The following is a 122557-nucleotide window of genomic DNA, read 5'->3' on the forward strand; positions in this document are numbered from 1 at the left end:
ATAAATGATATCACTGTACTCTAAATTCTGAGTGAAATCATTATTTATTTTTAATTATCATGATAAATTAAGGGGATTTTGGCCCCCCCCTGAAATCTAAGAGGAGGGGCCTGTGCCCCTCATGCCCCTGCGGCAATCAGGTTCTGCATTAGTGGCCGCCCTGTGCCTTGAGTGCTCCTTTTAGAAAGCACCCTTTCATGCTTCAGGAGGGGGCCATTTCCCTCATCTCCCCTCCCCTGTATCCATGCCATATTACCGGTTCTGTCACAAATTTTGCAACCAAATGAAGCAATGTGTGTAAAGAGTAGATATTAATGGACAATGAACCAACACAATGTTCCCTAACAATCTATTTTTCTTAAAGTATGCTATGCTGTCGGGAAATCGGCACTTACTTTGATAATTGAACATTTAAAATTCAGCATATTTATTTCTTATTATAAGTTATCTTGTGAGAAATTCATGAGGAATTTTGCTTCATTAAAAGAACTATACGGTGCGGCCTGCGGCCGCCCCTTGCTTTGGCCGCCCTTGTGCGGTGCACACTCTGCACACCTGCTAGGATCGGCCCTGTCTGCTCGTATCTATATACATCTTCCCACTTTTCTTTTTAGGATTACACTAGTAATGTAGAATGTTCTTGTTATTAAGCCAGGCGCACTCCTCTAACCACCATGAAGTCCCCCCCTCAAAAAAAAAAAGTAAAAAATGCCTCACAAAACACCCCTCCCCTAAAAATTTCAATGATGCAGTCTGCGCTATGATCCCCCTTCGTGGGCAACCCTGATTAAGCTACATATCAGTTTTAATTCGGTTTGGCTAGGATAGAGTTTAGAATTGAACAGTCTGCACGAATTGTTACAAGGCAGAAGTTTTTCAATGTATTTCACAACACCAAGCACAGTCACGTTGTTGTGGAAGACAATGTATGCGATAGATGAATATTGTAATGTTAACAAAACTCGATAGATTCTAAAACGGCACTTTTCGTCCCACCTTGGTGGAATACAATACAGTAAAACCTGTGAAGTTGACCACCTTGTAAGTTGACTACCTGTCTAAGTTGACCGCTTTTTTCAGGCACAGAATTAGTCATTATCATATAATGCAACCTTTGTAAGTTGACCACCTGTTTAAGTTGACCACTAAAGTAGTGCACCGCAAGTGGTTTCACTTACTTACCGCACTTACACAGGTTTCACTGTACAGTAAAACCTGTAAAGTTGATCACCCTTTTAAGTTGATCACCTAAGTCGACCGCTATTTTCAGGCATAGAACTAGATCCATATCATATAATTCAACCTATATAAGTTGACCACCTGTTTAAGTTGACTACTAAAGTAGTGCACCGCAAGTGGTCAACTTACACAGGTTTCACTGTACTTTAATTTGAGAGTAAGTTTTTATTTTTTATTTTTTATTTTTTACGAGGATCAATAAACTTAACATTACGTGTCTGACAACTTTCAATGTTAAAGTATTGAAAAGGTATTTCAATCCAATATTCTATACAATCAAATCCCAAACTATACAAATCGTTTTCAAAAAAAAAAAAAAAAAAAGCGGTGTGACATGTAATTACTATTATGTCTCATGAATACAACTGTCCTCACTAGCTGACGATTCAAGACTGATTCTCAAATATGAGTAAATAAGTATTGCATTAAGGAAGAAAATCTCTTGAGCCACTTTCTGTAAGAAACAGCAATAGTATTTCTTGATGGCCAGAAAGAAGAGCGTTTAATTATTTTTTATTATTTTTTTAAATCAAAAACTTGACAAAATAGGAATTTTCAGAAAATGTATGCCAAATTCAATGCAGCTCTTCCTTATCGAATAAATTTAGAAGTAATTAAAAGAAATATTATGAAACATTAGGGACATTTAAAATGAACATTTGCATCGAGATTTAAGACTTTGACTTTATTTCAAATACTCACACATTTTAGCTATTCTAAAGCCTGTGTCAAAATGAAGCAATTGTTCATGAAGAACTAAACGTATACCATACTCTGTGAAAATAACTGCCTTCTGTATAACTGTATAGTAATGTGATTACAATATTTGTATGGTAATAATTTTAAGTATTGGAGATCAGAGGATAATGCAAAGACTTTAAAACATACCATTTCGGAACAAATTTAAAAAATAATAAGAGAATAATATTACTCTCTCTGTCCTGAATTAGTTGCCATGTTTGAATCCTTTTGTATTGGTTACAGAGACACTGATGATTTTATGATTTTGTTTGACCATTTTTTTAGAGATTTCAAGGCGCTATGCTATGAACTAACAACATTCACATTTTCCTTATATATATATATATATATATATATATATATATATATATATACCAGGCATTCTTTCCTTAAAATCTAGCACCAAATGTAGTTTCAAAAATCTAGATTTCGTACACTCTTAAGCCACGCCCCATTCTGAAAGGATAATAGAAAGTTGTTTATTTTCAAATGAATTGAGGATTCATTAGCTAAACGACAGATTCCCAATCTGTAGTCCTTGAGCAATTTTTAAGTAGTCTGCGAACAGCCAGTGAAAATTAATCTATATCGTTTTTAATAGTCGTAGTTAAATTTGTTAGAGAAAACTTTTGGATTTATCTTATTTCACCTAATAATTGTTGCGAAAATATTATTTCTATTGTATGTGGACAGCTTAGAATTCGGAAAGAGGGGGAGGGGGGGGGGGGAGAGGCAAGTTGCCTTAAGTAATGAAAAAGTTGAGAACTTCTGAGCTAGGTAATAGTTTTATTGTGTGTGTGTGGTGAAAATTCGCACAAAATAGGGTGTGGTTTAAAAGTGCGCCAGCTCAGGATTTTGGAAACTAATTTAGTACCGATTTAACGAGGGTAAGCAGGTATGCTTGATATTTAAATGCTGTTGGTTGATAGTGTATAGCACCCTGAAATCTTTGAAAAAAGTTTAAATAAAATCATAAAGAATCTGTTTGAATGTTCAGTATCAAAGTGTAGCAACTAATTTGGGAAAATTTTTTTGACGTTTTTGTAAATTAATTTAGAATGGATATTACATTTGCATAGTAATTTCCTTTGATTTTCTCTCCAATCGCTCCTAAAAATGAAAAAAAAATCAAACGCTATTTTTTTTTTTTACAATGTCTAATTGGCAAATATGAATCCCGAAAGAGCCTTTTACCAAAGATCACTTAATAAGAAAGTGCATTTTATAAAAACGATAAATGCACATAAAAGCAGCGTAAAGATTTTTTTTTTTCCTGAATGAACTTTTTGCAACAGATTATATAAGATAACTTTTATTTATAGCTTACTTAAATTTTTACTCTTATATTTCGATTTTTTTTTCTCTTAGGAAGAAAGTGTAACTATTACACTTCATATATCAGTACTAGTAGTAGAACTACTATTGTTTAGAAACGCACAAGGAATTCGTTTTTTCTTCTGTGATTGAACTATTTTTTATGAAATATATCACCAAATAACTACAACTTTCTGAAATGTTAGTCAAGTTTTTGCAATATCTTTAACCTCCATGTAGATATTTGTCAAGTACATCTCTTGGCTAGTGATTTATTTCTCCCACTACTGTTATTTGCATTAAATGTATGGATGTATAAGATGTTATCTGTGGTACATATACTCTAGCATACTTCATGTAAATGAAGAGCATTTTTCTCACAAAGCGTGCTTTCAGTAGTTAAGGTGTTGAAATGTATGAAACGCGAGTATGATGGGCTTTTAGGAACTTCTAGTAGTAACTTTGAAAAAATATGATTATGTTAATGAAAACATAGAAGCATAATTACCTTTTCAAAACAGCTTTTTTGCCTCATTTACATCTATATGTAGAGTAGATATAATTAAAATTCATATAAATACAACCTCTGACAATAAAGCTCAGCAAGCAAAACAAAATGCTGCACTTTCATAGTGGTAGATGTTGGACATCCGCCTCTAGTGCTGTTTAGTTGAGTGTTTGTGTTTGGTGTAAGATTTGTTTGTTTCAAATTATGTGTTTAGTGCATTGGTTCTTAACTGAAAACAGGAAAATGAATGAACAAAAGATCGATTTAAAGTTTTGTTTCAAGCTTGGCAAGACACAAAAAGAAACACACACACACACACTCATCCATCGTACTCACCAAATTTCAATCTTCCAGACTTCTTCCTATTTCCACGACTCAAACTTGCTTTGAAAGGAAAAAGATTTGATGATATTCTTGACATTCAAGGAAACAAAAAAGACCAGGTTTTTAAACTCCATCTCAAAAGAAGACTTATTGTAAAGCTTCCAACACGTGTATAACAGATTTCAACAGTGCATAGTTATGGGAGGTGACTATATAAAGTAAAATAACTTTCATTAATATTTCACCTGCATTAAAGTTACAGAACTATTCACCAAACTTTATTGTCAGGAGTTGTATATAGTTTTCCTACAAATTGAACCATTCTTATAATTGTCTTTTTTGACAGTTAATTCATATTCTTGGTAAGAAAAAATAATTATATTATGAGTAAATACTCCTGAATGCTTTCTATTAATTTAGTCAAATTTCATTACAAAAAGGGCCATAAATCTAGAATAAATAGTTGCAGTACACGTTTTGTTAAATTTTGCAGTAGATGTTACTTTTTCATGAGCTTCATCACATTTAAATGAATAATTTTTATGTGAATACTACAGCAATAAGTTGTATTAGTTAGTAAAAAACTAATTGAAGATATTAAATGAAAGGAATTCAAAACTCTGTATTGATCATATGGTTGCCTTCAGTACAGTTCTGACCAAATTATTAGACTAAGACTGTTTTAAAAGCAAATTCTTTATTGATAACATAACTATAGACACATTAACGAACAGCGAAATAATTATCTAATATTTAGTATGCATTCATTTGTTCTTAATGAGCATTTTAAGTCTTTTTGGCATACTTTTCACAAAGATTACATCATTTTTTAAATTTAAAAAAAAGGAGGTAAATTGCTTATACTCACTTTATGTATACTCACATACACATACTCACTAATTACCTAAAACTAACTTTAAATATATATTAGAACAAAAAAGAACTAGTGAACTGTTTAAGCTGATTGAGGTTATGTTTCTGGTAGGTAGACAAAGAACATGAACAAAGCAGACAGTGTTGCCACCTGTAAACATAAAATTATGCTAAAATAATGTAATAATCAGTGTACAGTATGTACTGTACTTTAACAGTAAAATAAATAGTATTTTAGAACAAATAGTGTACAAAAAAAAAACTCTTTAGTCTAATAATTTGGCCAGCACTGTAATATGCTAAACATTCTATTAACTTTCATATTTCTTCTAGTATTTTAATTTGATAAATGCAATTTAAACCAGCATATGAGAATATTATGTGCATATATAAAAAAATTTAAAGGGAAATATAATTTTATATTCAATGCAGAATATTATCATATTTTAGTGTGCAAAACTTCTTTTGATAAAATACTAGAAATAGTATTTGTACATTTATCATGAATTATGCCTTTTAAAGTTATGCCATAGGAAATTCTAGTGAATTAAACACAGTTTGGAATTTCAGAAAAAGTCTTCCAACTAAAAAAATAAATCAGTCTTCCAATTTCTGATAAATAGGATATTTTACTATAATTATGATATATTGCTAAATTTGAAAGATTCAGAGTGACAAGCTTTCAAATAGTAAGTTCCAGATAAATAACTTTGTATAGTAATGTTTGGAGCTTCCTATGTGATGCTAGCCAAAGATGAAAATTTAAGAACTTTGGTTATCGTAGAAACGTCAATTAACATATTTTCAGACCAGTGCTGTTACAACTAATTAAAGGAAGTGGAACAATTTTGAGAAAGTGTACTTGATATTATAAATCCAAGTCTTCCATTAATGTATGTGAAATGAGATTGTAAACCCTTTTTTAAAATATAAAATGTTATGTAAATGTATCCTTTTATTCATACATTTAAAAGGACAGCGGTTTTTAATAATGAATAGAAAATTTTTGTAGTTTGTTTTATTTCATTTTGAGTCCTTTTTCATATTTAACTGAAACAAGAAGTTTGACCAGAGCCTTATTGCATGTCAACAATGATTAACCAAAAGTTATCACCGGGGGTCAAATTATTTCAAACACTTCTTTCAAACTTAAAAGTTTCTTTACAACACACATCTTGCTCAGAAAGAGAGTGGTGTAAGTCATCCTTAACATTGTTTCAAGTGCAGAAGGTTTTGCAAAAACATCAGCAAAGAAATTAGAACTGTGTGAATTTCAATAGAAAAGGATTTGCATTTAAAGATTTAAACATTGGTACTTACTTTTTTTTATTATGCATCAACTTTTAAGAGTTAATTGTAACTTGCTCTGAAGCAGCAGTCCCCAACCTTTTCCCCCTTGCCAACCCCTTCCAAACTCCGAAAGAAGTTGGCGAACCCTAGGTAATAAATAACAAGCAAAAAAAAAAAAAAAAAAAAACGTGCACGCACACAACTACAAATAGACAATAAAATTTGTCAGTTTTTTTTTTAGTTTGATGCTGCTGCTTAGTTTGTAACAATCTTTTCTCTTCGCCTTTTACTTTTTTGGAATTTAAAAGAGGACTAAATTGCATGTCAAGAGGAAAAAGTGCTGGTCCTGATGGCATCCTCCCTGAATTTGTCTTGGAGCTTGGCCTTAAAGCTAAACAAACAGTTTTAAATTTTATAAATGAAACATGGGGCGGCACTTTCCCAAGCCTCTGGATAAAGGCTGATGTTATACCTATCTTAAAACCGAGAAAAGACCCGACTGACATACAGAATTTTAGGCCCATTTCCTTGACCTGCATCCTATCGTTGATCGACTTCAGTACTTTTTGAACCACAGTGGCCATATCTCTGAGAGACAGGCTGGTTTCAGACGAGGATATAATACGACTGAACAAATTGTTCAACTTACGCAACATATAAAGGATGGTTTTCAGAGGAAACAAAGTACTTTTGCCGTCTTCGTCGATTTTAAATCGGCGTTCGACCGTATTTGGAGGAAAGGGCTACTTAAGAAGCTGCTTCATATGAAAGTGCATGGAAATCTTTTTAAATGGATTAAGGACTTTCTTTCACAGAGACTCTTAAACGTGAAATACGGTAATTCTCATTCAGGTTTTGGTCAAACCAGGCAGGGCCTCCCTCAGGGCTCAGTTTTGAGTTCTGTCCTTTTTAATATCATGGTAAATGACCTTTTGAGTTTTGTTAAAAATAGTGTTCCAGAGACTGAGTCGCTGTTGTATGCTGATGATCTTGTTATCTGGTCCACTGGCTCTGACATCTCTATGTTGGAGAAAACACTAAATTTGGCTTTAGAGGCTCTGACAACCTGGACCCTGGACAATGAGTTCAAGGTAAACCCGGAAAAGACAAATTTCGAACTCTTTACACTTAGTACCAAAACGTTTACTGTTAACCTGGTGTACAAAAACAGTGCATTAACTCGGACTGATTCTGCTACCTACCTAGGCATAACTCTTGATACCAGACTAACTTGGAATAAGTACATTGAACAAGTGACTGACAGAGTGGTGGACCGCCTTTGCCTACTGAAACGTCTTGCTGGAATAAAGTGGGGTTCTTCTCAAAGTGTTCTTACATCCACCTTTACATCTTACATTAAGCCTGTATTGGATTATGGCTCAGAGGTCCTTATTACTGCCTCTGACAGCACACTTTCAAAACTCGACCTCGTTCAAAATAAAGCACTAAGACTCATCACTGGTGCTGCGGTGTCCACCCCTTTTCCTGCTATGCAGCTACAGACAAAAATTTTTAATTTAACTGACAGACAAATCAAGGCTTCCCTTTCTCTTGCTGAAAGATTATTTAGAAAAGAGCATTTCTGGCCTGATTACATTCTTCCGTATACTAGACTAAAATCTCAACATTCTTTTCTTTTTGAGTGCCAAAGACTTGCAGAGACCTTTGAGGTCTCCAACTCCAGACTTGGCATCTATAAACCATCTTCTTATACTGGCCTTCTGAGATATGCTGTAGCTAGGTTTGATCTGGTACAGCCTGTCAAGAAATCAGATTCTCATCAGACTGAGATGTACTCCATTGCTTTGGCCACAATACACGAGAGGTACCCTGATCAGGATTGGTTTAGGGTTTATACTGACGGATCGGCCACTCCTTCAGCTGGTAGAGCAGGTGCCTACTCCAAACATTTTAGTCTTCAGGAGCCTCTCGACACTTGGGCGGATAACTTCAATGGAGAAATGAATGCAATTTTTATGGCCATCAGATCTATTGGAGAACCAGCTGAACAAAATATTGTTCTTTTTATATTCAGTAAATTACTGCCCATTAGCCAGGGCTAAAGCAGAAATACATGAAATACACCGCCAGCTCAGTCATTTCTGACTGAGCTGGCGGTGTATTTCATGTATTGTTCTTTTTGTTGATTCTCAGGCTGCGATTCAGACCATTACTGATTACAATCTATATCCTTCAGAACTTGACCTTGAGTCTAAAAAATCCATTGATTCTCTTTTGCGTTCCGGAAGAGAGGTTGTCTTCCAGTGGATCCCAGGCCATTGTGGCATCTATGGAAATGGACGAGCGGACATCTTGGCTAAAGGGGCTGCGTCCCTGCATCCACTTTCTCGCCCGGTTCCACTTAGAAACGGTAAGCGACTTCTCACAAGCAAAATCCAACATGCTACAGTCTCTGCCCTGAGGAACAAAGCTGATGGAAAGCCCTGGGCTTGCCTTCTGGATGATGAACAGCATACGCGCCTTTCTCTCCTTCCCAGAGCCCTGGGAGTTGCCTCTTTCCGAACCATTACTGGACATGACTATCTACAGGCCCATTTATATAAAATCAACCTGGCAGATTCACCTCTGTGTGAGGGCAGTTCTCCAATGACAGCGGAACATCTTTATAGATGTTCCTCTCTTCATGATATTCATAATTGTGATGACTTCCAGGCCCTAACACCCTTTGAAGCCACTTCATTGTTATACTGGACAGCAAGACGCCTTATGTTTGAAAGAACGATGGTGGGCGTAGTTCAAAAAAAAAAAGTTTATAACAAGAATGAAAACATAATTGCAAAAATTTTAAATTACAAATATTGCTACGAACTAAAATGATCGCTAAAACATTAATGCAAAACAAATCCACCAAAAAATAAACACAGTGATTATTTCGTGTTGAGCTTCAATCAACTTTGATAAAATTATGAAAATGGGATTTTGTAGAACAAAGAGGCTCAAAGTTTGGCTCAAATTTTTTTTGACCCTAGGGTACATTTATCTCTATTATCACTAAATCACAAGTCAATTAAAGAATGATCTTTAAAATACCTTTCAGGGAACTCTCAGATTAACTAAATGAACTCTTTTTCTTATAGGAAAATGAAATAGATCTAGGTTTAAGTCTTCTTGAAAAAGACTAGGAGCCTAGCTGTTTGATAAAAATTTACGGCTTACATCAATCGTTTGACTGCTGAAGAATTTTCCTGTAATTATGATATAAGTGCAGAGTAAACTGTGTATATTGATAAGTAATAGAAGCGTCTATTTGCAATCCACGCATTTGCTCTAATTTTTACACAAAAGGTTATTTTTAACAAAAAAAAAAAAAGCTCATCACTACAAGAGAAATTTTTCTACAAATTTCATAAATTCTTTATTTACCATATAGCGCAAATTAAGTTTCATGGTTAAATTCCGTTGATTTTTTTTTTTACTGTGTAAACCTCACACTGCCAAACTTTTACCCATGAAAATGTTCTATAGTAATTAATTTTTCATACTTCCTGTGTTATTTTTGAGTTGCTAGCCATTCTTTCTCTTTTTCGACAATAAAGCTCAAAGTAAATTGTAGTCTATATAGTGTGAAAATTATAGCAGCAAACAACAGCGTGATCACACTTCTAAGCATTTTTGACTCAACACAAGACAAGAGCGATAGCTCTTCGTCAGACTCAAATGGTAATAAAAACTAAACATAAAAACATTTTAGAACCTTGAACATGCTCCATGCAATGTTTTAATCAATCTTTCCGATCAAAAGTTTCTGAGGAAACAAATGCTTTCAAATTCTTTCATCTGAGGACATTGTATGCATAAGTAGAGCTTTTTCAGCATGGCTTCAGAGCTATCACCTATCATTATCACCGGAAGCGCTAAAACTGGCACTTTGCAGTGACAAACTAAATTATTGAAATGTAAAATATGTCAGGAAGTATGCAAATATTTTCAAGCTAAGAGTATCGAATGTGCAAGAGACAAATGAATAAACAAGGAGCAAAATTTGCTTGAAACCGCTTGAGCATGAAACTTAATCAGAAACAGGCATGTTAAAATTTCGCCATAACAATATTTTTTTAGCAAACCTCCTGAAAACTTCTTGCGAACCTCCAGGGGTTCGTGAACCACCGGTTGGGAACCACTGCTCTAAAGTAATGTAAATGACATACACGTCTGTCATTCTAAAATTTAGGATGGCTTTACTGAAAGAAAGTCAAACATATGTAAAGGACAGAAATGAGCGAGCAATACTTCTAGCAAAAATTTCCGGCTGCTTGTCCAATCAGCTTCATATGAACCGACTTATGCCACTACCAATACTTGAATAGTAGTTTTGGTAATTGGAAAGTTTTCATGCGCTACTAGTGAGTGCAGTAGTTGTAAAAAATATTTGGGGGCTAAAAGTACCGTACAATTCTCACCTGAACAGTAGACTTGGTTAAAGGAAAGTTTTCACATACCCCTAGTGACAATGCTGTAGTTTAAAAAAAAAAAAGTTTGGGAGAACTGACCAATAGAAAAGGTGGTTTGAAACCAATTTACATTACATTTGCATTAGTTTTGCAATAAAAAACCAAATGTTTCAAGAGAACTACAGCACTGTATAGTGAGCAATATTTTAATATTTTTTTTGCTTAGTTTGTACACTTAAATTGTGTCCCTGAAACTAAAGCACTCCTAGTGAGCAATATATTTCAATATTTCTTTTGCATAGTTTATATACTTAAATTGTGTCCCAATTGTGTACAAGTATGTCCCTGCAACTACAACACTGCCTAGTGAGCGACATAATTTAATATTTTTTTGCATAGTTTGTACACTTAAAAGAAAAAATAAAGAAGAACCCAAATCCATTCATAACTGAATTCATAAACATTTTGACTTATGCCACTATCATTCTAACCTGTTTATATGGGGCAAATTGAAAACTACATTGTTACGTGATACATTATGGAAATAAAGTGCTAAAGTTCAGTTTTGTGAAGTAACTACAACAAGTTTGGATTATTAAGCAACAAAACTAACAAGGCAAAACATTTCAATATTTATTATATAAGATTACAAAAAAATCATCAACACACTGTATCATAATGACTATCTTGCAAGATATCATTAGAAAATTTTGAAATTATTATTGCTGAGGTAACATCAGATATGTAAATATACAATTATTCAAAAGTTATAAATGAAATTTACATATTTTCAAAACTTTTTTTACAAACAAGGCAACAAGAAATAAACTTTTGTCAAAAAGAATAGCATTTCAATTAAACTGTAATTAAGATTATCAAGATCTAATAAAATAGCAATAAAAGAAAGAATGTATTGAAAATAAAAAAAATAGTGCAAGGAGAAGAGCGTAATTCATGTATGATTTTGGAAAATGAAATTCCAATGTCCTATTAAAATTTCTACTACGTCTTGTAAATAATTTTAACTCAGGTAGATAATTCGAAGAAAAAGATTGAGGAAAGTAATATACACACTTTAAAAACTATTAGTCAAAGCTTTGTACATGAAGGAAAGAAACTTTAACAAGAGTTATAAGTTAAAATTACATGAAATATACCGACAGCCTAGTTATCCCAACCAGAGACTGCAGTTTCGTCCTGAGCTCATTAGTGTGGAATAGGGAATAGAGCGAGCTAGAGGCAGATGTAACTTACTGCTTAATAAGTTAAAATTGCCTTGAAAATATTCCAATTAAAAAAAACAAAAGTTAAAATAAGAGGGGGTTGAAACTTGAAAACAATATGTACAAAAGCATATTTCAAGTTTAATATGATCAACTAATATAACACTTGAATTGAATTTTAATAAATAAATTCACAGTGCACAAAAAAGCAGTTTCAAAATTTCAAATGGAATGTATGAGGAGAAGAAATGGAATGGTAATAGAGTGAAAACTCTAAGCAGCAGAATAATTCAAAATCAAAGTGGAAGAAAAAAAAAAAAAAAAAAACTGAAAGTAAAGTATTAAAAATGAATTAAATCATACTCATAGATTTTCAAAAGAAAGATAGAATAATATATTACATAATAAATTCAAAATAAAAATGCAAAGAAAAGAATGTGATGTAAACAGTAGCAATACCTTTATGAAAAAATTCTGAATGTATATTTGATTTTTTTAATCAACCAATAAAATAAAAAATACAGACAAAAAGGTACATAAATGCAAAGCTATTATACCTGTGAAACAAAAGTCATTTTGGTTCAGTTTAAATTTTAAATATTTGGATACATTGCCGAATTTCATTTAGGTAGTAATGGGGGTTTCAGGCTATATAATTAGTTTACAAGTGATAAACTTATAGTTTCAAAAGTTAAGACATTAAAAAAAAAAAAAAAAAAAGCTTAATGCTTTAGTCATTAAAAGATTAAATATTTAACAACTTTCTCCACATGCAATTCTTCAAGAATAAAAACCTTGAGTTTTAACACTTAACTTGCAACACATTATTTTACATTTCACTCCTACGCAAAATATTTAAAAAAAATCGAAAATATACATGAAATAGAGATAATTAGAATTTTGTTTACTTATTGTGGAAATTTGCAACATCACAAGCAATATAACATGCGGAAAAAGTTGTGAAACATAAAAGTAAAAAATAATTTAAAATATGCATAACCAGCTATGCAAGGTTTTATGTATTTTTAATGAAATTCATAATTTATTTTCATAGTTATGACTTTTCCGTGACATTAATAAAAGAAAATCATTCTTATGCTCAAAAAATTAGTTTAGTAATAATTCTATTAAACATGAAAATGTAGAACAACTGTTCCTATAAGTATGTAGTGTGTTGTGCAGGGGAAATAAGGAATATAGTACAAAATCAAGTAGTAGGGGTATTTAGATAGAAATTATTTTATTAAAGTCTTATTAACAATATAAAAAGACACTTTCCCTCAAGAACAATCAAAATTTTCTAACTTTATTTTTAATCTCTTTTCAGATAGATTAAATAATGCGTAGAATGTATGGGAACTGTGATTTGTGGATTCTTGTTGAATCTATTTGATTGAAAAGAAAATGCAACAGGGAAAGATTTTTCAATATGCGTGATAACGACAAAAAGTTCGAGAACATTTAAGGTATACAATATTATAAAGGCAGCCAAATAATTTTCAAAAGCAGGGTGCAGAGGTTACCACATAAAACCTTACAGGTTTTAATGTCTATTGCTATTAAGCTAATTAAAGAAAAAAAAGTTGCAAGCATTGTATTAAGTTTCTAATGTACATCATTAAAAAATGCTGCTTGTTTAATCAAATATTTACAAAAATAAAACCTATTTACTTAATCTATACAAAAGAATAAGAGCAATAATATAGGATGAAAGTTTCACTATTTGGATGGATTAGTGTTGGATTACTACTTTGATTGTATTTGTACATGAGGTACTTCATGGTACATGAAGTACCCTATTTGCAATCTAAAAAGCACTTTCTCAAAAGAATAGTAAAAATTCTCAAACTTAAACACTCCATTACTACTTCAGGTTATTTATTGAATGTTTAGAATGTATGGGAAGTGATTTGCATGTCATTGTTCATTCTATCTGATTGAAAAGAAAATTTATCAAGAACAGTTTTGTTGGAATTGACAACAGAATACGTAAGATTGGTAATGTGGGAGGGGCAAGTGGTATTTATAGCACAAAACATAATACAGGATTGCAAAAGGAAAAACGTTTGGAAACTGCTGCTACAAAAAAAAAAAAAAAAAAAAAAAAAAAAAAAAAAAAAAAAAGAAAGCATTATTCAGTAGAGTTCCTAAAAGCAAGGAATAAAATATGTTACTCTATGAAGCTATATTCTTATTTAGCTGCTTTAAAAAATAGCTGCAAGTATTGCATCTCAGCTCCCAACAGAAGAGTTGATGTGTATATATATATTTTTTAAAAATGCTTTTGCTGCCACAAATTATTTACAAAAATAACAATATGGTTAATTCTATACAAGAAAGCAAGAATAAAAAATGCAGGACGGAATTTCCACGATTTGGATGGAATAATTTTCACATGAATGATTGATTACTATTCTGATTAGACTATATACAGTTTTTAAAAAATAAAATGTACAGTATATATGTTAACAACAATTTGTTTACTATTCAAAATCTCTTTTAAAACACATTTTGTAAGTTCTACCTTTGATATTATACTTTACAGTATTTTCATTTGAAGATTGCGTGCAATATAATGTGTAAGTTTGACAACAAAACAAAGATATGTGATGATAATATTTTTACAATGAAAAAAATATTGGTGTTAAATGATGATTTTGATTTAGCATCCATAACGCACATATATATTGAAAATAGAAAACTTGGTATGTGTTTAAAATAGCAAGCTAATTAAAACAAACTAATTATACATACACACATAAGGAATGTAATAAAATGCCACTCTTTGCACATGATTATGATTTTAAAAAAGTTAACAACAGATTTAACATCTTCAATCAGATCTCTTGAAGTGCAGATATAGTCCTATCATGACAACATTAATTATATGCTAACAAATCAACAAGCACTTAGTGTAGTTTTCTTGATAAACATCACAAAATATTTACAACAACATGGCACAAAAGGGCCATTACGCAGATTGCTTATAAAAATATATTTATCACTAAAAACTTGCATTAGCTTGCAATTCTAATTGCAAACTTTCATGAGGTCAAGCTACAAGATGTAAAATCAACAGCAAATATAAAAATGTATTGCCGTCTTTTTATATTAAAAACACAAAGCAGAAATAATTTTAACTGTTAGCATGGACTGTGCCGAAAGCTTCTCATCAATGGCACAAGGAGGCTAGGGGCACCGGCTTGCATCAAGAAAGGATGCTGCAGCAGCTCACAAGCAGTAGCTCTTTGAGAGGGATCGCGGACCAACATTTTTTCCAAAAATCCTTGCAAACGAGGAGAAACCTGTAAAAATGTAAAAAAAAAAATTAATTTGAATTTTTGGCATCTTGAATTTAAATTATGTTTTTTGCAATCACGAGTGTGTGTGTGTATGTAGGCGTGTGTGTTTATGCGTGTGTAAGGGGGTATGTATGTTTTGTGTGTAGGGGATATGTGTATGTGTGTAGGCATGTGTGTTTGTGTCTGTGTGCAGGCATGAGTGTGGGTAGTTGTGTGTAGAGGTGTCTGTATGTATGCGTGTATGTGTATCTGTTTGTGTGTGTAGGTGTATGTATGTAAGTGTGTGTATGTGTTTGTGTATGTATGTGTGTGTGTACGTGCGTGTATGTATGCGTGTAAGTGTAGGGTAATGGGGTAGCTAATAATGGGGTAGCTTATTTTCATATTATTCGTAGCCTATTTTCATATTTTTCATAGCCTATTTTCATATTTTTCATAGCCTATTTTCATATTATTCATATCATTATTAACACTATTCAAGCAATATTCTGTGGAGGAGGAGTAAAATTTGAGCAAAAAGTACTTTTTTGAATACAGTAACACCTCGTTATATCGCGCTTTTCAGGGGACAAAGAAAAAACGCGATATATCCGAAAGCGAGATGTAACTGAGGTTATTAAAAATAGTTACCCATCCAACACATACAAGTAAATTAGCATTCACTCTTTTTTACATGATTTTCAAATGGTTTCGATATAGTTCACGAATTTATTATCACACGTATTAAAACTTATAGATTTAAATTTAAGTAAATTTTCTGCCTCAATATGAAATGGTAAACAAAGATGATCTTCATTAACTACAGTGTGATAAGAGTGAGCATTCCACAGGGTTCATACTCTAATTGGATGAAAAAGTTCCATGACTTTTCCAAGACTTTTTCATGACTTCAATGAAAATTTTCATGACCTTGTTACACGAAGAGAATAGCACTATTTAATCTTAAACTTGCTAATTTTTGGAAATGAGCATTAGCAAAATGTCAACATGAAGGCCACGCCCTCATTGAAGTACTTACTCATAATGGAAAAAATATAAGTGTACACTTAAAAATCTAAACTATTCTTATTTGTCTTCTTCATATAAATTTAAGTAAAGTAAAAATGCAGTGAAAAGAATATGATGATGCTTAAATGTCTAACATTTTTTTTATAAACAGGCAGAATGATATTGAATGGGATAAAGGTTGAATGAGTCATCAATAAGTTTCAATAAATTTGCTTCAAAAGTTGCCTTTCAGTGTTAACAGAGCATTTAATCATCCACGTAACTTAACAGTATTTTGGTTCTTTAAAGTAAAGCCACATAGTTTAGTTCTTTATGTTTCTAAACCAGATCTTTCACCAGATCTTTTTTGAAAAAAAAAAAAAAAACAGTCAGTAATGAATCAATCTTCTGATTCAAAAGTATACTTGTTTTGCTTACTCATTTGCACATTTTCAAATCTATATAAATTAATAGGTTCAGAAATTCCAGAACATGTTTGAATCCTGACATTGAGTGTAGCAGTGGGTCGCATGGATTAGTTTTGCGGGCTGTATGTATATGTTGGGCACTACTGTTTTAGAGTATTAGAATTCCTCTTTTTCTGTATTCTATCGCCTAAGTGAAGATCTTTATTTTCTAAAACGATGAACAAATTAAGATAAACTCTAATAAATTTAATAATATAGTTATTACGAGTGATGAATCGAACTCGGATGTAATTGAAATGCTTTTTTTGAGTGGGCGTGGCAAAACCAACAACGTGCAAGTAGGCTACTACAGAATATGAAACATAAGAAGTGTTGAAAATAACAGTTAATTTAAAAAAAAATATATATATATATATATATATATATATATATATATATATATATATATATATATATATATATATATATATATATATATATATATATATAAGTGATGTCCAATCAGTAAAATCACATCGCAAAAAAAGGCAAGCGGCTGTGACAGAAGTGGATGCAATAGGATTTCAAAATTCAGATTTGATTTTGGGATCGTTCAATTTTCCACTTTTAATAGCTTTTACGTGCTGTACTGTTAAATCACTCAAGATTTCTAATGCTCTTTTAGTTACTGTTACTTTATCTTTGTCCAGGACATTTTTCCATGACTTGAAATAAGTTTCCATGACTTTCAATGAAAATTTCAATTTTCCATGACTTTTCCAGGTCTGAAATCCACTTATTTTTTTTCCATGACTTTCCAGGATTTCCATGACCCGTACGAACCCTGATTCCAATACGCTCTTATCCCCAGTAGACTTTCAAATCCCTTAGATTAGCAGTAGAAAGGATGTGAAGAGTAAAAGAAACCAGATTGTTTAGAGAAAACTTTTTCGTCCGTCCAGAGCATTCTTCCTTTCTTTGATGCAAATCCTGATTTGTGCAACCAAGCACAAATCTTTTCTGTGCTAACAGGTAGTCAGAGAGGGCATATGTTCTCTTTTACTTGGATTGGTATGACACCTGCCTGCTGTCTCTTACTCATTGTAAAGGTCTTAGTATCAATACAAAAGAAAACGTCAAGTAGTTTCCAAATTATATCTTAACTCAAATATACTGCATGTATGCACATATGGATGGCAGGAGTTGTCGCTGCTTTTCCAGTGAATTCAGAAGAATAAGAGCATCTTCTTTTAGTTCATTGACAAAATAAAGAAGATAAAGACCTTTCTGAGTAATACCATATGTTTTCATGAATGGTTTCAAGCTTAAAGCAAGGTTATTTATTATTTTTTTTTAAGGTTTTAATATTTTGGGAGACAGAAGTACCGTAAAGTGGGGCTACTTGGACCTGAAATTTCATACGTTTGCGAGTTTTACACTAAATGCTTTGATTAAACCCATAATGTGAACTGATAACCTTGTTTCTACCACTTTTCAGACGTTCTGCTACCACCTTAAGCCTTTCTTAAACAATAATTTTACCTCTTTATATTTTTTTCTATTTTTAAAAATTGAGTTAGAGTAGCCTCCCCTCCCCCCGCTGGGGCTACTTGGTCCCACTCAGCAAACCCATTAGAAAAAGCTGTAAAACAGGTGGTGGTATCAAGAAAGACCAATGATTTTGAAAAAAAACTCAAAACGTACATTCTAGTGAGCAAACTATTTATATAAATTGCAAATTATTTATATAAATTAATATAAAATCAATGTATGCATAAAAACATATTTTTAGGCAAATATAATTTCTCAAATAAAAACATGATCTAACTACAGCTAAAACCAATTGAAATGCTCATTATTTAAACATTAGAAAGAATGAAAACCCCTCAATTTAATGGCTTTGGTGGATTTTTTTTCTCTGACATTATTTAATACCTGGTCTTCCTAGCTACTAAATACTACAGGGCGCCCAAGTTTGTTTTGTAAACGATCTTTTAATTTCCTTTTTCGAGTTGATGCACTGAAGTCAAAATGGGCTGATGCCTCTTGCTAAGACATTTCTCCGGAATTAGTTGAATCTGGACACAATTGTAATTTTTCCTCTTAATAATCCATATTATTTCCTACTTCAAGAGGGTTCTCTTTTGCTTTCGGACCCTTTTTATCCCTAGATCTGCAAAAAACGGGTATAAATAGTAACTAACCTCTTTATTTTAAAAGATTACAAACCTTACTCAACATATTTTGTGTTAAATATGGTTTGGGGCTGTTTGAACGCTGGGTTCAAGTAGCCCCATTTTAAGGCAACTAGTGCACTTTTACTAACTTATATTAGTTACTGTGTTTATTAAAAAGCTATAATCTTAAAACACTGTTATCTTATTAAGAAATAGAATGCAAAAATAAAACTATCTTGACCTTGATGATATCAGATGTTTCCATGAACTTACATGTGAAAGTTTGCAGACACAAAAAACAACTGTTTAGACAACTTGCAATCATAACCTCAATCAGAAAAAGGTGGGAATAGCAGAAACTTTGTTTCATGCTCTAGCCTTTACCTGGTACTGTTACCTGTCATGGAGAAAGTTTTTTTCTCATGGGTTCAAGTAGCCCTTGAGGCTCATGTAGCCCCACTTTATGGTACTTTTAAAGACAATCAAGTGTACTTGTATTTTTGCTATCTTTTAATATTTTTATTTACGGAAAAAGATTGTTTATAGAATTATTACAGAAGAAGATTAACTCTCTGATGGTTATGAACGTCTTATCGCGCCCTACCGAGCAGGCTTCAAAAGCATTTTACACTTATTTTTCTGATGCTAAACGTGCGTTGTCAAACGATCCAAGGCACAGGACGATTGCTAGGCATTGATAGAAGGTAGGGCACTTGATTTCCATGGCAAGTTACTCTTAAAAAACACTTCATGGAGAAGAATTTCACGCATCTTACTCATGACCCAGGACCATCAGAGAGTTAAGACAATATTTTAATACAATATGGTACATTGTATTGAAATATTGTCAGAATCAGAAGCAGCTTAGGCTGTCTCACTGAATATCTCGAAATTAATGAAGAAAAAATTAAGAGGAAGACTTTGTGGTGATAGATAACAAAAATCAGCAATATGATGGACAAATTATGGCTGTTGACCAGGCATATTGTGCAAAAGCCTTGGAAAGATTTGGAAAATTTCGGAAGTGGCCACAAATTGATAATGGAACTGATGGTATCTGGAAGACTAAATACTACATAAAATCCAGCCACAACAAAATTAACCAATTTATTGTTCACTTAAGACAACAAACAAATGAGGCAGTGAGAAGCAAAGGGATGTAAGTGCCAAATTAAAAATTTGTAGACAACTAGTAAAAATGATAGAACTTCTCTATTTTGAGGCAAGAGATACAGTACCAGTAGCCCAGATAGGTGGTGCAAGATTTGCAAAAACTTCTCGATAAGAATATACCTAATGTCTGAACATATTTCACTGAAAACTTGGAAACAACCTCTTATATCCAATTGCTGACAGACATTATAAAACTTGGTCACAACAGGTGTGTTTATTGTTCAAATGCATTTACCTCTAAATTCTTCATTATTGAAAGAAAATGAATGCAGAGTGCAGTTTTACCTTATGTGTGTTCTTTAATTTTGGAGGGGGCATATCTCTTATCCTTCTCATAGCTTGAAGAGGTGGCTCATTGAAGAAAGGCGGCTCTCCATCAACCATTTCAATAACCATAATTCCCATGGACCAGATATCAACCTGAATAAGTGAAAACAAATATATAACAGACCATTTCCCGTTTTTGAATTTATCATCCTTTTCAAATTTAAGACTCAAATCGAGGTTATATAGGCAAGATAATTTCATAGCTAAAAATTTTTTTATATAAAGACATAAGCATACAACAAAAATATCTGACATCAAAAAAATATATAATACAGATGTATTTGGTAATAACTGAACGAAAGTAAATATGAGAACTCGTACAGGGTGGCGACAGGAACTGTGAAAAGAAGTTCCCTGACTTTTCCCTGATTAAGTTCACCAAATTTCCCTGATTTACCTTACCAATGATAATGGTTTCCTTGCTTTGGCCTACTTGAACACAATTGCATTTTAAATAAAATGCAGTGTTTAAAACGCTTTAAGCTGTTAATTAAAAACATGATCCCCCCCCCCTTTTTTAAGTAAAAATAGTGTATTAAATTGTCTACAGCAAAATATAATAGGGAATCTAAAACAAATACTTTACCTCCAGTAATCAATTAACATAAAAGTTCTAAGAAATTATTAACACCACTCTCAAAGACATATCTAATCATGATATAACTAAAAAAAATTTTTTGGAAATATTTTGAACTCAATTTTCAAGCAGTATAAGTGTTGCTGCAAGAATAACAAGTAATAGTGAAAGTATAGAAGTCATGTAGTTTTACTTACGTAAATAATAGACATATTTATGAAAAACAAATTGAAACCTTTTAACAACCAGTCAATGTATTGAACTATTCTCTAATCAAGAATTTAGGTTTTGATGAATGAATGAATACAGCATTTTAACTATTAAAAAAAAATAAAAAAATTTACTTTTGTACACAACTCAATTTCAAATGATTTCATTATTTGGCGAAAAGTAACAAACAACATTGATGTGCAAAAAACAATTATTAATTTCAAAATATATGTGTACATATAACTTGGTTTTAAAATAATTTTACAGTCTGAAAAAAAAAAAGACTTCGTATAATCTGAGACGACAGCAAATAATACGATGGCAAAAAACCAAGTAATAACTTCTAAGCTTTCATCAGCATTTAATTCAAAAAACAAAGATTTTCCTTGAAATCATGATTATGCTAGCTACGCTAATTACTTCAAGACAATGAGTAAAAGCAAGGGAGCTAAGTCATTAAGGACGGCTTCCTCTTTGTCTGTCGGGTTGCTTATTTTACGTAGCATGGAACACATGAAAAGATAATTCAAGCTACATAAAATAAACAACTTTACAGACTCAGAAGCAATAATCCTGTGACGTTCATCTTATGGTTCAGGACTAGAAAAATCTTAAAAACTTTACATGTCCTACCGGGCATGTTTGTCTAAAAGGTACATGCCCGAATAAACTTTTACATGCCCAGGCTTTTTTTAATTGTATAATAATAAAAATATTTGAGTTTGTTGTCTAGCATTAATCACACAAAAAATTAATTTCCCAGCTTTATATCTGAATCAAGAATTATTTCAATACACAACATAAAAAGAGTTTAAATAAATAGTATAATAAGTCATAAAAATTAAAAATACTTAATTTAAAATTTGTAATAATTACATGTCCAGCTGGGCGTGTAAGGGTAAAAGATTCATGCCCCGGGCATGTTGGGCAATATAATTTTCGAGCCCTGTTACGGTTAATAAGTTAAAATTCAATACTTTGACCTCGAGGGAAAAAAGTGCACAAATATGGGGCAGTGTATAATTGCACCTCATTAGTTTTACCTTTTTTTAAACAAATGATTGGAGGAAAACGTGTAGGAAATTAGTGTACTCAGTTTTGCAAAGCAAAGCAAAAAAAAAAATTGTTTTTCAATAAATCTATTTTCCCTGAATTTTTGTTATTTTTTCAAACTTCCCTGATGTTGCCCGGACTGATAAAGTTCCCTGACTTTTCAGTGATCTGTCCTACAGCCCTTGGTTTCTTTATCAGTCAGAAATTTCTGTTGCCTGACACAATATTTTTCAGAAAATTAGGAATTGTAATGGAAAAACGAACTATTTACTATTTAAAAAAAAAAAACAATTGTAAAAACAGATTATTTAAAAATACGAGTTGGTGCAAAAAAAAAAAAAAAGTCAGGAAGTATTGATTTTGTAACTTTAAATAAAAATGCTTGATCTAAAACGAACAATGAAAAAGGAAAAAAAAAAAAAAAAAAAGATTTCTTTGCCATCAGACATCGTCGCCACATTTGGCGACTGGCAAACCACTAATCTTGAGTTTTACAGTGTAGAAATGCTGTGATTAGGATCTGAGTGGCATTCGCAATGCTGCCAGGTTTACCCCAACTGTATTCCTATGCAATTTTAGTTTAAGATAAGAAAATATTCCTCTACATTCTCAAAATTAAAAATGTCAACATTTTTCCCATAGCTAGTCTTGCAATTACTATTGAAGGTTTCATTTAGATCTATTTTGATGTGCTGCATTTCATGCTTTGTGATAGCCTAGTCAGAAACTAAGGGCCCAGATTGGAATCAAGAGTATTCTAAAATTAACAACAAATTTTTGGGGGTGACTAAACTGACAAGGAGTTTGCCTCGGCTCTCAGCAGCGCTGATGGTCTGTCTGTCACTATTTTTGGGTGGTTTTTGAACTTTTTAGCTGGATATTTTTACATGCTCCTTTTTAGATCTACTTTTGATGTATTGTTTCGAAAAATGAATTTCGAGATAGCTATGGAAAATATGCAGTTTTTATTGAAAATGAAGGGGGACAATACTTTTCGAGATAAGGAGCTTTGAGATATTAAGGTTTGACTGTATATGAATTAGCACAAATGGTTTGTATATGCAGACGTATAGAGGTGTTTAAAATTCAAAAAAATATAGTTCGAGAAACACACATGTATGATGTCAAAGAACTAAACACTAAAAAAAACACCAATAATTCATTCGTACTTCAGGACCATAGGGAAGACGAGAAATAACTTCTGGAGCCATCCAATATGGGGTACCAACGAGAGACTTTCGATTAGGAAGTTCATTTGAAACTTGAGCACAAAATCCAAAATCAGACAACTTGACCTGAAAAAATAAAATTGAGAAAATTAATAATCAGCAATAAAAGATATAGCATATGCAATATTTAATGAACTTTGAAAATAAAATCAAGAATTAATACATTTTGTTTAAGATGAGCTGTGAAATTACACTCTATCCAACATATACAATGAGGGAAAAAATATTAGTGCGTAAAATCCTTCCATATTTAACATGCTGAAATTAAAAAGAACTCTTAAAACCAAAGTTTCTTGGGGGAGGGATTGTTAAATTCTGTTTTCATCACAACTCTTTAGAACTTAAGAATTGGATTGACTTGATCAATACCGTAAATGCGGGCTACTTTAGCCCACATTTTGGAACTTTTCTTATCTTGTGTGTTATCTAATAAAAGTGAATACAACAAAGATGTTTCTTTAGTAAAAAGAATTAATGCTAAATATCCAAATTGGGTTACTTTGACTATCAGTTCAATACATCAATCTATTCTTGTTATTTCAATACACTAATCTTGATTTATCATAGTGAAAAAGTTAAGAAATATATGCAAATCAATTCTGTTAAAAACTGGTGAACAGAGAAGAAAATTTACTCACCCTCCCATCATTGGCAAGCAAAATAGAATCACTTTTAATGTCTCTATGAATAACACCTTGAGAATGTAAAAACGCCAAAGCTTTAAGACACTGCTTGCAAACTGTTGCAATCTGCTCTTCATCCATTCTAGAATGAGTAACAATATCTGTTAAGGCACCACCTTCTAAGAATTCCATTACGACCCATAGTTCATCACCAACTAAGAAGCTGTCAAACATTTCCACAATGTTTGGATGATGATAATCTCGCATGATGACCACCTATAGGAATGAAGTTCACATGAAAAAACAGAGTGCACAAGGGTTTATGTACTAATAAAAACGAGAAGAAAATAAATACAAAAAGGTAAGATGTATGTGGTCATGTATATGAGTAAAATCAATGCCTAATTTGATTCAGTACTTAATTGCACTTTTTAAAGTAGTTAGCAGAAGGTACATATGAGGATAAACTTGGGATTCTAAATGAATCAAGTTTTTTGGTATCTCTATCAAAGTTGAGGCTAAATAAAAGATTTATTTATATACATTGTAGTCCAACACAGAGCAAATGATTCAAGTTTTTTGCACTGGGTCAGTTTAAAACTTTATTAACTTTGAATAATACAATATTTCAATCACATTGCCGTTATTTCAAGTCTTTTGATCTGTGTTGAAAATGTAATGCACCAAAAGTGTTTTAAATGCTTCATGTGTCTTATAAGCACGTAGAATGATATTTTGTTTTCCATTTTAGTGAGTTACCTATCAACTATGTCAGGGTTTTTCAACATGAGGGGTGAACCCCCAAGGGGAACACTAATTCTGAAAGATGGGCATGAGCAAAAAAAAAAAAAAAAAAAAAAACGAGCTGAAGTGTGCATCACATGACTTCCTTTTACTCCACTTTTATGATAAAAGTGCCTCGGAGTAAGCAAAGAAACATTTAAAGCATTTTCAACCCAAGTTTGTTGTGAATCGACACAAAAAATAAAATATTTCATGCAGAAATATTTTCTCAGAATTGGCAATTTTAATGTGATTCAATGGGTTTCTCTCTAAATATGGCCAAATTTAAACTAGATTAAAAAAAAAAACGCCACATTCGTCGCCAAGTTGGCAACAAAACTTGGCGACCAAAAGCTTTTCGATATATCGCCAAGTGTTTGCCAAATTATAACATCACTTAAGTTTGCATTGAAAATAACAATCATTTCCCCTCCTCCTAAAAGGCATAAAAGACCCCCTCAAGAACATACGAATGCAACCAAAAGGGAAGGTGCACAACTAGACCCCACTAAGAGTCTACGTACCAAATTTAAACTTTTTAGGACATACCATTTTTGAGTTATGCCAGATACATACGCACATACATAAGTACATACAGACGTCACAAGAAAACTTGTTGTAATAAACTCGGGAATCACCAATATGGATATTTCTGGTGTCTATATGTTCTTAGGCATATATCCACATGTGGTCGGGTTGAAAAAAAAACTCAATATTCATGCGGGGGCGAACAAAATGGAAATTAAGGCCGATTTTTGAGAGAATTTTTCCAAATACAATACTTTCTTTACTATGTAAAAGGAAGTAAAAAGGTGAAAAATGGAATAAATTTTTGAAAAGAATGCACAACAATGCATTTAATATTTACCTTACCAATACTAATTTAAAAACTTTAGTGACTTCCTCAGTCCATGTTTTATTCAAGTGCAATGCCGGATCTTTAATTTTTCTGAACTGGAAAAGAATTTGAAACTATCGGCCTTTCCTACCTTCCTTCAAGATTTTATTTCGATTTTCAATGGAAAAAATACGGAACTAGGGTTAATTTCCAGATTGGGGGAGAGGTCCGGTTTGATTCCCCTAGATGCGGCACTGCTCAAGTGCAGACCCAAAGGGTGCACTCAGGGCCTGACTATGATTTTTGAAGATACAGGGCACAAAATTCATCCCCCCGCGTATTCTATATAGTGATGCAATATAATATTTTGATACTTGCTTATTAACAGAGCCATGCTAAATTTGACAGTACCTTATATTACAAAATATATACATTATGAAAGGTAGAAGTGGTATAGTAGACAATAATTAAACATTATAACATAAGATGTCGTCAAACTTTGTCTGTTGCAGTAAACCGTAAATATCAACATCATCTATGATCTAACTTTTACCAGTGTTAATACAGGCTGAACTTGGTTTTAGGATTTGCAAAAGAGATTAAAAAAATTTCTCTAGACTTAATATTTTCATCTTTTGCAAAAGTGCAATTAAAACTTTAACTACAGATATGATGCTTCCCAAATGTTGATGTCCTGGGCCCGTGCCCCATGTGCACATGCCTTAATCTGTCTCCGGGTATGCTTAAGGAAGAGGTGCCAAGACCCCTTCCTTAGCCACCAAATATAGCCCAAAACTGCAGACTTATACTGTTTGTTTGGTACAAAAATCCGTTTAATGCGACAATTCATTTTTCTCATATATTAGTTAACTTTCATGCTCAGGTATTAGCTGAAATTTTAATTCATTAATTTATTATTCATTAATTTATTAATTCATAATTCATTAATTTATTATTTAATTCATAAAATCCAAGACACAAAAATCGTCAAATTTTGCAAATTTTTTTTTATCATGTGAAAAATTACTCCGTTTTTTTCTGCTTAAAAGGACGTTTGAATTTTGTTTCTATCTTAATTAGAACAAAAGATATAATTATTTTTGTTGCATGCACCTAACTAATATATACTTAACTTTAAAATTTTAAATGCGTTTTTCTCCATGATGCAATTTTTCCCGATTTCTTACATTTAAGTCAGGAACCGATAAAGATAAAGCAATGAAACTTGGAGCATATCTTTCTCAAACAGTTTACTTTAATTTTTATTCGGCAAATTTGAAAAAAAAAAAAAATGTTTACTGCAAAAATTATGATTTTTTTTAAAAAAGAATGTTTGAATTTTTTGAAATTTTTCTTCAAACATTTTTTATTTTTTATTGAATCAATATTTTTAAAAATCGCCGAATAAATATTAAATCTTAGATATTTGTGCATAATTTATTTGAAAAATAATTGAAAATTGATTAAGAATATTTTGTGTTTTAGCAGTTTAAAGCAACCCCATTTTTTTAAAACTAATTAAATTAAAAAAAAATTTTTTTTTTTCATATTTATGTTATGATTTTGCTTATTAGATAAATGGTGAATCAGTGCAAAAAATTTCAAAATGTGTCCCGAACCCCCTAAAAATAAGATCAATATTGTATATTTATTGTCTTCTTTCTGATTGCTGTATATATACTTTAAAGAACAATATTGTTAGGTTCATGAGTGAAAGTTAGAAAAATGCTTTCTTAATGGAATTTAAGTAATTACATACATGACAGTAGTAAAGTTGGGCAGAGATATTTTTTTCAATATTGCATATAGCCAGAAATAGACATTCTTTTTGTTTTATAAACATTTGCAATAAATAGGGCTTTATGAGTGTATGTCTAGCCATTCAGCTTTAAACAACAGAGAATGTCTAGTTTTAATTAAGGCCATAGTGTAGCTATGGTGTCAATGTAATGAATAAAAAAGCAGTCATTTGCGTTGTTATTTTATGAGATAATGGAATGCAATACAAATGATTAAAATGCAAACAGCGCACACGAAAAGGTACAGACACATGGAATTATACAATACTATTATTGCAGAAATTTTGAAAATATACAATACATAGTCAGGGCATTTTAAACAAAAGGGAAAAAAAATCAGGTAATTAAAATATCAAATCAAATGTCAAAAGACACTATAAACAAACCTCATTAAAAAGTAGTTCCCTTCTTTGTTGTTTATGCAAGTCCATTTTCTTCACTGCCACTTGTCTCCCTGTAGATTTTTCAGAGGCAATGCAAACGATACCAGTTGATCCTTCCCCAATTTTGATGAAATTTTCCAAGTTCTCTCGAGGGTCCCCAGCACTAACCACCATTTGTAAAGCGGCACGAAACTACAAATTAAGTTTCATAATTTTTTTTTAAATGTGCAACAAAAACAAAAGTTATGGAATTAAAACAATATTTTTCTAAAGGAAATTAAAAAACACAAATGGAGGTTGTTGCAACAAACTGAAAAACATTTAAGACTACATACTTGTTCATGAGACAACCTCTGCTGCTCTAAGTGATTCTGACCAGTTGTTGGTTTATTGGATGGTTGCACATCTGGTTTAGGAATATCCTAGGAAGAGAAGAAAGTTTTTTATCTATTATATATTATATGTATTTGATCTATTATATATAATATATATTATATGTATATTTCTTTATATTTTTTTCAAATTTGATAAAGTATAGCTTGAAAAGAATGATAGTACATTTACATAGTACAGTAAAAGTATGCATTGATATTAACCTGTTAAATTTAAAATATAGTAGACATTTTATTAGACATACTTTATTTTCTTTTGGCTCTGGAGGAACAACAGCAGGTTCTTTTGGTGGCTGATTTGGAGGAAACTGAGGACGAGGTGGTTTGTTAGATGATGAGTTTGTACGATCAAACTGATTGTTATTGTTCTGAGGATAAGGTTGTTGATTGACAGAATTATTGTCATTGTAATATTTTGGAGGCACAGGAAGATTGCCGTTTGAAACTGGCGGGCGATGATTGGAAGCATTTGTGTGCTGACCAGCATGACTTGGTTGATTATGGTGAGGAGGAGGGGCAGGAGGCACTTTTGAAGGGACCTATCAAAACAAAACTTTGTTATATACACACACATAAATACAAATGTTTTAATTTCAAGTTCCTCTGGCATGATAACAATATCAGACAAAAAGACACGTCAAATAATTTAATCATGATATGATTGCCAAGTCTTTCACTTGACACACATATGCATAGGCACACAAATATTGTTTAAAAAAAAGATATTCTGTATAAAACATTTCAGCTAAATTCTCCTACTGCATAAAATTATACAACATTGCTTTATCACAAAGATTTTCCAGTCACAATATCAGCTAACTCAGGCCCTAAATAAATTTTTCAGCAGAAAAGTAGGAGTAAAGAAGTTCAACAACCATAAAGTAGAGAAATTATGTACATAATAAAAGTAATCAAGTGCTAAATGGCACATAATATACCAACTGCCCAGTTATCACTGCCAGAAATGGCAGTTTCATCCTTGTTATGGATCCATCAATCTAGAATAACCGAACTGGAGGCAGATATCATCTCAATGAAGCTGAGAGTGCCAACAAACTGGTAACTTAAGTAAATGTAGCTCACCAATGAGGGTGCACATGCACAGCCATGGTGCGGTTCAACTTGTCAATTGAAGGCAAAGCTTGGGTATTAAGCAGAAAGTTATCAAACTTTATAAGGTCTTATCACTAAAATTGGTATTTGATACTTCTCTGATTCAGTATTTTTTGTTAACTACAATAGAGTCTCATTAACACGAACCAATATGCCAGGTCGTCTGAATTAATAAAAGTACGAACTAACATAACCTATAATTTGAGCCACGGTGCATAAACTACTGTACACAATAAAAATTGTACTTTGAATTCAAGAGAATGAAATGTAAAACTGCAAAAGAGAAAATGAAATATGGTATGTACATACATTATTTTACTTACAATAAAAATTAGATCAAAAACTACTTTGAACATGATGATGCGGGCTCAGCTTCGCTAACCGCACTTCGTTTTTTTGTTATCTTACTTTAGGGGTCATTTCTTCCACAATTAATTGACGGAAATTTCTCAAATGTTCGTAACTGCACTAACTCGCCTTTTATTTATACAGTACATGCATCTAAATGGCTGCCCGCATTTAGCGAAGTCTGATTTAATAAGGTCCGGATTAATGAACGTTTACTGTATAAATTTTTTTTTAATGTCTCACGTGCCAGTGTGTCTTATAGGCTAGGAAATGCAATACTTGTTCAAATTAAATACATATTTCAACTAATTTTACATCATATTACTAATGAAAACATTTATTCATTTAAACTCTGTAGCACTTGTTTTTCCTGCTAGAATTTGTTTCACAAACAGTAATTCAAAAAATTCAGAAAAACTTACTTCCATATGATAGTTTTGCTCATGGTCGAATTCACCATCCCTGACATGAGGCTGAGAATGATCGTTAATAGAGTCAAACGGGGGAGGTCCCCCACCTTTTGGCACTCTTTCTTGACCATACGGAGATGCATCCCTTCTTGCTTCATTCCTATAGCCCGGATGATGAACATGTCCCCTGCTTGGGGCATGTGGATGAGGCATGTGCTGGTGTCCGTGGTAAGGATAATGTCCTTGGTAAACTGGAGGGCCACCTGGTGGGGGATGAGGACCGTTGTGATGCACCTCATCTTCAGGGACAGGTGGTGGGAGTCGACTCAAATAGTCTCGTCTGATTTGCGGTGGGCTTTCTTTTCTTAAGGAATTAGACCGAGTCACAGATACAGGACCATTGCGATGCATTGTATTGCAACTACCGCCATAGCTACCCCGAACAATAGTCTGAAATAGAAAAAAAAAAACATAACCATATAATTTTTTGAACATACTTTAATATAATATAAAAATAGCGAAAAATATTTATCTTTGCTTTTCTGGAGTTTTAGTTAAATTGAAAATGCATGTTAGATCACATGAATTTCATTTGGTTCTTCTAAAATGCAATTTTTTTTTCTGTAAAATAATATTTATTATGACTTTTGAACTGTCAAGTGTTTTTAATGAAGAAAATTTTCACAGTATTTACATAAAAATAAAAAAAATCTATGCTTAAAAATATCTGGAATCCAATGTTTTTCTTCATAAGAGCAACACTAAATGTTATGTTATAAACTAAATCTAAATCCCTTTGCTTGATTGTTTCCCTAACACTTAAGTACCATATGTTTATACAGCTTACTTTGTTAAAGTAATATTAAACTGCTTTTTATAATAAAGAATAAATTCTAATAAATCATATTCATCCTACTTGTGAGACAATGAAAGATAAATGCCAATAAAAATCATAAATACAGATAAAATATCAACCTAATATGGTGCTAAGCATGCCAAAGCAATATAAAAACTAAATTAAGCATTTGGGGAAAAAGATAGCAAAGAGTCTGCTTTCTTAATTTTTTGTTAAAGGTTTGATTTTGCAGTCATATAACAATGTGTCTCATGCCGAGCTGTGGAGTCGGAGTCGGACTGATTTTGGAGTAAAGAAGTCGGAGTCATTCAAAAACATGCCGACTCCGGCCTCAATTTTTTTTTTCTATAATTTTCAGACTCTCCTTGCAATTTTTAAAAAACTGACTACCAATGAATTTTATTACATGTATAAAGGCCTACTTATAAGAAAATAACTGTCATTGTGGCAACCAGCACGCATGATTGTTTATCGAACTTTCTGTAACAGAGCTACCTATGCCGTAGTCTCCTAATTTGCTTCTTTATTTAACTGATAGCAACTGTCAGCAGAAGTTTTGTTGCCTAACATTTTCTAAATAATCACTTTCATATAAAAATTAAAAAATATTTTTTACCTCGATCCCAGTTATAAAATAATAAAAGGAGTGTATCGCTTGAGCAAGTCGGGAAACTTCTGATGGTGCTTGGTAAATTCAAAAAGACAGAGCAGACAATTTTTTTCTGGTTTGAATTGGTTTTTAAGAATTATGTTCACATGGCTCGATGCGGAATAGGCTTCTACATACAGTGTACTAATAAACAGAAAATCGAAACTTTTGGACTTACGCAGCGTTCTGAGGTACAGAAATTAGGATGCATAATATGGCTGGTTACTTATACTGAAATACATAGAAATTAAAGCTAATGTGCATAATTCTTAGATTTAAGAGCAAATAGGGTGAATGACTTGTTATGAGTGGCCAATCAGTAATGGGCACGTTTGTCTTGTATTGTAAACATCAAGTTTGCAATAGATATTTCAGGAACACCATCAGCGGGTTCTTTCAAGAACGTCCCCAGCACCACATTTTCTCTAAACATAAGTTTTTATCTCAGTGTGAGTCAGTGGCACACCCACGGGGGGGGGGGGGGGAGCTAAGGGGCTTAAGCCACTCCCAGAAGCATGAAGACGAACTCCCTTTACCAAAGAAAGCCTAAAATTGCAGGGGTTTTTTTGGCCTTGAGTTTTGGAAATTTACCAGAAGTGCGCTCTCAATCCCCAAACCCCATAAAAATTTCATCAAAGATAACTTTAACTCTTTTCAATTTATTTAAATTCGAAAAATTTCCGAAGGAGGGCCACTTACCCTCTCCTTCTTGGTTAACTCACGCAAAAGTTGCCTAAATTGAGTTTTGAGGACTTATTACAGGATAAGAAATGTCGAACCCCTAACGTAACGAAAAATAGTTGAAAATCGCGCGTTATTAAAGTCTTCGATTTTGAATATTTTTCAAAGGAAATCTCAACTCTTTCCCTTTATTACTAATACCACTAATGACAGCCTTCAATTGCATTTTTCCACAATCATTTCTAAAAACTTTCCGGAGAGGTTTCTGAACCTCTTCATTCACCTAGCATCTACCCCCCCCCCTCCTCATCTTCTATTAACATCACTAAAATTTCGCTTTCAAGGCTTAAGAATCATTTTCGGGACCGTTCTCCCGAAAGAAAATAAAGCTCAGCTCTGTTTATTCTATGACGTCAATAAGAACTCCTTAAAATTGCGCTTTTTGGGACTTGTAACTTTTTTTTCGGGGGAGGGCCGTTTGCCTTTCACTTCGCTTGTCTAAGTTTCTTGCGAAATTTCTAGCCCTTCCCAGGAAACAATCCTGAGTGCGCCCCTGGTGTGAGTTTTCCAAAAATGTTTCTCAGTCAACAATAGTAAATTTTTTTTGCAACTAAGTTTTTGACAAGTTTCTTTCTTAAGGTCCTGATGTTGCTGTTTACTTTCTATTTAATTATTTTTTTTTTAAAATCAGACCGCAGTTTTATTGGTACCTCAGCTTCTTTTCCCTATCATATAGTTTTCTTTGCCATTAAGATATTTAAGATACTTTCAAGCTAATATGCTAAGAAAAAATACCACATTTTCGGGAGTAAGCCCCGCGGCGCATACTAGAAGCCGGTGCAGCGGATACAGTCCTTTTTTTTCAATTAAAAAAATCTAAGTTTTTAAAAAACGTTTAAAATGCTGCCAATAGATGGCGCCACATCGTCCTGCTGCTGGCAGTTCGCACAACATAACGATTAACAAAGGAAAAGTACGAAAAAGTACGTCAGTCACGTTAAAAAACATCAGTGTTTCAGTATTTTTTTCTAACATAAAACAACGTTTTTAGATGTTTGCAATTTTCTATTTCGCTTCTGATTTCTATAAAAATCACAATGTTACCATATAAAAGCTTTTTATAATGATTAATTGATTTTAAACGTCAAAATAAGGAGTAAAAATTACTTTTTAAATCAAGTCGGCGAAAAGATATACTTCGACATAGTTCTATATGTTTCAAGAACCTTATCCGTTATTGTTCGATATTCGAACGTCGATCTACGTCGTTCTTACGTTGATCGATATTTTTGTGCTATTTGGGCCAGAGAATTTGACATTGGCGAGGCATTGAGAAGGGTCCGCGTCCCTCGCTCTGGATAACCAACGAATATCTCCTCCCAAGGTAAGAAAATTATATTTACAGTAAAGTATATATAATTTCGTTAATTAAATATATTTCTTTCATTTGCATTTCATTCCAGCTTTCTTTACTACTTATTGCGCTCTTAAGTTGTTTAATGTTGGGTTTGACGCATATGGCGGGTGCGGGGCTTATACCGGGTGTAGGGCATACATTAATTTTTTTTTCTTTGAGAATATATTTAGATGCGGCACTTACACCGGGTGCTTATTCCCGAAACTACTAGTCAATTAAAAGTAAGTATTTTAGTTATGGGCACATATGACAAGCTTTTGGCCATTCTTACTGAAAATTATTATTTAGAATTGATGATAAAACATAAGCTAAATTTGAAAAATGATAAATAAAAAAATGCAGCAGTAGACTATTATTATTATGTTTGTTTATGTAATTGTTCACATGAAACGTTTCAAAAGTGATTTGTCGATTATATATTTTAATTTTAATGTTGCTCAAATTGGTAAGTTAAGACACGTTAAAGTTGATTATAATGTACAAAAAGATAAGTGTTTTAATGTTGTTGACTGAAAATATTGAATTCGGCTAGCATGAGTATTACTATTAATGCCTACTTATATAAGCAGTTTTGAACTCCTCCTGTTGAGTACAAATACTTTGCACGAGTATTTTTCCCCTTTTGCTCTTCAATTTAAATCAATGGTACTTGCTCCTATTCAAATTTACTATATTTACCCAGTATTTTAACAAAAATTCCAGCATGTAAAAAAAAACATTTCCAGCAATTTATGTATTTCTAGCATTAGTAGATGACATGGATAGTACCGACAAGGATAATAATTTGACTTTGTACCGTACTGAATAAATAATTTTTGGAGATCTTACATGTGATTTGATGTCCATCATCTCTATGGGCGTGATCTGTGACGGATCAATAATAGGCTTTGGACGGTTTGATTGTGGTTGTATAAGGCTTGCCCACTGAGGAGGCAGACCAACAAACTTGCCTTCTTTCCTGTCATAACCAGTGTGTACACGATGCTCAAAATTTGTGGGTGCAGATATAATGGGCTTCTTTTTCTTTTTTGCAAACATTGTATGATATCTAAAAAAGAAAGAATGCATTCAGTTGAAATACATCAAACATAATTAAACAGAAAATAAAAACATTTTACTCTTGTAATGCTGGTGCTAATACATTAGCCATCAAATTAAACAGAGGCACTCCCAATGGCACTTCCCAAACAATTCTTATCAAATTCGGGAAAATTTCCAGACGATCATTCGGCAAATTTGGTACAGCACTATTTAATAGTCTTCATAAAAAAAAGGTAATAATTACCCTTTTTACTTTCTTCTATATCTAATATATAGAAGAAAGTATTGGATTCGTGCAAATTTTCGAATTTCGAATTTTGACGGATTCGAACGTTTTGAGGTGTGCTGAGTCCATTTCGACCATTTTTGGAAAATGTCTGTCTGTCTGTGTGTGTGTATGTATGTGTGTGTGTGTGTGTGTGTATGTATGTGTGTCACGTCTGTGTGTGACCAGTTTTTTGTGGCCGCTCTACATCAAAAACTACCGCATGAAATCGAACGAAATTTAGAACACATATGTGCCCCTATGTGAACTTGTGCCCATTAGTTTTTGGCGCGAATTCCTCCAAGGGGGGTGGAGCAATGGGACGTTTTTCGAGTTACGCGTGCTTGCTATTCCTCAGGAAGTTACTGGCGGAATCAAACAAAATTTGGTCCATATGTTGGTATTAACAGGAACAGGTGCTGATTCAATTTTGGTGTCAATAACTCAAACGGGGGTTGAGCTGTAGAACGTTTTTTGTCGTCAATTGTGACTGCTGTATCTCAAGAAATAATGAACGGAATGAAAGAAAAATTTATCGGCAAGTAGCCCTTAGTGGGTATAAGAACTGATTTTATTTTTGTGTCAACAGCTAAAAGGGGGGTAGCGCAATCACCCGTTCTTTTTTTCCATTTTGAGTGCCCTATCTCAAGAAGTAATGCTACGTTCTGGTTGAAATTTGGAATATATGTGAATCCATATGTAAACAGGCTTTGGTTCTATTTTGACGCCGATCGCTCCAAGAGGTGTTGATTTTTTTTTTTTTTTGCGAATAAAAATATTTTTATTAATGCAACAATAAGAAAGATAAATCGTAATAGATTGTCGTCTGCGTATTTCTCGTGATTTTAATTGTATGGAAATGATAGGAAATATTATCTCAATGATTTAAAATTTTTAACTGTTGCCATCTTATGTTTGTTAACAAATAAAATATTTGTAATTCATTGAAGCAAGGCTTTTAAAATAACTTTCAATTTTCGCTCTTTGCTTTGCTTTTGCAATAATTCAGACATTGGGATGGTCGTCAAGTTTTTGCAGGTGTAATTTTGTTTTTGTTGGGAATATTGCTTCCTCGTCAAGCATGGGGAGGGATCAGGAAAAAAAAAAAAAAAAAAGAAAAAAGAAAAATGTAGAAGAAAGTTTCGTGATGGCCACAACATACTAGTTTTAAAAATGACTTAATTCTCATTGGATTTAGTATCTGTGCATGCTTGTATTTTACCTGTGAGTAAAAATTAGGAATTTCACTTGGTATATTAAGAATTTACTTTCCTGCTCCCAAAAACTTTTGCTTAGTGCACCCCTCATCACAAAGATAAAAAATACAGACATATTTTATGACAACAAATAAAAATGCAGAGCTTGTTTGAAGTTTTGAAAATGAACAAAAAACATTTATAACCATGCAAAAGAATGATGACCATAAAAAAATAGTATATGTTGCACACAAATACATCATCTTATTATACAGAGAGATGCCAGTGTAATGTCCAGGAGAATTTGTTAAGAATACAGCGGTAATGAAATTTAGTAATCTGATAGTCTGAAAAATTGTTGCTGATTGAATTTCAAATCTTAAAATTGCACCAAATTTTTTTTCTTCACAGTCAAATACATATAAAATAAATAACACATCATAAAGACAGATAAATGTAGCGCTTTTCTAAATTTTAGCTTATAGCATAACATCTGATGACTGTACGACAGCACAATGAACAATCAAATTGCTCAAATACGACTAATAATTCATTTTGCTGCAAAAAGTTCTAAAAAATAATTCGTAATACGTATTTTTAGTAACAATTTTGGAGGAGGAGGTGAGGTAGGAGGGGAGGTTATAAGGTACAGGGATGGTCATTTTGACTGGACAGTGACAAAAACTGGAAAAAAGTGACAAAAAGTAGGAAATTTAGGTGGATTTCAAAAAAATACTATAAAACAGTTGAAAATTTTGTAAATGGTACAAGTGAGGTTTAAATCAGGTTATTAGTTTGAAATTTTATAAATGTCAATTGATAATGTGGAAAAACTAAAATAATTCCTGAACAAAAATTTGAAATATATTGCATAAATAATAAATAGATTGCAATATCATAACTTGCTTTTGATATGCAATTTGGAAAACAAATAAATAAATAAATAAAATAAATGCATTCTGGTGCAGAAAATTCAAATTCAAAAATTTCTTTTCAATGAAACTATTTTTAATTAGTAGGGATTCTTTTTTTCATGCAGTTTGCACAAATTTTGTTTGTTTGCATGCAAATATCTATTGTCCTGCTAGCATAGCAAATCTGGCATTTCTTCTCTCAAAAACTACCTGAAAAATAAGAATTCGTTCGTAGTTAACACAACTAGTGCAAGCAGAGTCCACCTTCTACAGGGGTGCCCAGCAAGGGGGGGGGGGGGTCATGGCGCAGGCTGCGGCATTGAAATTTTTAGGGGAAGGGGTTGTTTTCAGGGCCGCAACCAGGACTTTTGTTACGGAGGGGGTTTTATCAAACGCATTTTTTGAAACATTTATATGGTCCATCAAATATGGTTTCATGTGTATTGTATTGATTTTTGTTACAATAGATTATCTAAATGGAGGGAGGGAATGTTCTTACAAAATGCCATATTGTTGCATAATAAATGAATTTCTCAATAATTACCATAAACATGCAACGAGTTTGTACAATTTTTCAGTCATAATGATTTCATTTCACAAATAAAATTGAAATAATAATAATAACAACAATATTTCTTTTTGCCACCAAAACATAAATAAATAGGTAGAAAGCATTTCTTTGGATAAAAAATTTCAGAGGGGGTTTGAACCCTATAAACCACCCCCTTGCATATGGCCCTGGTTGTTTTGACGGGTATTTCCCCATTTTTGGGGGGTCTTTACGATATTTAGGGGGTATTGTACCTTTGCTCTAAGGTAGGGGGCACCCCTGCCTTCTATGTGTGGAGGGGGGCGATGTCATAACAGTCCTTTACATATATAAAATACTATATAACTAAAGGCAATGTGTCCAAATATAAAGGGTTCTGGGGGTGGGTGCCCTTTAATTCCCCTTTGCTACATCTCTGGTATTAAAGACCTTTAACAGTCAAAACCTTTGAACTAAGATCGTGAGCTATTTTAATGTTATTTACTTTCCCTTTTATTCAACATTCATAAAATTAATCAAAAAAAGTATTTGACAAAGAGAGTACTAACTTAACATTTAGATTTACATTTCAATAATTCATTGAATATTCTATGTTAAAACAAGACTTTAAATGAGTAAAAGTTAGCAAATACTCGCTGTACCGGCAAAAGCATTTAAAGTTAAATAATAAAATAACTTACAACTGTCCAATCCGACAGAAATTGCCAATGAAAATAAACAAAAAATGTTACAAAGATGAGACGTATCGTTATAGTGCCTAGTATCGTCTAAAAATATAAATACTATAGAAACCAAGACAAAAAAAAAAAAAAAAAAAAATCATTAAAACAAACACTATATTTATGCATCATGCAAAAAAAGCGGATAATATTTAATTCGAGTGAATAAATTTCATTGGTCACGCACTGAAGGATCGCGTGGTGCGCTATCTACCGATCTCAAACAGGTCAAACACCAAGATTTTGACAAACGTCAGGCATAGGCCAAAGTGATGACAATGACCAATCTTAATTGATCAATCAGAATCAAGTGAAAATCCTCCAACACAAAGAATAAAGGAATGGAACCCGTCCTTCCCCTGAAAAAAAAAAATCGTAGTACGTGTTATAGGGTGTTTTCCCATTTGGTTCAAAAATATCTCCATGGGGGGCTTCCGCCCAACTAACCGGAAACACGATTGACCAATCGGGTGTCTTCCAACCCTACGTAGGGTTTGAAGGGAGGGGCTTAGTTGCTCGGACATTCAAGGCTGTTTTCAAGAGTAAATTTCTAAGCTTAACAATCTGGCGCCTTAGCTTGGCGCAATTTTTAGCACCATTCGGGGTTCAGGGCGTGGGTTGCCATTGAAAAGTTCAACGTGGTATAGAAGAGAGCAGCTGGGATATCACCATTCGGGATTCGGGAGGGAGGGGGGTCCTTTTGAAAAGTTCCACGTGGTGAAACTGGTTGCACGTGCCTATGCAAGTTCATTGAGAGCAACCGTCAGGGTAGCAGACTAGAAATAACATTCGACTCAGGCATCCAGTTCCAGGGAAAACCGGCGTCTCCAATTAATTAAAAAATTACCCTAGTAATAAAATATTAATTAATTCTAAGGAAAATAATAAAAATTTATACTTTATTTTCAACTGAAAAATTAAGTATAATGACTTTATTAATTATTTGATCAAACTATAAAATCAAATGCTAATTTAAATAATAATCTACCTTACTAAAACCGATAAATACTAATTTATTTTTAAAAAAAGGCAAATAATCGCTTTTTTAAAATAGCTAATTTAAGCGTTCATTGAATGATTAATCAGGAACTTGGAAGCTATTTTATCTGAATTTTTCTGAATAACAGTTATTGATAATTAGTTTGTAATAATTGATAATTAGTATTATGCACATAATCAGTTGTGCATTTAAGCAAAATTCAGGGGGAGGGGGTCGTATTTGACGACTTTGCCAACTAACTTTAAAATATATTTTCATCTCGAAAACCGTATTTCTCATCTCATATGCTTCTAAGTTCCAAATAAGTTCAGTATTAGCAGATCGGATCAAAATATTCACTATTGAATGCAGCAGAGAATACTTGTGCGTTTAGAGATGGGCACCCCTGCAAAAGTCCCTCCTTTGCGTTTGACTTTTTTAAAAAATTCAGTAAAAAGAAAAAAATGATCTGATAAAAAATTGTATTGTACTTTTTGTAGAATGTGCAGACAGAAGTTTACAACTCGTATTAATTTATAAACACAAGCGTTTAGTAAGCCGCACTTATATTGTATGAAGCTCAATAATTTCATTTATATTTTAGCACATGGGCAAAAATTTGTGAAGTGAATGGGTTCAAATGCCTTTTTTTTCTCAAACATATAGTAACTTTTTTCAAATAAAACACACTCTCTCTCTCTCCCACACATCAAAGCAGCTCCGGCTTCCACTTAGCATATAATAAACAAAATAAAAATGAAATTATTAGCATATAATAGACAAAATAAAAATGAAAAAATCAGGAGAATTGCGTTACATTAAATGACGAGCTAATGGGCATGGTTTAGGTTTTTTTTTTTTTTTTTTTGACTTAGATTGTTTTTGAATTGTGATGTTACAGTTCTGGTTCTTGGTAAAAACTAATTCTCATGGTGTTAGAACTTGGCACTCTTATAGCTGGGTCATTCCATACGAAATGAGCAAAATTCGCAAAAAAGTGGTGGCCGCATGGTAACAGATTTTTATGAAATTTGGTATACAGGTTCCTTTTATGCCTATATAAAAATGTCTAAAATATTTTTGCTTAAAATTTTTTATTTGAATAGTTACATGCGATTGAAAATTGGTCGAATTGAACAGCATTCTCATAAATGCTAAATGTTGCATTTTTGAAGGCTTGTATCTTATTAACTATTTAATGAAAACATAAAAGTTATATGTTGTTGCAATCTATGGAGTAGGGTAATAATTCTGATGTCAGTAAAATTTAAAAGTCTCGGTTAAAAGTTTTTATTGTTAACTTTTAATCGAGTTTCAAAAACTGAAATTATTTCAATTTTCTCAAAATTAAGCATTTTATTTTTTAATCTCAATCTTTAAGGAATGCATTAGCTTTGATGAAATTAATACCCAATAATGTGCTAAATATCATAAAAGGAATACCTTACTTTTAAAGTTGTATTTTAACTCCTTTGTCTCCAAAATCAGTTTTAAACTTAGTGACATTTTGTAAAATGATGATTTTCCCCTTCACATAGACACAAAAATTCAAATGACGGAAAATTCAGACAACTTTAAAATTTTAAAAGAATATAGAACTGTGTTTCTACTATTTGCTTGAAGAAACTCGAAATTGGTTTTTAATTTCCAAACGTAAAATAAAATTCAGAAAAATAGCATTTTGTTTGTGTTTTATGGGTCAATCCATATAGGTTCGACGGATGGGTGCGCTCGACCATCTTTAATTTTTTTGAAATTCATATCCCTAAAAGCTGGATGTGAAAGATGTTTAAAACCACTTTTATTTTTTCTCTCACCTGGACCTTTGATTTTCATCAAAAGTGATTTTCGTAGTCAAAAATGGGACTTTTAGATCTTGGCATTTTGGCCAAAATCTATTTGAATTACATTTATGACAGTTAATTTAACTCTTTGATGTTAAAGTGCATAAATTGATATTCTTGCATGCTGAGTTACGCAGGTGTAAGTTAATAATTAAAATAACGGCAACAGGTTAAAGTTCAGGGTCAAATGTAAAAATTTTACTCATTTCAAAGGGAGATAACTCGCGTAGGGGAAGGAAACACAAAATGAAATACGGCAAAAACTAATCACTGGAACCATGCTAAAAAGAATATGTAACTGTTGCTGTGTGTTTCTGCACCCTTTATTGATTACAGCCCCTCAAAAATCGGAAAAATGACAAAAATAACATTTTTAGACCCCTGTAACCAAAAGGGGATGGAATTAAAAATAAAATTTCTTGGCCAATTGGATATTCCATTCAAGTACTATACATGGTATACACATTATACATATTGTTTTTTGTATTTGGTTTGTAAAAAAGATACAGGTCTCTGAAATTGAGCAATTTTGCTAGTCAATTCACACACTAAAACAGAAATAAAAAATGTGAAAAATTCATTGCACCTTCTTAAATTACGTATATTGTGCCCTATATAATACATTAATACTGAAAAAACATATTGTATTTTTCAAAATAATTATTTTAGTTTTATAACTTAGAAATATTTGAACATAATGAGTAGTTTATACTGTATGGAACCTGTATGGATTGACCCTTATGTGAAATTACGAGAATTCAAAAAACTAGATAAACGACTCAATAGTGCAAAAGCAAACATATCTAACATTTATTTCGATTTTTAAAAAATGTACATTTTAGCAAGTACTTCATAAACATGCTTTTGAGAAAATGAAACAAGAAAAAAATGGTCAGTTTTGCTAAACTTACAATAAAAAGAACTAATGAAATTTTGCCTTAGTTCAAGTTACTCTAGTAACAAAAATACGCTGATACCAATGATTAAAATTTAGTAGCATCTAAAAGACACTTCAATATGTTATGTAAAAAAACTTGAGTAAATTTAGAGCGTTCCCTCATTTTCAAAAGAACATCTGGAATAGAAGAAAAAATGAAACTTTCGGAAGTTTTCGAATTTTTAAAGTACGATTTCGTCACCAAGAAATTCATAAACAATTACTAAATTAGAGAAGATAGTTAGTTATAGATAGTTTTTCAATCTGAATCATTTTTACTGTTACTTTTTCATTAAAAGAGCTAGAAGAGTGATTTGAAATCTGAAGTAAATTGGCAAAACTTCAATATTTGTTAATATCTCAGATTCAAAAAAAGATCCGAACAAATTTTACTTTGCTCTTTCCCAATAGAGATTTGTTTATAGAATGCGGAAATATTTATTTTTTAAGCGTACGTTTATAACTTATGGAGTTATTGAGTCACAAACTGGCAGCAATGAACTCTGAAAATTTAGGCTTAGCCTAAGCATCAATTTCTAATTTCAATAACAAAGCAACAAACAGTTTTTAAACTTCCATACTTTGCATTTCCTCATAGATATGCATGGTTTACCTAAATAAAAATTTTCATTGAAATCTGTGACATGTCAGCCAGAGCTGATTTGCTCATTTCGCATGGAATGACCCAGCTGTGAAATTTTCATTAATTTTCAACAACGATTCATACATTTTTCTGACATAAATTGAAATGCACTGGTTTGACCAGTTATGGTCACTCTAGCTTAGTAATGGTTGAGGCATACACAGAAATTTTTGAGTCCGTCACACATGACTTTTACGGTCCCTCTTCCATATTGTTAACTTCTATGGTGATAAATATATTTCAATCACCCTTTTAAAAATCTCGAGCCCCCCCCCCCCGCCCTGTGCATGCCCCTGTGTTATGGGCCAGGGTCATACTAAAAACTAAAGCTGATCATGCTCGCTGAGTTCAATTATTTTCAGGAAATACACAAAAAAGTATGTTAAAACTTATTTTTTCAGCAACATCATGAAATTTCAAGTAACCAATTCCAGCGTATTTAAATTAAAAATTGGATAAATAACCCCCATTTTTATTAAGTACTTTTATTACTTGGCCTGGTTGTCACGGAAAAATCTGAGGCCTGCTTTCGCTTATATCTCAGCAACTAAACCACTTAGGGATTTCGGGATTTCACTTAATGATTTGCTTAATTTAAAGGTACAGCTTAACGCTGAAAAATTAAAATTCTAAAATAATTTTTTTTTTTTTTTTTTGGTTAGGGTGGAAAAACAGCAAATTTCATGCAATTTCCCCATTAAATGTTTGAATATAAAACCCATTCTTACAAATTTTGTTGCCTTGCAACAGTATTGTTAATAGTAATCATAATGACTATTTTGAATCAGAGCTTTACTGGAGCAAGATGTCGTTGCTTTTTTAGGGTTTTTATCCTCATCCATGCCAATAATCGATAACAGGGCTAAGTAAAGAGACATATTTGGTTCTTTATCACAGAACGTATGTTGTGAACCATTCTTTTGCTTATATCTCAGCAACTAGACTACTTCGAGACTTCGGAATTTCACTAAATGATTTGTTTAATCTTAAAGTACAACTTAACGCTTAATAAAAATTTTGTTTAAAAACGAAAATCTTCAAAATAACGGATTTTTTTAAAAAAATACTAAGCACTTCACATGATGCACTCAAAAGGACAAAAAAACTTTTTTGTTTCAGAAAGGCAATCATATAAGAAAGGACAAAGTATTCCTGTAGTTTTCATTTATTCCAAGAAAAAGACTTCACTAACGAAGAAAAGTGCGCTCAAGTCATTTCATATCAAACATTCCCATTAAGGAAAATATGCATGTTTCAACCCTCAAATTTATGATTGAAAGCTAGAAAATGATAAAACATTCTCTACATGGCTTGAGCCGTACTTTTCTTCGTTTGTGAAGCCTTTTTCTTAGAATAATGGAAAACTACACGGATACTTAAATTGTCTTTTCCGATCTTGATAAGTTATTTTGTCATTTTGAGTGCATTATGAAAAGTGCTTAGTATTTAAAAAAAATCTGTTATTAATTGCATTTTTCAAAAGTGATTTTTGACAGATCGCTTTCAAAAGGTTCGTTTGAACCAGGGCTGCGGAGTCGGAGGGAAAATGGATTACTCCAACTCCTAGATTTTTTTAAATCTATTTTTTTATTATTATTTTTTTTCAATCCACTCCTCCTAATGGGAAGGGGGAAAACCTCAAAACACAGATTGAAATACTAATTCCTTTTTCTGAAAATTTAGCGTTGTATTTCATTGCTAACCTAAGATGTACACAACGTTAGAAACTAAACTTGAATATCAAATTTTCCAATAGTTTGGATTTTATAAGTAAGAAGACTTTAAAATCCCATGCTTTAAAATAATTGAAAAGAATTAATTTGCTCTCCTTTAATGTATAACATACAGATGTTGATCAAATCGTTTGCTTTCAATTTTTGAAAGCTGTAACTTGAGAGAAAAAAAAAAGAAAAAAAAAAACCTTTTTGCTAAGTCAAAAAACCTTTCTTGAGAAGGGGTAGTCAGCCCCGGGTGACATCCATCTGGTGGGTGACTCCCTAAGTTAATTTCACAGTTTATAAAAACAATAAGTACTTTTTTCCTGAAAAATTTCCCCCATAAATCTTAAGTTATACTTCATCTATACAATTTCAACGAAAATAGGGCACTATAGTGTGGGGAGAGGCAGGGCACATGTACGTCTGGAGCAAGTCGTACACAAAATGTGAAGGAAACATATTGTGTCATAAAAAATCCTGCATTTATCTTACTCGCAAATGCAAACCCCAGTTGCTTAAAATATCATTACAAATTAGAATTTATTGAGGTGATTTGCTGCTACTCATCGGTACCTTATAAACAATTCTATCGATAAAATTGTGAAATGAAGTTCGAAACATTATCAGATGCTTTCATTTTTTGTTATCAAGTTCAAATTAAACTTTGATTACAAAGACTAATTCTTAATAAATTTTGTTTTTAATCAATATTTAATATTTCATAAGGTGTAAAAATTAGAAATTAAAATGCTGCAAAATTTAAAATGCAAGTGCTTTTCGTTAAAAAAAAAAATTTAGCTGGACATTTTACATTACATCCATGATTTATGTAAAAAAAGTAGCAGATAATGAAAACAAGCAATAAATTAATGTTTTACATTTATTACTAATTAACATTATGGATTTTTTCTATAGTGTCATATTTGCTTATAATAATAAAACTAATGTAATGTGTCAGAAGATTTAATAAACATTGAAAAGCAACAAGATTTAAATTTAAGGTCTAAGCATTTTTTTAAACATTTAAATTAATTTAAATGAGAAAAAAATAATAAGTAAGAATTTTAATTAATATTGTGACATGGTATACTGATTCTTTCATTCATTGCATAAAAAAATGTTTCGTTGGGAATTTTCGAAGTTTTAAATTTGTTCACTATGCAGTTGTCGAATGTCGAAGTAGGGGAATGTGGGACAAAGTGAATAAGCGGGGCAAAGTGAAATGGTGAAACATTTACTCTGCTGTTAGCGCCACCTATCTAATATTTTAACTATGTAGTAAAAAATGTAGCCTATTCTAGCTAAGAAAAAAATAACTCTGAAAATCATAGAATGTGATAACACAAGCAATTTTCGAAAAATGATTCTCATATTGTAATATTTTATTGTAAGTCCAAAATTATTCTAGGTATTATTAAATGATAAATTTCTTGTGATTAACATTTGAAATATTAATTCAGACCTAATATTCGATGCAATATTTATTTAGTTAATATTAAGCCTATTAATTTTTTAATTAACCGCTGAAAATGAAAAATACCATTTCAATGCACGTTTTATTATAAAATACAATGTTCTTTCATGTACTGTAATTTTCAAAACAAATTTCCAATATGTTTATTTTGAAAAAGCTCAGTCAGCTTAACCATTTCACTTTGCTCCACATTCCCCTACTCTGCCAAAACAAATAATCGGTTTGTCTGCCGATATACAGTATACCGAATACCAAGTATTCCGTGTATCTCTAAAAAAATAGTAATAATAATAAAGAAAGAAAGAATGAATCATCAAAATTCAAAGAACTGGGTGGATAGGTTTTCAAGACGCTGTTTAGAATTTTATGCTATTTAACATTTATTTACATGGATTGCTTTTTTAAAAACTAATCTAAAGTTTGTTAGTTTTATTTTATTTTTATCCTTATTCTGGTAACTTTATCAAAATAAGTTTTTCATTTATGTTTTTCCTTTATTTATCCTTGTTGATTTCTAGCTGCTTTTTTTTTTCATTGTGCTGTAATCTAATTTTATAGTCTGGACATAGATTGCAAAGTTTTGATAATTTCGATAATTGTGTAACCTTCTCTATGGGAAAATCATTGTGTTTTATTGAAAAAAAAAAGGTCAGTTGATCATTCATTTGTTACTAAAATAATTTTAATTCACTTAAGACATTAATTATGCAATTAGTTTATTATTTGAAAATTTAAAGCTTAAAATATAATTGTGTTGTGCATTATTTTTTTATTTCCTATGTAGGCAATAAATACTTTCATTGTCAATTTGAGCGAGAAAAGTAAAACACGCGAAAATTTCGTCATAGTAATACGAGTCTTTTCCCCCTTTCTCACCACCCAACATGACCTCCACTCACTCACAGTGTACTTCTAACTCGACAATAGGAGTAGATAACACGGCATGTTCCCCCCCCCCCCCCTGCATTCCTACCTCCATGGGAAGCAATCCTTCTACCATGTATTGGCATTTATCGATGTTTAAAGATCGCCAAAACAGTTTATTTTAGACAGTGGGCAAAGATGGCGATGGAGTGGCTCAGACTTTCAGATCTCTTTATTAGGAGGGAGGTGTCCTCCACGTGACAAGCTTATCTTGATGTGTTTGACAGTTTGGGCCAGTTGGAACCTCACCGTGTTATAGTTGCAACAAATGACCTCCCCCCCCCCCGCACCAGAAGAGAAAATACTCTTATTAAAATCATTAAAATGCACATCCCAGTTAAATATTAGAAGGCAATTTCACAAAAATGCCAACTTTTATGAAAAAATTTATTTTCTTCCCCCCTTTTTTTGGGTGCCATGTTTAAGCTACTTTATTACAATATCCAAAACTTAAGTGAACAAATCTTTCACATATATATTTCTTACTATGCGTCTATTCATTAATTCAAAATTTTCGGCAATGACCTTTTATTTTGTAGACACACAACACTGCCGTGCTAAACACAAAAGTCGTATGCACTTTTTATCAAAAATGAGTTAGCCACTAAGTGGTTTTTTGTCACATATTTCACCTAAATACAATGTTTTATGGTCATATGCCAATGGGAATTTTTTTTTTCTATCAATTCTAAAAAAATCCATCTGAATCAAATACATGGAGTCGCACAGCTTAAAACAGCTATACTCAGCGGCAGATTCGACTTTTGCGTTTCGCACGGCAGAACAGTATTGGACATCTTACGAACTGAGGAACTCTTGTATCGGTATCTTTTCACTGAAAAAAAAAAACTGATTCAGTCAGGGTCGTCCTAAAAGACAACGGCGGCAAGGGCGCCCGTGTGGGGGGGCAAGAGGGGGCTCAAGCCCCCTCCCCCTTAGAATCTGGAACTTCCTATTGCTTACAGTACTTTTTTCTTTGCAAAAATGAAAAAACATTTCTTTTTCAGTCATTAATGAATAATTTATTAAAAATGTCAAACTTTAATACCTCAAATCTACTGAAATCGGTTTCTATGGGGAAAATATCTGAGCCCCCCTTAAAATTTGCATATGGGCACCCTTGAACGGCGGTTGGTGCAAATATTTTCAGGCGCCCCGCCCCCTTCAGCTTACATACAGAAATAAAGCCGACTGTAAAATACTTCAGTACACAGTGAGATGAACTTTGGTCTTTTTTCAAAGTCGTCGAACTCAGGCCATCAATTATAGTGTACGTATAATGGACAGACATACTTTCACATCTAAATCATAATATCAGTAACAAATTAAAAATACTACATCATAGAACATGCTAACTTTATGTATCAAAAAATACAGGTGTTAAATCTGATGTGTTAGCATTTTAGAAACTATTTAAGAAAAATACATAATTAAAGTGAAAAGAAAAAAAAAACACTGATAGTAACACAACAGTTTTTTCAGTTTACGGCGCGGCGCCCGGGGCAATCGTAACGTTCGCCCCCTCTGCGGACAGCCCTGTTCACAGTAATTAGCGAGGGCTCCCATATGCAAAATTTTAAGGAGGGGGGGGGGCTCAGATATATTCTCCATGGTTTAGCAGGATATTTTCCCCATAGAAACCGATTTTAGTACAGATTAGAGTTAATAAAATTTGACATTTTTAATAACTAATTCATTAATGGCTGGAGAAGAAATGTTTTACATTTTTGAAAAGAAAAAAGTACTAAAAGCAAGGAAGTTCTAATTTCAAAGGGAGGAGGGGGCTCGACCCCTCACTTGCCCCCCCCCCCCATATGGGCGTCCTTGGTGATTAGGGCGATCCTAGTTCATTAGGGCCTGCGAAGTGAAAGTATAGAAAGTAATGCGCAGCAAAAAAACTTTTATTTTTCATTATAACTATACTTTTTTTTTTTGCTAAAGTCGATCATCAAAACGTTCGGACGTCCAAATTTGAGACTTGTGTGAGCCGGGCGCCGAAAGCGGCTAATCACACTAAAATTCAACCCCAGCCAAGCATCAGGCTGACTGAAACATGCTACGCAAATGCAGATCACCCAGCTCCGCAAATAAATTCACGTAGAAATTACGCAGCAGCACGAAAATGACTACGACCTTGACAAATACCAGACTACCTTTCTGCTTTCAATCACGCTTATTTCTTTCAAGTGTATGCAATATGCATATCTGGGGTTCTTATCATTTTAGTAGACCGTACGCAATGTAATTTAGATCAGTGGTACTTAATCTTTTTTTTTCGCTCGAGCTGCAACATAAAAATAATAATGAGTTGCCAATTGTCACCCCCCCCCCCCAGAAAAATTTGAAACGACGGCAATGTGCGTATTCTTAAAAAAATTATAATGCCAATGAAGTAACTAAATAAATTATTGTTACAGTTTTTTTTTTTGTGTACGGGGGGGGGGGGAGTCAAATGAAATTGCAGAAGTAGACGAAAACAAAAGAGTAGGAATTAAAAAAAACTCAAATTTTCCTACGAATTTGGCTTATTGTTTTCCACGCACGTATAACATTTCTGATTTAACATGAATAAAAAGTCCGATTTAACATATTCGACAGGAGTTTTCCGCTTGGGGGGGGGGGTCTTCGTGAGCATGGGGAGGGGTGCCCTCCCTCTCAGACACACACACGCACACCCCTGTTTTAGAAAATATGCATCTGCATATTCAAGATTACAGGGGGAAATTTGAAAGAGAGGATTCGAATTCCCCACAACGAATGTCAAAAACTTTTCTTGGGGTTGTCCACTAATGATGTTAGGCTTTGAAGGAGGGGGGGGGGATGAAATTGCGGCAAGGGGAGGGAGGAAGAGCAAGAAGTGAGATGTGTTTAAAAAAATGCTTAAGAAAAACAGCGTGATTTGTGACAAAGGGAGAAGAGGAGGTAAGGAGGAGTGTGAATCCACTTCGTTAAAACAGGAAGGGGAGGGGGGAGGCAAGTCAAATTTGCTGAAAAAAAGTGTAAAATATGAAAAAAAAAAGATATGTTTTGGAAAAAACAATTTTGAGTTCTCACCAAGTACACACAAACATAATTCCACATACTGAGGAGATTATCTTAGATGCTTCGATCGAATTTCCAAGGAACTTCTTTAAAACGAAGATAAAAGCATCTCAAGCAACTAACTCGAGTGCAATTGGTTTCAATCTAATCAAAGTGTCCCTCATCAATTGACGATCTGTGACTAAGTAGCTCCCCCCCCCCATCCAGCTTCGATCTTAGCATCAGATAGCTGTGACCCAGATTTAATCATACAATTTAAACATGAATTTCACATTATTAAATACATTTCAAGTAATCACTGATAATAACCATGTAATGTTTAAAGGAGCAAAAAACAGCAGGATAGCAGTAACTTAATTTGGATGCAATCAAGGGCAGGAGAGGCAACTACCCTTCTCTAAGGTTGAGCGCTTTCTATCATGATGTATATATTTTTTTCTAACTCTTTTCTGACTTTTCATAGGAAGTAACGTTTTTGTTCAATTATTTGGGCTTATTTTTTCAATCTTGTATTATTTCACCAAAGTTTACGAGTAAACTATATAATAGAGAAAATTGCAAAATTTTAGAAATCTTGATTGAATGCGAAATGCTCTTAACATTCATAAAATTGCTTTCAGGGTGAATTGAGTATGGGATGTTAGCTGCTGTTTTGAATTCTCATCAACTATGGTACATATTAATTCAACTAATATCAGTGCTTTTGGACGTGACAAATTATTATATCACCTTCAAATATGTAATCTTTTATATGTGCGCTTTTTTTAAATACTTTTTGTAGTAATTATGTCAACTTTCCGTTTCAGACCATCATCAAATTTTGGAAAAACAAATAGTTGCTATCATACTGCAGCGTTAAGTCGACGGAGCAATTTCTATTGCAGGAGAAATGCCTTAAGCGACAACTTAATCCTTCTCTCCTCCTGAAAAAAGTAACACATTTTTAATGCTTTTTTTCTACATGCTTTCAAAATGAAAAAAAAAAAAAAAAAATTCTACTCAAAAATTTCAAGTTTAAATAAAAGTAATAAAGTAAGAGTAGTTTTACTCTTACTTTATTTTTATGGTACAACAAATCAATTATGACGCGAAAATTTAAAATAAATTTTTATTTAGTCTGGGTTTTGTTCTCAACCCCCCCCCCCCTTCCCTAGTGGCCTGTTGTTGTATGTCTGCTTGTCCCTTCCTAATGTGAATATTGGCTACGCCCATAGATGCGATGGAGAAATTTGGAGTTCAAATCTGCAATTCACACACAGGTTAATCCATACAAGTCCGACGGATGGGTGCGCTAGACCATTTTTAATTTTTTTGAAACTCATATCCCTAAAAACTGCATATGAAAGGTGTTTAAAACCTCCTTTATTTTTCCTCTAAACTGGACATTTGATTTTTTTAGAAGTCATCAAAAGTGGTTTTCGTAGTCAAAAATGTGACTTTTAGACTTTGCATTTTGGCCAAAATCTATTTGAATTACATTTATGGCAGTTAATTTTACGCTTTGATGTTAAAGTGCATAAGATGATAGTCTTACATGCTGAGTTACGTGGCTGTAACTTAATAATTAAAAAAAAAAAAATAGTAACAGGTTAAAGTTCATATCAAATGAAAAATTTTTACTCATTTCAAAGGGGGATAACTCGCGTAGGGGACGGAAACATAAAATGAAATATGGTAAAAACTAATCACTGGAACCACGCGAATAGGAATATGTAACTGTTGCTGTGTGTTTGTTCAACGAAAATTTAACTTATCGAATTTAGTAGCTTGCAAAAAAATTATGCGAAAAAGACTTTAAATAGCATCATGAGAAAAGTGATATTATGGCAAGCGTGAATAAGGTTTAAGGTAGCCGCTCGCGCTCAAATTATACAGCACAGAATGATAAATAAATAAATAACATCCACACGGAGAAGATAGCAGCTCGGATAACAATATTTTGACAGCATCATAAGTTGACTCTCGGATTCTGGAGATTATTACGATAAAAATCATTGTTTAAAGTACGATAAGGAGGTAGGTATACGCCAGATTTTCAGTCAAAATTTCTTTTGGAACGGGAGGTGGGGGGATTCCAAAACGCCTTGTCTTGCTACAGCATGTTAAAAATTTTTAACTCTCAACTGGTAGGGTCATTTTTTTTATTTCCTTTTTATTTTCAACGTAAGTGACGTGGCAACAGCAGATCAAGCTTCTAGTTTTTAAGGAATCCATATCGAAAAGGAAGAGGGTCAAAGTGCAATTTTCGGGTACTAATAGGAGATCAGGGGCAAATTTTTGGAAAGTGGGTTATAGGCTAGATTTGGTCGTTTAAGAAGGGCTCCAGCGGCACCCTCTGATAGGTGGGGAGTAGTAACATCAACATTCTATTTCTTGTGCACTCCACAAAATTTAGCAAATTAAAGTAGGTAAACCAATGATTTTCGTACTATTCATTTATACAAATACAACTGGAATGGTACCACAGTAAGCGATCGCGGATCCAGAGAGAGGGGGGAGGGGGCACCTACAGAAGAACTGATCATACAAACTGCGTTTGAGCTTATATTCACCACTGACTCCCTTTTTGTACCCAAAATCCCCCTTCGTAAGTGAAACATTCATTTAAAGCATTACAACACGCTTGTGTCCAATTCTGGGGTGGAAGACACCTTATTTCACGAATTAAGGGTTGAAAAAAAGTTTTTTTAATAACAGACACACATAATAAAAAAAAAGAAAATTAATTTGAATTTTGAAATTTTGAATTCAAATTATGTTTTCGCAATCGCAAACTGAGACGGGATCCTACTCATTGGAGTTATTGTTTCTAGAAACAGCTCCTGCCCCCCCCCCCCCCCAAGCCTGTCTCCCCTCCTGGGCGGTTACGTGTGCATAGTTGTGTGTGTAAGTGTGTAGGTTTGCGTGTGTGAGTAGACCTGTGTGTATGCACATTGGCGTGTGTGTGTATGTGTGTGTGTGCGCGCGTGTGTGTGTAGGACATGGACGCCTCCGACCAGGAGAAGCGGATAGCTCAAGATCGGAGCAGCCGCGCCGCCTGCAGAGGACGGTGGGTGGTGGTGCTGCAGAGGCTTCTGGTTCAAGCTGAAAAAGGCACGGAACATCAAAAACGGTCAAATGAGAACAATAAGCAATCGTGATTGCTCAAAAAAAAGGGGAAGAAAAGAAAAAAAAAAGAAGTCTTAAAATACATCACTGCACACTTTTTAAATAAATGTAACACAGGAAGATCAAAATGTTAAACGTTTTCCAGAGATAAAGGCAGTTTTCACACACTAAATTTTAGCACCGGCCATTTTGAAATGAATGCATTACACGCTTGATAACACAGCGGAACGGCCCGCCATCACGACACTGTCATTTCACAGCGGCGCATCTTCTCATTTGGTTTGGCCGCATTAATCAATGATGAGGAAAGGACTGCATGAACTCTTTGTGCATGTTCGACCTTTGTAAACAATGCAGACATTGACTTTGCTCGCCTACTATGAGATAACGACGAGCCTTCGATTGCCCGCTTCGATTGAGGGGCAGACGTTAACCCGTGGTGATCCGATTTTATAACGGTCAATGGAGGTATGATAAAGATGGAGGCTGAGATGGAGCGCAAGATAATGAGCCCAGAATTTCCATTCATTCGCCGAGAAAATTTTTTGAGATTTTTTTAAAAGGACCTTGCTAAACATCTTCAATTGGGTTAGGATACTTTGCATCAAAGTTTAACGTACAGTCGCATCTTGATAACTTGAAGCTTATAACTCAAATATTCCTTTATCTCGAAGCTTTCATCGGGTCCCTAACTCTTGAGACTATTGTGGAAACTTCAAATAACCCAAACTACCTATAACTCGACCGTTTCAGCCGGTCCCTTGATACTTCGAGTTATCGAGAGTTAACTGTATTTTTTATTCCAAAAATAATTAAAACTTCAGAAAATTTTATGAAAAACTCGATCTATTAGCAGTTTTATAGCTTGAATACGCCATCTTGTGGTGATTTAAAAAATTAGCCAAGATGTAAAACATTTCAATTTGGCGCGAACAAGGCAAGTCTCTCATTGGACAGGTCACATAAGTGGTTCGATTTTGGATTTACCATTTTCAGCCGCCATTAGCCAGAGACTGCAGCGACTTCTATAGTTTATTTGATTTGCGAATCAATTTAAAGCTCAATTTATTTAGGTAGTCAACTTGAATAATCATTGATAAATGATGTTCGCATTTTGTGCATGATTGAAAAAAGGTTACCGCGCTACCATTTTACAGAGACATGTAACAAATACAGGAAAAAAAAAACATCGGTTGAATTTTAATGAGGTAAAAAATGTAGAAAGAAAATGCTTAACATATACTTAAAATACACCGCCAGCTCAGTTATTCCATCCGAGGACTGCAGTTTCGTGCTTTTTAGCACTCATCAGCCCGGAATAGGAATCACATGAGCTGGAGGTGAAAAACCTCTTAATGGAGCCAAGAGAGCCAAACAAACTGGTAGCTAATGCAGAATTAGCAAACCAGATGAGCGACCGTTTGTTTGGCTCTCTTGGCTCCATTAAGAGGTTCTTCACCTTCAGCTCATGTGATTCCTATTCCGGGCTGATGAGTGCTAAAAAGCACGAAACTGCAGTCCTCGGATGGAATAACTGAGCTGGCGGTGTATTTTAAGTATTTCTGCCTTAGCCTTGGCTTTAGGGCGGTAACTTACAACAAGATGCTTAACACATATTTAAATCGCGTAAATGAGGAAAGAGAAGGTCAAGTTTCAATTATGATTCTCATTCAGATAAAACAGCAACGACGGTCGATTTTGACCATTAAAGTCTTATCAATCAGGGATGAAAACAGCCCGAAGTCAAAAAAGAGAAAACATAGCGAGACTTAAAATTTGAATATGTATATATTTTTTACACTACGCGAAATTATATTGATACTATACTGTCTATTAAATATTAATAGATATTTTTTTACTAGTAGAAATGCTAACAAATGAATAAATCCCAACAAAACATAAATGTGAAAAAGAAGCCAAGTTCGGTTGAAATGAGGTGCGGGAAAGACGGTGTCACCGACAAAAAAAGTTCAGATCTAAACAGTTACCAAGTTTCATAGCAGTTCCTCATAGAAGTTGGATTTTCCCATGTTCTTCAATTCATTTAGAAAACAATTTTTTCCTTGCTTTGATAATGGATTTTAAACTTGCGGCAAGTTTTAGTCATCACTATTTTTTTTTTTTTTTTTTTTTTTTTCAAACTTGCCAAGTTTTAAATCCAATATCAAAGAAAGTAAAAAATTATTTTCTAAATGAATTGAAGAACATGGGAAAATCCAACTTCTATGAGGAACTGCTATGGAACTTGGTAACTGTTTAGATCTGAACTTTTTTTGTCGGTGACACCGTCTTTCCCGCACCTCATTTCAACCGAACTTGGCTTCTTTTTCACATTTATGTTTTGTTGGGATATCATTACTTTTTGAAAAGCTAAATCAAAGGTTATGTTCTAATTTAGACAGTTATAAATGCAAAAGCGTATATTACAAATATATGATTTCCATTTTTTTCCCTGCTGTTATGGTGCACTGGTTTGCGATTTCTTTTTATTAGAAGTTATGAAGATATTTTGATTACTGGGGACTTGGCGCGATCGCCAATTTTGGGCAATAATAATTTGTTTTTCCATTTATCAGCAAGGCCAACATACATTAGCTCTTGGTCTTTGGCTTCCTCAAATTTGTCGACAATTAGGAAAATTGCTAAGACTCATCTCAAAATCTGTCTGGAGTTTCTTTATTGTTCGGAGGGATTATCTTAACGTAGATCGTAAAATATGCAGAATTTGCGAAAATATTTCTCAATTGTTGAAGTTATTGCTGCCACTTTTGCTCCTCCTGTAAAATTTTGCATTTAATTGAGATCTAAAGTTTTTTAACCGACTTCAAAAAGGAGGCGGTTATCAATTCATACCGTATGTATATTTTTTTTTGTTTGTCCACTCATAGCGTCTCACCTAGTGAACCGATTTTGATGATTCTTTCTTTAATGGATAGGGGATGGCTCAACTTAGGTCCCATTACTTTGTTTGACCATATTTGTTCTTTAGAAAAAAAGTTATGGGCAAAAAACAGTAAATTTTATGCAATTTCCCTATTAAATGATTTTGTAGCGAAGTTCGCACTTTTCATCCGTGGATAACGGTGGCTCAGTGGTAGAATTCTCGCCTCCCACACGAGCGACCCGGGTTCAAATCCCGACTAGGACAAAGTGAATTTTACTAAAATTTCGTTTCTACTGTTTCCCGTATTTTCTCGAATCTTCTATTAATTTCTGTATCTTTCCAAGTCTAGAAAGTTCCAGCACTTTCTCAAGTTGTATATAAGGAGATGTAACGTTCATTCGTGGTTCTGAATAAAGATCTCGAGTTGAGACTAACGAGTATTCGCTTCATTTGGCTTTCACATTGTCTTCGCTGTCTTCATCTACGCGACAATAGGAAACTCATTGTTATAAAACTTTGGTGCCCTATAACAGTAACATTAATAGTAATTGTAATGATAATTTTGAATGAAGGCTTCTCTGAAGCATGCATCAAATTTCTTCAAGGGATATTTCAATAATGGGGAATCTGGCGCTGTGGTCTCATTTTTGGCGTAAATAATTTTATTTTAGTAACCCTGCTGATTTATAGTAACCCTATGTGAATTATCAAAATCTTCCTTTCTTCAGTGCTATTGCTCCATAGTAGGGGTAAACCTAACCTGGAAGCGAGGTGATGCAGTGATTAGGATCTGCTTAGCCTTCACAATGCTACCATTAGGTTTTACTCAACTACTCTGTAGTATTTTTATCGTTATCATCTATGCCGATAACAGATGATCGGGGCTAAGTAAGAAAATACAGGATTGCATCATGAGCAACTTAGATGCTGTGCAATGTAAATTAGTTAGGAAAAACGCAATACTTAAATGTTTACAATTAAATTAACTACATATGATTTCCAGAGAGGAGCAAAGATAAGTTTTTAGTGCCAATCGCTTAAAGTTTAACGCGTGTCAATAGTTTTTTTTTTTTTAGTATGGAGCATTTTTGAAAAAAAATGTGAAGTTTCGTGATGGTAACTTCTTATTATTTCTGAAATACGTACATTTCCACTAAAAAGAATGAAATAAAAACATTTTGAAAAAAAAAAAAATAGAACCGACTTCAAAATTGCTCTAAAAAGTGAAAAATAATTTTATTCTTTAAACACCATCGATAATGCTTTTAAACATAATTTTTGAAGTTGGCGCAAAAACGATAGATAAAATCATTCACAGTCATAACTCAAATACAACTATAAATTTAACCAGGACCAGTTTCTTCACTATCACATACATTATGCATTGATGACAGCATATTTGAATAGCGATATAAATGTTTCGTTCGTAACTTAGGATGCTTTTTCTGAAAAAAAATATGAACGAAGCATGGTTACACTGGATTTTACGTTTTGTTTTTGCGCCAACTTCAAAAATTATGTTTAAAAGCATTATCGATGGTGTTTAAAGAATAAAATTATTTTTAACTTTTTAGAGCAATTTTGAAGTCGGTTCTATTTTTTTTTCAAAATTTTTTTTATAAAATTTTAAAGCCGGTTATTTTTGATTTTAAAGGCTTAGCTCTAGATTTGGGATTTTAATTATTTGATGTATCATTTTTACTTTCTTCTATATCTAATATATAGAAGAAAGTATTGGATTCGTGCAAATTTTCGAATTTCGAATTTTGACGGATTCGAACGTTTTGGGGTGTGCTGAGTCCATTTCGACTATTTTTGGAAAATGTCTGTCTGTCTGTGTGTGTGTGTGTATGTATGTATGTGTGTGTGTGTGTGTGTATGTATGTATGTGTGTCACGTCTGTGTGTGACCAGTTTTTTGTGGCCGCTCTACAGCAAAAACTACCGCATGAAATCGAACGAAATTTGGTACACATATGTGCCCGTATGTGAACTTGTGCCCGTTGGTTTTTGGCGCGAATTCCTCCAAGGGGGGTGAAGCAGTGGGACGTTTTTTGAGTTACGCGTGCTTGCTATTCCTCAGGAAGTAACTGGCGGAATCAAACAAAATTTGGTCCATATGTTGCCATTAACAGGAGCAGGTGCTGATTCAATTTTGGTGTCAATAACTCAAAGGGGGGTTGAGCTATAGAACGTTTTTTGTCGTCAATTGTGACTGCTGTATCTCAAGAAATAACGAACGGAATCAAACAAAATTTTTTTGACAAGTAGCCCTTAGTGGGTATAAGAGCTGATTTTATTTTGGTGTCAACAGCTAAAAAGGGGGTAGCGCAATCGCCCGTTCTTTTTTTCCATTGTGAGTGCCCTATCTCAAGAAGTAATGCTACGTTCTGGTTGAAATTTGGAATATATGTGAATCCGTACGTAAACAGGCTTTGGTTCAATTTTGACTCCAATCGCTCCAAGAGGTGTTGATTTTTTTTTTTTTTTGCGAATAAAAATAGTTTTATTAATGCAACAATAAGAAAGATAAATCGTAATAGATTGTCGTCTGCGTATTTCTCGTGATTTTAATTGTATGGAAATGATCGGAAATATTATCTCAATGATTTAAAATTTTTAACTGTTGCCATCTTATGTTTGTTAATAAATAAAATATTTGTAATTAATTCAAGTAAGGCTTTTAAAGTAACTTTCAATTTTCGCTCTTTGCTTTGCTTTTACAATAATTCAGACATTGGGATGGTCGTCAAGTTTTTGCATGTGTAATTTTGTTTCTGTTAGGAATATTGCTTCCTCGTCAAGCATGGGGAGGGATCAGAAAAAGGAAAAATATAGAAGAAAGTTTCGTGATGGCCACAACATACTAGTTCATTTTAGCGGAACTTAAAGTATTGTTTCAAGCCCCATTTTGGTTAGAAATTAAATTGGTAATTTAAAACTTCAACAACCTTGTTTTTGGCAACGTTTGACGAGCCCATTTGTTTTTTATTTATTTGGCGAAATATTTTTCAAATCGCGCGGCGAAGTGATTACGCCGTGATGCTCATAAAAAATAGCACAGTTTTTTGCTATTTTAATGTAGTTTTTTGACTTTTTAGATTTTTCCCTTTACATATGCATGAAAATCTATCTTTATGCCAAATTTCAAGTGTGTGAGACTCTTGGAAGTTCGTAAACATTTTGTTGAGTGAGTGAGTCAGTGTAAAAAATGACACTTTTCAGATAGCAATAATTCCATAACTATAAGAGATACATACATGAAATTTAGGATTATAGGTCTGCTAGGCAGCTCTATTAGACATACAAAATTGCAAGCACGTAGATTTAATAGTTTTTGAGAAATGAGGGAATCAAAAGTTTCTTGAAATGGTTCGTGTAAGATACACACTGGCAGATGTGTCGCCTGCTTTCCGAACTTGGCTGACACACTGCCGTGTGTCTAAATAAAATAAGCTTGCATTTATTTAAGATTTTAACAGATCAATTCCATTTACCACTTTCAATTTCCCATAGCCCACAAATCAGGTGAAATTAAAACTTTGTAATGTGACCATATAATGCTATAAAACTCCCATATAATTAAACACTTAATACAACCTGAATCATTTGACACCATAATTACAAAATGACATCATCAGTGTGGCTAACCTTGGAGAAACAATTTGAGAAGCATTTTGAAATTTTGTGGAGCAGCTGGGTATACTCAATAAAAATCAGTAAAAAACTAAACCCAATCTAAAACTTTTTGAGCTTTGATGGTCATTTTAAGAACTAGCATAAAAAAGGATTATTTTTAAATTGATAAAAAAAGTTTTAAACACCATGTCATAATTTGAGAATATAGGCATCATTAATTTCCTATATTTACGTGTCTGTCATTATAAAATAGCACAGTATAATTAAAATAAAATTGAATTCATTAAGATCTTCAACAGCTATACCTTTAGTAAGCCTGATAAGCATTAAAACTAGATTTAAAGAATGATGTTGGATTAAATTAACTCGGATGGAATAGGATAAACATTTTTAAATGGGCGTGGCAGTCTTCATAACAAAAATAAATAAATAAAGTATAAGAATGGTTGAAAATATTAGTCTACAAACAGGTATTAATGTCTAAGCAGCAGAATGGCATAGCAGATAAAAATCAGAGAGTGTTACAGAAGCGGATGCAATCGGATTTCAAAAGCTACATCTAAGAATTGCACCCACCGTCACCCTCCAGCATTACCCCCTCCACTCCTATTTCACCCTCTTCACCAACAGCAAAAAGTTCCTTACTTCTTTCTACTAAAGAAAGAACGTGTGCCTCAGCAAGAATCCTGATGGGAAGGTCGAGGCAGAAGGGAGGTGAGGGGGTATTTGAGCGATCGCTAGAAAATGGTTGTGAAATGGGCGTGGCAAAACAATGAGCGTACAAGTCCTACGCAAAAAATAGAATACATACAAGAAGGGTTGAAAATATTAGTCTACAAAAAGTTATAAAGGCTTAAGTGATAGGATGGCATAGTAGACAAAAATGAGCGAGTGTTATGGAAGCGGATGCAATCGGATTTCAAAATGCATAAACGCTGACGCTTTCTACGTCATTCTCGAGCCTTTTCCCCTCACCACCCACGAAACGAAGTTCCTTTCTTCTTTCTACCTTGAGAAGAACGTGATCGCGATCGATAGCTTGAAAATGCTCAGCGGCCGGGAAATGAAAAAAAAAAAATGCAAAAAGCGGAACCGCGGAAGATTTTCATCCCTGAATTGCAAAAAGAACTCACTTCTGATATCAAGTAAAAACTATTTGTGTTTGACTCTGAGCTAAAATAAACTGCCAGTTACTAACCCATAAAATAAAATTTCAAGAAAATGCAAAACTTGCTTTTACCCGACGGTCGTACGTCATATCAAGATGGATTTCGAAGACTTGAACTGAACACAGATAAAATTTAAGTTTATTAGTTCTGGTCTCGTTAAAAATATATTTATTATTATTTTTTCGATACCTGGGAAAATACGAAAGAGGTAGGAATTTTTCAAGCCAAGAATTGTTGAAATTGTTACTGCAAACTTATTTTTTAAATACGATAATACGAAACTTGTTTTTTAGAAACAAATTACTGACAATATTTGCTTCAAATTCGCAACATTCCTAATAATATCGAGTTTAGATGATCAATCGTTTTGGAAGTTTCCAGAAAATAGTTCTCGATTCGTGACACTGAACATAACAACGAGCCACATGGATAAGCTCCCAGTTATTTCAAAGAATGTTAGAAATACATGATGGTCTAAGCCACTAACTCAATGTCATACGAGTCTTAATAACCAAAGAATTTACAATACGAATAATTCCAAGAAAACAATCAGTATCTTTCACAAAAACTGCAAATTTTTGTTTATTTCTCCATTTAAAATCCCCCAAAACGTTGAATTATTCTTCCCAGTGTGACACTAGTTAGCACATCCCTTTATGGTTCTATTTTTTGCCAAACTGCTTGAAATATTTCATTAACGGCGTTTTTGAAATCTTCCTGATCCACAACGTATTTTTTCATCAAGACTTTATTGCAACATATTTCGCTTCAAAGCTACTTTCATTCGCACATCCACAAACTGTCGAATATTTAAGTCTACAATCAAATCCCGAGAACTTCATCTTGGTCGCGTAAATAAAGGGAACCTTTTGCCACACCCAATATTGTTAAGGGTTTAATCACTGCTTCTGTTTTTGGATAATCATCTGAAAAATAAATATAATTTTTCCAACTTTTAAATAGTGAATGAAAACGCAGACGAACAGACTAGAAACAATAAGCAATCAGACTGCTTCATAAATTATTATAGCTTTATTCTTTAAATGCGAACCACAGCCTGAAACAAGTTAAAATCCTTATATCTTAGTAAAGATTCAATCGAAAGATATTTTAGTAAATAATAATAGTAAGCATCTTGCTCTAGACAAGAGATTCCTAAAAACCCAGGCCACAACGAACCCCCAATAGAAAACACACCAACTTTGCGGACCAAAACATTCAATATCACAAGATGAACACATCGATTATTTTCAACGCCTGAGAATTTTTTGGCCAAGCACATTTTGAAAGAATAAACATCATATTGCCATCCGTGCAATTTTTCTCATAAAACAGATTTGCAACGATTGGAGTTTGCAACACATGCTAAAGGAGATGGATGACGCTTTTATGCGACATCCAATCAGCAGTCTCCAAAAATTTATATGCTCTCTAGCAAAGTAAAGGTTGATCATATGCCTCCGGGATCAGAGCACAGCGCTGTTATGTCTGTTTTCGTTGCTGGCTTTGAGAAACGAGGCTGTTGTTGAAGCACGTTTTCAACACTCATCGAATTACCAGATAGTTTTGTCCTATGCAATATGTAAATGCAGGGACATCACTCTTAGAAGGCTTGCAGCTCTCCCTCAGGAGCTCTACAACGAAGTGAACTTCAACTGGGCTTTGAACCAAAAACTCAAACAATCATAAGAAGTTGATTGCAAAAATAAAAATATATTTTTTTTTTATAAATTATCTATCATTTTAAGGCTAGATTATTATAAACAACATTTCAGCCCTGGAGAAAACATTAAAGACCGAGCATCGAGAAAGTGATTGTGACAGAAGCCTCTCCACATTTCATTTTTTTTTGATGGGGGGGGGGGGGCATGCTCTTTTTTGTGCAAATTTTATAAATTTAATGCAACTGAATTTTACTCGTTTTGGACGAAAAAAAGTATTATATATGATTTAAGAGAATATTAGCTCAGAGTGGGATAAAACTGAAATTAAACTTATTTTATTTTTTGTTTAGGCATTATATTAGGCATTTTTATTAGCTTTGGAGAATTTTTTATTGGACATTGAAGGCGCTTTTGAAGGTCCGTTTTTGCCGTTCGCTTTTTTATTAAGTGTTTTGTGCGATCGAGATTTTTGTGAAAAATTTCATCAAAGGGATAAAAGTGATCCACAACAGTCCTCATGTATTACTTCTGTTAGCGGTCATGTCTTCCATTTCATAAAGCAGTAAAAATATTATTAATTTTTAATGGTGAAAAATAATTTTGTGGGAAAGAAAAAATATTAATCTAATTTCAAAGAAATTAATCATAAATTTTGCACAGATGTTTGTCTCCAGTAGCGTAACTACGGGTTGGCATGAGTGGCTCTCGCCAGGGGCGCAGCAGTCTGGGGGGCGGCATTTCGACTACTTAAGAAAAAAAAATTTAAGAGTTTTTTTTTATTATTACAGAGTTTGAAAAATGCTTTTAAAAAATTAAAAAAAAAAAAAAACCTCGCAAGAAAAAGAGCTAGAGGGGGTATATATATATAATCTACTGAGAAGGAACATTGGGCATCATTGAAAAGAATTCTAAAAAGAAAATAAGAAAAAAAATTACATTGCTGCCTCTATTTGTCGAATCAATTGATAAAAATGTTCCTAAAAATTTTTTTTTTGCAGGTCACAATGACCTCCGGTGACTTCCCACGTGGGCGACCCTAGGGGGGGGGGCGCAATTTCTTTAGTTCGCCAGGGGCGCTAGACCCCATAGTTACGCTACTGTTTGTCTCCCCTCAACGTATTTTTTCAAGCGGAAATTCTCTTCCCTAACAGAAAAATTGTTAAAAAATTTTACTTCCTCAAATCTTAAATTGTAAACAACAGCCGATTTTTTAATATTTTAAAAATATATTTTGGAAGTTTTAGCGTCTCACATCTGAGTCGCACACAATCGCACGCAAATGTTTAAGACCGGATGGAATTTCAAATGCCACAGAAATCAAGGATTAAGCAAGATATTTCAAAAAATTTCGTTCGATTTCATGCGGTAGTTTTTGTTGTAGAGCGGCCACAAAAAACTGGTCACACACAGACGTGACACACATACACACACACATACACACACACATACAGACAGACAGACATTTTCCAAAAATGATCGAAATGGACTCAGCACACCTCAAAACGTTCGAATCCGTCAAAATTCGAAATTCGAAAATTTGCACGAATCCAATACTTTCTTCTATATATTAGATATAGAAGAAAGTAAAAAGGAGTTCGTTAGAAGAAATAGCCTCCCCGTCCCCCGGGAACTGCAACAAGATCCACCAAGCACACATTCCACAATTTGACAAAAGAGCGAAACCGGGAAAGAAATTCCTTTTCAAAACAGCACACAAAAACACTTTTGTTTACACGCCCCCACCCCAGCCCCCACAAAGGAACTGCCACGTGCAGAAATTAATGAATGAAATACTCACGAAACGCAGACAGGCATTCCCCCATCGCTGAGCATCCTGAAAAGGTATATCCAAGAGGCTGACAGATTCCTGACTGCTGTGGCAACCGCAGCTGATTCTGAACTGAGCCACCAGCCAAGAATGCAATCGGGAAGAGAGAACTACACCACCGCGGGCAATCCAGCAGACGAGAAAAACTCGCAGACGAACCGAAGTGATGAAGCGATGGCAAACTTTTCGCCTGAACTGAACTCGTGCTGTTAGGTGTCGATCACCTGAAGAACATTTGCGTAAACATCTGGCTGTTTCTCTCAAATACAAACCCGCTTAATATCTAAGGCGCCCCGAACTCAAAATTTTCGGGACGACGAAAATTCTTAATCGCCGAATGATGACAATTTTGCCGAATGGAACTCCGAATTTCGCCGAATGATATTGCAGAATGGGTACTCCAAATTTTGTCGAATCGTCAAACAAAATTTGCCAAATTCGGAAATTTTTGGAAGGTCACAGTGACCTTCCATCGGGGCGCCCCAGTTTGAGATTTGGAAATACTGTGCATTCAGGCCTGTTAGTACTTGGAAAATTATTGCTAGTCTGTGAAACAAATTAGGTTCTGTACAAAGGAAATGATTAAGACAGAGACAACGAGTCAAATATTTTTTGCTAGGGAAAATTGTCCTGCTGTTACACAGCTCGTGCATTTGTTAATTTAGCCGTATTTTAAAATTAGCATAAAAATGCTGTCGTGTCCATAAATGAAGGCGCACTTTTTTCAATCAGTTTTTGACCTTTCTCTTCCCTTTGTTAGAGCATCACACTTTGCTTTCACCCCCCCCCCCCCCCCCCTCCATGTCACATGCATTTTCCGTGAACGTAGTGAAGCACCGTTTATACTGTTTTAAAGGGACAGCATGAAAAAAGCGCATAAAGGAAGAAACGTATGGTAGGCATCCGGAAAATATGTATTGGGTTCTGCAGGGACAAATTTAAAAAAACGTTTAAGTGATAAAAACGTATAAAAGGGTGCTTAACAAAAAATGCGTGACGTCACACTTTTTGTTACCCCCTCCCTCAGCGGCGTCCCGATGGTAGGTCACTGTGACTACCCAAAATATCATTAATCGACACATTTTGTCTGACGATTCTGGCAAATTGGAATGCCATGGGCCAAAATTTAGACCTGTTCTAATAAGCACGATTTCGGTACATTTGAATTGCAACTATCCATGCCTGATTGAAACATTTGAATTGCAACTATCCACGTCTGATACCATCTCAATGTATCTACTAAAATAAAGGTTCTGGTTTTACTTGGACGGTTGCAACTATTGTTAACATCGAATGATTTTACTGGGCTAAAACCGATTCGCAATTCGTAGAAACTACAGGGGGCGCTGTAATCTCTGGCTATTAGCAGCTGAAAAAGGTAAAACAGACAAAAGCCGTAACTTTTAACCTGCTTTTAAGCATAGTAAATGACAGTAATTTCTTCTCGTGTGAATGACGGTTTTTCTTTTCTATTCTTCTGAAATTACTGTATGAAGCCTGTGTTTTATCACAAAGGAAAAACGTGAACCGAATGTTTCACCTCTTTGGCTATTTTTTAAATCACCGCAAGGTATCGTATTCAAGCTCTAAAATTGCGAACATCAATTACACAAAAGATTATCGCCGCAAACGATATCAAAATACATATTTTTGAACATTAATAAACATCATACCTAGAACGAGTTGTGATACGAATGCTAATAACAAGAATTAGTAAATGTTCCAGTGAAAACCAGATGAAACTATTAATAAGTGGAAAAGAAGTTGAAAAGAAACCAGTCGCAGCAATTTACGCCCACGACGAGCGTACCAACGTAAGAATTCTAAACACCCACTTCCTTTTCGTCTTTTTTTTTTTTTTTTTTTTTGGAAAAACGATCAAGGAGAAAGGATGCAGAGGTAAACACGTTGGAACTGGGGGGGGGGGGGGAAGGATCCCCACTTTTCATAGTTCATTACCATTAAACTCATGGTGGAAGAAAAAGGCATTCTACAGGGAAAACAGCAGAACAATTTACATACATTAGTTTTCAACGTAAACAGCTGTACGTAATACAAATGAAGTAAAAAATTAAAAACTTTTATTTGGTGCAGTTACATTTTACATCCTTTTTCTCATCACAGTATGAAAAAAAAAAAATAAATAAATAAATAAAAAAATAAAATAAAACCGAGGTCACGTACGTTAGACCTAATTTACGTGTTTAAAGAAAGAAAAATACAAAATAGAATCTTATTTTTTTAATGTTTCTACATAAAACTCATATTTCCTACCATTATTACCAAGAAGGCTGCCACTGAATTTTAGTCCTAAAGTAGTCGTTTTAGTAGTCTCTTAAAAAGAAAAATAATCTGCAAAATAGTCGCCAAACAAGGAAAATAGCATCTGTAATAGTCTATCATTTTTTAAATAAAATTAATAAAACTAGTATGTTGTGGCCATCACGAAACTTTCTTCTATATTTTTCTTTTTCTTTTTTTTTTCTGATCCCTCCCCATGCTTGACGAGGAAGCAATATTCCCAACAAAAACAAAATTACACATGCAAAAACTTGACCCAATGTCTGAATTATTGCAAAAGCAAAGCAAAGAGCGAAAATTGAAAGTTATTTTAAAAGCCTTGCTTGATTGAATTACAAATATTTTATTTGTTAACAAACATAAGATGGCAACAGTTAAAAATTTTAAATCATTGAGATAATATTTCCTATCATTTCCATACAATTAAAATCACGAGAAATACGCAGACGACAATCTATTACGATTTATCTTTCTTATTGTTGCATTAATAAAAATATTTTTATTCGAAAAAAAAAAAAAAAAAAAAAAATCAACACCTCTTGGAGCGATCGGCGTCAAAATAGAACCAAAGCCTGTTTACATATGGATTCACATATATTCCAAATTTCAAGCAGAACGTAGCATTACTTCTTGAGATAGGGCACTCAAAATGGAAAAAAAGAACGGGTGATTGCGCTGCCCCCTTTTTAGCTGTTGACACAAAAATAAAATCAGTTCTTATACCCACTAAGGGCTACTTGCCGATAAATTTTTCTTTCATTCCGTTCATTATTTCTTGAGATACAGCAGTCACAATTGACGACAAAAAACGTTCTATAGCTCAACCCCCGTTTGAGTTATTGACACCAAAATTGAATCAGCACCTGTTCCTGTTAATACCAACATATGGACCAAATTTTGTTTGATTCCGCCAGTAACTTCCTGAGGAATAGCAAGCACGCGTAACTCGAAAAACGTCCCATTGCTCCACCTCCCTTGGAGGAATTCGCGCCAAAAACTAATGGGCACAAGTTCACATAGGGGCACATATGTGTACTAAATTTTGTTCGATTTCATGCGGTAGTTTTTGTTGTAGAGCGGCCACAAAAACTGGTCACACACAGACGTGACACACATACATACACACACACACACACATACATACACACACACACACAGACAGACAGACATTTTCCAAAAATGGTCGAAATGAACTTAGCACACCTCAAAACGTTCGAATCCGTCAAAATTCGAAATTCGAAAATTTGCACGAATCCAATACTTTCTTCTATATATTAGATATAGAAGAAAGTAAAAACATACTACATATATTTTGATAAATAGACATCTCAGCTGCATGGTTTCTGCGGGATCACCTGGACTAACAGAGCTCTCTTCAGTTGCACACAAATTGTTTCCCAACATGGTATCATGCCAATCTTATTTCAATGGTAAGAATGTGAAAGTTGCGCATTGTATTTTATTACAAAACAATAAAAACATTAAATATCTCAAAACATAAAAGTTAAAAATAAAAACTTTTTTTTATATACTTTCAATTCCTTTTCAGCCACTTTTAATTTGGAAAAAAAAAAAAAAAAACTTTCCGTTCTTCCTAACATTTTAAATTTCGCATCAAAATTTTGCTCCGACGCTTTTTGCAAGAAAACATTTTTTATTCCCAAGAATTTCTAATTTCAATTCAACTTCTAAAAATCGCAAATCTCTCTCTCTCTCTCTCTGATTTTGCTTGGGTTTTTCCTTTATGTACTGACAGTGAGATTGTTTTTCTCGTTGAGTGTAAGCAAGATACTAATTTAGAAGATTTGCTGTTAAAGGTGAAGTGACAATTGCTTATCTTCAACTTTAGAATTCGGGAAGGTACAGTGGAGTCATCTATGTTCAAGTTAGAAAATTATTGCTACAGTACTTCTTCGGGTGTAACCAAAATGCAACTTCATTTAAAATTAAAAATGCAGCAGATGTCTTTTTGAAACATGATTGCGTTACATAGATGCCATTTATTTGCCTACTTTTCACGATGTTTTAATTCTCAGATGGCTTGAGGTCGGTATTTATCTTTTTTCAGAGCCATTAGTTTCAGAAATGTACTGCAACAATTTCCAATCCACCATCCAGAGCATTACTAGAAGAAGAACACGAGCATATTGTGGAAAGTCAATAAATAAACGAAAACGAGAAGATATCACGAAATCATTTCAGAATTAGCATTTGTAGCGAAAAATTAAAAAAACACATTCTACTATGCATTCAGATTAAATTGCCTTTCTTTGCAAAACGACCTCGGAAATATTTAATTTGCTTCCTCCTCCAAGAACTCTCTCTTTCTTAAGCGATTTTCGGCATGCCAAAATTGCAATATAAATGACGCATTCTGATGTCGGCGGTCGTCACATAAATACATAAATGGCGGGGTAGGTTTGGAAGCACTCGACAACGTCACGGCCACCGCCACGCTTGGTTGAGGTTCCGCTATGCACCGGGTTACAATTATATTATAAAAACCGAATCGACGCAACCCATAAGAGGTTTTCTTGAAATGCGACCTCGAAGGCCGCCGAGGATCCGTTGTTTTCAGTTTCGTCATAAGAGAGTGCTAAGAGGGAAAAGAATTGTTTTCCCACTTTTTGTTTTTAAATTCTTTCCAGCGAAGAAAAAAGTAAAATGAAATAAGTGGAGTGTTCGGAACAGTAGCTTCAGTGCATAAAAGTTCTCGTTTGTTATATTCTAAAAAAATAAATAAATCATAAGTTAAATTACGAATGTTGAAGTTCAGAAAACAAGGTTGCATTATTTTTTGAACATTATGAGACTGATAATTGTTTCTAAAGTTTGTAATTTACGTCATCGGTGAGTACTTGTGCGCTGCAGTGGATTAAGCAGCAGTTCGATTCAACACGACAAAAATAGCTGAACAAGGATCAGGCAGTGCCGCTGCGACTCTGAAGATCAGAAAAAATGCTGCAAAACCCAAATTCTGAAAATTGGAGAGTTTTCCAGAAATGTTTCAAACAAAAACCGAAGGCATGTGTGATTAAAAAAGTGAAAAATCGTAATTTCTAAAAAAAACAAAACCCAGCGACTACATCCGCATTTGTGAAAATAGTCGCAAGTCTTGATTGACAGCTTGCAATTGACGACGAAGAAAGTACGTTTAACCATAATAATTTGACAAGACCTCAGTTTCCTCGTCATTTTTTTTTTTTGGGGGGGGGGGGATAGTAAATGCGTGGCAGTTCAACATAGAAGCGACAACTTTTTATGAGGTCACATTAACCAGATACAGATGTCGCACGTGTAACAAAAAAAAAAAAAAAAAAAAAAAGTTGAAACATATACAAAGAATATTGCTTCAGCTATTACTTATTTGGGTTGATATTATCCTTCACACAGCTCGTTATGGGCAACTTCAAAAATGTTATTAAAGGGGGAGGGAAAGGGTTTTGCAGTTATAAAACGTGATTTTTTCTTTTTTGCTTCGTCTTGTAGTTGAACATTTCAAAAATATATTCCCAAAATTTCAAGTCGTTTCGAGCAAAATTCTCAAAGTTATCAAGTATTCAGTCTCCGCTCCTTCGAACTGTAGTTCCGACAGCTGCCGAAAAATGCAGCAGTACAGCTGCAGACGCTCAGAATGTCAGTGCTGCTGGCTCGGGGTTAGTTAAATAATGCTAAAAAAAAAAAAAGAAAAAAAAATAATAATAATAATTTGAATTTTGACATCTTGAATTCAAATTATGTTTTTCGCAATCACGAGTGTGTGTATGTAGGCGTGTGTGTTTGTGTATGTGTGTGTTGGTCTATGTGTTTGTGTGGGTATGTGTGTGTTGGTCTATGTGTTTGTGTGGGTATGTGTGTGTGTAGTTTGTGTATGTATGCGCGTGTGTGTAGGACATGGATGGAGACGGCTTTCGCTATAGGAGCAGCATCGTGAGGAGCCCGCCTGTCCACGGTGATGGTGCAGAGGGTGGCGGTGGGAAAAATCAAAGGAACGTCAAAAACAGTCAAATGAAAGCAATAAGCAATCGTGATTGCTCAAAAAAAAAAAAAAAAAAAAAAAAAAAAAAAAAAAATGAATTTTGACATCTTGAATTCAAATTATGTTTTTTCGCAATCACGAGTGTGTGTATGTAGGCGTGTGTGTTTGTATGTAGGGGGTATGTGTATGTGTACAGGCATGAATGTGTGGGTAGTTGTGTGTATATGTGTAGGTGTCTATATGTATCCATGTGTGTGTAGGTGTATGTGTTTGTGTGTGTGTGAGTGTAGTTGTGTATGTAATTATGTATGCGCGTGTGTGTAGGACATGGATGCAACCTGGAGACGGCTTTCGCTATAGGAGCAGCATCGTGAGGAGCCGGTCGACGGTGATGGTGCGGAGGGTGGCGGTGGGAAAATGAAATGATAGGACGCCAAAAACAGTCAAGTGAAAGCAATAAGCAATCGTGATTGCTCAAAAAAAAAAAAAAAAGAAGAAGAGACTCAAGACATCGAAGCTGATACAGGGACCGCCTTTTATGGAGAGCTGGAGTTGATGCCTCTTAGCTTCTATAACCTTAAACGCGTTTTTCTCGAAACCACTTTGTCAAAGTCGGTGTTCACTCCCATTTTAAAACCAATTGACCGATCCATTACAAATTTAGTACACACATTCTGCATATAAAAAACCTCCCCCCTACGTTGAGTTTGAGTTTTTTTTTTTAATGCATTTTTTACCGACAAAACAGCGGAATTAGTTTACCAAAAATTTTAAAGCCGGACAAAAAAAGATCTGGGAACGTAGGGGGGGGGGGGGAGGATTAATTAATACTTTGATTAAATTCAAATAGAATTTGATTTCAGATAAACGTCAGCTGAGATACAGTGTACATCGCAAATCATCTTTCTCCAAAGGTGCTCTGGAAAAAGCTCTGTCACTGGTTTGTTCTGTGGATGTTTTTTGATCAAAAATTTATGGAATATTCTTTAAACCATACATAATAATCCACAAAAGGTTTTAATAAATTTAATCAAACCATTTTCAAAAAAAAAAAAAAGTAAAAAAGTTAATTTTTTGACGTTTAAGTTACTAAATTTTTCTGTAAGAGCCAGTGAAATGGGGATTAATTGTTCTACGTGATATATCGATTTTTCCCATGCGCAAATTTTTTAAGATATTACAAACAACTTACAGGCAGTTAAAACATTTGCGGACAATACACAGCGACAATAAACAAGATTCTCTTTGGGATTATAGTGGCTTAAATTAACCGTTAATGACCTGAATTCTTACTTAAATGACATTTGTTCAGGAGGTTAAAGGCAACCGGTTCTATGCGGCTTTAGCCTGGAAGCCCATTCTTTCCCCAGGCATTGTTCCGGAAGTGCTAATGATCTTTCTTGGGAATAAATATTAATACAGTGATGCCGATTAAGACTTGGCAAGGTGAGAGTTCAATTTGATGGCAGCAGGAAGAAAAAACAATTTGTAATTTAAACTCAAATGTCCGATAGTGAAATCAACAAAGCGTATCTTTCAACAGAAATGTCGTTTCACCTAACATTTGAAACTTGAATAAATTTCTTCTCTCTGACCAACCTTTTTTTTTTTAAGGAGAAAACATTCTTACCTTCAATTTCAATTAAAATTTGGAAAACGTTCAGCACGCCATTACGAAAGAATATTTTTCTTCAAAAAAAATTTTTTTTTTTTTTTATCGAATCATTCGCACAGTTTCACGTCGAATTTGAAAATTAATATTTAATTGCAAAGCATTCACTGTCACTCGCCGGCGGTGATATTCCCATCAATTTTTCTGAGGGTATACTCCCAGTAATTCATTGAGCACAATATGTGTATGCAATTTATATACTACATAATATACCATATTATGAAAGTTTTTGAAGCTTGAGGGCGCTATGTTTATAAAAGATGTTTGAGAGTATACGGCGTATATGGATGGGAACACCCATGCTCGCCGGGATTCAGCTAAATTCTTTTGAAATTACTAGAGTATAACACAAAACCGGGACGAAAACACATTTTGATTGCATCATTGCAAAAAAAGAAAGAAAGGAAAAAAAAAAACAACTATTGGGCCCTTCCACGGGAAAGCCGCCATTTTGTCCTCCCACGTGACAGCTACAAACTTGCCAACTTGTAAAGCGGAAAAGTAGGAGAAACAAAATGAGAAAGCAAGATTAATTTTTGTACCTTGGAACCAGATGAATGCCAGAACAAATTTGATGATTTTCATGTTGCTGGACAAAATTAATCAACGAGATATACCATTAAAATTTTTAAGTTTATATTTTTTGAAAGCCACTTTAACATATTTTTTTCTGTAACAAACATCTGATTTCCTTGCTTTAACAGTCATAAGGTTTTTGAATTGTTCTACTAAGATCAACGCAAAACTAAATAAAAAGGCCTTTTACAATCACAAAGTTCGACGACTTTTTAAATTCCTTAAAAATCAGGAGAAATTACTCTCGCAGCAGGAGTCTCCTGACTAAAGCAGGAATTGTTGGCATGTCTACAGCCAACATATTTGACTAAAAAATAATTTTAAAAAGTAATGAACAAACTTTCTTGCGTAAGAAATCTCACATACGTGTGTGACTTCGCATGCAACAAAAAATTGTTGACATTGCCTTTTTAAATTGTTAGTTTTTATTAAATATATTAACTGTCCCGAGCGGGACAAGACGACCATTTTTTCGTGAGGTGGTGCTATTAAGGGAAGTTACTAAATGTTTTTGTTTAAATACATGGCTAAAATCATATTTGCTTGCTGTAGTCATTCGAACCCAAGTGCTTGATATTTTGTTAAGGAATAAAAAAAGGAAAAATTATTTAATATAGTAAAAATCATATCAAAAAGATATACACCCAAACCTGTTTTTGTGCGGTATATGAAAATTTCAATCAGATTGGACTCTATTGGCGAACTTATTAAAAAACGAGTGTGAGGTAGTATCTTCAAGTGACGACAGGGGCATCCCGATAGGAAGTCACTGTGACCTCCTAAAAATATCCTTATTCGGGAAATTTTGTCCGACTACTCGACAAAATTATTATCACTTGGTTTTTTTGGATTTCGTTTAAAGATAACTTTTTGGGGTTATTTTCTACGTGAGATTTTTTTATGCAGTTCCTATTCACCGCATATAAAAAAAAAATCTTAACTGCGTTGCGAAAACAACTTTTCATAGATACTCTAGAAGCTTTGAACAACTTTTTTTTTTATGCGGTCTCTATTCACCGCATAAAAACAGGTTTGAATGTACCACCGTGCTAAGCACATAAGTCGTACCAGCAGTCGAACTGAAACTGAGAAATTGCCCTTTAAAGTTTAACGATTCCATATACTTGACTCGAGACGCCGGTTTTTTCAGAATTAAAAAAAAGAAATCTTCCCATCCACAAATAGCCACAAAACATTGCATTCAGGTAAAGTACGTGACAATAACTCAATTTTGGTAAAAAGTGCAGTTAAGACTTCTATGCTTAGCACATCAGAACAGATAAAATATGAAGCATATACTTCATCGAATGATAACTAGCATGAAGTAAAGCTCATTCTCACTATTTTCACTTATTCATAACTATCGGATAAGCTAACATAAAAATAAAAGTTAAGCAATAAAACAATCATCTATATGCTTAAATATAATAATTTGTTTCCTAGTAATCATTCCTAGGAACTTGTCCTATGTTTCCTAGTAACATCATGAGATTTAATACATTTAAACTTAGCACAGCTACTATAGGAGCTTCCTTTCACACAAACAAAAATGCATCCGGATACGATAAAAATAGTGTATTTGTACAAGATATACAAAACCAGGAACACAAATAAACTTGAAAGGTGAAAGTATCATTATCCCTTTGACGTAGAAAAAATAAATAGCCTGCCTAGAATGAAAAAGTTTTCCGGAAGTGCTGAGTCAATAAAGCAAGAAATCGAATTCAAGAGGTTATCAACGAAGACAGCTGTGCCCGCCGTGAAAGTCCTTTGGTTGTGACATGACTTTTTTATATTTTTTTTATAGCGGGAGGGGGGGGGGGGGGTCAGGGCCGAATTTAGACACAGCCGCCCAAGGCAGATTCGAAATCTGCCGCCCTCTCCTCTTAAAGAAGCAAAAGTTCAAAAACGTGAAAAAAAAAAAAAAAAAAAGTGCGCACGTAATTTAAAAGTTTTTTTTTCAATACTTTTTCTGCTTTAGAATGTTGTTAGCCTAAAATTTTTGGAGATTTTGGATCACAAACACCCCTGAAGGGAACACACCCTTGGCTGGTTTTTAGCGTGTTTTAGGGAGAAGTTATACTATGAATAAATACTAATTATGAGCCCAAACGAGAGGTAATAATGAATGACACAAGCAGATAAATTAAACATTTTATCTCTTACTTGTGAATACTTATTAGTTACTTTCAGGGGCTGACTGGCTGACTTTGGCCCAGTCGGCAAAAGAGTATTATTCTTCCGAGTCGAGCAAAGACATTAAACTACACATTTTTTATGTGCCTTCAAAGAAGGAAACTAATAGTTATAAGTCTGAAAAGGTACACCTTTAGACTCCTATTTGGACAACATAGGAAAGACATGAGGAGAGGGAGGAATCAGGCAAATTCCCCCGGAAATTTTCAAAATTGGTTGATCTATATAGGCATAAGGAGAAAAGAATCGGGAGAAGGGGTTCTAGTTCACCCTTCCAAGCGATATTTTCAAAGTTGATGCCAAAATCTGCAATTTTACAATTTTCGGAAATGTTGAGAAGAGGGGAAAGAAGGGGTTCCCTCACGATTTTATTTTCTTAACTTTTTTTTTTCAAAATTGAAGTCTATTTTAGTTTATCTTTGTATACAATAGAATGTTAAGGGCTCTTCCCAGAAATTCTCCGAAATGGGAAGTTTTAGAAATGCAATTTTAGGTTACAGTAGTAAAATGAATGGAAAGGGGACCTCTTTCCGAAAACGTATAGACTTTAAACTATTAAAAAAAAAAAAAACTATCATTGGTCACATTTGAGAGAAGAGGAGGCTCAGTTATCTCATTCGGCAGCATTTAAAAGCTGAAGTATACTCTACCCAATGTTAAACTACATAGGGAATTTGGTGACTCTCCTTTGGAATTTTTCGACGTTGAACTTTTAAAAACAATCTTATATCATGCAGGGGGACAATTTCATGGTGTCGGACGTAAAAAATGAAGAAAAATTTCTCAGTTTTAATTCCTATTTACCATATATAAACTGTTCCAAAATGATCAAATTTATTTACAAGATACTTACTACATCCCACTGAATAAAAAATCATGTTAGTTTTTTAAAATAGGTCTCTAAAGTATAAATTAAAAAACTTAAAAGAGTTGGTGTCGGACGTAAACACACAAATAGTAAAATTGATGGTTCACTTAAAAATTATTACAAGTCTGTGAATTGGCTTATATTTTAATTTTAAAAACAGTATAATTCTAAAGTACACTTATGATTGAAGCATATTTCAGTTTTCAAATGATATTATAAGGAATAAAATTATTTAAAAAATATTTTTAGCTTGGTGTCGAACGTAAATTGTTCATATTAGATGTAAACTACTGCTCTTAAATGTAAATACATAACAATGATTACATTAAATATGTAAATTATTGGTTACATATACTGAAACAAAATTTACCAAGTAAATTCAAAAGTAGGGTTGATTGGGGGAAGTGGGTCACCCCCCAAAAACTGAAATATCCATATGGTTTTTATACTTTTTTTACATTGATCATGTCATGGTTCATCATAGTGATTAGTTTTGCATATATTTGGGTTACGTGGAATTTTTTTTCTAGGTCAGAAAACTTAATCAAAAAAAAAAAAAAAAAAAATCTGAAAAATATTTTTTGGCGAGTTTAAGCAGCATTTTTCAAAGAAGTGTTTCCCGCTTAGCATTAATTTTTTATGATCATTAAACATTTATGTACAGTTTAACTTAAAGTGCATACTGCTATCAGAATTTTTGAGTAAAATATTATTAAAAACTGTTTTAGAGGAGGGGCCTCATTTACCCCGTAAAATTTTGCTATAAGACGTCCCAACACTATGGGATAAGTGGTTCCCCCCTAACAGTGAGGATTTGACAATCAAAAGAAATTTTGACGAAATATTTGGATTAGTGAAATACAAGACAACTATGATGACTTAGTAGAAATTGATAGTTCAGCTACAACAGCTGGTGATTAGTTATTTGTGAAACTTACCTGAAAGAAAACCATCAAGATTTATATGGGTTGAATGTTGATAATGGTTTTTCCTTAGCTAACTTTACATAGACACAGTCATTTAGTGTTTCCAATTTCGTTTCCCACTTATAGTTTTGGCAAATTTGCCAAAATTGATCTTAACCAACTGTATTACGTTCATTCAACACACCTTTTCTCAAAAGGGGTCCTACTTACCCCTATCAACGCTCTATGTACATACAATAAATTCACTAAGATGTTTTTTATGCATGTTTCACTTTAACTTTGAAATTAAAGGCAAAAAAGAAGAAACACAGTTGAAAACATATGTTGTTTAAAGGAATGTAACAGTGTCGGATGTAAATGGTGTCAGACGTAAAAGAATTTTGTTACGTCCCATACCTAGATTTTAGTAAAAAATATTCACTTGTTACAAAATGAAAATAGGTTACATCAAAGAGATTGAAATTCTTACTTTGTACCCAAAAATACATGTATGTAGCTTTAAAATTGTTGGCTCAGCATAATTAACTGCGCATTTTGGTGTCGGACGTAAAACACTTACCCTAGAGGAATTCTTTTACAAATCAAAATGAATTATATTTTGACACAGTTTTGCAACATCACCAGCAACACATTGTATCTTTAAATGGTTATTCATCTCAATTCATAATATTAGTATGTATTTTTTGGAAAAAACAGAATTTCTTCGAGAGTCACCAAATATGGTTTGAAAATACTCAAGACGTTGACCTTAGTTCAACCTTCTGTAACTTATTTATAACTGAAATGATCAAATTTTAGACAGGCATTTCAAAATATACAACTCTTTATCTTTAAAATGACACCTCATTTGTTTAGAAATTTTAATTTTGAAAATTTGATCATCTGGTTGACCTTATCATGGAATTATTGCCCAGGGGTGCTGCCTTGTAAACATTATAGAGAGGGCTGGACGTCACGTCAGGGGTGGGGGGGGGGGGGGGGGGCGTGAGGGTCTAAAGTGTGTGGAATGCTTACAAGTAAAAGATAAAGGGAATCTGGGGGCGTGTCACGGAAAATTTTCAGATTTTTGTTTTGAAAATGCCATTTTACATATTTTCAAGGTATAAGAATGTAAAAATTGGTACACAAATTTTCCGGTTTAATTAGACCATGTCTCTTGTTTTGAGGAACATTTTCACAGGTTCACTTAAAAATGATTAAAAGTCTGTGAATTGGCTTACATTTTAATTTTAAAAACAGCATAATTCTAAAGTACACTTATGATTGAAGCATATATTACAGTTTTCAAATGATATTATAAGGAATAAAATTATTTTAAAAAATATTTTTAGCTTGGTGTCCCGGACGTAAATTTTCAGTGTCGGACGTACATTGTTCATATTGGACGTAAACTATTGCTCTTAAATGTAAATACATAACAATGATTACAGTCATAAATATGTAAATTATAGGTTACATATACTGAAACAAAATTTACCAAGTAAATTCAAAAGTAGGGTTGATTAGGGGAAGTGGGACACTGGGGTAAGTGGGTCACCCCCCAAAAACTGAAATATCCATATGATTTTTATACTTTTTTACATTGATCATGTCATGGTTCATCATAGTGATTAGTTTTGCATATATTTGGGTTAAGTGGAATTTTTTTCTGGGCCAGAGAACTTAGTCAAAATAAAAAAAAAAATCTGAATAATATTTTTTGGCGAGTTTAAGCAGCATTTTTCAAAGAAGTGCTTCCCGGTTAGCATTTATTTTTTTATGATCATTAAACATTCATGTACAGTTTAACCTAAAGTGCATACTGCTGTCAGAATTTTTGAGTAAAATATTATTAAAAACTGTTTTAGAGGAGGGGCCTCATTTACCCCACAAAATTTCACTATAAGACGTCCCCACACTATGGGATAAGTGGTCCACCCCCCCCTAACAGTGAGGATTTGAAAAACAAAAGCAACTTTGATGAAATATTTGTATTACTGAAATACAAGACAACTATGATGACTTAGTAGGAATTGATAGTTCAGCTGCAAAAGCTGGTGATTAGTTATTTGTGAAACCTACATGAAAGAAAACCATCAAGATTTATATGGGTTGAATGTTGATAATGGTTCTTCCTTAGCCAACTTTACATAGACGCAGTCATTTAGTGTTTCTAATTTCTTTTTAGACTTACAGTTTTGGCAAATTTGTCAAAATTGATCTTAATCAACTGTATTACGTTCATTCAACACACCTTTTCTCAAAAGGGGTCCTACTTACCCCTATCAATCCTAAATGTATATACAATAAATTCACTAAGTTGTTTTTGATGCATGTTTCACTTTAACTTTGAAATTAAAGGCCAAAAAAAGGAGAAACACAGTTGAAAACATATGCTATTTAAAGGAATGTAACAATGACGGATGTAAAAATTTTTTTACGTCCGACACCTAGATTTTAGTAAAAAATATTCACTTGTTACAAAATGAAAATAGGTTACATCAAAGAGATTGAAATTCTTACTTTTGTACCCAAAAATACATGTATGTAGCTTTAAAATTATTGGCTAGGCAAAATTAACTGCCCATTTTGGTGTCGGACGTAAAACACTTAATGTACCCCAGAGGAATTCTTTTACAAATATAAATGAATTATATTTTGACGCATTTTTGCAACATCACCAGCCACACTCTGTATCTTTAAATGGTTATTCATCTCAATTCATAATATTAGCATGAATGTTTTGGAAAAAACAGAATTTCTTCGAGAGTCTCCAAATATGGTTTGAAAATACTCAAGATGTTGACCTTGGTTTAACCTGCTGTAACTTATTTATAACTGAAGTGATCAAATTTTAGACAGGCATTTCAAAATATACAGATCTTTAACTTTAAAATGAAACCTCATTTGTTTACATATTTTAACTTTGAAAATTTGATCATCTGGTTGACCTTATCATGGAATTGCCCATAACAACATTTATGCTTTTCAAGAGACATTTCTCAAAAATGACCACTTTTCTTTTTTTCAATTCCACCATTTATCGTAAAGACCGAGGAGTGGGCGCGGGTGGTGGCCTTATGACAATCATCCCCAGAGCCCTACCCTCTGCTGAAATCAATCTCAACTGGTTTCACTCCCCTCATACTGAAATTCTTGGCGTCAGCATCTGGAACAACAATAAACAAATTGACATCAATCATCAATATCTTTTCTCCCAAAGGCAAAATTCCGACAGATTGGCTTGAGGACTTAAAAGATTCCCTTTCCACGTCCTTCTTTATTCTCGGAGATTTCAATCTTCATCATAATTACTGGGGCAGTTCGTTCAACTCTCCCAACGCTGACTCTCTCGCCAACTTCATCATCAACAACAATCTATGCATTTTCAACAATAGCTCCCCTACTCATAGGGCCCCCTCCAGCCTCACTCCCTTATTGATATTTCACTTTGTTCAATGGACCTCTTCCCCCTCTTAAACTTTCATGTCCACCCGGACCTATTTGATTCTGATCATTACCCTATCATTATTGACCTCTCCCAGATTTTTACCTCCAACATCCTACAAATTACCAGAAGAATAGCCATAATTGGAAATGCGTAGTAAACCACATCAAAAGCAACTTCCAGGACAATTCTGACTTTCATGATCTCCATAATCTCTTTATTACTGCTCTCAACACCAACAAAAAGACTCACTCAGATCAGAAATCCAAATTCCCTCCCTGGTAGACTCAAAAATGCAGTTTCCAACTCGGCCAAAAACGCAAGTTCCTCCGAAAATCAAAAAAAAAAAAAGTCTCACGTGACGACTGGCTTGAATACAAGCATTTCTCTGCTAATCTTCGTAAAGAAATTAAAAAAGTATCTCGCAACTATTGGAACAATATATGCAATAATCTTGGCTCTAGCAAAAACGGTCTATCGCATGATTAAAGCCATCGTTTTTAAAAGATCCAAGGGGATCACTGAGTCAAACAACATCATCAATATCGGAACCACCTCTGTTTCCTCTGCTCTGGCTCAAGCCAACGCTTTCTGCTTCCATTATTGTTCCCGCCCGTCTCTCCCTGCCATCCCACTTGACTTTAATCATTCCCACTATTTAGATAAAAACTTCAGCATTCAAGAACTGAACATTGCTATCAACCATATGAAGAATACTTCCCCCGGTGAAGACGGGATCCCTGCAAAAATCTTCAAACTTATGCCTGACAATATCAAAACCAATCTCCTAAAGAACCTCAACTCCATGTGGAACAATGTCACCATCCCTGAAAAACTGGAAAACTTCTATTATTATTCCTATAAAGAAACCTAATAAACCCGCTGCAGATATCTCCTCTTACAGACCTATTGCCTTAGGTTCTGTATCTGCCAAATTATTTGAACGTCTAATTCTCCGCCGCATGGTTTTGTGGTCCATCTCCAAAAACCTTTTTCACAGTAATCACCTTGGCTTTCTCCCTTTTCCTGACTGTAACACTGCCTTAACTAAGTTTTCAGAAGACATCCAAACAGCCCGCAGAAACAAAAAGTTTATTTTTTGCATTAAACTTGATATTAAATCTGCTTACGATAGCGTCTGGATTGACAGTCTTTCATGGAAACTTTTGAAATGTGCCATCAGCGGCAAAATAGCGTGTTTGATCAATAAATTCCTCTCAGCCAGGATAATTAAAGTTCGGTGGAGAGAAGCCACCTCTGCCTCCCACACCCTCTCTGCTGGGGTCGCTCAAGGATCCGTTCTGGCATCCCTGCATTTCATGATCTACATGCACGATATTTTTGATGATATCCCTTTTGGAGCCAAAATTCTCATATACGCTGACGACATCATCATTTTTTCTCAAGCAGATACTTCAGAAAACGCCAAGCTTAAAATCGAAAAAACCCTTTCCCATATCACCCCGGACCCAAAATTGGAGACTAACAATCGCTCCAGAGAAAAGCGTAACCATGAACTTTTCTAGGAAAAGATATTCTCCCAATTTCCAGTTTCATTACAACGGGAAAGTTATTCCCTGGGACACCAATATGAAACTCCTTGGCGTTACTTTCACCAATAATTTTTTATTCAACAGCCACATCATTAATCTTCAGAAAAAAGCTCTCCAACGCCTTAACTACATCAAAATCATTGCTAATAATAACAGCGGCACCAATGCTAAGAACCTTGTTATCATCGCAAAAAGCCTCATTAGAGGGTTAATAGTCTACCGTCTACGACACGGCTAGCATTTCCAGTCTCAATAAGATTGAGTGATATACAACAGTGCTCTTCGATGGGCTCTCGGCCTTCCTCTCTCGTTGGACTCCTCTCCCTATTCTCTACTGGGAAGCTAATGAAAACCGCATCAGCGACAGACGTTCTTCTATGATCATTAAGTATTCCCTCCATCATTTCTCCTTGGATTGGATGTCCCCTATTTCGAACAAAACTAAAGAACATAGTATTGACAATCGCTTTAAAAGAGACAATCACCACATCTTTCCCCGTCTTTTTGACTACCTTAGAGACAATAATATTTATTGTAACAAAATAATTAAAAAAAATTTAAAGAAGACCTGTTCAATATTAATAATCTCTACATTATCTCGGATGGCCTCCCTTTTCAAGACAAGAATATCAACTCGACTATAGCACACTCTTATTTTTTTGAATAGTAAACTAATTTTCTTTAAGGAAAAATCATCCTCAGCACAGACGGGTCAAAGAATAACAACTTCAACAGTATCGCCGCCATCAACATTTCTCATAATATCAACGCTGCGGCCATCATTAATAAAAATGCTTCCATATTTACTGCTGAAGCCCTAGCTATTTCCCTTGCTATCATAGAATTCGCCAATAATTATGAAGATTACGTTCTTTTCTCTGACAGCAAGTCCAATCTAAGTGCCCTCTCTTCGTTCAACCTGAAATCTCATTCTGCTATTTTTTATGCCATTGAAGCAATTGTTGAAGCCCTGCACAAAGTTAAATCTATCACCATCATTTGGGTCCCAAGCCACCTTGGTATTCCGGTCAACGAAAAAGCCAATCTCCTTGCCAGAAACGGGCCCTTCTCAAGCCGCTCCACGTACGATATCGCCTCTGAAGATATCCTTACCATGAACAAAAAAGAACTCAAATCCAAAATCAACAGCAACTGGATTAATTGCAAATACTTCAACCACAAGCCCTATCTTGGATCCATCAAAGACTACATCAACTGGACCCCTAACAGAAAACTTGAAGTTCTCCTCACTAGACTCCGCACTGGGACTCTCCCTGTCAACAAGACTCTCCATCCTTTCAAATGCAGTGTCTCCCCACTCTGTCCCCTGTGCAATCAAATTGAGACAATTGACCATTTCCTGCTCAATGTCCCTGTCTCTCCAGCCTTCGTGGTACCCTTTTCTCGCGCCTCAACATCTCGGATCCCAATGCCCCTCTTGCCCTTGTGATCTCTCGTATATGCGCTAATTGTTCTTCCATTCATGCGTTTTGCACTTTTATTGCTTGTTCTAATCGCTTTTGAAGTTTTTTTTCTTTTTTTTTCCCTCCCGTGCATCTCCCAAGTTTCTCCCCTCCTTCTCTTGCCGTGGTACAAGCCTCCTCTCGTAGGCTAGGCAGAAACCACTTAATAATCCCAATCAATCAATCAATCAACCCCCTGCATAAGTCAAGCCCTGTACTTTTAAAAAGAAAGAAAAAAAAAAAAAAAAAAACTGGAACATTTTGCAGCAATTTTTGAAAATAAACATTTTTAAAAGGAAAATAAAATGCAACAAACATACTTACGGTGAAAAGGTGGATTTTTATAATTTTGTGCAAAAAGGTTTCATTTTTGTGATTTTAGTAAAGGGTGCATTTTTGCGGTAACAATTTTGTTCACTTGTTGCTTTTTATTTTGAATTAATATCAGCAAAAAATTGTGCTATGATCATATTACATTCATGTTTTGTTGTTGTCGTGTGCCATTTAGGCTGGCAATCTGGGGCGCGCTGCTTCACTTTTTCAACTGTACCACAATTTGGTGTGAAGTTCAACTTCCACAGTATACACATGCCATAAGGACCCGTTTATAGGGTAGGCAACCATTCACAGCACACAACTCATTCACACAAAGAAAGGACAAGGACAGGAGAGAGAAAGTACGTCCAAGCCCAAGCCGGGATTCAAACCCGGATCTTCCTATCGCAGTCAGACTTCTCTGACCACTAGACAAGGAAGGTAGCTTCGTGTTTTAAAAATGAGCATTAATTTTCTGGTTTTTTGTTTATCAGATGAATTATCTTAATCAATACAAAAGTCTCTTAAAAAAAAAAAACAATAAAAAGACAAATTAATGCATGTTATTGTCAAACAAGTAGATTCTATCAACGTAACTTTGACCAAACAACGCAAGCATAAAATAAAGTAAAAATAATCAACAAAATTGGAAATGAGTATTGAAATGAAAGTGGTACTTCAACTTCAGCTGAAAGTGAGTATGCTCTTTCCTTCATAATTCACAAGAACAGAAGGGAGATTGCTCTTGAGATAAGTCTTTCTTTTTAAGATAAAATCCAGTGAGGAACACAATAAAACTAAAAACTTTTGCAGTAGAACCTATCATCTTTTTTCACATTAGCAAATATTTGAGAAAACATCATCATTAAAAATAGTTTTTTTTTCAACATTATGCAATGGCAATTAAAATATGACCAACATTTTTTTATTTTAATAATGGATATTTTACTGCATTGGTGTTTGTGGTAATGAGCTTTACTGTACATGCAACCAGGGTCTGGCCAGAGGAAATTAGCGCTCATTTACAGGGGTCGATTCAGACGCAAATGCTGCCCCTTCACAAAATTTCATATCGTAAAAGCGCTCTTTTGCAAAATTTCAACACATTAAAAGAGACTCTTCACAAAATTCAAATCAACTAAAATGGGTCCTACACAATATTCTGACTGACCAAAATGACCTGTCACAAATTCATTTAGTTTTGAGAATATTCAAGTTGGAAATCTAATCTATATTGAATATTGATTCATTTCTTATAGTTTATATTTTTGAAATTTCAGAAAAGATTTGATTTTTCAAAAAGTTCAGAAAATTAGTATGCTATGAAAAATCATTGACACACCTCCGATATCCTCCCCCCCTACCATAAAAAACTATCAATGACAGGTCTGTGAAACAATACTGTGTCAAAAGTTTTTATTTTTGCCTGAAATTAACAATGATGCAAATTTGTTCAGAAAAACTTAACGCCCTAAATTCCTTATTTTAAGGACATTTGGATTCTCTTCATATGAATATTGACTTACTTAAAAACATGTCCCCCCCCCCCACCTTACATAAAAGGAAATAGGATATTTCCTTTTGAGGAAAATCAATGATCCCATTACCCACAAGCTCATTTCTTAGCATTGAAAAAGGGGACCTTATTACCCAAAAACACGTCTGCAATTCCTTACAAATTTAAATTTATCTAGCTTCGTTGTTTACATTTTTACTTTTATTGTACAGGCACTAAGGAATTTCTCAAAGCAATTTTATCTTGAATGATTTCTGAGATTCAAGTGACCCTAATTTGCCTCTTTAAATGCGGGCACGTTTTAAGGGGGTCTTAAAAATTCAACCAATTAAAAAACTTGATTTCTGTGATTGTGATTATGAATTTACCACTTTTTATTTCATAGAAACGTGATAAAACAAACTCAAATCATATCGTGATTAGAAGATCGAGCAATGCTGTTGACAAACATTTTTTTAAGCTAATACACCTGTTACAGTTTCAACTGTCAAATTAGACTGTAGGCATGAAATATTGCCTTAAATTAAATAATAACTTCAAGAATTTTAGTTGATGACAACAAATCGAGTACAAATAAGACGCACGGTAATTTGCGGATAACGCCCAAGGCACATACCATCGTATTCAATAATAAATAAAAAATAGCTTACCTATCACACCGCCCAGGTAATTTCAGCTATCGCATAGTTTGAAACATTTATGTAGTCATTTGGCGCACAGATCTTTCGCATAGCAAAACATCTTGAAGCATTTTTCTTCAAAGTGACACATTCGTTAAAATATTACACAATAATAAACAAAAAACGCAAGGAATCCTTAATACTTTTACTTGAAAACAGGAAATAAGAAGAGAAATTATTCAAAAATAGAGAGCACAAAATGTAATTACGATGCTTCATAACATAGTTCAGCTTCCAGCGCTAGGTAGCGCTGCTGAAAAAAATTTATAAAATAAAAAACAGTTTTTCTTTTTTTTTTCTCCTCATTAAATTTTTTTAATTAACAAACATACTTTTGAAAGTAAAAAATGCTTGCGAACAACAATTATTTGACACTATCTTGGTTGAATTGAACGACATTATTTTTTGTTGTTCGAAACCGTAATTAAGATGTTGCTATGGTCACCCGTGTCGGGCATAAATCCACATCCTAGAGCTTTCGCGAACTGCTTTTCCCTGATTGGCTATCTGCTGGTGAAGTCATCCAGTGACGTTTAACATATAACCGAAAATGTCACTTCCGGGCTGCGGACATTCTGTTTTAAATGTTATCTCTACAAAGAGGAAAGCGGGGTCTATATGTGTGGAATTTGAAAAGGTTCAATCCATTTATGCGGTTTAAAAAGCACTTATTTCAATACCAGGTTAGTTGAAGTATCAAATGCATTCAGTGTTATGTTCGTTTTAGGTACAGATTTTATTGGAGAATTAGATAAAGTTTTGTTTACGTTCGCGAAGTGTATCATTGAGCCACATTGCATGTGTTGTTACTGTTATTCACTATTTGAATTAATGAAAATATTTCGATATTAGATGAGTAAAAGTCACCAAAAAGTCCGTATTTCACGAAATTTATGTTTTTTTTTTCTGTTTTTCAGAACAATACAAATGTTTGTTTACATTCGTTAAGGTGTAGTGTTGGTGTTAATTCTGCCTCTTTTTTTAAAAAAATTCTGCATATTTCAACTTAGTTATGAAGCTTTTCATGACATTTCATAGTATGTTAAAGCATCATATGCAATGCGTATATTATAAAATTTTGTTTATAATCACTGATTGAACCACCCTGTTCCACGTTGTGTTTTTACTATTTCTCTCGTGAAACAAATTCATTACACATTTTTCAGTTAAAAAAGCTATTCACTTTGAGATTAAGTATACCTTTTTCCCTAATTTTAATGTTTTTTATTTTTTAAACCAGATAATGTTTATGTTTGTAGTACAGATAACATCCTTCTACGTTATAACGTTTGCTGGTACCGTTTATTCTACTGGTATTAAATTCTTTCTGGAATTTATTCGTCTTTAATTTTATTCTTATGGTTCAAAGTAAGTTTAAATAACAAATGCAAGCTATTGTCTATGTTCACTGAAATACCATATTCGGTGTTGTGACGCATCAATTTTCACTAAGCACAGCAGGTTTACCTTACATTAAAATCCATTTGCATTGGTAATCAGTCAGTCAGAGTCCACAAAGTGAACTGCATTTCATTCATTTTATGTACTTCTTTTGTTTTTGAAAGTAAGACAAGTGTTTGCATTTGTTGAACCGATATCTGCCTGTCCTGTGTTATTTCATTTATCACCTTATTTTCTGCTGTGATTTTATAGTATTTTTTAGACATTAATTCCACTACCTCTTGAAAAAAGTTAAAGCCTGGGCTCAAAAATCATATATGTGACTTGTTCATGCTCATAGCATGTAAAATTTTAAATTGAGACGTTTAATAAATATCAATAAAGGAAAAGTTGTTGTTGGAGCTACCCATAGTTAATGATACGCAAGAGCAGTACATGGATTCAGAAAGGTTAAAAACCTCAGTTCTGGATTACCTCCTCTTAATTTAATTTAAGAAAACTTTTAATTAGATGGAAGATGTTCCCATAAAATTTTTACTGATACCCATTTCCAAAAGTTGGCACATATGCTAATAATATTTTCCCCCATGAGCAGCATTAGAAATCACGTTGTCCGCTGGTCCAACGCCAGTGAAAACTGTGTCGAACCTAAGCCCTGATTACCGAAGTGGCAAACTAGGCTGTTGCCTAGGACACCCAAAAGCCCTTAAATATTTTGGCTAATTGTTAAAATTGTAAGGATTGACTCCGTCTTAATTAGGGGTCTTGGTCCCTGGTCCGACCACCATGGAATGGAGTTGAAGTCCGTGAGACTAAAGTCGGAGCAAACCTATCCTGGCAGCATTGTGAAGCCTACCTAATCATAGCATTGCGATGCTGTCGGGTTAGGCTTGCTCTAACAATAGTATTTGATGATCATCCGTAATTCAGAAATTTCATATTATTTACAGTTTTAATGTTTCATTTTTAAATTTGCAATAATTTCATTTGATTAAATTTAGGTAAATTTTTCTCGGATGAATTTTTAATTAAGCCAATCATAACTACATTTTGAAGATTTTACGAAAAATCAAAATTTAAGTAAAATGGTTGCAGTTAGGGATGCAACGGATACCCAATAGCTATCCGGCTCATTTTTCTACCCTCTGATATCCGGCGATATCCAATCCGGCCGATCCTCTCGGGATAGGATATCCGGCAGATTTTTGCAGGATATCCGGCTGGTCATACGGTACTGTTGGGGTGGTTATCCGGTGTTGATGTGGGGGTTATCTGGTTTATATAAGTGGGGTTTAATTATAAATTTTCAATTTTTGTTAAACCTTTTGGATTATGTAATAACTTTCCATTTTTTCCTCCATTAATTTCTGCTAAAGCAAAATTAGCATATCCATCAATCCTGAGAATTCCAGCAAACTAGTAGTAAACAGTTTTTTGGCCCTCTCAGATTCAATGAGATGACATATGTCTCCAGCTTGGATATTCACTATTCCAGACTGATGAGTTAATAACAAGGACAAAACTGCACTCGATGTGCGTAATAACTAGTTTGTCAGTGTATTGCATGTATTTCTGACTTTGAGGTGATAACTTACTGTTTAACATTACCAATGTTTGTTTTTCACAGAAAAACTATCTTTGTACCAAACGCCACTTCTTTGAGGGTCATGGATCTGGACAAATTCTGTATTTTAGGGAATTCGCCTTAGTTATGAGCCCAGATAGAGTGATTTGTTTGCATAGGCCCAAGTTCAGATGCAATGGGCGTCCAAAGTTGCTAATTTGGTTCCAGAAACTCAATGGTATTTTCTTTGGAATCATTTGTTTTTTTAAAACCACTAGTAAACATTAAATTCAGTACACTCAAACATGTTTTTGTGTAGTGAATATTGATTGCATGAAAACAATTCTAATAAAATAATTGTCTGCAACTTCATGAGTAGCTGTAAAAAGTTTTTGCAACAAAAACTACTGCTAAATTGTACAAAAAAGACCGCACAAAAACAAGTTTAAGTGTAAAGTTATGTTTTGTTTTGTAATTTTTTGCTTCAAAATATTAAAAATGAATTTCTGGAATGTATTAAATGTGTTTTTCATGAGCCCTTTTTAAGTTCACCCTTTAAATTTGTTAGCTACAATCTGATGTAGGAACACATTTCAAGTTTAACTACAGTTCGTGTTTAGTCGACCAGTCATTTTGTTTACGGACTAGTTACTTTTTCTAAGGATTTCTAAACATTGCTATTAGCATTCATTGAATAATTTTGGATTTTTGTTTCATATCTGATTATATGTAAATATTTATGATTTTCTATTCTATATTCAACATTTAACAACATAACTGTCAAAAATTAATTACAATTATTAAAACTTAAAACATTGTGTGCAATTGGTTTTTGTGAGTGGTGGCATTAGCCAGACATTTAAAAATGTACCTCATTTTCATACCGTTTACAAGTTTTTAATACGTCACAAAATATCAGTGCAGATTTACAAATTGTTATTCAATGTTTCGTGTACAATTTTTCTGAAGTTGAATTCATGGAAAAGTTCTGAATTTTTTTCCAACTTTAGAAAAGCTTTCGTTACAATAATTTTACAATTAGTTCTCTGTTGCAGCATTCTTAATTTATTTTCAATTATTTACAGCTCATAATGATCATTTAATTTTACTTCTGTCATTTTCTGAAGTATTTTTAAAGAAAACAAGTTAGCCTAGGTCGAAAGAAATTAAACCTATAACATTATGTGTATGTATTTTTTATTATTCAGTATTCTAGAACTTATTTTATTTCCTCACATATTGATTTTACCCCCTTTTTCAATCAAAAATACTTAACTGAAAGTAACTGCTTTATGTATGAAATGAAATTGTAAGAGAATGTCTTACATTTTAAAAACCACCAGAAAGAAAGCTTAAGAAGTAGTGAAATCTGTCAGACAATCAGTATAAATTCTAGCATGAAATAATTATGATAGACTTATTAAAACAGTGTTTGGAATTTAACTTCAATATACAAACTTATTCCATTTTTTAAACATTTAACTTTTTTATCATTAATTTTAAATATTGGCTATATTTCAAATTCCAACCCTATATTTTAGTGTAAACTTCATTGTTTTGATCTGAAATATTGTGCAAATTTTAGACTGTTGAAACTGAGAAGCTAAGGGATGTAAATGAACATTTTCAAGTTTTCAGTAAAAAATGTTTTGTAAAAGTTGCCGTCATAGGTAGGCTTTCATTAACCTTTTACAAGCCCTCTCCAAATTGTTTACACCTACGGCTCTACACATATTTTCCCCCTCATTAAAAAAAAAATCTTGGGCCCCCTTCAGGCTCGAGCCAACAGGTGTCCTTTCTCTACCCCCCTGCTACTATCTTTTGCCCCAAAACAGAGGAGAGGTTCACCTACCTTTTGTCCCAGTTATCTCTAATTTAATTTTGGCACCTGCATCCCTTTGCTTCTCACTGCCTCAATTGCAAATTTCAGGTCAGTGGGTTTGAGAATAGACTGTGTACTTTACAAGACATATTTTTTATTTATATTTTTAAAATGCACTGTATGATATAATTAATTATTATTATTATTTTTTTTCAGATTTTCTTAAATGAAAATAGTGAAATAGTTTAAATCTCCCTACTGTTACCTTTTTTGGAAGATTGGCAAAACCTTTCAGATAAAAATTTTAGGTACAGATTCCGAATTCTCAAAATATCTTTGGAATCAGTAGCATTCATTATTTGTTACATTTAAAAAACAGCTGACTTTTATCTGTATCATTCACAACAACTGCATCACCATGGTTTTAAATTTCTAAAATCTTAGTTCCATACTATGATTTTTTTCTTCAAGTTACTTGATATGTAAATAGTTAGATTTATTAACAGAAAATAAACCTTGTCTTTTTTGTTTCCCATATTTCTACAATTCTTATCATCATAATGTCTTATGTATAAATTTCTGGTACTTCCTATAAATGTGAATATATTCGTTCCTTTTACAGATGGCATTGTTAAATGGTTTGATTTGTCACACCTGAGTTCAGAATAATACGCAGCTACATTTGATGTATTGCAGTTTCATGGTTATGAGGAACCCTTTTCTTCAATGCAAAAGAAGTGAGCTTATCGATGACATCTAGCAGAACACAGAATGTCGACACACACAAAAAAAAAAAGAAAAAACTGCAATAAATGCAGCGGCTTACCGCAATGCAAATTTATAAGTCTTTGTCATCTTTTAAGGGATTCCAGAAAATCATTGGCACCTGGTGCACTACAAAGGTCAAAAGAAGTGAGGAGGCTTCGGTGCCTCCAAAGCTGAATTTGTATTTTTAAATTTGGCTTACATTATTAGTTTTTAACATTACTGGTTAAAAGGCCTCTATATATATGGAACATAGCATGAAAAATTACATTGGATAACCATTGTAAACTGCCCATTTCCAATTAAAAGTTCTATTCTTATGAAATATGAGAAAAGTCTGTGTATTTGTAAATTTTGTTTTCATGAAATAAATTAATCCACCCTGTAAAAATCACTTTTCAATCTATCATTAATATTTATCTTTTGAAGTAAGGGAGCAGTTTTCCCTCCTGCACGAGAAGCCTATGCTGAAAACTTAACTATATTGGAAGCTGGTAAACTATTCGGGGAAATATTCCCTTTATTCTTCCTACATTAACAATGTATCTCCATCTGCTGCATTGCATTAAATTACTCAAATTGTGTAAACATTCATGATAATAAAAAAATATTAAATCAACACATTTAAAAATTAATTCAACAGTACTGAAGAAATTTTTTTTAAAAGTCCATCCCATTTAGTTTTGTTTTTTAAAAGTTTCTGCCGAAAAACTTATGCTTAAATAATCCACTTTGAGAATAACTACATTTCCAGTAAATGAATATTTGTTATTTCTTTGACATTTCTTGAATTAAATACCCATTAAAAAGAAAAGCATAAAAAGTAAGACAAATATATACTTTTAAAAAGATTTATTCTTTTGAATGTTAGATATTTTTTTTACATAAAAACTTTAAATTTTTTTACATACATTCATAATATGTACCGATCCAACAATCAATACAAACACCTTAAGCTGTAAGCAAATATCAGTTCATATGAAAAACGTATTGCTAGGCTAATGACTCCAGACACTCCAGTTTTGATGATCATAGTTCGGGTCTTGGAAACCCTGGAAATTCACTGAAAAAAAATTAACGAATTTTTTTCAGACCTGGAAAAGTCATGGAAAAATGTCGTAGACAAAGAGAAAGTAATATTAACTAAAGCAGCATTAGAAATCTTAAGTGATTTAACAGAATAGCACACAAAAGCTATTAAAAGTGGAAAATTCAATGATCCCTAAATCAAATCTGAACTTTGAAATCTCATTGCATTAACTTATGTCGCAGCCGCTTGCCTTTTTTTTGCGATGTGATTTTACTGCTTGGGCATCACTTATTTTGAATTCACTGTCATTTTCAACACCTCTTATGATCCATATTCCGTAGTAGGGAAATTTCTCGTTCTTAGTTTTGCCACGCCCACTCAAAAAAGTGATTTAATTGCATCCGAGTTCGATTCCATCACTCGTAAGAACTTTATTATTAAATTTATCAGAGTTTATCTTAATTTGTTGAAGGTTTTAGAAAATAAAGATCTTTAGTCAGGCAATAGAATACAGAAAAAGAGGAATTCTTATACTCTAAAACAGTAGTGCCCAACATATGGCCCTCAAAATTAATCCATGCTACCCACTGCTACGTTCAATGTCAGGAATCAAACATGTTTTGAAATTTCTGAACTTATTAATCAATATGCATTTGAAAATGTTCAAATAAGTAAACAAAACAAGCAGTGTTCGCGCTCAACTATCCGTAACTTGGGTCCCAAGGACCCATTAATGAAATTGATTTGGGTCCTTTGGCGGAAAAAATGAGTCCCTTAAATTTTAAACAAATCTTAGCACATAATTGAATAATATACAACTATTTATACTTAGGGAAAAGAAACTATCCACATAGTTATTTGAAAAAGGTATGAAATAAACTAAATTGGTTAATTTTGCCCTTTTTTTCTGTGATTATCATATGTTCAAATAATACACTTGCAAGATTTAGTTATTTGAGAAACTATTTAGTCAGCTACAATGAGATAAACTCAAAATTTACTTTAAAGTTGGATTTTACCATGAGATAAAAAATAAATGCCTTTGATTGATCAAGCAGAAAGCACTCTCTTAACCTTTGCTTTCATGAACATTTTTCTAGGTGAAAAAAAGCAACTAGCCCCCCCCCCCCCCTCCATCAATTATCAATAGCAATTTCATAGAAATAGAAAAAAATCGCAAGCGAATTAACACAACGCAAAAATCGCGATCGCAAAAACGAAACATTTTCTCACATGAGTATAAAAATTGCTCATTTGCAATCTTAAATTAGAAAATTTGACTTCATTGTGACTCTTTTAAAATATCTGTGTTGGCTTTGGTGCTACTTTTAAAATTTCGCCATTTTCAAAATGGCGCGATCGATTAATACGTGACTTTTGCAAGTCCAAATAAAAATAGCCCCTCAGAAATAGGTGAATTACTAGAAAATGAACAAGATTAAAGTACTTTTGTATAAAATTCATATTCATAAGTAATTTAACAAGAAAAATGTTAAGTTCAGAACTTTGTGTTTTGCGCGATCGGGAAAATGTTCGCCATTTTTTTTTTCACCTGTCCTTTTATTGAGGATGCAAGATAATAATTTTCAAAAGTAATTCTGGTTAGGTGAATGCAAAATAGATAAGCTTTTACTACTCAGTTGTCCTGTATCAATCCTGAAGATTGCATTGAAACCACTCTTACTTTTGATCTTTATTGTTATTTTCAGGAATTTCCCCAAGATAAAAGTTGAGGGAGAACTTATTCTTAGAATACAGTACAATGGGCTATTTATAAACTTGCAATATTTTGCTCCTTGAGCTCTGCCCAGGAGGTCACTGTAAGCTCCAGTCTTATCACTAAAATTCCATTGACTGGTCAACAGTAGGGGTGTGTTTGAATAGCTGATACAGAGATAGGGTCATTTTAATCCTTTTCTGTTGATTCTCCTGGTCATTGAAGCTTAAAAGCATTCACTAGATAGATCTTCAGCATTTTCCACAATTTTTTTTCTGGTTTTTATCTTTTGGGTGTTCTGGGTCCCTAGGACCCGAATTTTCGCGGAAGTTGCGTCCCTTTCCCGCGAATTTGCGTAAAAAACCCGCTATAGCGCGTAAACGCGAACCCTGACAAGTATACTTTTGAATCAGAAGATTGATTCATTACTGAATTTTTTTTCAAAAAAAGATTTGGTTTAGACAGGCCCGTGTCCAGATTTTCATAAAGGGAGGGGTTTTAATCTTACCTGGGGGGGGGGGGGAATTCAATCCCTCACAACCTTTATTAGTTTTACTACAAAATTATCGATCCCAGTATGGCGTTTATGCACCTGTAATTGCTGCTGTAACCTCCCCTCCCTCTTCCCCTAGAAGAATAATTCTGGCTGCTCAAGTGATCAAAGTACTCCTTCATTTTACAGGTTCACTTTTATCAAACCTTGTTTGTTTCTTTTTAATTAAATCTGTTAACTATGCGGTTTATTGCAACAAGTATTAAAAACTCTCCACGAATTCTTTTTATGTTAATATGCATTTTTATGTTAATATGTTAGAATGCATATCAGATTTTATGTTCTGAAATAAGGCTTAGAACGAGCGTATTGTAGATGCAAATTACAATACTAAACACCATCACTAATACATCTTCATAGCTGCAACACATGCCAAATTCATCATTACCTCCTTACAATAAGCAATATTAATGCTTTGTATCGGTAGATAATTCAACGGTTCTACCACCAGTTTTTCCAAAATATTATTTCAGTCAGCAAAGCTTTAACAGTTGTAAATTACATAACATTTGAATGTTATGCAAAAAATTTTAAGTTATAAGAGAAAGAAATGCAAGCGTTTAGGTCCAACTGAATTGAATAAGACGGAAAAAATACAGAATTACCGAGTTAAATTTACAGAAAAACTTCAGGGAGAAAGGGGGGGGGGGGGGAACGTTAAACGTAGGCTTTCACATTAAAGTTAATTTAAGTCTATCGTTTTCTTCATTTGACACTTTTTTTTCAATGGGAGTGGTTTAACCCCTAAAACCCTCCCCTTGGACACGGCTCTGGGTTTAGAAACATAAAAAACTAAACTATGTGGCTTTACTTTAAAGAACCAAAATATTATCAAGTTATGTGGATGATTAAATGCACTGTTGACACTAAGGCAACTTTTGAGGCAAATTTATTGAAACTTAGTGATGACTCATTCAATCTTTGTCTCATTCATTATCATTCTGCCAGTTTATAAAAAAACATCAGACATTTAAGCATCATACTCGTTTCACTGCACTTGTACTTCACTTAAATTTATATGATGAAGACAAATAAGAATAGTCTGGTTTTTTAAGTGTACAATTATAATTTTTCCATTATGAGTAAGTGCTTCTATGAGGCTGTGGCATTCATGTAGACGTTTTGCTAATGCTCATTTCCAAAAATTAACAAATTTGAGATTAAATAGTGCTATTCTCTTCATATAACAAGGTCATGAAAATTTTCATTGAAGTCATGAACAAGTCATGTAATTTTTTCATCTAAATAGAGTATGAACACTGGATGACCTAGGAAAAAATGCTGCACACAAATCCTTTTTGAGTATGAAAGGTTTAAAACAGAGGTTTGTCACTCCATTCTGTGACTGTTTTCTCTACCGCATTGAACAATAAGTAGGCAGATTGTAGTATAGAACATTAATAATCCCATCACAGAAAAATAAATAAAAAAAGGTGAAGTAAAAAAGAAATAATTAAAGCTGAAGTAATAATGTGGTGACAGAACATTTATATTTAAATAAAAAAAAATTATTTTTAACATAAAATATGCAAAAGTTTAGCAGAACAATAATTATGACTAATCTGATGTTTTCTAAATAAAATTTACATAAAATATGAATGACAGTTTACCATGAAATAATTTGTGTCTTTATGATAGATATTCGTTAAGTCATTTAAATTAATTCTTTCATTAAAAAAGGAATGAAGCTGTGGCATGGCAAGCGTACCTAGGACAGGGTGTAATTTTTAAAGAACAAATGTAGCTCTGTAATCATTAGGACAAAATTTAATGTGTAAATAGTCTGCATTCCATTTAATACATGAAGCTTTCCTAACATCTTTTCTTCTCTCCTCGTCTGCCATGTTTTACATTTGATATTCATCACTTTTTACTTTCGTCTGAAATGTGTATATTTCTTAGTATTATTTAATTTAATTACTGAATGCGCTATTTATTGTGTGGTCAACAAAAGAAATTAGATAAAACAGAGAATGTTTTTGGATGGGGAAAAAAGTTTTTTCTCACCCGTTGATGGCGAAATATATATATATAATTTTTTTTTGTATCAACAATTCTTACTTATTCATTTCTAATTTATTCAAAAATTTTCTCAGCAAGAATCTTTGCGAAAACCGATGAATATTATTTGATTGTCCCGTGAAATTATTTGATTAAGTGGGGATGGTTAACATTGTGTTAATGGGGAAATATTTTTGTTCTGGGAGGTTCTTATTTGTTATCCCATTAAACGTGGCTGACAGTATTTCAATTTTTTGAATGAACTTATTTTTTTGGTTTCCTCACGTGATAGTTCTCGTGCAGGATACATATTTATGATTACTTAGTAGTAATGTATGTAAAAGGTAATAAATATGTCAGGTTCTTGAATGATCCAACAGACTAACTAAATATATTTTTAATTCTTACTGTCTAAAATTATTTAAATGATTATGCATAGATATTAACATAACAAAACTGAATTATACCTTATATTTCTGGTCCAATTTTCTCCTGCTTCTCATCTTTTGAGAATCTGAGCTTTCACGCCCACTGAAGTGATTGCAAATGTGAACAAAAAAATTCAGGGTTCTAAAAGAAAAAAGGAATATATCAAAAGATGTACATAAACACAACTAAGCAGATAAAATGTTCTCATCAAAATATTCAAAAATCATCAGATTTATAAGTAAATAACACATTTCAATTAAGCAATTTTCAGCATATATTCTTAGAAATCATGTTTGAATGATATTGAAAAATGAGTGTCGGCTAAAAGCAAGCACTGAAGGTATTACACACCTAAACAAAATACTTGGAATTTTGATAGTAAAAGTCACAGTGTAGAACAGCTTAAAGACCAAAACTTTTCCTAGACTACCTCGGAACTCCATTGTTTTCTGATGCAAGATGCAGATTTGCCCTTTCTCTTACCTTGCCTCCTTTGGGTATTGTCACGATCATATAACTTTCTTGAAGAAAAATATTTTTTACAAAAATTTGTTGCTTTTGACAACATAGTTTTAAAGTTTAAACTATGTCTAGAAAATCTTTGCACAGCTCAAAATGTTCTGTTTGAAATGCTTTAATTTTTTTTTTTAAATGTAAAGCTATGAATAAAATTTTAAGAAAAAATTAATAAAAGCAGAAAATAACACCAACACTACATAGCAAATGACATTATAGGTGGATATAGGTTCAACAAATGTGGACAAACGTCTAAATCTGAAGAACAAAAAATAGTACATGAAATGTATGAAATACATATATGTATTTTGTAACTTTAGTTTAAATCTTTTACCTATGCAAATGGTTTGTAATCCAAGAAAAACCTGCAGTGATTAGTGAACAGTGAAAATCACAACATGGAACATGGGTGGTTAACTGAACCTAGACTATACTTCATAATTATTGCATTCCTCGCTCTAACTTACTTTGAACCAAAATAATAAAACTTAAGGCTAATAAGTTCTAGGAAGAAATTAATATCTGCAGAATAAACAGAATCGTCAAACGATATAACGTATGCTATCGGTACGACGAATTGGTAAACAAGCATTCATTTTATTTTCAAAAAAAGGAAAAAAACACATAAAATTAAAGAAATGCCGCTTATTTGGTGACTTTAACTCATTTAATTTCAATGTAACTTGTTTTTAATGAGAGAAAAATGTGTAACGCATTTGTTTAGAGTTTAAAATAGTAGCAACACAACGTAGAAAAGGGTGGTTCATTCAGTGATTATAAACAAAATTTTATGATATACGCCTTGCATATAATGCTTTAACAGACTATAAAATGTCATAAAAAGCTTCATAACTGAGTTGAAATAAGCAGAATTTTTTTAACAAGAGGCAAAATTAACAACAACACTTCACCTCAACGAATGTAAACAAACATTTATGTTATTCTGAAAAATCGAAGAAAAAACCAAAAAATTTCATGAAATACGGATTTTTTGGTGACTTTTACTCATCTAATATGAAAATAGTTTCATCAATTCAAGTAGTTTTCGATGGAAGGAAAATGTACGACTATATAATAACACGACTTGCAGAATGGTGGCTAAATGGTTCACTACGCGAACGTAAACAAAACTTTATCTATCTCTCAAATAAAATCTGTATTTAAAATGAACATAAGACTGATTGCATTTGATGCTTCGACTTACCTGGTATTGAAATAAGTGCTTTTGAAACCGAAGAAATAGATAAAACCTTTCCTAATTTCCCAAATATTATACCTCACTCAGCATCCTCGTAGGATTAACATGGTAAAGTAGAGCTGGCATATAAGGGAGTGACGTCACACGCATACACTTCATTTCCGGTTAAACGGTAGACGTCACGCCAGCATGGTAGCCAATCAGGGAAAAGTCCTTCGCGAAAGCTCTAGGATGTGGATTTATGCCCGTGGCATAGGTGTGTTTTCTCGATTCTCGTCAACGTTAAGGAAAATAAAGCATTGAATGTCTAACACGTGTTTGTTTGGATTTATCCAAGAGTTTATCCAAGGTACCGTTTGGGAATGAACTTTGACTTTAAAACAGTGCTTTGTTGCATATTTTTGAGGTTTCTTTTAACGCTTGATATAGAGCATTAGTAGCTCAGATCAAATAGTGACCACATAAAGTATTTGCTCAGTTACTTTTCTTCGTAAATTATTTTTTTGCAAAAAAAGTTTCAAGTACAGAAATTGATGCATTTATCATGGAAAAACTTAAGTCAATCATATCAAAGTAATTTGCAAAAGTATCACTCTAATGAAAATAACATTTGATTAAAAAGTCATTTGTTTTTTAGAACTACTTATTACTTTGTATTTATATCCCAACAGCTGTTAGCAACCTTGCAGGCATTGAATTAATTCTATGGAACAAACAGTGTTGCCAACTCTTCGAAAGGACTGGGGCTAAGTCAAGCTAAAAAAAAGGGCTAGATCAAGCCAACGCATGGACGAATGGGGCTAGATTCAGTAGCGCCATCTGTAGTATACTGCCGTAAGCACAAATATGGTATCCGCACATTTTATCAAAATTTAATTACTGTCGCTGGCCGGTCATTAGTAGTTTAGTTTACCTAAACCTCAAGTTTTTATTGGTTCATTTGCGAACGCAAAATATTAAAAAAAGCTTTAGGGTATAATTGGTGCATATTTCTAAGGCAAAGTGACAAATACTAAGCCTTTAATGTAGTATCTGCGCAGTTACCCGTTTTTTCCTTAGTTATTATGTAGATACAACTTTTATACCTTAGTAAAGTAGCATATTTAATAATGTAGCAGTTTTTGTAGCAGAGTACTTAAGTTTAGTTTAGCTATCAACTGAATAGTTGATAAAGGTCAATAATAAAAACTAATAAATTTTTTTTATAAATGTTTAAATAGATATGTATTTTCTAGTCGAACTCAGTCAGTTGATCGCTGACAGTTAATGACGTCAATGGTGCACCAACCGATGCTCCATGGAACTAGAGCCGCACAGGCCGACGCATCAGCTTTAGTTTAGCCATTTTAGATCGGATTTTTCATTGCTGCTCTGCGAGGGTTATCACAGCAAAGTTTCGGGTTTCGCCAAATTTGCCGAAAATAATACTTTATTTAATAAACAATTCACGTGCCGCTAAGAATCGCTTGCAGTGAACAATCACCAAACTCGATTACTCGCCAGAAAAGACAACCACTCTAACACGCGCTCCGATCCAATAAGGCTGATCTTAAGCTGATGCACCGGCTCGTATATATTATTTTCGGCAAATTTGGCGAAATCCAAAACTTGGCTGTGATAACCCTAGCAGCGCAACAATGAAAAATCTGATCCAAAATGGCTAAACTTAAGCTGATGCGTCGGCCTATCTAGATAGCGGAACGATTTTGGTTGATAACGTAGTTACTTGCACAGATGATTAATACTTATTATTGCTCAAAAATGTCAATCAACCAGTTAAATCGACTGGTAGCGCTATGCCAACGCGTCTGCGATCTTTTGTCTCATCTAGGAAAATTCTATTCTATTCAAGAGTCACAACTGACTACAACTGTATTTATGTCGAGGACTGCATACAAAGTGCCTTGCCTCCATTATTTTATATACCGATAGATGGCAGCACCATCACCGGAGTCTAGGAAAACTGTAACCGATTTTGGCACGTCGGTTACAGTTTACGTATGAAGTTCAAATAGAAATTCTGATGTTGCAAAAATGGGAGATGCATTTTTAAAGATTAATAAACTAACTCAGCCAAAAACATTATTGAAAAAATAAAAAAGCGTTAGGGGGCTAGATTCGGGGCTAGGTGCTAGATTTTCTTCTTCGGGGCTCAACGAGCCGAAAAAGGGCTAGATCTAGCCCCAAAAGGGCTAAATTGGCAACACTGGGAACAAATCTGATATACCCCCCTCTTGGCGACTTTTTCCTGTTGGCGCCAAAAAAGCGTCGCCAAGAAAACCATGTATGACGTCATATGTCATACATCGTTCTTAGCGATGCTTTTTTAGCGCCAACAGAAAAATTCAAATTATGTCATTAATTATTTAATGAAATTAATGCATTAATTTTTTTCCGTTGTTTCTCCGGGATACGAGCCCTCGGTCTCATAGTACTTTCGTAATGAGACCTCGGCTCGCCGGCCCTGCCTCGGTCTCATTACGAAAGTACTATGAGACCTCGGGCTCGCCAGGACCTCGCTGCCGCTCGGTCCGTTATCCCTCCGACTTTTAATATACATCACAGTCGGATATAAGTCACAGATCTCCTCCGTTCAGTATACAATAAAGTCACAGATTTTATGTGAAATTAACACCATTTTTGTGCTACAAAAATGCCAACCAGACCAAAATACAAACTACCAGAAACACACTAAAAACACAATAATTCAAAATATGTTCACTTACCTTTTTTACTTTTCTTTTACTTCCTCACGTGAGGCAGTGCACATATGTTCCGCTCTTAGGGAAATTATCCCATTTTTTATTATCATTACTTTACAAAAATATTTAAATATAAAATATATATATAAAAAATCTATTTAGGACTCCGGTACGTCCAAACGTTGGACGACCTGACGAAAAAGAAAAAGAAGATTCATTCAAAAATTTCAATTGATACATTTGGACAACATCACAAACCGAACTCATAATTAAAATAGAAAATTCAACTAAATTAACATTAAAAAACAACAAGAAAAAGAATACTCTAAAATAAAGTTTGAATTGAAACTTTATTTTAGAGTATTCAACTTAAAATCTCCCTAAGAGCGGAACATATGAGCACCTACCTCCTACCATACACACACGTGCAAAAAGACAGACTTCGAGAAACTACTTTCCAGCGTTCAAGTTGCAAAACCAGGGTTGCCAAGTTATCGCCTTATTGGCGATTTTCGTATTGAGCGAAAAATTAAAATCTCGCCAAGAGGAGGGCATATCAGAGGAGAGCCAATTCTATTTAAAAAAAATATGGTTGTTCTGTAACCATTCTTTACGTATTGTTTAAATGTCAATGCACTTGAAATATTTCTCTTACTTATTTTCCTGTGTCATGTTTTCTCAGTAGATTCAAGTCGAACGCATTAAAAATAAGGTATAATTAATTACTAGGTGTATGAACAGCATTCATCATGATTTATTAAGGGGTTGTAGATTTGACTTTAAGGCAACAAATCATCCAAAATTTCATTTTGTGGTTGTTGTAAATCTGGGAAGAGTTACAGTAACATTGTCATGTGGCCATGAGTTTTAGAAAATCATGGCCACACAGTCATTCTAAAAGCTACATTAAAATCTAAAGATGCCGCCAATATATATATATACAGTGAAGCACCGTCTATACGTTTCTCTTTCATACGTTTTTATCAATTATACGTTTTTAAAATTGGTCCCTGCAAAGTCTAATACACATTAACCTATACCTATTACAGGGGTCTAGCCAGAGGATATTTGGGTCCGTTAACGGACCCTTCACAAAAATCCGATCAACCAAAATGGACCTTTCACAAAATCCTGATCAAACAAAACGGACCTTTCACAAAATCCCGATCAACCAAAATGGACCCTTCACTAAATTCTGATAAACAAGAACAGATCTTTCACAAATTGTTTATTGAAAGAGCGAATCTGAATGCAAAATAAGGCACATTAAACCGATAATTTTTTGAAACCTTTTTTGAAGTCAAATTAGAGGGATAAGCTATACAAAATTTGCTAATTTTTCAAAGAAAAAAAATCGGCACTCTTGTGATGCTCCTGCAAGTGATAAATTGCTACTGCCAAATAAATATAATGCTTGTTTGTTTCTTGGAAAGAAATTAAAAGCTGAAAATAAGTTTGGTTTTAAATAATTTTGTTTGTTTTATCCCAGCTAATTAGCAGCGGTGTTGTTGTAAACTTTTCTGAAAAGGCGTTGGTAAGCACTTTTCTCCCTGCTGATGATTTAATAAACAATAATAATATATATCAGCGAAATGAACTTAGAACTGCAAAGGGATAGTAAGGGTGGGGGAAAAATATGATCGCTTCAGATAGGGTTACCAACTTCAAAATTATCGCCATTTAGCGTCTGGCGTTAAACCTTTATAAGGACTTGATTAGAAAATATTCTCATCATTTTACCAGTTTATCAATATTTGCGTTTTTATGGTGCTGTGCGATGTTTAACTGTTATTTTGGAAGAAAATTATATGGGTTTGATTTTTCGATTCTAACAAGGATGATCAACTTTAAATAAACTTTTACTTGCCGTTTTTTTTTCTTTAGATGTCTATATTTTGAAAAATACAATCTTTTAACGTATGATATAAGAAGTATACTTTGTTCTTTTTTCAAGCTAACTTTGCTTTATTCATATGCAAATAAATGAAAAGTCTCTATTTTTGTTAAAACACGCATTTCAAGTTTTTAAAGCAAAATTCCATTTTCTTTATGAGTCAAAAATTAAAATGCTGAATCAATGGTTTAATTTTATTTTTGCTTCAACTGTGTCCACAGATATTAATATCTTTATCATAGGACTCAAAAATGCAATTTAAACATAATTTTATCAAAAATATTTCTTTTACAAGCCATTTTTATTCCTTTGATGCCTTCACTTTGAGAATTGCGATCTCTTTGCATCCGCTATGGGAATTTGATTTTTTGAATTTTTGATGTTTAATATGCTTTGTTAAGAAGTAAACAAATAAAATCTCTTTTTATTTTTGTTAAAATCACGGAATTTATAACTTTTAAACGAAATTCTGTGCTTTTTAAGAGTGTCTTGGTTCAAAAAGTTAAATGCTGAACCCTCGTCTGAATTTTATTTATTTATTTATTTATTTTGTTACAATTATTTTAAATGCTGTACAGAAATATTTCTAGTATAATTTAACATAATGTAGAATGGTAGATAAATACTGCTACTTGATTGAGCGATGCCCCCCAAGTGGCGCCAAGCAATAATTTCGCAAAAAAAAAAAAATTTTTTTTTGGCGAAATTATTTGATTTTTCACAAAATTAATTCATTTTTCACAAAATTATTTTATTTTTCACAAAAAACGGACCCTGTGAAAAATCCTGGACAGACCCCTGTATTATATGTTTTTTCGTTTGTACGCTTTTTTCATACAGTCCCTTCAAAAACATATAAACGGTGCTTCACTGTATATATATATACACACATATATATATATATATATATATATATATATAAATATGTATATATAAATATTAGGACTCGACCGATGCATCGGCCTGGCCGATGCATCGGCGCCGATGGTTCAACAATTTAGCCATCGGCATCGGCATCGGCGGCCGATGCTAAATTGCAAGAAACATCGGCCCATCGGCCTTAAAAACTTCGAAAAGCCGATGGAATTGGCCGATGTTTTCGAAAAAAAAAAGATCTTTGATGTTTTACCTTTTAATACAAAGTAAAGGTTGTTTTCATATAAAATTGTTTACTAAATTTCAGTATGAATTTTTATTTGAGTCACCCCTGAAAGAGTTTTTAATACTGCATTCAGGTACCAAACAAGTTAATTATTGCGTTGTTTTTTGCTGCTGGATGTACGTATAGTATCTCTCATAAGTCATAACTCCAAAATGGTAAACTGTAGAAGGATAAGTTTTCGCGTGTGGGGTGTGCGTACGTTCCAGTTGTGCACTTCCCTTTTTGTTTTCGATCGGGTGTTCTGAAAAGCCTGTTTACTCATTTTTTGTGGCTATTAATTACTTATTTCAATGCAAAACTAAGATAGCGTCTCAGACTGACGGTCATTTGGTGATATATTGCCGAATTGGAGACTATGGAAACAAATATGAGATGGCAAAACCCCGCTATTCATTTTAAAATACTCCGTATTTTAAATCCGCCACTGCAAGTCAATACAAACTCGGGTGCAAGTTTCGGAAGGGTTTTTTTGCTCAATGTTTATGATTATTTTGAACTCTATTTTTTACGACTATTTTGAATTTCCGAGAACACTTGTGTGCCCCTCCTCCCACTCCCTCAATTTCTGAAATTAAACTCTAGTTATACTCCTGAGTTGTTTAAAACTAACACCATTCATAAAATTAGAGATTTTTTTTTTCAAACTTTATCTATTGTTTAGAAAGAATTTAGAGCATTAATTTAAGAAATTGATTAAAGAAAGACGTTTTGAATGGTGACACAATTCGGAAATCGAAGGGACTTTTGAATTTTTTCTTCGGAAGTGCTGAAATTGATTCAGAAACTCTTCCGAGGTGTTGGTTTTAGCGGTTCTGTACTACAAATATTAGGCCGAGGTTGGGGCCGAAGTGTGAGTTACTGCAAAATCAGAGGGTGACCCCCCCTCCATTTCGTAATGCGCCATCTTTTTTGTATCATTAATAGCGATCGATTTTTTTTCTGTTATAAGTAACTATTTTTATGTATTTATATAAAATCAATGAATAAGTTATTTTCGTTTTTTATAGAAAAGTTTCAAGGATTTTCTATTATGCAATTTTTTAAATTTCAGAAAAATACTGTTAAATTGAACAATTTAATTTGAACTTGTTTGTAAAGCTTCATAAAAGCTTAAACAATCTAATTGTTCAATATTATGTATGCAAACATCAGATCAAGTAGTCATATGTATTCAGTTATTAACTTTGTGCAAATATTGATTTTGTTTATAGCTGCGTTTTAAGAACCTCGCTCTTTTCATGGCAATTTTTTTTCCAGCAAAATTTATGTCACTGTTTTAGTTTTTTGAAAAATGCAAAATTTTCTATTCATAAATTTTAAATAAGAAAAAAATATTTCTTTTATGATTTAGTATTGTAATTTATCTGTTATCTTTTTTTTTAATTTGATGACTAAAAAATGTCTACGTGCAATCTTTCCAATTTAATTGCGTAATTTGTTGACGGTTTCATAGTTTTATTCTTAATTTTTTTTGAATGATTTAACAACATAATTTAATGTTTTTTAACTATGTTTAGTGAACTTAAATCCATACATCATTACAATATTACTGAAATCTTAGTTATATGTTCAATTTTAAAAAAAAATCAATTGTTTATTAAACAGTCTTTTTGTTTTTCTTCCTTTTTTCTTTTTTTCTTTCTTTCTTTCTTTTTTTTTTTTTTTTGGCTGTTGTTCTTTATCTTTCATTGTACAGCAGTCAAAAAAGGAGAAGCATAACTACACCCTATATAGATTGTTCGTAGTACGATTCAAAAGTTCGGGACAAGCTGTATAAAACCTGACCTAGAATAGTTCACACTACAGAAGCACATCCACCTTCAAAAGTTTACCTTGAGGGACTATGTACTTCTGCCAGTGTTCATATAACTTTTGGAAACACTTCTGAAAGCCATTTTTCGCTACCTTCTATGATGCAGCTTTATCTTCTCCTGACGGAGGAAATAATTGTAATTTGATTACATCGTCCATGCAGATGTTTTTTTGCTGGGAACAGGTAAAAGTCACACGGAGCTAAGTCCGACGAAACGTTATGTTATTTGTTTGTCATATCAGAGTATTGACCAATCGAACCGTGCATCCTCAACATGAAAGTCGCCTTCTTCCCTACGTTGAAGTTAAAGCAGCAGCGCAAGAGGCCTTACAGGAAGTTGCGAAAATGTCTTCCAGGAGCGCTTCTAAAAGCTATACGAACATTGGCAGAAGTGCATAGTCGTTCAAGGTGACTATTTTGTAGATAGATTTGCTTCGGTAATGTGAACTATTCAGGGTAAGGTTTTATACAACTTGTCCTCTAACCTTTAGATCATACTACGTACGTATGAGTTTTCAACTTACTATTTCATAACGTTTTTGAGTGACGTAAGTTTACGCGCATGAAGACATCACAAGAGAATTTGCGATAATTAACTGAGGAAGCGTTCAAAATGGATATTTCGGTCATCTACATGTTCTTAGGTACATATGCATGTACAGATGTGCCGAAAAAACTTGTGAAGTTTAAATTGGGTGATCGTAAAATAAAAATTTAGGTGAAAATCTGATTTATTTTTTATTTTTTGTGATTGCAATTCCTTATTCGTAGAAAGGAAGTAAAGTGAAATGAATCAATCATCCTTTAAATCTCTAACAATTTTATCAATTTATTTCTGATTGATTTTTTTTTTCCATCGGCCAACGGCATCGGCCATCGGCCATCGGCAATCGGCCATTTGGAGGAAAACAATCGGCCATCGGCCATCTTTGAACAATCGGCCAACAATCGGCATCGGCCCATCGGCCAAAAAATGCCATCGGTCGAGCCCTAATAAATATGTATATATATATATACATATATATATATACATATATATATATATATATATATATATATATATATATATATATATATATATATATTTAAAAAATATTCATTAAATAAATTTTAAAAAGGCCATTGAATAACATTACAAGTTATTTGAAAATGTAAAATTATCGTCAATTTTACAAAGTAATCATGATAATGTAATCCAGTCTTAATCTGAGATGTGGCTGCACATGATGACTACACAAACACTTTGCACATAAAAGCATGTTCATTTTTTTGTGCTTGATATTTAGAAATGCTGAGAAAGCAATTCAACATTGATATGGAGTTGGGAGAGGCAAGATGGGGATAATTTAGGATTTTCTCTGTTAGAATTGGATACATGTGTGCTGAATTTGCCTTCAGACTTAGTTGAACTACTCCTTGTATTACCATATATACTCGCATATAAGTCGAGAAATTTAGTACAAAAAATGAGAATAAAAGTTAGGGGGTCGACTTATACGCAGCGCAGAACTTCCAAAAAATTTTCCCGAAGAATTCTTGGACAAAAACGTGAACATTTTCCCAATTTTAGGCCAACCCTTTAATGCAGATGCTATAGATATAAATACTAACACATTCTGCTATAACTTTACATGGTCTGACTGAAATAAAGACTAAATAATTACAGTAAATGGCGGACTACGTGAAAAATGCGGGAATCGCCATATTCGCAAATTTTCCTGGTAGTCGGGAACTAATGCTAATCTTTTAAAAAATAATATACTATGACTACAGCACAAAATTTTATTGATATTTACTCAAAATAAAAGCAGCATGTATCAAAAATCACAACAGAGAAACAGAGAGAAAAAAAGTTTAGCAAAATGCTAAAATATCGACATTTAATGACGCTCAAAAATTCATTTATTAGGAGGTCAGATTGCAAATTAAGACTCAGTACGGACTGTTGAACTTAATAGTAATTGAAACATTTTCTGAGCTAAGAATTGTAATATGATTAAGTTGAGTATCGTTGTTCTTTAATAATCTCTCGGATCATGCTTCATGCATATATTTTTTTTAAAATTCTTTATTTCTGTATTGTTTTATTTGAGCAAAAAGCGAAAACGCCTTGTTTTATTTTCATAATTTAAATAGATTTTTTGCATTTTGCGAAAAATGCGACTATAGCAGAAACCCTGTAGAGAAATCAAACCCTTTACGAAAATCGCAATCGCAGACCTGAACCCTTTTTGTGCCAAAGAATAATAATTAGACACTTTTTAATTTAAAAATGTTCATTCCATTTCATTTTCCTCCTTTTTACAATATTTACATTTAAAATTAACAGCAAAAGGTTCCTAATTTCTTGTGAAAGTAGGAGCTCGACTTATACGCGGGTTCTTGATTTTTCCCCACTGTTCCACCTAGAAGTAGGCGACTAATAGGTGAGATCAACTTATATGCAAGTATATACGGTATACATTTAAATCCCATTACAAAGGACCACAAACTTTGTTCATTGTAATGGAATTCAAACAATGGAATGGCAATTAAAACATACTGAACACTTATTTTCTTTGAAACAGATATTTTGATGTATAGGTATTTGCTGCAATGAACTTTTATTGTATATTTTTTGGAGAATCGTTCTGAAATTTATTCTAAAAATTGCTCTTGTTGTTGCATCCCTGGATATCAGATTGAGTAGTAGAACACTCCATCATTGCTCTTCTTCTCCATATGAAAAAACCTTCGAACATGGATGTTGCACTAACATTGAAGAGATAGCTCGCCATTCAATATTTTTTTTCAAATCACAGAAAAAAGCTTTCCAAACTAATAAGTACGACTTTAATAACATTGTTCAAGTTGTAAAATAACCCCATTTTTTTCTACCATGGGAAGGCAAAGGGCAGTATCTGCTGAAATGTATTTTTGAGATATTTGAAGAACTGCATTTTGGATTCCATACTAACAGCCGAAATGTTGGAATTTGACATTTTTTTGTGCCCTATTTTTAGCGGAAACCAAATAAGTAAGCTTGTTCAAATAAAGCTAAAATACAATGCATGACAAAAATGCTGAACAATGAAACATTTCCTGATACTGCCTTTTACCTTCCCTTTGCCGTTTTTTGTGTAACACTTTTTTCAGAAAATTTATCATTTGTTTTTTCCTATTTAGCTTCTCAGCATTGTCTTCCAATAGATAAATAAGATGAGACTGAAAATGAAAGCACCCGAAAAATTAATCTACAATCTGCCAGATGACACTATGGAAAGACTTCAAAGTAATTGTACTTTCTTTTATTTTAATAGACAACATATGTATTTTAAGGGTTAGAAGTCAGTTAGATGTTTGAGTATACACTTGAATCTTAAAATAAGAAATAACAACGTCAAATAGCACAAAAAAAATTCTTTTTGTGAACATAATTTGATTTTTTAAAGCCTTAAAATCTGTATTGTCTGGATAAAAGAGGGCAGGATAAATGAGGTTCTACTGCATTTGAAATACAGTCAAACTCTTTTACATGTAGCCTGAACTTAACTAGGAAATCAGCCTACTTGGTTGGTACCAAGCAGTTTTAAATATAAACTGTCGTTTTGTGTTTTGAGACCAAAAATTTTGATTTGCTCCTAGATTAACAATTCTAGGTGCCAAATTTGACACCTTAAATTCTGAGTCATATTGAACTTTTTTTTTCCCTAAGTCATTGCTATAATGAATAATTGGTAGAAGTAATTTGACAACCAGGAAATTTTGTCTTTGTAAGAAATCATTTTCCTCTGTATATTTTACAGATTTGTTTTCAATATATTACAAGCAGAATGTAGCATTTTTATTTACTAAAGATTTAAATGTTTTGTTATGTAGGTATGTATTTTATTGAATAAAAAATCGGATCTAAATTATTCATTTTTACGCCTAAAAATTTAATCTAGGCATCATGACCCCTAAACATAAATTCTTATTGCTAACACTGATACCAAGTTCTTTGTCTTAAGTCTTATGGGAGCATAATTTGTTTTTAATGAGCAAAACTCCCTTAAAGCGAGCAGAACTTTGTGATTCATAAATTTCTATTTCTTCCAGTTTAGTTTACCCTTGCTTGAACACATGCCTTTATAACATTCAAAAATTAATTGAAAAATTTGATGAATCATAAATTCTGTGAACAAATGATGAAGGCCGTTTCATACTATACTACTTTGGAAGTTAGCAGCATAAATGATGATGTTTTTCTAGTCTTAAACGAGTATTTCTTCAAAGACCATAATATATAGATAATAAAGACAGTAATAAAAACAATAGTAAGACAACTCAAAGGAAATTAACCAACTTCTTTGGTACTGTATAGACCCCCCCCCCCCCCCGGCCAAAAAAAAAAAAAAAAAAAAAAAAAAAAAAAAACAAGTATGTTGAAAGTTTATTTATTTATTTTTTTTTTTTGCAAACCCGTTTTTTTACGAGTAATCAGTCCATTGGACCAGTGACTTTTTTTTCCTAACTTTCTACCTCTGATAAGTTTGTTAATGATTCCTTTACTGCTCAAAACATGAAATCTGGGATTATCTTAATTTCTGTAACCCATGCTGTTGTTGGAAAAGAATGTTTTGAAAAGGTGGATTGAAACCAATTTATATTATATTTGCATTATTTTTGCTATAGGAAATCAAATATTTTAGGAAACAGTGTTCTTCCGCTGCTCCCCCAACCTATAGCTCTGTGTGTAGCATTATTTTTGCAGAGCCACAGTCATTACAAAGGATATGGATTCGACAAAATTTATTATAAATAGGGACCAGATTTAAGCTTTGATTTTTACTTTTAATAATGAATGAATGTTTATCTCTTAAAATTTGAGTTTTTGTTTTATTAGTATTCACTGACTTTATTATTATAGATTTTTTGTTGCTGCATTCATTGCTGTCTCATGCCAGCCAGGCTGGCAATTTGGGGTGTGCTGCTCCACTTTTCCTACTGTACTGTATTTTGGTGTGAAGTCTGACTTCCACAGTACACACATGCCATAAGGACCCGTTTATAGAGTAGGCGAATGTGAATATAGTGTTGTTGTGCTGTGAACGATAGTTCACAGCACAACAACAGGTTCAGACAAAGAAAGGGCAAAGCTAGGAGAGAGGAAATACATCCATGCCCGAGCCAGGATTCAAACCCAGAATCTCTCCATCCAAAGTCAGATATCTCTGAACACTTTAGGTATGGCAAACCAAACCCATCAGCTTTGTAGTGCTGAAATCATGATCTATGTAGCCTTCAAAGAGCTGCCACATTAGGTTAACCCCAACTGTAGTCAGGGCGGTTGACTTTTGCTGCATTTATGTATAGTTAATAAAAGAAATCATTCAGCATAGCTTGTTCTTAGTATTCCTAAAAGAATTTTCCTAGTGATTAATCGGTAAAATTGGCCAGTTTATAAATTATCAGCATGATGGGCAATTATGGTCAATTAACGATTGCTGCTAATTATTTGTCACATCCCTAGCACAATTTACATATATCTTCAAAGAAGTAACATGAATGAAATTGTTTCTTCTAAATGTCTTCTAATATCATTTTGCACCCACAGATACCCCTTTTATTGTATTATGTTGATAAATAAGATTCGTATTAAACTACTGGCATTTTATGTGTTATGTGTTTTCTTTCTTTCACTTAATTGCATTAATTGCCTCCCAAAATTTTGTGAAAGTTCATGTTGTTGTTGAAATAATAAGACAATTTAAGTTATTATTACCTCAACAATATATATTGTATGATGAATGATATTATATGATGAAAAGTAAGATTTCTATGATAAAACTAATTTGAATGTTTTATTTTTTTTAGGTAACTCAAGTGCTAGCTCAAATAATTTGTTGGAAATCATTACGTCTGCTGATGGAGTGCAACAGATAAATCTTTTAAAACAAGTACGAAGCCAGTCTCTTAAATTCTTACTTCAAATAATTAGTTATTTGACACAAAGGTATAAATACAATTGATAAAATAATTACTATGAGAGAGAATACCTGTCTAAAGCAATGTTCTTGTATACATGCAGCTTTTGAATTAATCTAACATGATAGAGTTTGAAGCATTTAGGGTATTTTTAAAATCTGAACTTCTTTCTCAATCAATCGTTAACATTTATTTTAAACTGTCTCTAAATATTAAAAACCTTTGGGAATTACAGGTTGGGGCCCCAATTTCACAATCCCAAAATCCAGAAAACCCACTTTTTCCCCAAAAGAAAAAAAAGCATTAGTTTACTTCTTTTTTTTATGTTTGTTCAATGCCGCATGTCAGGCAAAATATAAGGGTTTTACTGTAGCAGTATAAAAATGTTTATATATCTATCCGCTTTCAGTTTACAATGCTTATTAATTATTATTTTACCTTAATATACAGTACAAAACATATTTGAGAGAAATACTACTTTTGCTATAAATATGATTTTTTATTTGTATCAATCTGTACATCAAATAACACACAGTAAGAAAAAAGTAGCACAATTGGATCATACACTGCTACAAATTGTCTCTGATATTTTTTTCTTTTAAATATTCCAAAGTATGCTACTGACAGATTGCTTTGTAGAGAAAATGGAAATACAGTACAGATCTGCATTTGTTAAAATCTAATATTTTTTAATTAAAAAAAAATTTTTTTTTTTTGGTTTTCTCCTGCCAATCAACATTTTCTCAAAAATCTGCAAAAATCATTGCCTTGTCAATGCATACTGTCTGACTACGAATTGTATAGAAAGGCAAACATCCGGTTTGCATGTGGAAACAGTGGAGCCGACTCCATAGGGCTTGAGGGGGCCCGAGCCCCCTCAAAAGTTTGTTTTGGGAGGCAGAGCCCCTTCAATAATTTAAGAACATTATTTGTCATATTATGGTTTCTAAAACCACAAAATTATGTTGGTATTTTTTATTTTCCTTGTTTGAAGATAGTTACATTGTAAAATACATTCAGTAATGAATTAACACAAATAACTATTGTGGTAGTAAGCATGTTAATTGGAAACTAGTGGTGTGAATAATGATAGTGTTACGGTGCTGAGAGAACTCATAGAATTTGTCCAAGTGCGCGAACTTTCGGGTGAAGTCTGTTGCCGGCGGCGCTCTCATCTAAGTGTTGCTGATCTGGAAAAAATATATCAGGGTTTGATTAGTACGTTAAATGAAAGGAGTGATAGTTTTCTTCAATTATTAGAGTTAATAAAATAATCTGTATTAACTTTTTTAACTCTATTAAAGCATTAGTTTTGAGACATTATTTTTATTTAATGAACTCTGAGCCTTATTCAAAGCAAGCTTAAATTAGTTATTTCACTTATAGTAATCAAAGTGTGACAGCAATTCTTTATGCTTTATTCTTTTAATGATAGTTTAGATTTATTTAAATATCATTTCAATCTTTTCAGAGCTATATATTCACTGCTCTGTAATAGACTAAAAGCATAATTATTACTGTAAATTAAATTAGCTTTTTACGAAAATACCATGTGTGTTTTTTTTTTTCAAAGCCAAAAAATGTGTCGGCTTGTCGAGTTTATCAGAGTGTCGATTTACTGAGAGTCGAGTTTTTGGGGTTCTGATGTTGATCATGTCATTCTAAAATGCTTAAAAAACTTTAAAACTCACTATTTTTTATCTCAAATTTAGAAAACTTCCCCTGGCAAAGCCCCTATTATGGCACCCTCCCTCCTATAGTTGTTATAAATCGGTGCCACTGGGAGTGCCTTTCCATGCAAGTCAAGTGCACTACCTTATATAGTGCCATAGCCTAGCTATGGCACTGCACGGCTCCCCACAAAATGGAACTGTAAAATTGTCTCTCACTTAAGACAAGTGGCATGATCGAATTGAAGCCTAAAATTTGTGTACCAATTTTTAGATTGTTTTACTTTGAAAACGCCATGTCACATATTGTTTGTTTATATAAATTATACACACCAGAAAATATGTAAGTTGGCATTTTCAAGGCACAAAAATCTGAATTTTTTTTTTTTTTTTGGGGGGGGGGGGCTTTGTGCTTTAACATACTCCCTAGACCCCGGTGACATCCGGCACCCCCAATAATTTTTCCAAGTCGGCGCCCCTGGGTGGAAATGGGCGCATCTATTAGTTTTTAGGGATGTCAATTTTTGCAGATGTATGTTAGCTTTAATCAGAGTCTCATGCAAATGAGCAGAACACGCACATCAAAGTTTTACCTTTCCCCCTCATTCAGATAGACGTCTTAACTAAACGTTTGCCAATTCCATACAATTCGTGGTTGGACTGTATTATGAGCATAGAAAAGTTTGGAAAACCATGTAAAAAATCACACAATTTGGTAATTTTTGAAGTTCTCTTTAGCAAGGGTCTAAAATCCAGCAAGTTCCAAAATCTGAGAAGGTCATGGCCCAGAGTATTCTGAATTTGAGGTCCCATATTATATATTAAAGTAATCTTTCTTGACTTTTACTTTCTTCCTTTTCTTAATAACAGATGCTTGGAAAGTAAGTATGTTCTCCCTTTAGTATATTTGTAATGAATTTGATGAATGGGAGGCTAATTTAAGCAGAATAGTTATAAAATGAAATCTTGTTGCAATAAAATTCAAGGGAACACGAATTTTGTTCCTTGTAAGGAAAATTTCGTTGTAATGGTGTTCAAGCAATGTAATGGCAACCAAAACAAGAGTAAGTCTTTATTTTGTTGAAATGGATATATCATTGTATTGGCATTTGCTGCATATAATCATTATTTTCTTTTTTCTCCCCCAAAGATTGGAAAGCTTTTGTCTGAATCACCTGAAAATATTTCTGTCAACGAGAAACTTGAAGTTGATGTTCTCTGTCTATTGTTTCTACAATCACCATCTAAAAGTTGTCATAAAAAAACACTGAATAGGTATGATAGTTTTCCTTACTATTTACAAAAATCAGCTAATATTCGTGAACAATACTGCTGCGCTAAGCGCAAAAGTCGTATCTGCATCTGAGCTCAAAATGAGAAACTGCTATTTGAAGTTTAACGCCGCCATATGTTTGATTCAGAAAATACTTTTTTAAGAATTTTTTCAAAAATATTTCCCAATCACAAATAATCATAAAACATTGCATGTATGTAACATATGCTATAAAGAATCACCTGGTGACCGTAACTCAATTTTGATAGAAAGTGCAGATAAATAAGACTTTTGTGCTTAGCAAGGCAGAATAGTTGTAGTATAAAAATGTTTTTAAAAGGTAGCAATATTCTTGAGTTATAAACATTTTAACTACATTAAAAGTTCACAAATGCAATGATAATGTCAGACAGGTTTCAGGGGTTTTTTTTCAATACAATTAAATGAGCTTATGTATGGAAAGAGATTTTACAAAAGCAGCAAGAAAGAATGTAAAGAATTCAAATAATAAAAATAGAGGGTTAACCCAACAGCCAATGAAAAAACTAGAAAACAGGGGAAAGGATAAGAGACATTTTTTAGTGATTGTATTAAATGTCTATAACTGTTCTTTTTTGAATTTATTACTCTTCTGTTTTCAGAATATTCGAAGTATTATTGCAGAAGCATGCTGAGTTTTTGGAGCATTGTCTTGCAGAGTCGCTCTGTGTGCTCATAGATTTGTTCAGTCCAATCACTACCGTGAACCCATTGCAAATGTCAGCTCAGCTTTTATTCAGTTTGACTGATAATACTAAAATTGGTATGTTTTCTTTTGCAATTTCTTTTATGATTCTGTTTTTGGTATTGTTTCTGCTCTGTAAAAACTTAGTTTGCCTTAATAAGGAAATGTAAAACAGATTGAAATAGTAATGAAATATTTGTTAGTGATTGAAATTATTTTTGTGTGTGTGTGTGTTTGTTATTACTATTGTTAACTCATCCAAAAAGTGGAAGAAATAATTAAAATAGTGTGTAATCCTAATGTTTCACTATCTTTTAATTTTTCTTACTCACACTGAATGGTTTGTTTGTTTTTTGGAGTTTTATTCTTTTATTTTCCTATTATGTTCTTTCTTTTTTTCCCATTTCTTTTCTTTTTTGTGTGTCTCCTACAATGTTATTAAATTCACAAAACTGATCACAGCAACATCAACACTGTATCGTTTGTCCAATTTTCCTTCTAGACACACACACACACACACAAAAAAAAAAACATTTAGAATTCGCCAGCAAATGGCGCTCCCAATTTTTACGCATAATTTTCTGCTCTCATTACTGCCTCTTGAGCCAAAATTCAAATGAAACGGAAAATCATACATTTTCTGTTCCATTTTACGTTTCCATTTTCCAATGATGTGGAGCCCAGGCATTAGTTTGTTAGAGGATTCCAAGCAAAATCTGGTTTGAAATCTGTTAATGGACTCAGTTTTTCTCTTTTTTAAGGCTATAACTGCAAAAAAACAAAAGCTGATGCTGTTGTTTTATTTACTCGTATAGTATACATTTTTCTTCAATCACATTGTTTTTATATTTGTTTTAAAAACTTATAAACAATATCTTCTTATATATAATAGCGAATGATCAAGTAATGCTCCTGACATCATCAACAATTAAACTCGCGCCACAGCATGATAATTTGATAATATTTTTTAGTAATGTTTGACATGGCAAGGAAATGCTTTATTTTGACGGGACTGAACTGGATCTGGTAACTTAACTGTTTTACTGGTAAGACTTTCATTTCAGGGGAATGAAGAAACAAAAAATGGGTCAACAATTAATGTTTTCTACTGAAGTTAGGGTTGAAATTTCAACTATCAAAATATCGCCAAACAGGCAGTTGCTTTGTTCAAATGAAGAAGCAATTGGAATTAATGAAATATACCCCCCCCCCCCCTTGGCATCTTTTTCCTGTTGGCACCAAAAAAGAGTCGCCGAAAAATTATATATAACATGTGTCATACATCGTTCTTAGCGATGCTTTTTTAGCGCCAATAGGAAAAATTCAGATTAAAAAACATGACCAAAACACTTCAGAACACAACATACATTAAAACAACATTAAACCACAGCAAAAAACATCGCAGTATACATGTCCAAAATACCAGAAACTAGAAAGTTTTTGTACACAAAGAAAAATACTAGAAGTTATTTAAAATGCCTTAATTAACAAATTACTAAACAGTTCACCAAAAAAAAAATGTGTACTAAAGAACTAAAAGCTTTTTTCCAACATTCATTTCCTTGAACAAAAACTTTTCTCATACTCTACTAAAAAAAGAGCTAAGCGATTCAAATTGTGATGTTTAAAGCGGAAAACATCCCCAAAACCATTAAAACATTAAAAATATGAAAAAGTAAATTATGAACATAAATGCTATTAAATTAGCAAAAATTATAAGTCTCCTATTTTTCATTTTTAATATTATTTTAGTGAAAAAAACGTCAAAGTTTTTCACATTTCGACGTATTAAAAGTAAAAATGCCTCAAAAGAACATCCCAAACATAAACAATACAAAAACTCCGTACATTAATTTGCTTTCCAGAAATGCTTTCAAAGAACTAGAAATATCTAAGCATCAAGAACTTTGAAAGTGAGATTTTTTTTATATATACAAATACAAATACAAAAGTGACGACCAGCAACAGGCTCTGGGTCCAGCTGGACTGGTCCTAGTCAATTTACAATCCCCAGTGAAGATCAATGGCCCTCTTAAAACTATCTACTCCCGTGCTCATTACCACCTCTTCCGGTAAGCTGTTCCAAGGTTCCACTACCCTGCTATAATAATAATTTTTCCTAATATCTGTGTTAGCCTGAGATTTAAATAGCTTAAAACAATGACCCCTTGTCCTATTTTCAGTGCTATACTTCAGCCCCGTAACATCTTTCATTTTAATAAATTTAAACAACTGAATCATGTCCCCTCGGTCCCTTCTTTGCTCAAGACTGTACATTTTTAGCCTTCTAAGCCTGGAATCATAGTCTGAATGAGAATGTCCGTTTATTAGCCTTGTAGCCCGCCTTTGAATCCTTTCCAATACATTAATATCTTTCTTAAGATAATGAGACCAAAACTGAACAGCATACTCCAAATGAGGTCTTACCAAACTTCTATATAAGGGCAGAAGATCTTCTTTAGATTTGTTTGAAATAGATCTGTTGATAAACCCAAGCATCTTATTGGCTTTGTTGCTAGCTATGCTACACTGTTGGCTGAACTTTAAATCCTGACTTATTAAGACGCCCAGATCAGTAACTTTTTCTGCCTGACTAATGACTGAAGCTTGCAAATAATAACTTGTACACTTATTTCCATGCCCTAAATGTAGCACTTGACATTTCCCAACATTAACAGCCATACCCCATTTATCAGCCCACTCCGTAATGTGATCTAGATCCTCTTGCAGCTGATTTGCTTGTTCTTCATTTTCTACACTCCCCATAACTTTGACATCATCAGCAAAACAATTCATGTTCCCAGAAATATTTTTATAAATATCGTTCATAAAAACAATGAACAAAACAGGCCCTAACACTGATACTTGAGGAACCCCGCTTAAAACCTCACTCCAATTAGAATAACTTCCCCTTACAACTACCCTTTGTTTCCTTCCAGTCAGCCAGTTTTTTACCCAAATGAAAGTTTTCCCTCCTATTCCTATATCAGCTAATTTGCTAAGTAGAGCAACATGCGGTACCTTATCGAAAGCTTTTTGAAAATCAATGTAAACAACATCTACAGGCTTCTTATTGTCCAAAGCCATGGTAACTTTGTCATAGAAATGTAATAAATTAGTTGCACAAGATTTACCTTTCCTGAAACCGTACTGAAAACTAGTCAATAGATTATTAGTCTCTAAAAAATTTACTATCTTAATTTTTATCAATGTTTCAAAAATTTTGCAAACCACCGAAGTTCGACTCACAGGTCTATAATTTCTCGCACTCCCTTTAGACCCTTTCTTGAAGAGCGGTGTAATGTTAGCCAGCTTCCAGTCCTCTGGCACTGTCCCCGAGTTATAAGACGCATTGAAAATATTTGCAATTACATCTGCTAATTCCTCTGCACATTCAACTAAAATTTTTGGATAAATATTATCTGGTCCTGGAGCCTTAGTCTCTTTAATTTTTTTCAAATGAAGTAAAACATCATCCCTGGAAAATACAAAGTCCTCAAGCTGTACTATAGCTTGTGTCTTGTTGATGTCAACTGTTGAGATACAGTTATCGTTAAAAACGCTGGAAAAAAGTTATTAAGAACATTAGCAATATCACCTGAATTAAAATTCCTTGCTCATCAACCAGTGGCCTAATATGACTATTTCGAACTCTCCCCCGAATTAGCGTATGCAAAAAACCTCTTGGGATTCCTGCTTATGTTATCTGCCAGTCTTTGCTCTAACTCTCTTTTCTGAATCCGTACCAAATACTTAAATTTACGCCTTGCCTTACAATATTGGAGCCTATCTGCACTGTGACCAGTTTCTCTAAACCGATGAAAAGCAGCTTGCTTGTAGTTTAGAGCGTCTTTAGTTTCCCTGGAGAACCACATCGGCCAAATTTTAGTGTTGACACCCTTTTTCCTAAAGGGAACATGGTCCGCAGCCGTTTTTGCTAGATTTTCCTTTAACTCTGCCCACTGAAGATTCACATCGCTATTGTCCAATCCGGAAGAAAAAACTGCTTTCAAACTCTGCCTGAGTGCCACAAAATCAGTATTTCTGAAATTGGGCACAAACCTGAAATTCTCTACTATGTGCATATCAAATTTAATCCCAAACCTAATACTGTTGTGGTCACTATCTCCAATGTGTTCCCCTACAAATAACCCTTGAACAGAACCTTCCATGTCGCAGAAAACTAGATCCAAAATCCTGTCCTGCCGAGTACCCTGAGTCACAATTTGATCTAAGAAGCAATCACCAATTACTTTCAAAAAGTCCTCTTCTCTGCTATTACTATGGCAAAAATTTTTCCAATCAATTCCTGGAAAATTAAAATCTCCCATTATGATGACTGACCCCTTGCTTGAAATCTCACTAATAATACTAAACATCTGTTCATCTTGACCCTCCATTAAGTTGGGTGGCGTATAAATGTTCCCTAAACGTAGTTTTTTGCCCTTATTGCTCATCAACTCCAGCCAAATCATATCAATCTCATTAGGTTTATCATTAATTACCAATTCATTGCAAGTTAAAGTGTCTCTGACGTAAAATAAAACCCCACCACCTCTTTTACCTGCTCAATCTTGCCTAAACGAATTATACACAGCTATATTACCCCAGCTTTTTTTGAATTTAAAAAAAAAAAGAAAAAGAACTTACCTTTTTATTGTCTAAATCCACACACTCAGCCTGAGACTATTAATAAATAAGGAACTAATGTCAAGAACGAAAATACAACATATCAAACAATGATGCCTTACAGAGACATGCCCCACACTTGATATTACTTTTAATTCATGGTCAGGTTTGAAGAAACTGGCATTTTCTAATATTTGCACATCAAAACACAACTGCTGAATTTTAAAAAGCACAAAATAAGCTTTCCTATAAAGTTCATTGCACAAAAAAAAAAAAAAAAAAAAAAAAAAAACAAGCTTTCCAGTGTGCAGTGGCTAAACGTTTGAACAGCTTTTAAGTTGCCAAACATAGCTTAGTTTTGCCTGAGATGCCATGTTTAAATTAATTGCCTCAGCGAAAAAAATAATTTCAATTCTGTGCAAAAATTCGGATTCGGGGGATGTATGACATCTGTACCAAAGCAATTTTCACCCGTCATAACTTGATGGGCGATTTTATAGTTATTAAATTAAGCATTCAACCAAAACTAGAGATTATTGTAGTATAATATGACTAAATAGGTTTATGTTATAAACTGAATTTCAGTTTATTTATCTAAAAACTACAGGAAAATTATTTATATTAAACAATGCTACATTTTTTTTAAAATACTGCTTTCTGTTAAATGAATTAAACGTTTCTCTCAAAGCTTTGACAATCACACTAGGAAAAAAATGAAATGAATCAAGGAAAATGCTCTGCCTACTGACACTTCCAAGAATGCAAAACTTGCATGTTTGGGTTTGCTACAATTACCTATAATGTTGTGTACAATTTCTTTCAGAAAATCAACAGTAAATGAAAGTTTTTTTTTTTATCCAAGTACATTTCAAGAATCTTTCTGTTTAGCATGAGAAACATTATTGGCTTTTTTTTTTTTCATTTTTATTATGATGTGTTCACATTACACATTACACTAAAAAAAAAAATTTTTTATGAAAAAACATTCTTAAATTAATGTATTTTTTACTCCACAGGACAAATAGTTTTCAAGAACAATAGTATTATCAGTAAGTAGTAGTTTTTTCCATTGTTTTTTATAATCACAAATTCATTGCATATTAATTTCAAAAATCTATATTTTAAAAATGAATGCATACATGTATGTATATTTATTGTGTACTTTTTTACATTTATAGTTTGGAAGCTTATACATGACATTTTCTTAGCTGCTTTAAACTTTATCAAGTATGTGCCTTTTATTCCAAAATCAATACTTGCAATATGAGTTTAGAGTTCCATACTTAAGTTTACCTATGTATTTTAATTGCAGGGATGAAAGAAGTATTCAAGCAAAAGCCGATTCTTTTAGCACTTGCCAATCAGTGTTGAAATCAGTTGCAGTGATTCTGCAAAATTTTGATGAATTCAAAGTATTCCTACAAGAGAAAAGTGATGAAACGTTTAATGTTTATACTAGCAGTATAATAAAGTGCATTGAAAGTCTGTTATTAGATAGTGAGTATTATATTGTCATTCATGTGTTAAGTTTTATATTTACAAAGGGTTGCCAACCTAGAAGGAACAATTTGAAGAGCATCTGTGGTGATTTTGAGGAGAAATTTAAACTTTTACCGAGCAGTTGGGTACTTTGTATAAAAATCAATAAAAATAACTAAAAGCACTTATCCTAAAATTGTTTTATAGCTTTAATAAATCAATTTAAGAGTGAGTATAAAAAGAATTATTATTAAATTAATAAAACAGCTGTGAACACTATTTCAATCTTTGAGTATAAGCATCTTTAATTTTGGATATGTACAATTTTTGCTATAATAAAATAGCAAAATTTAAGCTTGAAAACTTTTGGCCATTAAATGCGGAGCAAAAGAACTTCTTTGCAGAGCAACTCCGCAAAATCCAGAGTACTTGGCAACCCTGTATTACAGTTAAATTTTGTAGTCTTGAATGAACAAGTATCGTCTAATTTTTTTTGTGTTTTATCATAAACTTCTATTAAGGGCATGCCAATGTTTATACTAGCATATATGTGTATTTATGTATATAATTTAAACATGCAAGCGGTCAACTCTTGCTATAAT

At 33.3% G+C, this 122557-nt stretch overlaps 2 protein-coding genes and 1 long non-coding RNA gene across 4 annotated transcripts; 1 reads left to right on the forward strand and 2 right to left on the reverse strand.

Annotated features, from left to right (window-relative positions):
* The first annotated feature begins 7206 nt into the window (after positions 1 to 7206).
* On the forward strand, positions 7207 to 13260 carry LOC129222479 (uncharacterized). Its single transcript, XM_054856993.1, has 3 exons — positions 7207 to 8303; positions 8419 to 9040; positions 13252 to 13260. The coding sequence occupies exons 1-3, from the start codon at positions 7207 to 7209 to the stop codon at positions 13258 to 13260; spliced, it is 1728 nt and encodes a 575-aa protein (XP_054712968.1).
* LOC129221939 (serine/threonine-protein kinase PAK mbt-like) lies at positions 11314 to 85754 on the reverse strand. 2 transcript variants are annotated; one of them, XM_054856322.1, is made up of 10 exons: positions 64166 to 64218; positions 34487 to 34706; positions 30068 to 30505; positions 28430 to 28723; positions 28128 to 28214; positions 27796 to 27984; positions 24005 to 24265; positions 23307 to 23432; positions 20256 to 20390; positions 11314 to 15229 (listed from the first exon to the last, which is right to left on the reverse strand). In XM_054856322.1, exons 1-10 carry the CDS (start codon positions 64198 to 64200, stop codon positions 15068 to 15070), a joined length of 1947 nt encoding a protein of 648 aa, XP_054712297.1. In that variant the 5' UTR covers positions 64201 to 64218; the 3' UTR covers positions 11314 to 15067. The 2 variants fall into 2 exon arrangements, with proteins under 2 accessions (XP_054712297.1, XP_054712298.1); XM_054856323.1 differs by lacking the exon at positions 64166 to 64218 and adding an exon at positions 85638 to 85754 and having other exon boundaries at positions 14068 to 15229.
* Positions 85755 to 92170: 6416 nt separating this feature from the next.
* On the reverse strand, positions 92171 to 98782 carry LOC129222804 (uncharacterized). Its single transcript, XR_008580615.1, has 3 exons — positions 98670 to 98782; positions 96988 to 97090; positions 92171 to 92282 (listed from the first exon to the last, which is right to left on the reverse strand). It is a non-coding gene; the product is annotated as an uncharacterized LOC129222804 (long non-coding RNA).
* Positions 98783 to 122557: the final 23775 nt, after the last annotated feature.

Source organism: Uloborus diversus, chromosome 5, assembly GCF_026930045.1.
Source record: "Uloborus diversus isolate 005 chromosome 5, Udiv.v.3.1, whole genome shotgun sequence".
Taxonomy (NCBI): Eukaryota; Metazoa; Arthropoda; class Arachnida; order Araneae; family Uloboridae; genus Uloborus; species Uloborus diversus.

Coding starts and splice junctions, on each gene's coding strand:
- LOC129222479 (XM_054856993.1), top strand. CDS start 7,207: ATGGTAAATGACCTTTTGAGTTTTGTTAAAAATAGTGTTCCAGAGACT. Junction 8,304..8,418: donor GGAGAACCAGCTGAACAAAA/TATTGTTCTTTT, acceptor GTGTATTTCATG/TATTGTTCTTTTTGTTGATT.
- LOC129221939 (XM_054856322.1), bottom strand. CDS start 64,200: ATGCTCAGCGATGGGGGAATGCCTGTCTGCGTTTC. Junction 28,724..30,067: donor AGCAAAACTATCATATGGAA/GTAAGTTTTTCT, acceptor TTGTTTTGATAG/GTCCCTTCAAAAGTGCCTCC. Junction 28,215..28,429: donor CAGAGCCAAAAGAAAATAAA/GTATGTCTAATA, acceptor TTCTCTTCCTAG/GATATTCCTAAACCAGATGT.